This window comes from Arvicanthis niloticus, chromosome 5 (assembly GCF_011762505.2).
Source record: "Arvicanthis niloticus isolate mArvNil1 chromosome 5, mArvNil1.pat.X, whole genome shotgun sequence".
NCBI lineage: Eukaryota > Metazoa > Chordata > Mammalia > Rodentia > Muridae > Arvicanthis > Arvicanthis niloticus.
The window spans coordinates 21,543,269-21,658,105 of record NC_047662.1 but is presented as its reverse complement, the minus strand read 5'-3'; the positions used below and the strand labels follow the sequence as shown (position 1 = coordinate 21,658,105).

General features: G+C 46.6%; 3 protein-coding genes across 9 annotated transcripts; 2 read left to right on the top strand and 1 right to left on the bottom strand.

Annotated features, from left to right (window-relative positions):
- Positions 1-10,558: 10,558 nt before the first annotated feature.
- Positions 10,559-75,044, top strand: Wasf2 (WASP family member 2). 3 transcript variants are annotated; one of them, XM_034502654.2, is made up of 9 exons: positions 10,559-10,746; positions 56,384-56,556; positions 64,816-64,950; positions 65,466-65,619; positions 67,910-68,027; positions 69,048-69,178; positions 71,372-71,527; positions 72,911-73,419; positions 74,421-75,044. In XM_034502654.2, exons 2-9 carry the CDS (start codon positions 56,427-56,429, stop codon positions 74,576-74,578), a joined length of 1,491 nt encoding a protein of 496 aa, XP_034358545.1. In that variant the 5' UTR covers positions 10,559-10,746; positions 56,384-56,426; the 3' UTR covers positions 74,579-75,044. The 3 variants fall into 3 exon arrangements, with proteins under 3 accessions (XP_034358545.1, XP_034358546.1, XP_034358547.1); XM_034502655.2 differs by having other exon boundaries at positions 10,606-10,741; XM_034502656.2 differs by lacking the exon at positions 10,559-10,746 and having other exon boundaries at positions 56,541-56,660; positions 74,421-74,745.
- Positions 75,045-87,189: 12,145 nt separating this feature from the next.
- Positions 87,190-89,767, bottom strand: Gpr3 (G protein-coupled receptor 3). Its single transcript, XM_034503225.2, has 2 exons — positions 89,674-89,767; positions 87,190-88,624 (listed from the first exon to the last, which is right to left on the bottom strand). The coding sequence occupies exon 2, from the start codon at positions 88,617-88,619 to the stop codon at positions 87,627-87,629; it is 993 nt and encodes a 330-aa protein (XP_034359116.1). The 5' UTR covers positions 88,620-88,624; positions 89,674-89,767; the 3' UTR covers positions 87,190-87,626.
- Positions 89,768-94,858: 5,091 nt separating this feature from the next.
- Cd164l2 (CD164 molecule like 2) lies at positions 94,859-107,463 on the top strand. 5 transcript variants are annotated; one of them, XM_076934039.1, is made up of 6 exons: positions 94,859-99,007; positions 99,400-99,561; positions 99,662-99,733; positions 100,156-100,200; positions 101,797-101,941; positions 102,099-102,455. In XM_076934039.1, exons 1-6 carry the CDS (start codon positions 98,920-98,922, stop codon positions 102,298-102,300), a joined length of 714 nt encoding a protein of 237 aa, XP_076790154.1. In that variant the 5' UTR covers positions 94,859-98,919; the 3' UTR covers positions 102,301-102,455. The 5 variants fall into 5 exon arrangements, with proteins under 5 accessions (XP_076790154.1, XP_076790155.1, XP_076790156.1 ...); XM_076934040.1 differs by having other exon boundaries at positions 96,248-99,007; positions 102,205-102,455; XM_076934041.1 differs by lacking the exon at positions 102,099-102,455 and adding an exon at positions 107,337-107,463 and having other exon boundaries at positions 96,249-99,007.
- Positions 107,464-114,837: the final 7,374 nt, after the last annotated feature.

Genomic DNA, 114,837 nt, shown 5'->3' with positions numbered 1-114,837 from the left:
GAAGTAGCAATGGCCGCCAGCAGCTGTGATGGCCAGAACCGCATTCCTTCCCCTGGCAGCAGGGCAAGTCCAGGCTTAAGCAGGGGCCTGGAATTTTCTTCTGGTCTTAAAACAAAACAAAACCAAGGTACTTTAGTCAACATTAAGTTGTGCTGTGACTTCAAACAGATACAGCTCTGAACTGTCCTTCCTGGCCCTAGATTCCCATCCACAACCCCCACCCCCACCCCCAAGTCCCCAGGATAAACCTCCCAGCAGCAGCAGTGGGATTTCTGGGAAAGACAAGGCAGTCTGGAGTTGGAGTCCAGACTCTGTGGTGAGTCTTGGCTCAGCTCCTCCAACTTGCTGTGTGACCTCATGCAGGTCATCAGCCCTCTCTGGGCCCACCAAACTGAAGGAAGGGAGGGTGGGGTGATATAAGTGGGGTGGGGAGCCTAACAACTGGCTCCAGCCAGCTGCAGCAACTTTGATGCTCTCCAAGTTGGAGGGATTTGGGCCTGTTTTTGAGGGGGGCAACTTGAGTTGGGGAGTTGGTGGGGGTTCCTATTGGTGGTGTTGTCTGGAAGCTAGAGACAGACAGCCTTTCATCCTTGCTGGCCCAGGGTCGGAGGGGGAAACAGGAGGGGGGAGGGCAGGTTGGCAGGCTCTATATCCCGAGATCACATTTCAAGCAAGAAGGGGCCTTCCTGTGACCTCAGCTGGCCAGCCTTGTCTCTGCCTTCCTCCTCCATCCACACCAGAGGGAAACAAGCAGCATCCCACCCAAGGTCACTGGCCAGCAAGTGGCTGTCCTTCTGCTTGCCCTTCCCTCCCCTCCTACTGGAGCCAGCCCCCACCCCGCAGCAGCTCCCCCTGCAAAGCCCTGGTCTCCTGGGCCATTAGGAATCTGCCAGGCGAGGCGTGGTCTTCTTCCTCCCTTTTGCTTCTTGGCTTGTTTTCCCAGCTCTCCAAAAGCTGCCTCCTGCAAAAGCCTCTGGGTGCCTGTACAGGAACATTTTTCTTTAAAAAAAAAAAAAAAAAAAAAAAGAGGAGGGGCTGGGGAGAACCTCAAAGAGAGAGAAAGAGAGAGAAAGAGAGAGAGAGAGAGAGAGAGAGAGAGAGAGAGAGAGAGAGGCAGGCAGCTCTGGTTTGGGTAGAAAATCAACCAGCTCCTTAATCCTTGCCTGCAACCTCTGCCTTCCCAGCCTGTTGGCTCTAGGCCCTGGAAAGAAGGCTCTGCTCCAGCAAGAGGCCTAGACCTGTCCTCCACCCGCCTCTGGCCTGCCGGCATCCTCACCACCTCCTTTTTTTTCTGGGGTTGGTGTGTCTATCTGAACCTGCAGGGCTCAGCAGGGCTGAAAACATGAGGGAGCTGCAGAGGGGGCTGGTGGGAGATCTCAGGGCCCTGCCCACTTGGCCGTTTTCTCCAGATCAGAGGTTACAGGATCTGGATTGTTTGCCCCTAGCCCATCCCTCCTCTTCCTGCTGTCACTTGTTTTTCTATGAATCACTAGTCTCTCCACTGCAAGTTCCCCCAGGGCCATCACCCATATGTTCATTTCATTGCTATTGCCTTGTACAGAACTTGGCTGCTGCTGCTGCTGCTTTTCCTCCTCCTCTTCTTCCTCTTCCTCCTCCTCCTCCTCCTTCTTGAGAGCCATTTACTTTCACGTTCTATCGTTCTAAGTTTTTGCTCTACGGAAGCCTCCACAGTGGTGGCAGCCAATGCCCTGCCCTTTGCTCTGCCTGAGGAATCTTTAATTATGTGCACTTCCCATGCCTGTTTCAGTGCCCGACGTGTGTCTTGAATGAATGGATGCAAACCATAAATAGATCCTCCCCAAATATTCAAAGAAATCCTGTGAAGGGCCATTTGGCAGTGGAATACTCCTGTCAAAGGCCTTTCGTGCCAATGAGGGAGGTGGTGCATGCATGTAATCCCAGCATTCAGGAAGCACTGAGGTGGGACTGTCCACCAGAGTTCAAGGTCAGCCTCCACTACGTAGCCAGCCAGGGCTACACTAGTAATACCCCTTTCTCAAATAAATTAAAAAAAAAAAAAAAGAAAGAAAGAAAGAAAAAAGAAAAAAAAAATCAGGCCGGCTAGGCCACGGATCTGGCACAGTGGGTAAGGCTGCTCGATGCCAAGCCTGATGACCGAGTTCAACTCCCACTTGGCGGAAGGCTACAGCCACTCCCATTTATGATAACTACATGTAAAATAAAACCAAAGAGAAACCTTTCACACATGCCCTGTACTCTCATCAACACAAACCTCCATCTCTGCCTCTCCAGTCATCAGCTCCCATGGAGGGTTTTCCCCCAGTAAAATATTTTTCCCTCTTACCCCTTAGACCTTTGTGGATGAAAGTCCCTCTGCCTGCATGCTCTTTAACTTGCTTCTGGCTCTCCCATTACCCAAGGAGTGCATAGAGAGTACTGGCAGAGCAGAGCAAAGCAAGGCTACCTCTCTCTCTCTGCTTGACTGTGTGTGTGCATGTACTGGGGGGGGGGGGGGGGAAACTCAGGTAGGCTAAGCAAACTCCACCCCCCCCCACACACACATCCTTTTTACTTTAAGATAAAGTTTCATTGCATTGTCTAGGTTAGGGCAAACTCACTCTGTAGCTTGAATTTGCAATCCTCCTGCCTCCCTGCCTCATCCCTGACACCGAGGCCTCAGCTGGCCTCGAAGCTGCTAGGATTTTAGGCATTCTCCACCATGTTGCCTATTTAGTGCGTGTGCGTGCACGCACATGTGTGTGTGTGTGTGTGTGTGTGCATGTCTGGAGATCAGGAAATAATTTGCAGGAATCACTTCTCTCCTTCCACCGTGCTGAGCGTGCTGAGCGTAGGGATCACACTCAGGCCCTCGGATTTGCCAGTCGACACTTTTAACCATTGAGTTGTCTCATCTTGCTGCTAATACAGGTTTCAGGTAACCCAGAATAGTCTCAAACTTGCTATGTAATTGAGGAGAATGACCTTGAACTCTTGATCTTCCTGCCTTCCCTCTCCCACCCCCACCCCCCAAGTGTAGGAATTATAGGCACAAGCTACTGAGCCCACTCCACTCGGCTTCATGTCAGTTCTTCTGGATGGCTTCTTTCTCATTAAGCAGCTCTCTCAGACAGAGACTGGTTAGATTGATCCTGGGTCACCGGTGACCTGCATAAGCCTCTACAGGAACAGACAGCAATCTATGCTTATTAAATGAAGAGACTGGTAAAGGAGGTCAAGTTCAGGATTTGGGCTTTTTTTTTGGGGGGGGGGATGGGTGCTGGGGAGTGAACTCAGGTCTTGCTGGGGCTAAGTGCTTTGTCTATGCAATGGCGCTGGGCTATACACCTCGGCTGCATGCAGGATTTTGAAGGCAGAAGGAGAAAATGTAACATGTTTTCACCAAGGGAACAGAGTCAGGACAGACACAAACCCTCCTCCTCTTCCTCAAGGCATTGAGAGTTGCCAGGCACATATCAGCATCATGTCAACTGCTGTCACTATCATCTCTGCCTTGAGCCTTTCCGTCATAGTCATGATAGACTTTTTAAAAAATCTGCCATCTTCCTTAGTTCTTACCAGAGCCCAAAGAGCCAGGAATTGGTTGTTGTACCTTTTTCTAAAGAAACGAGGACAAACAGTTTGCTAGGGTTGCTAGCTGGGTAAGTGGCAGGAACGGGGTTTGAACCCAGGTCTCTCTAACCCTGCCGCCTACCCGTGTTCCCTGCCTGGAGCACCTGCCTGCAGGAGGAGGAAGAGAAGAGGGTGGCACATGGGCATAGTGGGAAGGCAGGGAGGCTCCACTGAGCTGGGGCCTCCGAGCGAAGCAGAGCAGCAGGCAGTTTCTAGAGCTTTCATTTCTGTCTGTCTCTTCCAAGCAGGTGAAAAACCCCACGGAGGGCCCTTCTCTCATTCCCGCTTCCCACCTCCTCCTCCCAGCTGCCTCTTCCCCCACGCTGGGGGGCGGGGAGGTCAGGTATGCCGCTGGGGATGCAGGGGGGAGCGGAGTGAGGAGGTGGGGGTGCATCATTCCAGATCCTTTCCTTCTAGCACCCCCCTTCCCCATCAAAGGCGCTCAGGGAGGCGAGAGCCTTCCAGGTGGAGGGAATGGCGCAAAGGCTGCGGATTAAGGCTGCGGAGGAGGCGGGGAAAGCCTGGAGCCAGGCTGGAACCGAGGGCTGGGGCCCCCTGGGATTGCTCAGTGAAGAAGAACTTGCTTGCAGAGAGAGGGAGAGAGGGAGAGAAAGGGAGAGAGAGGGAGAGAGAGAGACAGAGAGAGAGAGACACACACACACACACAAAGAGAGAGTCGGAGACAGAGACACAGTGAGAAACATATAGAGACAGACGGAGAGGAGGGAGGGAGAGAGAGAAAGAGACAGAGAGGAGGGAGAGAGAGAGAAAGACAGAGAGGAGGGAAGGAGGGAGGGAGGGAGAGACACAGACACACAGACACACACATACAAAGAGAGGAGAGTCAGAGACACAGAGAAAGACAGACAGAGGGATAGAGACAGGGAGGGAGAGGGAGAGAGAAAGATACAGAGAAAGAGAGAGAGAGAGAGAGAGAGAGAGAGAGAGAGAGAGAGAGAGAGAGAGAGAGACTGTGTACCCAGCAAGAGCCTAGGATGCCAGAGGAAGGGGAGTGGCAGGGACTTTCTGGCTCTGAGCATGGTGCTCTCCACCCACTTCCCTACAGATAGGGTTGGGATGCAGGAAGCTGGGAGATGATTCTTTTTGATCCCTGCTTTGTAGCTGGCAGTGCAAGTTCTGCCTCAGACACACTGGCTCGAAGCTCTTCAGGAATTCTCACATTGCATTCTCTCTCCCTCTACAAGCTCCATATTAATGTGCTCCATTTTACAGACAAGAAAACCGAGGCTTTGCCCAGGTATATACCTTGACCAAAATCAGAGAGCATGTTTGGGTTGTCTGGCTGGTTAGTTTTTGTGTTTTTGTTCTTTTCGAGACAGAGTCTAACAAAGTAGCCACTGGCCTCAATGGCTCCATCCTCTTACCTCAGCTTCTAGGGGCTGGGATTATAGGTGTCCTGCACCCAGCTCCAGACTCTGGAAGAAGCACATCTAAGAACTGATCTCTGATCTGTTTCTACAGGTGGCAATTTTGCCTGTCAGATGGATGGGCTGTTCTCCCAAAGGGTTCCTGTCCCCATAGCAACGGTGACAGGAACTCCTGGGTGGACTGCACTTTAGAGTTTGTTCCTGCCTTATTGCTTGAATGCCTTGGAGCTTTATCATCCCTATTTCAGAGATAAGGAGACTGAGGCTCCAAGACTGGGTTTGACCTTGCTGACATTACAGAGCACCTAAACAGCAAAGCTGGCGTTCAAATGGTGCACAGTGACTAGAGTTCTTTTCTACTTCCCTGTGGAGGAAGAGGGTCTGTTTCTTGTTCTTCTCAGGAGAGGGCAGTTCCATTTTGTTGTGTTTTTTGAGACAGGGTCTTACTAGGTATCTAAAGGTGTGCCACCGGTCCCAGCCAGTTGGAGGACATTTTTAGAGCTCAGGGAGAGGCACTGGGAGTGGCCTTTGCCACCTGGGGAGCTGCTCCAGGCATCAGGTCTCTTTGATTCCTTGGAAAGAAGAGGGAGGGCTTGGCCACACTGGGTTCAATCCTAGCTAGTGCTTCCCTACTGGATGTCCTGGAGCCTGGAACTTAGCTCTTCCATTCTTCCTTGGCCTCATGGGTAACATGTGGAAACAGAAACAGACCCATGGACTTGTAAGGACTGAGGTAATGCATACATGTACAGCATGAGCACAAACCTAGCATACAGTCAGTGCCGATTAAACATTGGAGATTCTTAATATTGTTACTAGATGTAATCTCACCTTTTCACAAAACAAGTTGCCTAGCTAGCTACGTCATCTCCACAGGACATACCAAGGTTCTTATTGGACAAGCAAAGCTCCAAATCTTAATTTTTACTGCAGGAGGCATCACTGCTGACTGATACTGGCATATTAACAATTTTTATTTGTGTTTGAGGTATGTAACCCAGACTGTCCTGAACTCTCTATGTAGACCAAGCAGGCCTCGACCTCACAGACATCAGTCTGCTTGCCTCTAACTAAGTTGTGGGCTCAAACGCATGCCACACTAGGCTTAATCTGTTATTTTGAAAGCCCAGGTTGTCCTTGAATTCATTCTGTAGCCTAGGTGATTCTCCTCCCTCAGCTTCCAAGTACAAGGATTACAATCATGAACCACCACACTGGGTTTATTAGCCATAAACATCGCCAGATCTATTATTCCCACCCAATAGCTGCTGATACGTGCCAGTCACTGTGCTAAGTGTTTCAAGTAAACTGTTTCCTTTAAATGTTTTTGAGACAAGACTGCATGTAGTCCAGGGTGATGTCAAATTTACTATGCAGCTGAGGATGACCTTAAATTTCTTTTCTTTCCTTTTTTTAGGGGGGAGGCAATGATGACAGGGTTTCTCTGTGTAGCCCTGGCTGACCTGGAACTTGCTCTGTAGATCAGGCTGGCCTAGAACTCAGGAGATCTGCCTGCCTCTGCTCCTGAGTGCTAGGATTAGAGGTGTGTGCCACCAGGACCACCAGGCCAACCTTAAATTTCTAATCTTTTTACCTCCTGAACACTTGGATCACAGAGGCACCACCACATCTATAGGCTCAGATTTTTCAAAACCTACTTTAATAAGGGTTTTTAAATGCTTTAACCTCTCTTCTAGTCCACTGCCCACCAGAGATAGTAGAAAGGAAAGGGCAAAGGGCAAAGGGCAAAGGGGGATGTGGACCTGTTTAGAAATAATTCTTTGGGGCAGTTCCTATCTTTGTTGTCAGGATATCAGCAATGGTAGCTCAAACCACTCATAAACACCAATTCATGCAGGAATCAGTAACAACAGTCAATCCAGAAGAAACCTCCAGGCTCTGCCAATTGGCCTGAGTTTGAAGAAGTGGCAACTGTGAGACTTTTTTTTTTTTTTTTTTTTTTTTTTTTTTTTTTGTGGGTGGGTTTTTCTCTAAGAAGTTACAACAAACAATGATCAGCGAAGAAGGTAAGGCAGATCAGTGCCACCCTGGATGCGGAGTCAACCAAGCTCCACTGATGCAGTACCTTTTATGTGGCAAACTCTCGTTTCCTCCTTAAATCACCACCTCTACTTATGACCTTCTATCATATCCAATCTTCATTCCTCCAAAGAGTAGATGAGGTACAGCAAGGTTTGGTGACTGGTCAAGGTTATTCAAGCCCAGGGGTGGTGTTAAAAGTCAAGGTTCAAACCCAAGAGAGCCTACCTTGAAGATTCGTTCTTTTAGTGCAGTGCTGAGATCCTAGGAGAACAGCACCACTTTCAAAGCCAGGCCCCCTCCCCCATAATATCCTCATATTCATTTAGCAATAACAGGATCTGGAGGACACATTTACTCTGCCCTGTCTCTGTATCTCTATCCTCATTGGCCTCATTTCTTCTGCACCCCATCTTTTGATATGTTCCACCTTTTCCGACTTCCAACTCATTTATGAGCAGACACTCCTCCCTGCTGTTTATCAATTCACCCAGATATCAGGAGCCCAGAGGTGCTTCCTCTCACCCGATCCATCCCAACATTCACTCTGGTACACACATTGCTTTCTGCTTTCTTGTTCCCTTCTGGGGTGTATTTTCATGAGCCTGGTCATTTATTTAAGTCTAAGTTCCATGAGGGTCTGAGTTTGTTCTGCTCACTATTGCAGCTGTCCATTCCCATGGTGCTTTGCATATTATAAGTGCTTAGCAGTTTTTAAACATTTATTTGTCGTGTGTGTGTGTGTGTGTTTGTGTACATGTGTAATGGCTTGGACACGCCAAGGTCCATGCATGAATGTTGATTCTCTCTTTCCACCAGGTGGGTACTGGGGAGTGAATTTCAGTTATCAGGCTTGGCAGCAAGCACTTTTACCCGTTGAACCATCCCAGTAGTTTCTACTGAATGGATGAATTCTTTAATGAACAAATGGCTACTGGGAACTTTGCCCACCCATTCATTCCACCATTAATTCACTGAGCCCTCACAACTGCCCACAATTTATTTTTTTAAGGTTTAATTATTTTATTTTATGTGCATGTTTGCTTCAACCGTTGCATGCATGTGCACCATGTATATGCAGTGCCCTTGGAGGTCAGAAGAGGGTGTCATAGCCCCTGGAACTGTGGTTACAGGTAGCTGTGACCCACTTTGTGGGTGCCAAAAACTAAACCTGGATTGTCTGTAAACAGCAAGTGCTCTTAACCACTGAGCCGTGTCTTAGCCCCTGGTGTCCATGTTTTAGAGAACAAGTCAGTGAGGCATAGAGAGACTGGGAATGGTGGAGTTCTGTTTCCATCTTAGGTCAGTCTGATCCCAAAGCCACTGCCATTTACACAGCTGCTCTCCTTCAGTTAACAGTCATACCGGGATTTAAACAGTCACTTGTCAGATGGAGTGTCCCAATTCAAGCCCAGAAGTCACCAATCCAGTGGTCGCTGGGGCCCTGTTGGCTCTGCTTACTTGGCCGTATCTGCCTTTCTGAAGTCTTAGGCTTCAGGGAGGGAAAAAGACTTGGAAATAAACACCAAAGCAGTCGTTGATGGCCAGAGCTCAGTTCCAAGAGTGGACAGACCCGTTCAAAGACCTGGAAATGCCCAGTGTGCTGGTACATGCCTTTAATCCCAGCACTGGGGAATCGGAGGCAGGAAGATCCCTGGAAGTTTCAGGCCAGTTTGGCCTACATAATATTCCAGGACAGCTAAGAGCTACATAATAGAGAGACCCTGGTCCAAAAATAAAGGTAAAAATGATCCAGCATCTGGCCATTCCATGGAGGGAGGGCCCTAGTGAAAATCTTTGTTTGGAACCTGGCAGTGGTGTCGCATGCCTTTAATCCCAGCACTTGGGAGGCAGAGGCAGGCTGATTCCTGAGTTCAAGGCCAGCCTGGTCTACAGAGTTCCAGGACAGCCAGGGCTACACAGAGAAACCCTGTCTTGGAAAAAAATAAACAACCCCCCCAAAAAAACCCCAACAACCAACCAACCAAACAATCCCCCTCCCCCCAAAAAAAGAAAAAAGAAAAAAGAAAATCTTCCTTTGGCTTCTGCTTATTCATCTACTGGTCATTTCTTTTTTCTAGCTGGTGGGTAGCCGGGGACTCAAGTTCTCAGTGACCAGAGTGAAAGAAACAGTTACCCAGAACCCTTAGGATCATCCTGGCCTGCTAAGGGGATGGGAGAGAAAAGGCTATTTTCAGGTGACAAGATGTAAGAAATACAGGAATAGATGCTAAATGGTGTAGGGTTGGGTTCTGTGGTCATGTCCAATCAACTGGGTGACTGTGGGGAAATTTTATCACATATTTAGGGTGGAGTGTGTGTGTGTTGTATGTGAGGGTGTACCTGTGCAGGCCAGAGAATCACCTCAGGTGCTGGTCTTCAGGCAACTTCTACCTTGGTTTTTGTAACCGGCTCTCTCATTGGCCTAGGCTGGAGAAGCAGGCTAGGCTGGCTAGGCCTGTGAGCTCTACAGCTCTGCCTGTCTCTGCCTCCCCAGCGCTACTGTTGCAGTCTGCATCATCCGGCCTGTACGCTTTGTTTTGTTTTGAATCTGCGTTCTCAAACTCAGGTCCTCATTCTTTCAAAGCAGACTGAGCCATGTTCTGTCATCTCCCCCTCACACCGTGCACCTTTTCTAAAAGTAAGTTCAGTAGTACACTGCAAAGAGCGCGGCAGACGTGGCCATAACAGAGCCTGCTTACGATCTATTCTTCCATAACTGAGCCTGCCTACGCTCCATTCTTCCGTAAGAGGCCAATACCTGCTATACAGAGATACTCTAGTATGCTAAACTGGACTCGTCACAATGTCACCCAGCTGCAGCATTTTGTATTCAATAAGCCCCCTGGGCGTGTATTCTCATACTTCTCAACTTTATGGACCTGGACAGGGCCTACTGCACCTATTTTGTAGAACAAAGTGAGAACTAGGTAGGGAGGAGTCGTCTGAAGTTGCAGAGTAAAGTGACAGGTGTTTAGCTCACCTGACAGTGGCCCCTCTCAGAACTAGCTTCCAATCTCAGGATGCAAGTTTCACCCAAATACCTATCCTTTGGGGTGAGCTGAAGTCTATGACTCACTTTCCCCCACCCGACTTTCCGTCCCGCTTGGGACAAGGCGTGAAGGGACAGAACTATCTGCAACTTGAGGGGTGTACACAGAAAGCTCATAGGCTCGGCCTGTTCCTTACACAAAAAAATACTGGCTCTCTGGACTCTAATAAAAATAATTCTTCTTTCAACACATGTTAAACGAGGTCTTTCATTTTCTTAGCGGAGATTTTTATACTGGAACTTGGGCGTCGATTTACCTTTATTCCCATCTCCACTTCACTTGGTTTGCCCTCGCCTCTGTTTACTCCGATTGCGGAAGTAGTTCGGGTGGAGTACCCGGGACACTACTTTGAATACGTCTTTTGCGTACTTATTTAATTGGCATTGGATTCAGACCAATGGAATAGCTGGGAGCCCAGGGCGGGTGGGGAAGGGAGCCAATCAGAATGGTTGGCGGGGTGTGGCTGCGTCCCGGGGCGGGGAAATCGCGTAATGGCGGACTCAGGCCGGTGGAGTGCGGCTGGGGGCGTAGCGCGCTGAAGGGGCGTCCTCCTGTATAGCTGCCCGCGAAGCGGTGGGCTGGAGCGTACTCTGTGGGGACACGGACCGGCTGCCCAGCCCTTCATGTCGCTGGGGGCGACTGCGCGAGGTCAGGTGAGCAACAAGTCCCCCTGGGCGCGCCCGGCTGTGAGTCTCGAGCGCCGGCCCGGCCGTCCATGCAGGGTCCGGGGGCACCCGATGTCCGCTCTGACTGCCGCTGTTACGGCTCGCGTGTTGTCAGCGCTGTGGCGACACCTCAGGGGTGGTAGTGACCCAGAGTGCCCTTGGGAGACTAGAGAGGGTCGGCGAAAGTGTGACGACCCGTGGCCCTGCCACCTACTCACTGTGTGTTCTTGAGCAAGTCACTTCCGTCTTTGGGCCTCAGTTTACCATTTGTCAAAAGACTTCACCGAAGGATGGGAATTGGGTCTCAGCAGCTCCCCGAGCTCTTGGACAAGTTCTTCTCCAGGCTGAGCCTCAGTTTTCATATTTGGACCATAAAGTAATTGAGGTGCTCTTTGAGGACCCCGGCTGCTAGGCTGGGGGGCCGGGTTGTAGGACTGTGTGTATAAACGTGTGAGCGCGCCCACATGTGCACAAAATGAGCCCTAGAGAAAGGAACCTTGGTTTACCTGCCACTTGTACCAAAGCATGGGTGCTACCCAGATCGTGAGGGAGTCGGGCCATGTCCTGAGGTCCTTTTGAGATGAGGAAATTTTATACAGCCGTTCATAGATTCAGAGATGAGGAGGACATTCTTGGAGCCTTTGGGATTACTATTGATATTTAAGCCCAGAAGCGAAGAGGAAGAAAGCCAAAGAAAATGTCAATGGCTGCCCTACTATGTGCCAAACCGTAGGTCTATGCACTTTAGTTTTTCCAGCTGTCCTTGAAAATTTACAGGTGAGGAAGCCAAGTATGTTTCAGAGAAGTAACTTGCTCAGGGTGACACAGTAATGTGTGGCTCTTACCAAAGTGAGGGTATTTCCTCTGGGAAGCACCGGGGCAGGGATAAGTTAGTGTTCTCTTAAAAAGTTTGCTTTGTCATAACTGGAGGGGGAGGGGTCTAGCCCAGAGATTTGATTTCACTTTTGGTGTAGAGATGGGCTAGCTCAGGATTATTAATTGTAAGTCCATCTCCTTTTCTTGCTCTGTGACTTAGAAAGGGCCATCTCTATGTGTTAAAAGTCACTTCGAAGTGTGCCAGAAGAGCAGAGGATTCAGTTCCAGGCCCAGGCAGGTGTCCTGCAGAAAGAAGTTCACCAACTTTGAGGTGTATATAGACTTGAGTTTTGGCTCAGGGTGGCGTCATCAGAGTGCCTTTCTCTCCTCTGTAAGAAGGCTGTGTTTTATTTCGAGGGAGAATTTACCCATCTGTTGTATAATTTCTTTGGGTTCCTTGGGGTGAAAGTTTCAATGGCCTGCCTGTGTTCAAGCTAGCCTGCCTTTCTTTGTACTTTCCTTATCTTGTGGATGAGTGAAGACAGTGGACTTTGAGTAGGAGTAGCTGGGTATCTTAGCCCTTAAGTTTTCCAAACCTCAAGAGCTTTGGGTTAATCAAAATAGCAGGTCTAGCTGTGGGTATTGTTCTCTTATGTCAATGTTAGGGAGGAAAATCCGAGGAGGAAGTTGCTGAGAGAGGGCGTTTCTTAGCTGTGGAGCCAATATGTATTTTCTTTGTTTGAAATTCTAAAACCAGAAAAACAGCAGCTAGAGGAGGAAGGAAGGAAAGGACTTCTAAAGCTTGCTTCCTGTCAGGGAGCTGTAAGGACTGTCCTGGGCCATGTGGGAGGCACTGCTTGTCCAGAAAAAGGCAGTTGAGTTGGCTGGACTTTGAGAACAGTTTTCTAGATTTGAGAATCTAGAATGAAGAAACTTTAGGTCTTAAGTCCTCCAGGTTGAACGTTTAAGGGACACTTTATTGCGTCATCACTGTTGGCTTGTTGTCCCCTCATACTTCCCAGGCCTTGTCTGAGTTTTAATTGTGATTTACTCTGGGTTTTAACATAATCTCACTTTGCTACTAGAGATGCAGAGCCACCATCACTTGAAAAACATGTTTGCCCATTTATTTATATCTGTGTCATTATTTTCTTTCTAATGTTGCTATTTATTTATTTATTTATTTATTTATTTCTGTTGAGTCTGGGTCTTCCTATGTAACTCTGGCTTACCTTGGTCCCAGTATCTCCCTGGGCCAGACTCCCCAATATTGGGATTACAGGCATGAAGCATTAGCATACCCACTTGGTTTTTGACATTTATGTTTTTTTTTCTTTATTAATGGTTGTGAATCATATGACCCATATAGTAACTTGGGTCCTCAGCCAGAGCAACTAGTGCTCTAAACTGCTGAGCCGTCTCTTCAGCCCCTTACAACTTTTTTTTTTTTTACATTTTATTTTATTTTTAATTGTCTGCACATGTGTGTCTCTTTGTGTGAATGTGTATGACTCTAGTTCCAGCGTGCACACTGCACAGGCACACTACACACATATGTGCAAGCAAGACACCCATATAGTAAATATTGTATAGCAAAGTTGATTTCAGTGTCTGAAAATAGTGTTATGTAGAAAACCTTTTTCTGTGATGTAAAACTTTTACTTTAATTAAAATATAGTCAGTTAGCATTTTCTCTTGGGTACCAAAGTATGTCTTTTAGTTCTCTCTCTGCACTTGTTTTGATAAAGTAAAATGCCCCTCCTCCACCTTTTTCTTTTTGTGTTGCTGTTCATGCAACTCCATTGTTTCTGCTAAGCAGACACACTTTACCGCTCAATTACATCACCATCCCTCTCTGCCCCCCCCCCTACAAATAATAATTTGTAAGTTCTTTGTTCTTTGTTTTCTGTAGCTGGTGAGAGAAGTAGTACCTTTTTGTGTACATTCAAAGATTTGTGTTTGCAGAATTTTAGAGCTGATTTCCCTTCAGAGTGGTGCTTAGTGGGATAATCACTAGTAGATGGAATTTGGGTCAAATTTTTTCTTTTTTCTTTCTGTTTTCCTTGGTGTTTTGAGACAAGGTCTCTTGTAGTACAAGCTTACCTCGAACTAGCTATGTAGCTGAGGATGAGTTTGAACTCTTTGTTTGTTTTTAAAAGATTTACTTTTTGTGTTCTGGTGTTTTGCCTGCATGTGTATATATGGGCATCCTGTACGCGCCTGGTGCTCTGGAACCCCTGGAACTGGAGCTGCAGACAGTTGTGAGCTCTCATGTGGGTGCTGGGAACTGAACCTAGGTCCTCTAGGAACATCTAGTGCTCCTAACTGCTGAGCTATTTCTTCAGCCCCTGACCTTGAACTCTTGATCCTTGTACTCCTACCTCAAGTTCTGGGTTTAGAGGCTTGTGTAAAAGTAATTCTTGGCAGGTTTTCTATGCCCCTCTTTTTCCCAAATAACCACAGCGTGTTTCTGTATCATTCTACCCCTTTTTAGCCCCCAAATAAAGACACAGAGACCTGGTATTTTTATTAACAAGCTACAAGCTTAAGCTGGGCCTGTTCTGAGCTATTCTAACTCTCTAAGGCTGTCCATTTCCCTTAAAGCAATGTGGTCCTTTACCACAAATCTGAGTCTTGCCCTGGCTTGTTCTGGTCTCTGCATGTCCTCATGGAGACTCCCCTAGTGACCTGCTCATGGTGACTCCGCATGGTCTCTCCACACCTTCCTTTCCCTGTGGTCCTTCTCTGGGATTCCCCTGACTGGGGTTAGAAGTCTCTCTTTATTCTCTCCTTCCAGCAAATTGGCTGATCAGCTCTTTATTAAACCACTCAGGAGGTGATGGAGAAGATGTTTACAAAATACTGAGACAGGTGATGCTTCATAAAAGTAACATTACCAAAGTCTGGATAGTACTCAGTTTTCTGGGATACAGAGATCAACTTTTGAATAATACAAAGACACCCTTTATATAGTGTACAAAACCGTCTCCCAACAGGCTTGTGCCATTATGCCCAGTTTTTGTGGTGCTAGGGACCAGGACCTCAGTGCATGCGAGGTGAGCACTCTACCAATTAAGCTACATCTTCAGACATACTGTATGTACTCTTAGCTCTTCTGAGCTACCTCTACTATAGAATGAGGTTCATTGTTTGTCAATGAAGGATTTCTTCTTTTCTCTGTAAGAAACCCCAGGGCAACATAGATTTTAAGAATTTGTTCCACAGACTGTGGGACCACTGTGTTTGAAGCCTTCATTCAGTCCATCCCCTATTTGAATGGTTCCATAGTGTCTGTTAACAGCACTTTGACAGGAATGTAGAGAGGGTGTGGAAAGGTGGATTGGAAGCTGGAGGTGGAGTAGTTGTGGGATTGGACTAGGGAATAGGAATGATTCTTATCTAGACGACCCACTTTCTTCCATTTCCTAAGTGCTGAGACTATTGAAAATAATTGTAAAATAGTGACCTAGCATGTTACATTCTAAGATATGCTTGAGATTCTGAGTAAATAATCCCAGCACTTGGGAGGCAGAGGCAGGCGGATCTCTGAGTTTGAGGCTAGCCTGGTCTACAGAATGAGTACCAGGACAGCCAGGGCTACACAAAGATAGCATGTCTCCAACAAACAACAACAAAAACCCAGGTACTGTGTCTTATATTTCTTTTGTGTTTGTAATTCCCTAAGACCAGAGCTTCAAACTGGTCATATCAGGGTTTTCCATGAAAAATATGCTTATTAAGTGGCACAGGAGCTCTGATGTCGATACATAACCAGGTTAAGGATTGTTTATCTCTAGCTCAGTGGTTGAGGGCATTGATTGCTCTTCCAGTGAACCCAGGTTCAAACCCCAGCACTCCATGGCAGTTCACAGCTGTCTGTAATTCTGACACCTTCACATAGACATGCATGCAGGCATATAAAATAAGGTAAATAAATTATCTCTCATCTATCATGTGTGTGTGTGTGGTACAAGAGTGCCACAGAAGGTGTGTGGACGCATCAGAGGACGACTTTGGGGGTCAGTTCTCTCCTTTTATCTGGTATCCAGGGGTTGAACTCCAGGTTGTCAGGTTGTGAAGTTTTTACCTGATGGGACTATTGATATATTACATTGTAACTGCCCAATAATATTTTTTTGGTGAGTTTCGTGCTGGCAGTAACATGAATTGAGTGTGTTAAAAGAGGATTCAGGCCTGGCCTGGGAGGCAGAGGCAGATGGATCTCAGTGAGTTCAGGGACGGCTTGGTCTACAAAGTGAGTTCCAGGATAGCCAGTGTCACAGAGAAACCCTGTCTCCAAAAACAAACAAACAAATTAATAACCACTTGCCTGTTGACTAGATTTTGAGTGCTGGGATTACAGATGTGGACCACCATGCCTGGCCAGCTGAAGGTTATTTTTTTTAGCCTTACTAAGGTTGAGTGGGGTGACAAGTGATAATTTGGGAATAGATAGAAATGCATAATTTTGGGAGATTTGGGTAAAGGAGACAGACTTCTGGGCACCAATGATGCCAAAAGAAGATATGGAAAGGTATAGGTTGAGGGGCTGGAGACATGGCTCAGTGGTTAAGAGCATGAGTTACTCTTCTTGCAGAGGAACTTAGTTTAACTCCCAACACCCACACGTCAGGTGGCTTACAGCCAGCTCCAGGGACTGAGGTCCCTGGTCTCTGTGGGTGCCTGTATTTATATGTATATACCCACATGCAAATAGACATTATACATAGTTAAAAATAATTAAAAAAAAATAAAAAAATAGGAGAAATTTGTAGTTTAAATGGGTCTCCAGCATGACCTGTGAAAGAATTGATGACCCATTGTGTTTGGCTGACTAAAGAGCTGAATGGTTCCCTAGGGAAGAAGGCTGTGACACTGGATGCTTTGCTTATCCTTAAAGCTGAGCTCAGAAGCCATTATCTGCTTTAGAAAACGCTCATTGACTACCTCCCCCCTTTGTTAAACCATTAATCAGACTCAAAACTTAGTCAACAAAACCTCCTGAACAGGGAAGAGCATACCACTTGTTATCCAATATTAAATAGTCAGTTCTGAAAAACATATCCAAACAAGTAACATTGGAACACTCACTGACACACATATACACGCAAAAATAGATGAGAAAGGCCATGAATGCAAAAGGGAACACAGCAGGAGTGGGTACATTGAAAGGTTTGGAGGGAGGAAAGGAAGGGGACATGATGTGATTATATTATTATTTCAAAAAATTATTTTACCCACCCCAAGTCAGACAAGTTAGAAAATTGCTTTTCCTGACTGAGCTGCTACTGCCACCTCCTCCTCTTCTTCTCTTTCTCTTCCTTCTACTTCTCTTCCTCTTCCCCCTCCTCTTCTTTCTCTTCCTCTTCTTCCTCTTCTTCCTCTTCCTCTTCCTCTTCTTCTTTCTGAGATAGGGTTTTTCTGTAGCCCCAGGTATCCTGGAACTCAGAGAGATTCTATTGCTTGTGTCTCCCAGGTACTGTGATCAAAGGCATCACACTTGGCTCACTATGTACTTCTTCTTTTTTTCTTTTCTTTTTTTTTGAGACAGGGTTTTTCTGTGTAGCCCTGGCTGTCCTGGAACTCACTCTGTAGACCAGGCTGGCCTCGAACTCAGAAATCCGCCTGCCTTTGCCTCCCAAGTGCTGGGATTAAAGGCGTGCGCCACCACTGCCCGGCCTTACTGTGTACTTCTTAAGAACAGGAGTTAATGTTATATTCTCTCTCTCTCTTTCTCTCACTCTCACGCACACATGCAAGCGCGCGCACACACACACACACACACACACACACACACACACACAGAGAGAGAGAGAGAGAGAGAGAGAGAGAGAGAGAGAGAGAGAATGAATCCAGAGCCTCATATGTGCAAGGCAAGTGCTACTTCACTGAGCCATATCCCCAACCTTTTAACTTTTTATTTTTCTCAATACAGGGTCTTACTATGTAACTCTGACTGTCCTGGAACTCACTATGTAGACCAGGCTGGCCTCAAATGTACAGAGATTCACCTGCCTCTGCCTCACAAGTGCTGGGATTATAAGCATGTGCCACCACCACCCAGTTTTGTTGTTCATTTTTGTATTGTCAATGTATAACATAAGGTATAAGCTTAATAAGTGCTAATAATGCTGTTTTATTCTCTGTGTGTGTGTGTGGGGGGGGAGGGGTGGTGTTTTGTTTTTGAAATAGGATCTCACTCTTCAGCCCAGGCCAGTCTTGAATTCTTGGTCCCCCTGCCTCAGCCTCTTTTCTTTGTTTTGTTTTGTTTTTTTGTTTTTTGCTTTTTTGAGACAGGGTTTCTCTATGTAGCCCTGGCTGTCCTGGAACTCACTTGGTAGACCAGGCTGGCCTCGAACTCAGAAATCCGCCTGCCTTTGCCTTCCAAGTGCTGGGATTAAAGGCATGCGCCACCACCGCCCAGCTCTGCCTCAGCCTCTTGACATCCTGTACCACTCTATCTGGCTTCTCTAACTGCATTTGTGTGGGTTTCCTCTCAGTTCCATTTCATGGTCAGATTAGAAATTTAAACAGCTTTAAACAGCTTCCTGTTTGCTACCCACTCCCAGTAGTGTTGTGATATCTCTTCCCCTCACCCCAAATGTAACACCCAGAAATATCTCTAGACATTGTTACACAGACACTGGAGAGCCAGAATGCCCCAGCTGAAAACCACTGAGTTAGCAGGGTGGCTTGATGGCCTGTAGAAGGAAGTGCATGCAGACATCCTGAGATGGATGCTTGGCTTTTGTTCCTTCTTTCTAGTTATAGGGCTCCTGTCTTTGAATGAAAAGAGAAATTGAGGGAAATCAGGAAATGACAACTTTAAAATAGCCACATTATTTTTCTTCTGTTCAGATTTTATTTTATTAAGTTAAAATATATTGGAGCAGTACAGAGAGCTGAATTATTTATGCAGATCTATGTAAATTCAATTTCTTATCACTGATTAAGATTAGATGGGGTAAAGAGCTAGCAGACCATTGCTTCCATCAATGAACGACTCAGAAAAGCTTCAGTCCTAAAGATCAACTAGAATTGCCTTTTAAAAAACCTGCTAGGCACTTGCCTAGCACATAGTCTTCTTAACTGAAGTGTGAGTTTTCTGGCTAAGGTCTATCTTTTATTGTCCTTGCTTAGATACTTTATAACTCTAAAACACAGGTTTAAGGTCTTCCTGAGTAAATCCTGTTGCTACCTACCACACCTGAAGACCTGAGTTCAGTCTCTGAATAAAAATGGTTCATTTCTGTTACTATAATGAAATACTCTGACAAGGTGACTTAGGGGAGAAAGGGCTTACCATTTTGCTTACAATTCTAGCTCATAGTCCATTGAGGCAGGACTTTGAAGCAGTTAGTCACATCACAGTCAAGAGCAGAGAGAGAATGCAAGCATGCATTCTCTGTTGCTTAGTTCACTTCTCTTTCTTCGAGGTCCAGGACCCAAAGCCAGGGAATGTTGCCACCCACAGTGGGCTGAGTCTTTCCACATCAATGAATGTAATCAGAATAATCTTACAGACATGCCTACAGGTCATCCTAATCTAGACAGTCTTCCTGACATTTTCTTCTGAAGTGATTCTACATTGTGTTAAGCTGACAGTAAAAACTAACCACAGGACTCTCATATGAGAGAGAACTAACTCACAAATACATATCATTTAAATTAAAAAAAAAAATTATTGCTGGGCGATGATGGCACATGCTTTTAATCCCAGCACTTGGGAGGCAGAGGCAGGAGAACCTCTGAGTTTGAGGCCAGTCAGGCTACACAGAGAGTTCCAGGACAGCCAAGGCTACACAGAATAACCCTGTCTAGAAAAATCAAAAACAACAGCAAAAAGGTTTATTTATTTTATTTTTTATTTTGACTACAGTATATATATGCTGGTGCCCATGGATGTCAGAGAGGGTATCAGATCAACTGGACGTGGAGTTGGTATCAGATCAACTGGATGTGGAGCTACCACATGGTAGCTCACAGATAATTGTGAGCTACCATGTGGGTACTGGGTCCTCTGTGAGAGCAACAGATGCTCTAGTCTGCTGAGCCATTACTCCAGTTCTCAAAATAAATAAATAAATAAATAAATAAATAAATAAATAAATAATCTATATTATAGTGATATATATATATATATATATATATATATATATATATATATATATATATATATATATAATTTATTTTTGAGCCAGGGTTTCTCTGGTCTCTGTAGACCAGAATAGCCTCAAACTCACAGAGACCCTCCTGCCTCTGTCTCCTGAGTGCTGGGATTAAAGTGTATGTACACCACCACTGCCCAACATTGAGCCAGTCTCCCCCTGACCCCCACAAGCCAGTTTTTAAGAATAATTTTTTAAAGAAAAAAAAAATCTGGGCATGATGGTGCATCCCTTCAATGTCAGCACTTGGGGAACAAAAGCAGGCAAAGCTCTGTGAGTTTCAAGCCAGCCAGGGTTACATAGGGAAGACCTCGCCTCTAAGTAAATAAACACATAAACATTAAAAAAAAAATAAGTGTCTTTTACATTTTTATTTTGGTGGTGTGGGCGTGTGTGTGCTATAGTGCATGTATGGAGGCCAGAGGACAACTTGCAGGATTCCATTCTTCTACTGATGCAGGCTCTGGGGCTAGAACTCAGGTTTGTTGGGATTGGTGGAGGCACATTTACCGGCTCATGCCCATTAGCCTGCACTTGGGAGATAATACACTGAAAAGCTGCACACTGCTGGAAGCTGAAGTCATATGCTTGCCAATACCAAGAGCTTACATATGTTTACTTTGCATGACTTGCAGCCGACATTGTCATCTATAAAGTTTGTGTTCAGGAAATATGCAATTCCAGGAGAGATGGCTTGGAAAGTAAGAGTGCTTACTGTTCTTCCAGAGGACCCCAGTTCAATTCCCATCACCCACATATGGGGCTCATACTGCCTGTAACTCTAGCTCCAGAGAATCTGGTACCTTCTGGTGTCTTTGGGTATTTGTACACACTTATAAACAGATTCATACATGTGAACAATAATTAAAAATCTTAAGAAGAAAAACCATAAAATTGAGTCACAACAACAAAAAAATCACACCCCCCCCCACCCCAAATCTGATGTCTTAAGTATGACTGGTGTTGGGCTGCTTCCTTCCGCAGCTCTCCTGGGCTGTAGGTTGGGCTCATCTCTCTACAGCAGACTAACGTTAGCATCGCTTGTATCTTAGTCACCATTAAGGTAAAGTTGAATGAATGTTTTTTCCTGTTTCATTTGAAGTTATGAATGGTACTCTAGAGAATTCAAATGTATAGTCATGAATAGTATCTCAGAATAGTTACCATTTATGCAAATGAAACACACTTCTTAACTTAGAAACCAAACAGAATTGAATTAGAAAAGAGAAGAATAGAAACAAGGACTGTACAGAGGGAATGCTGTTCAGATACAGACAAGACTCAGAACAGATCTGCTTCGCATCAGGGTTGCTAGGTACCTAGAGAGAAACAGTTTGAGATTGATGGGAAAGGCTATTAAGCTTTGCTTATGATATTTACTTTCGAACTCTGGTGTTCCTTCTCTGGTAAAATTTAGGAAATCCTGAAGTGTACTCTCTTAGTTGTAAGATTAATTCCAGTTGAATAAAATTAAGTTTCTTATGTTTAGGATATAGATGCCATGTTTTCTGAGAGTTATGGTCCATTTTAGTTTCAATTTGAGTGTGTGCTCACCTACTTATTACACACATATATCTCATATAACTCACCCTAATTTAACTCTGTAGCTGACACAGTCGAACAAGGGCAGTTCTTTTGGTCTCAAGTATTTAGAATTACCCCTCTTCCCAAGATGCCATTGTTCTAGCAAGTATCAGAAACATTTTCCTCCTCCTCCTCCTCCTCCTCCTCCTCCTCCTCCTCCTCTTCCTCCTCCTCTTCTTCCTCCTCCTCCTCCTCTTCTTCCTCCTCCTCTTTTTCTTTCTTCTCTCTGTTTTCTCCTCTTTCTTGTTGCTTGGACTGACCTAGAGTCTCATTCATGCTGGGCAAGAGCTTCACTACTGAACTGCACCCTCAGCCTCCGTTTCCCTTTTTGTTTTGAGATAGGGTCTTGCTTACTAAGAGTCCGAGTCCTCAGACTCACGATAGAGCTCACAGGACCTTGCACTTGCTTCGGCTTTCCAGAGAATTGGGATTAAGGCCTGTACCATTAGGCCTGGCTTCAAAACAGATCTTGAGAAATTGTTTAACTGTGTAGAAGATCTTGGGTGGTACTTGTTGGTATTCCCCTCCATTTACATTAGGAATTGTAGATTCCTAAAATCAGAATTGGATTTTGATAAGTAGAAGACTAACTTTGTCCCTCTTTAGCTTGGAAGCTGCCTCAGGTTCATGGTGATAATTCTCAGTGCTCTGAGTTCCCAATGTATTCTGGTATGCTCAGTCCCAGCATTTGAGATAAACTGTTAGTAGCTACTTTTTATATTATTATTATTATGGTTTTTCGAGACAGGGTTTCTCTGTGTAGCCCTGGCTGTCCTGGAACTCACTCTGTAGACCAGGCTGGCCTCGAACTCAGAAATCCACCTGTCTCTGCTCCCAATATTTTATGAATAAATTATGTCAGTTCAGAAATAAACTTTTTTCTCTTCTCTTCTTTTCTTTTCTTTTCTTTCTTTCTTTCTTTCTTTCTTTCTTTCTTTCTTTCTTTTTTTGGTTTTTCGAGACAGAGTTTCTCTTTATAGCTCTGGCTGTCCTGGAATTCACTCTGTAGACCAGGCTGGCCTCAAACTCAGAAATCCACCTCCCAAGTGCTGGAATTAAAGGCGTGTACCACCACTGCCTGCGGGAGAAATAAACTTTAAAAATTATTTATTTTTAAATTTATGTACATTGATGTTTTGCTTGTGTGCATGTCTAGTTTTAGACAGTTGTGAGCTGTCATGTGGTTGCTGGGAATTGAATCAAAGTCCTCTGGAAGAGCAGCGAACTCTTTTTTTTTTTTTTTAAATATTTATTTATTTTATGTATATATGAATACACTGACACTGTCTTCAGACACACCAGAAGAGGGCATTGGATCCAGTTATATATGGTTGTGAGCTACTGTGTGGTTGCTGGGAATTGAACTCATGAGTCAGTGCTCTTAACTGCTGAACCGAGCAGCCAGCTCTTAAACACTGAGCCATCTTTCCAGTACCAGAAGTAAACTTTTTTTGTTTGGTTGGGTTTTTTGTTTTTTGTTTTTGTTTTTTCGACACAGGGTTTCTTTGTGTAGCTCTGGCTGTCCTGGAACTCACTCTGTAGACCAGGCTGGCCTTGAACTCAGATATCTGCCTGCCTCTGCCTCCCAAGTGCTGGGATTAAAGCCACCACTGCCCGGCTAGAAATAAACTTTTTAAAAGCCACTCTGCTCATGAATAGCAAACTTTAGACTGATATGCACCCTCCCCTTTCCTTTCTTTTTGGAGATTGGTTCTCATGTAACCCAAGCAGCTTAGAACACACTGTGTAGCTGGGAATGGCCTACGTTTTTGATCCTTCCCCTTCTGTCTTCTGTTACAGGAGTGAGCTCAGTTTGTATAGTTTGTATGGCTCTGTTTTGTTTGAGACGGGGTCAGGCTAAGTTGCCTTGTGCTATCCTGAAACTCAGTGTGTAGCTCAGGATAGTTTTGAATTCTCATTTTTCTATCTGGGTAGCTGAGATTATTAGCATGTTCTACCATGCCTGGCTCCCAGCTGATGTATGTATTTATCTGTTATCATCATCATTTGATTCTTGTTTTTGTTCTGTTTTGTTTTTGTGACACTCTCACTTTGTAGACCAAGCTGGCCTTAAACTCAAGAGATTTGACTGGCTCTGCTACGATTAAAAGTGTGTTCCATCATGCTGGCTCTTTATTTTTAGATTTTGAGATAGAGTTTTATGTAGCCCATCCTGACCTTATACTCACAGTATAGCAAAAGATGTTCCTGAAATTTCTGATCTTCCAGCCTCCACCTGCCAAGAGCTGGAATTGTAGGTGTATGTCACCCTGAGACCACCCACCTCATTTTACATATCTACTTCTCAGTGTTTGCAAGATGGTAGGAGGTAGCACTGCTATATGGTTAAGAATTTAAATTCTGAAGCCAGGTGTGGTAGTGCACATCTTTAATCCGAACACACAAACAGGTGGGTTTCTGAGTTTGAGGCCAGATTGGGCTACAGAGTGAGGCTCTATCTCAAAAAACAAAGTGCAAAACAACAACAGCATAAAGAATATAGATATTGAGCCAGGTCTGGTAGGTCATGTTTATAGTTCTAACACTTGAGACACATAGGTAGGAAGATTGCTGCCAGTTCAAGGCCTGCCTGGGCTGTAGAATGAGATCTCTCCCAGAGTCCCCCCAAATCCACTGGGATTTGTATGTCATTTCTTGAAGCTTCTTTTAGCCGGTTTGCTCATCTGTAAAATGTAGAGTATATTTCAGAGAAGTATTTGGAGGATTAAATGATGCCACTTCTCCATCCAGTGCTCAGTAACTTAACAGTTGTCACCATACATTAAGGAATGGCATATTTGGTCAGGCACTTCATTTGTCTAGCCCAGAATTACACTTTTTTTTTTTTTTTTTCCTGAGACAGGGTTTCTCTGTGTAGCCCTGCCTGTCCTGGTGTCCTGGAACTCACTTGGTAGACCAGGCTGGCCTCAAACTCAGAAATCCACCTGCCTCTGCCTCCCAAGTGCTGGGATTAAAGGCGTGTGCCACCACTGCCTGGCCTAACTACACTTTTTATATCATTTATTTAAAAAAAAAAAAAAAAAGCCGGGCGGTGGTGGCGCACGCCTTTAATCCCAGCACTTGGAAGGCAGAGGCAGGTGGATTTCTGAGTTCCAGGCCAGCCTGGTCTACAAAGTGAGTTCCAGGACAGCCAGAGCTATATACAGAGAAACCCTGTCTTGAAAAACAAAACCAGACAAACAAACAAAAAGTATAGTTAGGATTAGCAATTTCGACACTCTCAGTTTTGCACCATCCAAAGCCCTGTAGTCAGGATCTCATTGACTGTACCTTCCTTCTACCAGGCCTGCAGGTTGTTAATCATGACTGCTTCAGTGACAATTCAGTTTCTTTATAGCCTACTTGGTCTGGTGCTTGTCAGCTTTGACATTCATGAACAGTGTGTTATTCTCTTCTGTCTGCTTCCCTCAGACTTTGTGGTCAGAGTAGATTTAATGGTGACTGGTCAATTTTTCTCCTGAGTGTGCTCTTCTGAGGATATTTGGAGCCGCATTGTCTTGGCCTGCCAGAAGTGGGTGTCCAGCTTTAATGAGGGTATGGCATTCAGTATCTTTTCAGTAATTTCTTCTTTGTATTTACTGTCTTTGCTTTGGCTTTGACTTTGGGGTGAGGGTGGGGATGGCAGAAACATCTTTATTTTTCCTTGGTACCATTTTGGTGCAAAGGGAAGATTTCTACTCTAGGGCAGTGGTTCTCAACCTTCCTAATGCTGCAACCTGTAAAAAAGGATTATAAATTCTAGCTAGCCCATATAAAAGGCACAGAATCCAGGTATTTTATTTACAAGCTGTAAGCCTAAATTGGGCAGATTTTGGAGCTATTCTAACTTGTGTCCCAGCCATACGTTCCTTGTTACTGGCTGGCCACATGCTCATGGTCTGTCTCCACTCATGGCAGCTTCCTCTTCTCTTCTTGTCTTTCCTTCTCTCCGGCCAGGTAGCTGAGAGCCTGCTCACCTCTACCTATCGCCCAATCACCCTGACTGAGCCTTTTTTTGCCCCATTAACTTGGGGAGCAAGATTCATACAACAAAAGCTGGTGTACATGAGAATTTTCTCGGGTGTGGGTGTGGGTGTGGGAACCATGAAATTATTTTGTTGCTACTTCATAACTGTAATTTTGCTACTGTTAAGAGTTGTAATGTAAATCTCTGTGTTTTCTAGTGGTCTTAGGTGACCCCTGCGAAAGGATCTTTCAACACACAGGTTGAGAACTGCTGCTCTCGGGCTTTGTGGGGGAGGAAAGAAAATGCCAATTTCAAAAATTAAGGCTTTGTTGCTTACAATCCATGATTTCTCATAGGAATTTGTTTGGAAATGTTACCTGTGAATTTATACTGCCTTTTGATTTATTTTTCTTATATTCTGCATTCCCCACTTCAGCAGTGAGTTTAATTGTTGTAAATTCAGGATTGGGACATAAAGTTTTACTTTTTATTGGGTCTAGTAAAAGCAATGGCTACTAAATACAAACACATTATATTAGAATTTTTCTCTTCTCATAGCAGTCCTTCAGATGATCATAATAAGAGCCAAGCCGGGCAGTGGTGGCGCATGCCTGTAATCCCAGCACTTGGGAGGCAGAGGCAGGCGGATTTCTGAGTTCGAGGCCAGCCTGGTCTACAGAGTGAGTTCCAGGACAGCCAGGACTACACAGAGAAACCCTGTCTCGAAACCCCCCCCCCCCAAAAAAAAAATAGCCAAAAGCCAGGCCCTTTGTCTACATATCGAGTTCAAGGCTAAGGCAGACTGTGTGGACAACATCCTGTTTCAGACACAAATACAAGGGGGGGGGGGGGGGAGACAAAGGAAAGAAGAGAAGGAAACAAAAAAAAAAAGTTTAAAAATGTGATTGTCCTATGGTTGTACTCTTAAGTCTACTGTAACAGAATTTGAAAATTTTATGTGACCAGACATGGTGGTTCATGCTTCTTGTATCCTGCTAATTCCAACATTCAGAAGCCTAAAGCAGAGCATGGTGAATTCAAGGCCAACCCTGGGGTGCATGGTAAGACCATACCTCAAAAGCTTGTTTGGATTTAAACAGCAATGATAACGAAGTAAAAACATTGTTTCTTGACTTCTGTTTTATAACTTTTAAGATTTGATGCAGAAATGTCTTCCATTTGATCACTTTGCTTCATATTAAAGACGCTTGTAGATGTGTCTGTCTGTATTTTTCACAATCCTGCCTTTCTACAGAAGCGTCTCTGTCCTTTGTTCTTTTCCGTTATCTTTCAAGACTGTTCCTATTTTACCTTTTCTATGTGGCGACCACAACTGCACATTCTATTCTAGGTACAGACACACTGGTTTGTACAAGGGAGAATAATGTGTCCTGTGTTTCCTGGGCTCCTATAATAATATCCAGCATTTTTTCTGGCTTTTTGTAGCTGTATTCAGGGTAGAAACGAGGGACTTGAAAACCCTTTCCTGTGTTGGACAGCTAGCTTTAGAACTCATCTTCTGATAATTATAGTTTAAACTGTTTTTCCATTACTACAGTACCTTATTTTTATCTACATGGAGGCCATTTCCCACAATTCTGGACACATCCAACCTTGGACCTTCATATTTCTCTCTAGTACTATAGATTCCAAATTATAGATGCAGTAGTTTATATTTAGATTTATTTATTAAGTTTATGTATGTGAGTATACTGTTGCTCTCTTCAGACACATTGGACACATTCCAGATGGTTGTGAGCCACCATGTGGTTGCTGGGAATTGAACCCGGGACCTCTGGAAGAGCAGTCAGTGCTCTTGACTGCTGAGCTATCTCTCCAGCCCTAGATCTTTTATTTTATTATTTATTAAAGATTTATTATGTATACAGTGTTCTGCCTGCACATATGCCTACAGGCCAGAAGAGGACACCAGATCTCACTAAAGATGGTTATAAGTCACTATGTGGTTGCCGGGAATTGAACTCAGGACCTCTGGAAGAACAGACAGTGCCCTTAACCTTTAAGCCATCTCTCCAGTCCTGATCTTTTATTTTTAATTATGTATATGTGTGGGGATATGCCTGGGGAGGCCAGAGGCATTGGATTCCCCCAAGTTGGAGTTACAGATGGTTGTGAGCTGCCTGAGCTGGGTGTTGGGAATTGAACTTGATGCCTCTGCAAGAACAGTCTATAGTCTTACCCACCATTTCCCCATTCTTCTAGCTTTTGAGACAAGATCTCATATAGCTCAGTCTTAACCCTCATTTCCCTCCTCCACTTACTAAATGCCACCATGCCAGACTTACTGTGCAAACCAGGCTAGTGTTGAACTCATAGAGATCCATATGCCTCTGTCTCCTGAAGGCTAAGATTAAAGGCATGTGCTACCATGTTGGCTCTTCCAAGACTAAGGACTGAACACAGGGCCTAGCGCTTGGCATTTGTTTGTTTGTGTTTCAAAACAGGGTTTCACTTTGGCTGCTCTGGAACTTGATCTGTAGACCAGGCTGGCTACAAATTCAGAGATCTACCTGCCTCTGCCTCCCAAGTACTGGGATTAAGGGTGTGTGCCACCACCCCCAGCAGTCTTTTTTTTTTAAAGATTTATTTTTATTATGTGCATGTGTGTGAATCTGAACATCTCTAAGTGTGTATGTGTGTAAGTGCTGAGGAGGCCAGAGGTGGGTGTTGGATACAATGTAACTGGAGTTAGGACAGGTTGTGAGCTGCCTTCTGTGAGAGCAGGGGACAGACTCTGGTCTTCTAAAAGGGTAATATATATTTTTTACCTCTGAACATTTCTCAAGCCTCTAATTTTTTGCTTTTAAATTGCTCTGTTGGCTTGGAACTTGCCACAGAGACCAGGCAGGCCTCAAACTTGTAGCGATTCTCCTATGTCTGCCTCCTAAAAGCTAGAATTATAGACAGATATTGGCATTCCTAGCTTAGATGCATGTGTGCATGTTTGCCTGTGTGTATTGGGCAGGGGGTGTTAAGTAGGGTCTCATTTAGTCCAGCTTGGTCCTGAACTTGCTGTGTGGTTGATCCTCCTACCTCTACCTCCCACACACTGCGACTGTAAATTTTCATCAAAGGGCCCGACTCTAGGTAATGGTATATATTGTTTGGTATGTGCATGTGTGTAAACCTTCAGACGTGTGGAGTCCAGAGGGTTGATGTCAGTATGTATTCTTCTGTCGCTCTCCGTCTCAACTTTTGAGGTAGGGCTGGGGTTATAAATACGCTCTGCCACAGCCAGCGTTTTATGTGGGTGCTGAGGTCTTCTGAACGCAGATCCTCATTCCTGGACAGTAAACTTTTTATTCACTAAGCATCTCTCCCGCCTTTTAATTTTTTAAAAATGTGACTTGTGATAGGTCAGTCTCAAATGGTCCTTGGGGACCATTTGTTTACACATCTTTAGAGAAGGCAGTGTATCAAAACATTTCTAATAATTTATTTTTATTTATGTACGTTGGTATTTTGCCTGCCTGCATGTCTGTGTGAGGATGTCAGGTCCCCTGGAACTGGAGTTATAGACCCAGGTCCACTGGAAGAGCCATCTATGCTCTTAATTGCTGAGCCATTTCTCCAGCCCTATGTCAAAACATTTTCTGTTTTCTAATAAAAAAAATCTATTTGCTGTTTTCAGTAGATAAGAGTTTGATTCTTAGCACTGCAACAACAAAAATAAAAGTCCCCCCAAATGAAAACAAATACAAAACCACCTTACTTGGCTGAGGCATGGCTCAGTAGTAGTAAAATGCTTGCCTGGCATGCTTGACATCCTGAATTACATCTGCCAGAGCCATAAAACAAACAGTCTCACTTCTGCTTTTCGGTCTCAGTGTACAGTGTCTCAGTGTACACTGACTGATTAATTGATTGATACTGTGATAGGCTGGAGTGGAGGTCAGGATAACTCACGGGAATCATTTCTTTTTGCTGGGTGGATTCCAGGTCTTAGACCTATGACAAACTCTTGAGGTTGACTGCTTGCTCTTTTTGAAATAATTGTGGAAGTCTTTGCTAGTATTTCTTGCTTTCTATATGATACAGTGTTCCAAATTTATCCTGTACATTTCCTACAGTTTCCCTAAAAAACTCTGGATTCTTTTAGTCAGATATTCTTTATGGAGCGATTATACTAGCTTCTGTGTTTTGACAGTTAAGGCAGCTGAAGCTGAAGGCCAGTGAAGTTCAGTAGGTTAATCAAGATCACAAAGATCAGATGCCATGTTATGCCTTGTGAGCATGGACATTTGCTTCTCAGCTCTGTGCCACATCCATTTCCCCTCCATTCTGGTACCTACTTTCTAGAACATGATGTAACTACATTTCAGCTTCTACCCTAGCCATTGGAGCAAAACAGATCAGCATTTGAGGTACCATCAAACCTTATTGATTTGAGCTAATTGGGAGAAAACTTAAGAGTGTTGTATGTTCCTTTTACACACACACACACACACACACACACACACACACACACACACATACACACATACATACACATACATACAGCTGTTATTAACAGTATGTCTGGGGCTGGAGAGATGGCTCTGCTCTTCCAGAGGTCCTGAGTTCAGTTCCCAGCAACCACATGGTGACTCACAACCATCTGTAATGAGATCTGATGCCCTCTTCTGGCGTGTCTGAAGACAGCGACAGTGGACTCACATACATGAAATAGATCTTAAAAAAAAAAAAAAAAAGTATGTCTGGTAAGTGAACTAGGCTAATATAATAGTGTTACGGGTTATTTTGTTAGTTAACAGGTCTTATATTTGGCTCAATGAATAACTGTGAATGGTATACACTTTAATCTATATAAAGTAGACTCTTAAAATACTTAAAAACAGTTCATTAAACATTTTTTTCCTACAGTTACTTAGACTTTTCATTATTAGAGTGCAGAGGTAAACTTTAGCTCAGATTAGAATTTGTACTGTTTCAAATATGTGTAGTCTATACTAACTATTGCCTGTAAAATTCAGAGGAATTTAGGAAGATCAGTCAGGAAGTAGAGGAAAAGCATCTGAACATCAGGAATTGCACCTAAAAGTACTTTAGCTGAGGAGCCAGGGATTTTGAGAAAGTTCCTTCTCTGAGCTGTGCAGAAGCATCACCCTAGGCTTCACTTAGACAGTCATGTATGGGGAGGCACAAGGACACCCAGGGGTGAAACCTGACTGTGTGGCCCAGAGTAAAAACACTTGACCTCTCTGGACCTTTATTTAAAAATTGTATTTTATATGTATGGGTATTCTGCATGTATGTGTGTCTCTGTAGCAGTTGTACCTAGTGTCTGTGTAATTGTTGTGCCTTGTATACATGAAGGCCACAAGTGTGTTGGATCTCCTGGAATTGGAGTTACAGATTGTGTGAGCTACCATGTGTATGTTGAGAATTGAACTCAGGTCCTCTGGAATAGCGGCGGTGGGTTTTTTTTTTTTTTTTTAAGATTTATTTATTTTATGTTTATGAGTACACTGCTCTTAGCCATTGAACTATGTGTGGTCTTTATTAATTCATAGTGAGGTAGCTAAAATGAGAACAGTAATACCTGTTGTTTTTCAAACCTCACACTTGGGGGCTGGAGAGATGGCTCAGCGGTTAAGAGTATTGACTGCTCTTCCAGAGGTCCTGAGTTCAGTCCCCAGCAACCACATGGTGGCTCACAACCATCTGTAATGGGATCTGATGCCCTCTTCTGGTATGTCTGAAGACAGTGTCAGTGTACTCACATACATAAAATAAATAAATAAATATTAAAAAAAAAAAAAAAGAACAACAAGAGAGAAGTAAGCTGGAGAGATGGCTCAGTACCTAAGAGCACTGGTTGCTCTTCCAGGTGACCTGATTTTGTTTCCCAGCCCACATGGTGGCTCACAACCTTCTATAAAATGTCTTCTGACCTCCTCAGGCACCAGAATTGTACACGGTACACATATACACATACACATACATGTAAAACACACATATTCTTAAAATAAAATCTAAAACAAGAGAGTACGTACTGGAAGCATTGATGAAAACCAAGGTGAATACCCTACACTTGATCATAGCCAAAAGGCCGAGAAGGTGAATACCCTAAAAGGATACTTGTTGGCAAATTCACGTTTAATATGTGACAAGGCATGATGTTTGTTTGGTTGGTTTTGGTTTTTCGAGACAGGGTTTCCCTGTGTAGCCCTGGCTGTCCTGGAACTCACTCTGTAGACCAGGCTGGCCTCGAACTCAGAAATTCACCTGCCTCTGCCTCCCAAGTGCTGGGATTAAAGGCGCGCGCCACCAACGCCTGGCCGGCATGATGATTTTTATTGTAATTGAATTTTATTTGCCAAAGGTACTTGCTAATACAGTACAGATGCTTTTGTTTTTCCTCTTGCCAATAGAAATCAGGTCTTTACCTGATATATTTCATATTTTCTTTTCTCGATTTTGTTAATTTGTTTGCCGGGTACCAGACCACTTGGGAAATACTGTTTGTCAAACTCTATTTCCTCCAAGTCTGAAAAATACCAGCAGGACTTTTTGTAATACTTGCCCTGTTTTTTTTTTTTTTTTTTTTTTTAAATATTGGCATTTAAAATCATAAATCCCAAAACATCTTTATTAACATGATTTCTACAAGGAGTGGGGCTGGGAAAGTCATCTATCTGTATTACTAGATTGGCAAATAATTAATAATGTTGTCATCTTCTTGTAGATATTTGGAAATAACCTTACTGTATGGTCGTGGGGTTGTGTTAGTGTTTGTTGGAAAGGGTTATGGCAGTCTGGGATCCAGGGTATGTGTCCTGACCCATTGCTCTGTCAGCCGTGAAGTGCCCGCTGCTGCTGTGACCACAGTTACTGCAATAGCGCTCTGCTGAAGGGAATCCTAGTAGATGCTGACTCTCGCTAAGAGAGGAATAGTATTTTTTGATCAATCGCTAAACAAGCTTTTAAATTACTCTAGTACAAAGGACACTGAATTAAAAATAATATTATTTAAGGCATATGAGTGTTCTCCTTCATGTATGCATGTGTATCTGGTACCTGAGCAGGCCAGAAGAGAATATCCAATTACCTGCAACTCCAACCTGGAGTTACAGATGGTCGTGAGCTGCCATGTGGGTGCTGGGAAACTGCCGAGCCATCTCTCCAGACCCAGGTTTTGTTTTTGTTTTTTAAAGACAGTGACCTGGCTGACCTGAAACTCACAAAAATCTGCCTGGTCTTGCATCCTAAATTGGGATTAGAGGCATGTGTCCCCCGATGGGCTGGTTTCAGTGTTTTGCGACAGGGTCTGGTATAGCACAGGCTGGCCTCTAACCATCCATAGTTGAGACTGTCCTTGAGCTTCTGCTCTTCCTGCCTACTTTACACACAGCACATGCCATATCTGCCTAGTAACTGCGACTTGTTTCTGTTTCAATTCTTTAATATCCCAACCCGTTACAGATAAACATTTCCAGTTTACCCTCCTGTTGGCTTTTAATGCAGCTTTGATCATATGGTATCACCTGTCTTTTTGAAGAGACCAGCCTTCTGGTTAGTTACTGAGGGGCAGCTGTTCCACAGTGTCACTTTCCATAACTTTCCAGCCTTTCAGGGCTGCTTGCTTGATCTCAGCATTTGGGAAAAATTAAAAAGGCATTTATTGGAAAAATATTGGGAATACCAAGACTCATTAGTTACTAGGAAAGTACAGATTAAAACTGTGATGTTGGTTCATCATACTGGCAAAAAAATAAAAACAAAAAAATATTACCAAAACAACTGGGTATTACTACTATTACTGTTCCTCCTCCTCCTCTTCTTCTTCTTCCTCCTCTTCTTCCTCCTCTTCCTTCTCCTCTTCTTCCTCTTCCTTCTCCTTTTGTTTTCCCCCTTCCCTTCTCCCGTTCGCTCCAGCCCCGCTCGCTCCAGCCAGCCGAAAGGAAGGTTATTTGTTTATTTATTTATTTGTAAGTTGAGTGTTGCTTTCTTTAGACACCCCATAAGAGGGCATCAGATCTCATTACAGGTGGTTGTGAGCCACCATGTGGTTGCTGGGAATTGAACTCAAAACCCCTGGAAGAGTAGTTAGTGCTCTTAACAACTGAGATATCTCGACAGCCCTATTCTTCTGTTTTTGTTTTTTTCAGTGTTTCTTTGTGTAACCTTGACGGCACTCGAGCTTGCTCTGAGACCAGGGTGACCTCATAGAGATCCACCTGCCTCTGCCTCCCAAATGCTGGGATTAAAGGTGTGCACCACCACTGTCCGGCTTTTTTTTTAAACATTCTACAGTGTGTGTCTGGAGGTCAGAGGATAACTCACGGGAGTAGGTTTTCTTCCTCTACCATGTGAGTCCTGGAGGTTGAATGAGGCTCATTAAGTAGGGATCTTAGCAGCGGTGGACTTTACTTGCTCAGCCATATTGCCAGCCCTATCTTACAGAATTCTTAAATTATACATATGTATCAGGACATAGGTACAAAAGTGTCTATAGCAACAATAATATTGGCAGTAAACTAACAAAAATAATAAAAATTGGGGGAAAAGCTGTATATTATTTTGAGATCGGATAAGTAAATCATGGTATGTTCAAATAATAGGTACTGTATATTAGTAGAAACAAATAAATTACAGTTTCAGAGCATTATCTCAAGAAAAATTATAGAATGAAGATTTACTATAGAATGTGTTTATTTAGGACTAGGGTTGTGACTCAGCACGCAAGAAGCTCTGGATCTCAGCCGGGCAGTGGTGGCGCTCGTCTTTAATCCCAGCACTTGGGAGGCAGAGGCAGGTGGATTTCTGAGTTCGAGGGCAGCCTGGTCTACAGAGTGAGTTCCAGGACAGCCAGAACTACACAGAAAAACCCTGTCTCGAAAAACCAAAAAAAAAAAAAAAAAAAAAAAAAGCTCTGGATCTGATCCCTGCTACTACACAGATTGTCTTGGTACACACCATGATCCAGCTCTCACAGGAGAGGCAAGAAGAGCTGAAGTTCAAGGTTATTGTTGACTTCATAGAGAAGCCAGTCTGAGCTCCAAGAGTCCTTGTCTCAAAGGAGAGGAGAGGGGAGGGGAGGGGAGGGGAGGGGAGGGGAGGGGAGGGGAGGGGAGGGGAGGGGAGAACTGGGGGAGGGGAGGGGAGGGGAGAACCGGAGAAGGGGAGAAGGGGAGAAGGGGAGAAGGGGAGGGGAGGGAAGAAGGGAAGGGAAAGGGAAAAGGGGGAAAGGAAAGAGGAAAGGAAAGGAAAAGAGGAATATATACATTAAGATTAGAGATACTTGAAGTTCAAGGATGTAAAATGATTAATGTTTAGAGAATGATAAAGCCATAAAGGAAAACAAAGAAATAGTGCAGTTACACTTCAGGGCAATTGTTGTCCTAGGGCAAAGGGGGAAAGATAGAGTTGGAAGAGGTATGCAGGGCTAGAAACACTGATTACTGTGTATACCATGTGTATGGATTTAATACATTTTTAAGATTTATTTTTAAGTGTCTGTGCAAGAATATGCACAAGAATACAGCTGCCTGTGTGTAAGTATAGTGTGCCCTTTTAACCAGTAAGCCACCTCTCCAGCCCCTCTGTTTGAAAAAAGTGTGTGTGTGCACACACACAAAGACGACCAACAAGTATTGCACAGCTAGCTCTATAAGGAAGTCAAGCTCCACCTCTGTCACTGTCCTGTGGAGTCCTGTTTATACCATTTGTCTTCCACAGGTCTTGTCTCAGCACGTACATTTGTCTCTGCGAACATCATTTGTCAATCAGCCTGAGTCTGAGAAAGTAACAAGAAACTACAACAAAAGTTTTTTTGGTGTTTTGTGTTTCTCTCTATGGAGTCCTGACAAATATAGCTTAACTACACAATATAAGGTGGACCAGTACATGTGTGTTGTTAATAAAAGACCCTTCGTCACATGTCCTCCTCTCACGTGTTTGTTTTAACAGAACATCCTTTCATCTGTATCAGCTTCAGCTAAATGTTCCTTCAGAGTCGGCCTTAGCCTTTCATACGTGTGTCCACTTCAGGAAAACACTCCTTCACGTGTTTGTCCCGGCAAAACACCATCCAACCGGCTTTCCAAAGAACCCTTAAGTTTCCACTTTAATTCAAGCCAGGTAGTACAGGAGGCAGAAGCAAGTAGGTCTCAGAGTTCGAGGACAACCAGGGCTACACAGAGAAACCCTGTGCCTCAAAACAACAATAACAAAAATTTATGTGGTTCAAACAACCAAAAAAAAATGTGACTTGGGAGGCAGAGACAGGTGCATCTTCGTGAGTTTGAGGCCAGCCTAGTCTACATACTGAGACCTTGTCTCAAAAAACTAAACAATGAAATATAAAAATAAAAAAATGAGATTCTTTTGTGTGAGAGGGGGGAGAGGGAGAGAGAGATTGAGTAACTTTAGGAGTCTAGTTTCTCCATTGTGGATTCTGAGGAGTGAACTCACTGAGTGCAACAAGTGTTTTTGCCTGCTAAGCCATCCCTCTGGCCTTCCTTTTTTTTTTTTTTTTTTTTTAAAAATGTATGTGTGCCTATATACACACGTATGCAGGTACCATGAAGGCCAGTAAAGATACCAAAGCCCCAGAGATGTAGTTACATACAGTGTGAATAGCTTGACATGGATGTTGGGAACCGAACACAGATTTATAGAAGAGCAGGAAGTGCTCCTACAGAGACCAGGCTGGCTTTGGACTCATACAGATCCACCTGCCCCCGTCTCCTGGGCGCTGGGATTAAAGGTGTGTGCCTCTATGCTGTTTAAAAAGTTTATAGCAATAAATGATTATGAATCATTACGAAGAGCTGTAACTATTGACGATAGTCTAATGTTCTTCCTAGTTTTACTTTCAAACAGTTTTCAGAATATATAAATGTACCTAGGACTGGTGGTAGTTGAATTGGTAGGGTAGAGTGCTTGCCTGGTGTACAGAAAAACCTGGGCTTAATTCCCAGCACTGCATCGAAAACAGGGCATAATGGCACTGCTTATAACCCCAGTACTTTGGAGGCAAGAAGATAAGGGATTCAGGTCATCCCCAGATACACTAAGAGTCTGAAACTGGCCTGGTTTAGTGTGAGACTATATCTCAAGAAACAAGCAAGCAAACAAAAAACACACCTAGAAATGACTACTCGGGCAGTGTAATTTAAATGTTAAAGGAAGATGCTTATCAGCGACAGAAGCTGCGGTTCTCTCTGCTGAGCGTGGAGCCAGCCCTCTTCTCTTGCAGTTCTCCCTTCCTGGAGATCCTTTCAATCAATTAGAAGTGCTCCTGCCTCAGTCTTCCTCCCTTCCCGTAGAATGTTCTCTGCACTGTTGCCAAAGAGAGCTCTGTAAATGCAGATCTGATTCCTTACTCTGCAGCCGGCAGCACACTTCCGGCGCTGTGGCCTCCTATGTACGGCCCTCATCTGTTTCTGTCCGGCTTGTTAGGCTCATCCTTCATTACTTCCTGTACTTCAGCCCTGCCGAGCTATTTGCTGTTCCTGGAACATTGCTTCTGCGCTTGCTGCTCTGTCCACCTGAAATGAAAGATACCTTCCCTCTCTTTTACACCCCATAATCTCAGAATTTTAGAGGCTGAGATGGAAGGATCAAGAATTTGAAGTTCATTGTCGGCGTGGTGGTGCACACTTTTAATCCCAGCATTTGAGGCAGGTGGATCTCTGGGTTGGAGACCAGCTGGGTCTGCTTACTGAGTCTGGGGCAGCCAGAGGTACATAATAGTTCCTGTTTCAAAAACACAAACCAAAGAGAATGCACAAATGCAGAAGATAGGATCCCTGCGGTTCCATAGGACCCCGTCGTCCGTTCATGGGCTTAGTGTTGCCGTTCATGGATGGTGTGTTTGTTGTTTGTGTGCCAGCCAGCTTTGTGTCTGTTTATGGAGGAAGGAGTGAGGGAGAAAAAGGATAGTAAGGGAAGGTGGAGTGAGACTGGAAAGACAGGCAGGGGAGAGGGCTGCGAGGGGAGAGAAGAAAGCTTATCTGGAAGGAAGGAAGGGTTCGGTGCTTTATTAATATTTTACACCAAGTGCCTGGAGAGTTTAAAACATTCTAGGTTTCCCTGAAGCTTAGACATGTGCAGACTCTCGTGACTTACCGTCCTCTGGCCTTCCTTGGCCTTAGGGAAGTTTTTCTCTTTCACCTGATGCTAGCACTATCATGTTGTCATGTTAGTAAGAGCTTTGAGGAACATGGACAAAATGGAAGCGTGGAAGTGTCGGGCTGATTGCATCGGTTGCCTTGCGGGTGGGGAGTGTGTGTAAGACAGGGTTTCTCTGTGCAGTCCTGGCTGTACTAGACCTCACTATGTAGAACAAGCTGGCCTTGAACTCAGAGATCCACATAGTTTTTCTTTTTTGAGTGCTGGGATTAAAGTATGTGTATCACTTTTAGAAGCTTACCTGGTTTCTAATTTTTAACTAATTTCCCTCCTGTGTCTCAGATTGGGCCCTTCATCACTTCCTTGGTGTCTCACGACTGTCTGTCTCATAAGCTGGTAAACTGTTGGGATTTTGTTTTATTTTTGAGACAGGGTCTTTCTACATTGCCCTTTACCCTCCTGGAACTCACTATGTAGACCAGGCTGTCTTTGAACTCACAGAGATCTACCTGGCTCTGCCTCAGAAATGCTAGGATTGAAGCTGTGCACCACGATTCCAGGCTGTCCCTATAAGTTTTAATAGAAGTTAGTGTTGGAGTTTTAGCTCGTTCAGTCGAGTGCTTGCCTAGTATTTTGGAAGCTGCTGGGTTTGATCTCCAGCACCACATAAATGGGACAGCAATCCTGGATATAGAGGCAAAAGGATTAAGAGTTCAAAGCCATCTTTGGCACATAGCAAATCCAGTTAGCCCTAGGTTGCAGGAAACCCTTTCCCAACAACATAAAGACCCCATAAAACACTAAAACAGATGCTGGGTGTGGTGATGCAGGCTTTTAATCCCAGCACTTGGGAGGCAGAGGCAGGTGGATCTCTTGGGTTGGAGGCCAGCCTGGTCTATAGAGTGAGTTCTAAGACAGCCAGGGCTATGTAGAGAAAAAAAACAAAACCTAAAACAGACTCTGCTTTGTGTTATGAAGATTGGCTCTCTTCCCTCAGAGAGTTGTAGGAGCAGAAGTCCAGACATTATCCACATCCTTATCTTTGTGGGAGTTAAGGCCCAAGAGCCTCATTCATTGGCTCTTTAATTTCTGCTCATTCTCCTGCATCCTAATATGGTTACAGGTGCTAAGACTTAAGGATGAATAATATTGCCTACCTCAGAGAACCTCTCAGGTTATCAGGACAGCAAGTAAGACAGACAGATTGTAACCCAGTGTGATGGTCTGGTGAGGAAAAGTATAGGGAAACTTGGAGAACCAACGTGGACCTAAGCCTGGTGGGTCAAACCTGTCATCAGAGTTACTTGGAAAGCCGAGGCTGGAAGATTGAAAGTTCAAGGCCTGTATGGGCTGAAGATGGAGTTCATCCTAGCCTAGACTGCTTAGCAAGACCCTGTCTTAAAAGGGAACAAAGGGCTGAGGGTATAGCTCTGGGGCACAGTACTTGCCATGTGCTCACAAGGCCCTAGGTTTAATCTCTAGTTCTAAGATTTAAAAAGGGAGAACCACAAGGACACAGGGAGAGGGCATCAGACTTCTTGGCAAGGCCTAAGGAGATGCTTCACTTGTGCTCGATCTCAGAAGACCCCAGCAGTTGGTAGGAATTGTGTGGAAGGTGGTCAGACGTAAGCACAAGATTGAAGAACATGGTGTCATGGGTAGCCAGTGGCAAGGTCTGTGGTGCTACAGACAAGGGGAATTTGTATGAGGCAGGAACAGGATATGAGGCCTGAGCCATGTAAAGTGTTGTGAGTAATCTCTGCTTTCCCAGATAAAGCCGGTATTATTAATAAGCTCATTCTCCGTGTATTAGATGACAACAGGGCCTCGCTGTATAACCCAGGCTGCCTAGAACTTGCTAAGTAGACCAGGCTAGCCTTCAACTTGTTGTGACCCTCTAGTCTGTGCCTTCCAAGTGCTGGGATAAAAGTCAGGAGTCATCTCAACTAGTCTACTATTGTATCTTGAGTAACTGAGTTTTACCATGTTTTATTTCTTTGATTTGTTCATTTTATGATTCATATATTTGGAGCCCTCTTAATTTTTGGGTAATTTGCTCTGAGGACTGTGTCAAATCCTACATTCAGGCATTGTAGAATGGATGGTGCATACCTTTTAGAGCTGCTTGGAAAGACTTAAATGACCTTCAAAGGCTAATGTCAGGGCCCCATGTCAGTGTCACAGCAACTCATGCATGCGTGGAGAGTGAAAAGAGGAACTTAATTATGGAGGAGGGGAATTGTAACCCTGCTTGAATGGGTAGTTGAAAGTCCTGGGCCCGCCCCTGAGCCTCAGAAAAGGACTTTCTTACATTTTCTGCCAAGAGGTCATAGGGAGAGCCCACATAAATACCATCCTCCCTTAAGGATGTGCAGGCCGGTCTTATTTTACTTGTGCAGGTGCAGAATAGGTTCACCAAATAGTATTCTGATCTCCATTGAGTAGGATCTGGCATCTTATTGTCCTGCACAGAATCAGCCCTTTAAAGTATGGAACATGGCAATTTTAGGTCAGCAGGCATTTAAAGACACCTTTTTAACTTTCAAGAGCTGCCTAATAAGATATATTTTGGACAGAAATACCAGTGTTATCAAGATGAAACTTGAGTCATTGAAATTTTGAATAGGGCTTAGTTTTTAACTGCCGATGCCCCTTTTATCTGTGAAATTCTTTTAATGATGCCATTCTCTGGGGCGCTATGGTCATCATCAGGTTTCAAGGCCTCATTCTACCTGCTGACGTTTGGTAACTTTTAAGAGTCTATTACAGTGTAGAGGTCAGAGGGCAGTTTGCAAGTCACTGTTAAGAGCTGGAGAGATGGCTCATCCATTCACAGCCCTTTCTGCTCCTTTGGAGGACCAAGGTTCCATTCCTTCCACCCACATGGTGGCTCACAACTTAATTACTGTTCCATCAATATGAGGCTCCCTTCTGGACTCTGTAAGCACCAAGCATATACATGGTGTACACACATACGTGAAGGCAATATACTCACAGAAAAAAATTTAAAGAGAGTTAGTTATCTTCCACCATTGTGGGTCAGGCTATCAGGTTTGGTGGCAAGCCATTTTTACGTACTGAGCCATCTTGTCAACCCTCAAGCTTTTAAAAATAGGGTCTTATATAGCTCAAGCTGGCTGCAAGTTCCTGGTCATCCCACCCCAGCTTTCTAAGTGCATGTATTTGACCCAAGATCAAATGTGTTCGTTTCTTTTTTGTGTGTGATCTTCTTCCCTCTCTGTTCTAATTGATGTTCATTCAAAAATATCGGGGCCCATTTTCAAAACAGTTCCTAGACTTAGCTATACAGTTTATTTACTGCTCCTTAACAGGAGAGTATAAAAGCCAAAGAGCCTGATGGCTGCTCAGAGAAAATGTGGTGATGGCAAAGTTGAGGGGCCAGAGCCTAGAGAAAAAGAGAGCACCCGGGGTGTCCCAGGAGGCTGGTTGAGAGGACAGAGTAGAATTTGGGAAGCAGGAAACGTAGAGCACTGGACCATTACATTATGGTAACGGAGTTTGTATTGGATTGTCTTTCCAGGTGACATTTCTGTGGATTGGAATGCTACAGAATTTATCTTATGGCTTTTTGTTGCACTTAAGCATTGGAGTTTTACATAGACCTTTAATGTAATTTATGGCAGATAGGCAATACAAGTTAAGTTTGGCTAGGTAAGATATAATTAAGCCTTCTGAAGGAATAAACTATTCCTACCAAAAATGTTTGTGGTTAAAACTATAACAAAACCCAGTAAAGTACAGCTTTATACACAAATGCATATATTTTAAAAGAGAGACATTTTAACATTTTTTAAAGTCAAAGGTTAATTTAAAATATTAATGCTGAAAAGGTTAATTTAAGGTATTAAATGCACTAGGCGAGAATACACGTACATACTGTATTTTTTACAGTTAAAGTAACTGGATTGTATTTAATGAGCTGTTTATACTTAGTCATTTAAAAAGGCATCTTTTCAGTAGCCTTGTAAGAGATCAGGGCAAACAAAGTGCTGACATTACTTTCTTGACTTGGGTAAAAACAACTATGTTTTTAGAAAAAAGTTGCAAGAATATTATTTTAAAATATACTTGTGTAGTTTAGGAATTACCCATAGGAATATGTTTTGATTTGTTGTTTAAAAAAAAAAAAGAGGGATTAGATGCTTTTAAAAGAAGTCCCTGGTGGAATGATGTGACACATTGAGCAGTGAACAGAGACTGAAGCTTAAAGGGATTCTCTGGGACCCTGCAGATAAAAGTGCCAGCCAGCAACGACAGACAGCCCGAGTGCCCAGCTATCCAGAAACTGGAGGGGCTTTTGTTTTTTTTGTTTTTTTGTTTTGAAAGCAGTAGCATCTCAAGGTGTCATCTGAGGCTGGCACTTTAAATGAGCCGGTGTTTATGATGTTTAAAGTGAGAGATGTGTAGCTGGCTAAAACTGGGTGCAGAGAGAGCGGGGGGGGGGGGGGGGGGGGGGGGAGGGGGAGAGCGAGCGAGCGCAGTGTGTTATTCTCATTAACACCACTTCCGTTCTAGGATAAATATGTCAGGAAGCTTTCCTGTGCTAGCATGAAGTCTGATTTTTAAGGGAGAGGAGCCTAGTCTGGAGTTCGGGGCGCTTTTCCTGAGATGGAAAATTGGAGGATATTTGTTCATTGTATGGATTTGTGAGGAGTTAGCAGTGTGTTAGGGGAAAACATGAACTTTGTACATAGATGGACCTGCATGTCTTTTAAATGTTTGTTTGTTTTTCAAGACATGGTTTCTCTGTGTAGCCCTGGCTGTCCTGGAACTCCCTCTGTGGACCAGGCTGGTCTTGAACTCAGAGATCCACCTCCCTCTGCCTCCTGAGTGCACCATCACTGGGCTTCTTTGTATTCTATTAGTTTTTAGCCCAGGCTGGCTGAAAGCTCCAAATCCTCCTGCCTGCAGCTCTCTATACTAGGATTATAGGCATAAACAGGGGGCTGACTCTGGACCTGAGATTAAAAGCTGTCTGGGTTGGGTATGATGGTATACACTGTAAATCCCTACATTAAGAGCTGTCTATCTGAGATGGTGTAGTGACTAGTCCCCCAGTCCTTGCAATGGGGGTAGAGGGTAGAGGTGGGCAAATCTGTGAATTCTAGGCCAGCCAGGACTACATGGTAAGACCCTGTCCAAAACCAAAACATCAAAACCTTACCTTTCCTGGGAAGCATGAATGGCAGAGGGGAGCAGGGCACAGTACTGCTTATGTATGATATGTCTCGGCTTGTATACTAACCAAAGTATTCATCAGAGAAAGGCTTACCAGGGTGTGATGGCTCACATTTTTGATCTTAGAAAGTAGAGTCAGGCAGATCTATGAGTTTGAGGCTAGAGTACTAATTTTTAAAATTATATAACATTCAAGAAAATACCATCTATAACTAGAAGAAGTAGAATAAAAATCGACTAGTAGAAATAGACTCAGAGCCAGGGTGGTGGCGCACGCCTTTAATTTCAGCACTCAGGAGGCAGAGGCAGGCAGATCTCTGTGAGTTTGAGATCAGCCTACTCTACAGAATGGGTTCTAGGAGAGCCGGGGTTATACAGTTAACCCCATCTCCAAAACAAAGCAAAAAAGAAGCACTTAAAAAAGACTTAAAAATGCATATGTATATGTTTATATGTGTGTGTGTACCATATGTGTGTCTGAGCCCGTGGAGGCCAGAAGAGGGTGTAGAATCTCTGGATATAGAATTTTCAGGTGGGGGGCTGGAGAGGTGGTTCAGTGATTAAGAGCACTGCCTGTTCTTCCAGAGGTCCTGAGTTCAATTCCCAGCAACCACATGGTGGCTTGTAACCATCTGTAAAGGGATCTGATGCCCTCTTCTGGTGTGCCTGAAGACAGCTATGTACTCACATACATTAAATAAGTAATATTTAAAAAAAAAAAAAAAAAGAATTTTCAGGTGGTTGTGAGTATTTTTACATGGGTTCTGAGTTGAACCTAGACTCTCTGGACAGCAGCTATCTTTCTAGCCCCATACTTTATTCATTCTCAGATGTGTCCTGTTGGGCACATTTGATTGCTTGTCACCCATGATGCATTTTGCCATTAGTAGTCTCAGATTTGTTGAAGTATACAGTACAAGTCCACTGAAGGTGACCTTTCTATATTTTCCATAATTTATTCTAGAATGAAATTTGATGCTGTTGTGTAATATATTACCTCTACTTGTTTGTGATTTTTATGACGGTTTTGCTATGTAACTCAGACTGGCCTTGAACTTAGGACCTTCTTCTCTCAGTCTCCTCTGTGCTGGAACATCAGGAGCACACTACTGTGCCCTCCCAGCTCCCTCTATTCTTATTCCCTTAAGTTTTTACATGTATTTGCTTATTATTATCTATGTGTTTGGGTACATGTGTGGAAGTCAGGATAGCTTGCAGAACTTAGGTATTTCCTTCATGGTGATTTCAGGCATCAAATTCAAGTCGTTAGACTTGGTGGCAAAAGTCATTACCTGATGAGTCATATTGTTGGTCTTTCTTAGTTAATTATGTGTCTGTGTATGTGTGTGTATGAATACAGGTACCCTCACAGGAAATATTGTTGGGTCCATTGGAGCTGAGTTAAGAACAATTGTGAGCTACTGAGTGTGAGAGCTGGGAATCATACCTGAGTCCTTTGCAAGAGCAGTAAGTGCTCTTACCCACTGAGCCCTCTCCTCAGCCACAGAAGTTCACCATTCTTCCACTACCACTGTACTCCTCCTACTGCTGCTGACATTTCAGTGATCTAGTCTGTGTTATACACTTTGCCTTTTTTTTTTTTTTTTTTTAATGTATGTGTGTACACTATAGCTGTCTTCAGACACACCAGAACAGGGCATTGGATCTCATTACAGATGGTTGTGAGCCACCATGTGGTTGCTGGGAATTGAACTCAGGACCTCTGGAAGAGCAGTCAGTGCTCTTAATCGCTGAGCCATCTCTCCAGCCCACACTCTTCCTTTTTATGGGGTCTCTGTATAGTTCTAACTGGCCTGGAATTCTCTTTGTAGACCAGGCTGGCCAAAAACTCTGATGTCTGTCTGCATCTGCTTCCTGAGTGTGAGGATCAAAGGCATGTGCCCTACCTGGCTATTTCAAGTGTGTGTGTGTGTGTGTGTGTGTGTGTGTGTGTGTGTGTGTGTGCGTGCGCGCACATCTATTCGTATGGAGAGGTACACCTGTATGTTTGTGAATGTAGAGCCCAAAGGACAACCTTAAAAATGCTTAAAAATGCTGCCCTTCTCTTTGAGATATGATCTCTGTTTGCTTAGAGCTCCCCCATTAGGCTAGATTGGCTGGCCAGTTAGCCCCAGGGACCCTCCTGTCTCTGCACTCCTATCACTGGGATGCAGGCTGTGCTGTCTGTCACACTGGCTTCCACATGAGTGCTGGAGTCTGAGCTGTCTCCCCAGCCCGGCATCATAACGTTGTATATCTATGTTTTATTTTCTTCATGATAATCTTAACAGAATAGGAATTAATTTATCAGGCTAGGAAACAGACTGAGAGGTTAGACCAACTTGCCAGAATATCAAAGGTAAAATGTAGTGGTGGTAGATGGATTTCACATCTCTCTTAAAGTTTGTGTTCTTGTGGCTTGCCCCAGTACTTATGAGGTTTGGTTATTTCCAAGTAAACTGAAGGCAGAAAGGTATTTATTTTTTTCATCTGCTCGAGATACTTTCCTTCTAAGCCCCATGTTTTGAGTGATGAGTAGACCTTGTGAGGGGAAGTAGATGTACAGCTGCCCTTTGCTGACTCTTAGTCAGTTGCTGGTGGCTTGGCTGTTTGTGGCAGATGAGTATGTGACAATTTTTCGGGAATGAATTCTTGTTGCAGGCTGGCAGAAGAGAATCACTGATGTGGGCTTGCATGGCAGTTTGCTCCATGATTCTGCTCCCTGTTGCTCAGCTGTAGCTGTGATTGCTAGGTCTCTCCCCTCTCTCCTGGTGTGCAGTCACTCTCCAGACTGCTGCATCTGCTTGCTCCATGACCACACGGTGTGTTTGTGTATTGTCCTGAGCTGTCAGCAAAACATTGTGCTGACTTTCCTTTTTTGCTGTGCTGCAGCCTTCTCTTCTGTGGCCTTTCTCAGTTGTGTGAAGTCAGTTACCTTTTTGGCTGTTCATTTCCAGAGAGGGAACAGTTACTGCATTGAGAAGCTTGAAACACGAAGTGAGACATCTCAGAGATGAAACTGAGTGGTTAGACAGCCAGTCAGATGAGTGCGATTCAGCGGCTGATGGGCAGGTCAGCTCTGAGCTCCTCTCCTCTTTATTACACACCCACGCATCCGGTCCACAGCGGGCACTTCAGTGCCTTGTGTAGGAGTTTGACCCCCATCCATACTCACTTCTATTGCATGAGCCAAGGAAGAACCATACTATGTGTCCCCAAAGTAGGGATGTAAGATGGGATAAGCCTTGTATGAAAGCCAGATGTGGACTGGGGATGTGAGGGATTTGGGGGAATGCCTGTTTGGTAAGCACGAGGACGTAGTGGGTGTCAGTCTCCAGCACCACATAAACAGACATGGTGGTACATGCTTGGAATCCTGGAATCTGGGAGGTGGAGACTGGAATATTAGAAGTTCAAGGTTATCTGCAGTTCTGTCTCCCCAATGCTGAGATTAGGAGGGCTCTTTGCCCCACCCAGCTTGTTTTGTAGTTGTTGGAGAACTCAGATCCTCATGCTTGAACTTTAGAACTAAGCTCTCTCTCCAGCGCTTAGTTATGGCATTTTCATACATGCGTGTAACGTGTTCTGATCATATTCATTTCCCCTTACCCTTTCTTATTCCTTTCCCACGTAAATTGATTGCCTATTTCTAGTCAGTCCTCCTACTACTTTTACTGTCTTAAATTTTTATTTTACCCTGGCATGATGGTGCATGCCTTTAATTCCAGTACTCAGGAGGCAGGGGCAGGAGAATCTGTGAGTTCCAGGCCAGCCGAGACTATGTAGAGAGAGACCTTATCTCCAAAAAATTCTTTAAACATTTGGGGGGGGGGGCTTGTGTGTGTCATGGCGCACATGTGGGAGTGTATGAGGTTTCAGCCTCCATCACAGATAGTAGCTGTGAGTATGAGTCCAAGAGTGCACAGACAGGTCATTCCTGGAAATCAGCATTCCATACCACTCCCTGCTTCCGATGGCTCATGCATTCTTTCTTAAACAGTGTTCTCTGATTCTTGATAGGGGTCTCATGTAATTTAATGTTTAATTGATGATGACAGCTGAAAGAAATCTGGTCTCTACAACTGTTAGGAAAAAGTTGATGAGGGAAATTATTCATTATATATTTAGTTAATTAAGGATAATTTAGGGCCTGGCATGGTGGCATATAACTTTAATCCCATCACTCAGTACAGAGGCAAATGGATCTCTGTAGTTCAGGCCAGCCTGATCTACATCATGGGTTTCAGGCCAGCCAAGGCTACATAGAGAAACCCTGTATCAAAAACCAAAACAGACAAAAAGTTGCTAATTTAGGTGATGAGTAGCTTTCAGCATTTCAAACCATACCATTTTGTCAATATGAATATTACTAGAAATTAACATTAGATTAGAAAAGTAAAGTAAACTTTCTGTTTGTAACTGAAAATCATGAGTGACAATATTCTCTATCTTGATGTACAAGTGGCTTCGAATTGGGCTAAAATAGATATAAGAAATAATCTAAGCCAGGCAGTGGTGGTGCACACCTTCAATCCCAGCACTTGGGAGGCAGGCAGAGGCAGGCGTATTTCTGAGTTCGAGGCCAGCCTGGTCTACAGAGTGAGTTCCAACAGCCAGGGCTACACAGAGAACCCCTGTCTTGAAAAAACAAAAAACAAAAAAACAAAAAAACAAAAAAAGAAAAGAAAAGAAATACTCTATGATTAAATCTTTTTGCAATTAAAAAATAAAAAAATGGAAGGAATGAGAGAATGAATGTTTTCCCGGAGCTGAGGTAAAGTCTCGGCTCTGTAGAACCTCCCTTGAGCTTTTTTTTCTTTTTTTAAGAGTAGGCTGCAGTTAAACTAACCAAACAGACTAAAGTTGTATTCCCAATTTCCAGTCATCATTAGATTAAGAACTAGGACCCAGGTTTCCAGCTCATAATTTAAATGCATTATCTTCTGGGAAACCAGGTGCATCCTGCTCTCCTGAAAATAGAGCCGAATTTTGATCACTTATAGGGAAATTTTTTAGAAAAAAGTTAATTTTGAAGGAGATAATCCCCCAGTCGTAATTTTAAGAGTTTGAAGAGTGCTAAGGTAAGGTTGAAAGTGGGCTCGCCCCCAGGAGTAATAGGAAGTCAGGGAATTAGTAGGTATGAGTGGATGGCTCCTGGATTACAGTGCTCTCAAGCAGTGTGCAACTGCAACTTAGAAATCCCGTTTCCTAGGCATCTGAGAGACAATTAAAACAGGAAGTTTCTGTACGCTGACTGCACTTAAGCCAGAGTGCATTCCTTCATCAAGTTGGAAATGTCTCTTAGTCTTAGATCATAAGCCCTCTTGCTTGGTTTTCATAGATATATTTTTTTCTGTCCTGCCATCTCTGTTGGACATTGTTTCAGTCACCCAGCCTGATCTGTCAGTAATGCCTTGTGTTTGGAAAGAGTGGTTATATTTGTCAGCTCAGCCCCACCCTGTGTTTCAGCAGGAAGTGGGTGTGTGCCTTAGCCTTTGAGGAAGTTTTCTTCCTTGTCCTTACTTCACAGTATGAAGGACTGTTGTATTCAACAATTGTGTTTTTTGAGAGAAAGGGAGGAGTAGGGAGAGGGGGGTCAGTGTGTGTGTGTGTGTGTGTGTGTGTGTGTGTGTGTGCATGTGTGTGCCTGTATTAGTGTGAGGGCACACTCGCACACATGGTCTCACAGTTGAACACAGGTGTGAATCACCTCATGTGGGTGCTGGGTATCAAACTGGGTCCTTTGGAAGAGCAGCAAATGCTCTTAACCACAAAGCTACCTCCTCCAGCCTGGCAGTGTTGGCGCACGCCTTTAATCCCAGCACTTGGGAGGCAGAGGCAGGTGGATTTCTGAGTTCGAGGCCAGCCTGGTCTACAGAGTGAGTTCCAGGACAGCCAGCGCTACACAGAGAAACCCTGTCTCAAAAAACCAAAAAAAAAAAAAAAAAAAAAAAAGCCACCTCCTTTCCTGCCCACTGTTGAACTTGAAATATTTTATTGTGCCAGTTTAGACTATGCTGTTAAGACTGTTGTCTATCAGCTTAAAGTCAGGTGGTTGACTTCAGTGAACACTGGTTTTGGAGGGTTTGGGTGTTGAGATGAGGTCTTAGGTCCAGGGATGACCTTGAGTCCCTATCTCTCCCTTCTGCATTTCAGGCCTGTGCCGGTACTCAGCTATTGAAACATATTAAATCTGATGAAATGCATAGTTTTGAGCAAGGAAATTTGCCTTTTGCAAGAGGAAACTACAAAGTGAACTGGTTTGCCCCTTTCAAAGTACTGACAACTGGGCAGTGAGAAAAGCTGAAGTGAAAGCAGAAGTTGTAGTTGTCGGGACCCAGCATCCCCACATGTTCCTGTCCCTTCTTCTGCTGATCATTTTAAAGAGGAACTGCCTTGAAAAGCATTTTCCTAGTGATGGTTATGATTGTGGCTCCTGCACACTTGCCTTTCGAATGTGCCCATAGGAATCTACAGGTGTCATCAGTGCAGCATTGTTTGTGTATTATAAACAGCTCAAAATGACTTATTGCCAGTATGGGCAGGCATATATCTTTTCCAAGTACTGCAGAATATGGAATACAGACTATTGCTACTGCTTCTTCTCACATGCAACATTGTTTCACTCCTAACCTCACTAACTCACTAATCACACCATAACTACATAGTGATGTTGGCAACAGGATTGTAAAAGTTGAGAAAGCAAAAGTTGGGCTTTTCCCTGAGCTAACATGATATGCAAATAATCCATGGTAAACTCTAGTGTGCATACTTGAAGAATTTCATCACTTGAGGGAGATCTGAAAGACCCTGCCATCCAGCTTCACTTTCAAAATATAAATCCCATCATGGCACCAACATCCAGACTGGTTGGTATACTGCCAGTCTAGGGCTAGAGAGGGATAGGTGAAATTATTATAATTATTTTGTCTGTGTTTGGATTTATTCCCTTAGGCTGAAACCTGCGAGGGGTGAACATGGGTTGCTTCTGAGTCTGGCTCGGCATCTGGAACTGGCCCAGAGATGCCGCTTTCCTTTGGACATCTTCATAATTCTCTCAGATCGGTCTGGGACCCTCCTAGAGTATAAATAACTTAACCCCAGTATTTTCTCTGGAATATTCTTTGGGCCAGTTGTATATCTATCACATGGGTCTTGAGAACTGACAAAATCTCAATTTGTTTTACCTTGTGTTTAGAACACAAGTGGATGTTACCCAAGTGAGGAGGCTGGAACAACTTAGAAGCAAATCCAGATATTTTAGAAGTCACTGTGTTGCCCAGGCTAGCCTTGAGCTCTCTGTGATCCTTGCTGCCTCAACCTCCCGTGTACTGGCCTTGGAAGCTTCTCAAAGATCACTTAGCATAGTCTCTTTATTTTGCAGTTGAGGAGACTGAAACCTAGTGAGAATTACAACTTTTTTTTTTTGATAGTGATGATGATGGTGGTGGTGGCGGTGCTGGTGCTGTAGGCCCAACCTAGGGCCTTAGATATATGGTAGGCAAGTGCTTTAACACTTTGCAACTGAGCTGTATCCCTAGCCCACATCTTTGAGAGATTCTTTGGACCCTCTAGCAGGGGAGAGCAGCCAGAATAGTCCTGGTGCTTATCTGCGGTGTAGGAGGGAGCATACAGCTTTGGGAGGGACAGGCACGAAGCTGGAGAGAAGGACACCTGTCTAGCCAGCCTCATCAGCCAGATCACCCTGGTGTCAGTGAGAAGACAGACAGACATCTCAGCCTGCCTGCCCTCACATCCTGCATCCCCTATTGAGAATGTGCTGTGGAGGTTAATCCAATTCGACCTCTCAGCTCTCTTCCTCCTTCTGTGAGGCTGGGGATAAACCCAAGACCTTAGACATACTTTTTTTTTTTTTTTAATTTAAAAAATGTAGGTGTATGAGGGTTTTGACTGGATGTATGTCAGCACACCTACATGTATATGTATATCTGTGCCTGGTGCCCTTGGAGGACAGAAGAGAGCATCAGATCCCCTGGATCTGGAGTTACAGATTGTTTTGAGCATTCCATGTGGGTGCTGGGAATTCAACTCAAGTCCTTTGGAAGAACAGCCAGTTCTTAACTGGTGACCCATCTCTCCAGCCCTAAATTTAATTTTTAATTATGTCTGAGTATGTAGGTGGGTATGTGCATCTGCAGATACAGATGCCTACAAATCTAGAAAAAGGTGTTGGATCTCCTAGATCTGGAGTTGTAGGTGGTTATGAGCTACCTTATGAATGCCAGGAACAGAATTTAGATTCCCATACAAGAACACTACATGCTCTTAACCTCCGGCCATCTTTCTAGCCCAGTTTTATACACATGTGATCCCACCCCCCTCCCAGTACCTTCTTGTGTTTTAGGACTTTCTCCCTCAACATGCCTGACAGCTGCTCATGCACAGACTGGGAAGACTCATAATTTTATCTAAAGAGAACCTGTTCTGCTGTAGAGCTGTGCTTAGTTATAAAGAACTAGATACATTGAAACTTACTTCTCTTGAACTCTTGTTTTTGATAGTTCTAACTCATTTTCTATGTAACACTCTCAAGATAAGACCACCTCAAATCCAAAGATTAGCAACCATTGTTATATTATGTAATTTTCCTAATAAAAAGTAATATATGAGCTGGAGAGAGGGCTCGGTGGGTAAGCGCTTTTGTTATGCTTGTATAAGAACCAAGGTTCCGATCTCTAGTACCCTTGTAAAAAGCCAGGGCGTGGCCATGCATGCATGTAACCCCAGCATTGTTGGGTGGAGACGGGGGTCCTGGGACGCTCACTGACCAGCCAGCCAGGCTAGCCACACCAGCAAGCTTCAGGTTCAGGAAGAGACTGTCTCAAGAGAATAAGGTGAGTATAATAGAGGAAGAGCCCTGTGCCCTCCTTTAGCTTGTGTGTACACGCACACACTCCCTCTTACATCTCACAAACACCTCCCCCCAATTAAAAAATTAACACATGACTGGAAAAGACATTTACTGATTCTATTTTAAAAACAAGGCATTCCACTCCTTTTCTGTATTTAGAACTTAAAAAAAATTTTTTTTGAATGATTTGGGGTGGGGGATGGGGGGCTGGAGAGATGGCTCAGCACTTTAAGAGCACTGACTGCTCTTGCAGAGGTCCTGAGTTCAATTCCCAGCAACCACATGGTGGCTCACAACCATCTCTAGTGGGATCTGAAGCCCTCTTCTAGTGTGTGAAGACAGTGACAGTGTACTCATGTACATAAAATAAATAAATCTTAAAAAAATTTTTTTGAATGATTTTGGGGATCAAACCCAGGGCCTGGTACACATAGCCAAGTACTTCTCCTCCAAGCTCTACCCTCAGCTTTCATAACTTCTATTTCTGGACTTTTGGTTCTCCTTACTTTGTTTATGTTTCCCTTCAGCACCAGCGTTTAGGGCTTAATGGCACCTTTAACTAAAGGAGCATCCACCCATGTGATCACTCTGTGGCTGTAGCATACAGAACAGGTGGGGCGGATGGGCTAGACTCATCCTGCAGCCCTCTGGGTTCTCAGGCAGTGCTAGCTGGTATATGGTGAGTCTCAGTCTACTCTCCCCTGAACCTCCAGCCTTCTGCCTGGGGTAACCTTTGTCCTTACACGAATAATCTGTCTAAAATGTTAAGTTAGACCCTTTGCTTCAGTGGTTCCTCAACACCCAGTGTTCTCCGAGTTTCCCATAAAGCAGTACTTCTGCCGTTGGAGGAGCCGTCTTAACTAGAGCCCACAAGAGAATGAAAGCCTAATGTCATCGGGCACCTGTTGTGTGTAAGGGACTAACTTCTCCAGGGCATCCACAGTGGCGCTCCTTATGTACAGTCGGGAAGAAAATTGAGGAAACAGTCGCTCTAATCATTCTCTTTGTTCTGTGGTTCAGATGAGCACAGTTGTGAGAGACTGGAGGAGAGAGGGCTGCATTTCAGGTCGTCTGAGTGGATAGCTAGGGGCAACTTCAGGGGAAAACCCATCAAATTCATTGAAGTCTAGGGTTTCATCTTTAAATTTTTTATGTGAATGTTGCATTCAACTATGTAATATGTCCATGGTTTAAAGTGTTTTTAAATATTTATCAATGAATAGAATTCATTGAACAGGAAGATTTGCCTACGACCCATGGAACTGCAAATAACTATCCCATCCTTTAAAGCTCTATAGAGGGCATTTAGGATATATTTTTTTAATGTCTATAGGAAAATTGTTGAAGATAACAATTATGAGGTATCAGAGTCGAGAGACCAACTCATGTATCAAGCCATGTATTTTCTACAGTTAGAAATGACAGGAGAGTCGAGAGGCTGAAGTCTGTTTGCCATTTCTAAGTTTATCATCATTCAAATGTAGAATTTTTTTCTTTTGTCAAATTACAGGTGTGTTTCAGGTTCTGCATAATTTCGTACTTCTCCCACAGAAGACAACTAGTCCTTGGTTATCTAAAAGAAAAGTGAGCACTGGGTACAGGCACACTTCCATAGAGCAGGGTAGCTTGTCACCTTGGTGTCTTTGAAAAAAAAAAAATCTCCTTTCTATCCGCCATATTTATTTTACTTTTATCTTTATTTTATGTATGTGGGTGTTTTGCCTGAATATGTGTGTGTGTGTGTGTGTGTGTGTGTGTGTGTGTGTGTGTGTGTTTGTGTGTGTGCACTGTGTGAGTACAATGCCCTCAGAGGCCAGAAGAAGGTATCAGATCCCCTGGAACTAGAGTTACAGATGGTTGTGAACCAGTAGGTGGGTGCTGGGACTTGAACCCATGTCTGGAAGCGCAACATATGCCCTCAACTTCTGAGCCTTTTCTCCAGCCCCAGAAATGTTTTTTGTTTGTGTTGAAACAGAGTTTCTCTATCTAGCTTTGGCTGTCTTGGAACTTGTTATATAGACCAGGCTGGCCTCCAACACACAGAGACTACGGCCTTGCCTCCCAAGTGCTGAGACTAAAAGCATAGGCCATCACACCTGGTCAAAACAAAACAACAAATTGTTTGTTTGTTTTTCGAGACAGGGTTTCTCTGTGTAGCCCTGGCTGTCCTGGAACCCACTCTGTAGACCAGGCTGGCCTCGAACTCAGAAATCCACCTGCCTCTGCCTCCCAAGTGCTGGGATTAAAGGCGTGTGCCACCACCGCCTAGCCAAAATCTTTTTAAAAGAAGTAGCATATCTGTTTTTTTGATTGTTTTGTCTTGATGGATATTAACATTTTTTTCATTCTCTCTAATTTTTATTTTTAAAGATTTAGTTTACATGTATTATTGTTTTGCCCACACACACACACATATATTGCACACACATGCCACAGCACACATTTGAAGGTGTCAGAGGACAACTTGCTTATATGTTTGCGTGTATACATACATATGTAATTCTGGCATGCCTGGTACACATGGAGGTCAGAAGAAGGCATCAGAAACATGGAGTTATGTCGGGCGGTGGCGGCGCACGCCTTTAATCCCAGCACTTGGGAGGCAGAGGCAGGTGGATTTCTGAGTTCGAGGCCAGCCTGGTCTACAGAGTGAGTTCCAGGACAGCCAGGGCTACACAGAGAAACCCTGTTTCAAAAAAACAAACAAACAAAAAAAGAAACTGGAGTTATGAGCCACACCCCATTCTCTGCAAGAGCAATAAGTACTCTTAGCCACAGAGCTGTTGTCTCCTGCCTCAGAAGCTTGGGATTAAACTGAGGTTATCAGGCTGGCAGCGTGGCTAGCCGTCCCACTGGCCCAACATTCTTCCGTAAACCTCCTGCCTTCTTTCCTTTCCTAGATTCTTTTTACCATATTCTAGATTCACTAATCAGCATGTATTATTAAGTGTGGGTGTGCATCTTAGTACCTTGTACTGTTTGCTTTAAGTAGAAGAGTTAAACTGGAAAGTCTGGAGTTTGTGTTAAAAACCTGTCGGGTCAAAGGAGGATCTTAGCAGAGAAATGGAATGGAAGTCATTTCCGAAGGCAGTGGACAAGTATTTAGGAAACACCTCTGCACCCCAAAGATAGGCGCAGCTGCCTCACAGTGACCGTTAGAGAGGTTCAAAGTTAGAAGCAAACAGCTGGTTCTTAGTTCCTATGCTGTTGCTCTTGGTGACAGGAAATCTTGTTCCCCAGGCTGCTGGCTTCCTGTTTTATTTTTACTTGTAGCAGATCAGAATGTCCATAACAAGGAGCAGCCTGTTCCAAAAGGTTCCACTGCCTCTCTGTGTATTTGTTAGTTTAGGGTTTTTGTTTCATTTTGGTGCAACAATATGTTGGTTTCCTTTTAATCTCTGTAGTGATTAGCTTGTCCATAGCATTTTATATTTATAGGCAACTTGTCTGCTGATAAGCTGGTGTTTTAGGATTTGATGTGAGTATCAAACTTGATGATGATGATGATGATGAGGAGGAGAATCCCTTCTCTTCTTTGGAAATTTATAGTTGAGTTTCTGTAGTTACTTCTGTACTTTTTCATTTGATGTAAAATAGCTGTTAAGACATTTTAGATTTCTTTATGGTTTTCTAAGATACAAAAACAAGACCTATCCACTATCACTTGACTGTTCTAGTCATACTCACCTTGTTGAGAATAAAATCTCCCACTGTTTGGTGGTGGTGGCACACACCTTTAATCCCAGCACTTGGGAGGCAGAGGCAGGCGGATCTCTGAGTTGAAGGCCAGCCTGGTCTACAGAGTGGGTTCCAGGACAGTCAGGACTACACAGAGAACCCTGGTCTGGGAGGAGAAGGGCTTCTCCTAAACTCGTAATTTAGTGATATGGTAATCTAAATCTAACATGATAGCTCCGTGTGAGCCCGGGTGCTGTGGTGCTGGGGAAGGGCTCAGCCACCAGGATACAGAGCAGCAATAGGAGGGTCTGCATCTGTTCAGACGCATCCCACTGCTGCCCCTGGTCCAGAAGAGGAGCACTGGGGAGAAGAGAGGGCCAGGGAATCTTAAAGCACAGTTGGCTTAGCATTTCGTTTGACATATTGAACATGTAATTTTTTCCTTGATTTTCCTTCACTCTGTCAATTTACAGACTAAACTTTGGTAGTGTTAATAGATCCTGGCAGCTCGTATTTAATTGTACATTAACAGTCACCCATCTAGGAAGACCTAGAGAGAGAAGTTATAGCCAGAGACTTACCAGTGGCATCACTGTTGGCAGCTGACTTCACTGTGGAGATTACCAGACAAAGGCAAATCTGCTCATATAGTCTGACCTTAACTCTCTGTTTAGCTGAGAAAGGTCATAAACTTCTCATACTCCTGCCTCCTCTGTCCTCCAAATGCTGGGATTACAGGTGTGTATCACCATGTCCAGTTTATGACATGTTAGGGGCGGGGCGTCAGACCTACATCTTGTGTATGCTAGGCAAGTGCCATACCAGCTGGGTAGCATCCCCTGCCACAGAGGTCAGTTTTTGTTTTTGAACTTTGTAGCTGGCGGCCTAGAATCTAATTTCTATTGATGTGGCTACTATGTGGATACCGGTGGCTGCTATTTTCTGATCATGCCTCTCGCCTGGAGGTTTCTTATTGGTTAGAGCAGTAATTGCTACTTTAAGGTTCCATGCTGTCTTCATGATGTCACCAGTTCAGAATTTGTAAACTCATAGCAAGACTTCTTAGTGAACCTTGAAAAGAAGATGAGCTGCTTGAACTAGAAGCTAGGAAGGGGAGTACAGGGCTTTTAAAAACTGTTTCAGATTAGATCAATACCAAAAAAGAAAAGGAAGAGACTCACATTGCCCCTGTGTGCCTGGGATCTGTGGTTGAGTATTGTTTTCCTGTTATTTCTCTTTTAGGTTGTTTTTCATCATTGAGAACCTTGCCTGAAGCAGGTCCACTATGCCGTTAGTAACCAGGAACATCGAGCCAAGGCACCTGTGCCGTCAGACGTTGCCTAGCGATACAAGTGAGCTGGAATGCAGGACCAACATCACCCTGGCAAATGTCATCCGACAGCTGGGCAGCCTGAGTGAGTGCCTCAGAGCCTGTGCTGTGCCCTCAGGGGTCGTCGGTGCTCTTTATTTAGTTCCTTCTCCTCCATGTTCCTGTCTCTCCCCCACCTGCCTTCCCTAGGTAATGCAAAACTACATCCCCTGTTCCCCCACTCCGCTCCACTCTGAGAATGGCTTCTTTTTTGGTTCCTCTTCCCTCTACCGTCTCTTCATCTACCACCACCCTCCAGCATCTACCTTCCCCTCCACCTGCTTCAAAAGGAATCTGCAGGAAGGATGGCAGGAAGGGCTGCAGCAAAAACTGCAGACGCAGTGACAGAGCAGAATTCTCTGTGTGTGAAGTGGGAGGTTCACAGAGCAGTGTCTTGGGTCGAGGAATGCTCCTGTAATTAGATGATCTGTTCCATGTAGCCTGACTTTCTTGAAGCCTCACAAGTGCCAATAGTCTAGCTACCCAACACCCCACTGCGATCTTCCCAAAGGGAAGTAAAGTAAGCATGTACAGAGATTGTGGCTGACGTGTCTACCCTGATACACATTTAATTGTGCTGCAAGGCCCCAGGTCCAAGATAGGGTACAAATAACCTCTGCAGTCTCTGGAGTATTAGGAGATTTGCAAGCTGTGTGAGCACACAGTGTGAGCACACAGTATGAACACACAGTGACACAAATGGTAGCTGGAGCCATTCTTATATATATGTAAAATTTCTTTAATTGGCTAAATTAATGAGACTGCCTTGGGAGGGTTATTTGCATATGGTTTGGATTCCATTCTGAATCAAGCTGAGGTATGGGAGAGGCAGATGTTGGGACCAGCCCTGCATTTGTCTAGTGCCACCCCAGCTCCCATAAGCACCTCTGTGGAAATGCCCCTGCATTTTGTGTAAATTATTTCCAACACTCACCTCCCCACACACCTTGTCACATCACTGCCTTTAGAGGAGGCAGAGGAATATCAAAAGCTTGTATTCCCCTAAGTAGTGATGGGTCCTACCTTTGAAATAGGAGCCAAGGAGGCAGAGCTCTGTGACCAGATGATGTATGGAATCTGAGACTCCTAAGCCTTCACCTAGCATGGGACCTGTCTCGGTTGATCCAGGGCTTAGTGAACCTGGTTGGGGCATCACAGAGAATAAACCCATTGGCAGTGTCTGTCGCACACAAAGACACTGCAGCAAAGCTGTAGCTGACAGTGAAGCACGAAGAAGCTGCAAAGACACTCTGCCTCTGTCACCCCAGAAGGCCACGTGGATAGAAGTCAGTCATAAACTGGTTCCCTCTCCACAGGACAAAGCTGCTGCTGCTGCTGCTGCTGCTCACTCAGCAGGAGTCCTGCCCCCTCTGAGGTGTTTTACAGCATTAATGGAGGCTATTGTGTACTTTCTCTGGTTTCGATCAAACCACTTCTATCTTGAAGCTGATCTGAGAGCCAGGGTCAGATTTTACCTAAGGACCGAGTCCTCACATTAGGGTGCTAACTCACCCTTTTATTATCCCAGTACATCGGAGTGGATGGATCTTACATATGGGTGTTATGACAACACAGAAATGAGAGGAGAGGAGATGGTCTCTCACTTCCAGGAGCTCAGAACCTACCAAAGGAGATAGGAAGAGATAATGTTTGAGGGACAGTGGAAAGAGGGTGAGAGGGGAACTCATATTTGTTGATTGCCCGTTTTATGCCAGTTTTTTTTTTTTTTTTTTGTTGTTGTTGTTTTGGTTTGGTTTGGGGTTTTTTTTGGTTTTTTGAGACAGGGTTTCTCTGTGTAGCCCTTGGCTGTCCTAAAACTCACTCTGTAGACCAGGCTGGCCTCGAACTTAGAAATCCGCCTGCCTCTACCTCCCAAGTGCTGGGATTAAAGGTGTGCACCACCACTGCCAGGCTTATGCCAGTTTTCAATGAGGTGTTGATATAATTTCATTTAATTTTTTCAGTTACTTCTAGCTGTCTAGGAAGTTGTGTTCCCATTTTTCAGATGAACAAATGAAAAAGCTCAGAGACATAAAATAACTTTCTTAAAGAGACATGGGCAGTAAGACTCAAGAAGTTCAGTTATTTCTTATTTTTGTATGTAATTATCTTATTCTAAGGCTCAACCCCAGAGCTTGTGCATGCTAAGTACATGCCCAGCCTCAGACATGAATATTTAAACTTAGCTAAGAGTTTATTTGCTCTGTCACCAATTCTATCCGTGCCAGTGGTGTCCTAGTTCGGGTCTTTGTTGACTTACCTAAAATATTTTTAATTACATTGAGGTAATAAATGAACTTATTTTTTAAAACAGGATCTCATTATATAGCTCAGACTGACCTCAAATTTGTGACCCACCTGTCTCAGCTCCCATGCTAACACCATGAGTCTCAGAGGAACTATTGTCCATGCCTCCCTCTGGCCTCCTTTCTTTCAGTGTCTGCTTAGATCTGTCCTGTACACCAACAGTGGTGTGCTTAAAACAGATGGCTCACCTTTTCTGTGTATAATTCTGAGATTTGAAACTTTTTGAGACAGGTGTCATTTTGTAACTCAGGCTGGCCAAGAGCCTTCCAGATGCTACAGTGTCATTCCTGGTTGTCACTGAGAATTTGTTTGCTCATTGATACAAAGTTTCCTGTACTTTGGGTTGCCTTTCATCCAGTTGTATAGCCAAGGATAACCTATACAGTTATAAAGATGTCATTAACTTGTAAACGTTTTCCTGTTTCTCCTTCTTCTCCTCCTCTTCCTCATCTTCCTCCCTCACTACCACTGAGCTATAACCATGCATCTTTTATTTTTACCTTTTTAATTTGAAGGTAGGGTCCTGCTAAGTTGCCCTGGTTTACCTTGATCTCAGTCTCCCAAATAGCTAGGATTGCAGATGTGTGTGACTGGCCTAGCTTAATAAATGTTTGAAAAGTACATTAAAAAAAAAAAAAAAAAGCTATTGTCTTTCTTTCTACTCTTACCTTCTGTAATCCATTTTTCCCATTTTACAATACTCAAATAAAAATTCTCTTAAATAGAGAAGAGAGGGCCAGTGTGATGACCCAGTGAGTAAAGGTGGCTGTTACCAAGCCGAGCAGTCTGAGTTCAGTCCCTGGAGCCCACATGGTAGGGAGAACCAGCTCTCAAAGGTTATCTTGTGACCTCCATAGGCAGGAACTCTGCCTTTGCCTGCTAGTGCTGGGATAAAGGCATGTGCCACTACGTGTGTCTTCTAGGCCTTGTTCTTTACTGCTTCTACTCCGTCATCATCAGTGTGGGGTGTCGTGTTCCCCACCCCACCCCACCCCCGCTTGCTGGATGCCTACCCTGGCTCCTGTGTACCGGTTCCTACAGCTAACAGTTCCAGCTCTGGGATAATTACCCCTGAACATGCTTAGTACATACCTATATTACTGCAAACCCCCATAACACAAATTTTCTGTGTTCTTCTTACTAAATTATATTTAATTAATAGAGTGCCTTTTGTTTATTCCTTGACAATTTCATTATTTATGTAAGCAGTATATCTTGATCCTCTCAACCATGCCCCAGATTCTTTCTTCCACTTTCCCCAGGCGCCCCTAGCACATCCCACAGATCAAGCTGGTCTCAGACTCACAGAGATTTCCCTGCCCCTACCTCCCAAGGGCTGGGATTAAAGGTGTTCTCCACCATGCCCATCACCACCATGCCCAGCCTCACTCAGCATGCACTTTTGACCAGTATTGTGCCCATCCAGGAGAGTGGAACCCAATCTGAATCTGTAGGAAATGGTGTTGATAGGTTTCTGGCATTGGGTAAAGGGTGGCACTACCTTTGTAAAGCCCTGGAACTCTCACTCAGATTTCAACAAGAACAGATGCATCTTTTAAAAAAAATGGGTTTCACTAGTTTCTGCTTCCACATAATATGTCACTTGAGGAATTTTGCTAAGAGTCATTTTGGGGAACCTCTTGAAGACTGTTCTGAAATCTTTTGGCAAAATGTGATATCTGTTAATGACTATCCTCATAGATACTGTGTCTGTCTTGGTAATATGGGGTGAGCAAAATTCACCTTTAGACCAGGCCCTTTCCTCTCCTCTCTTCTCCTTTTGATTACTTAAATTTATTTTTAATTTAATTTTATATGTATATATGTTTTGCCTGCGTGTTTGTCTATGCACCATGTGTATGCTGTGCTCATGAACGCCAGCAAAAGATGTCAGATCCTCTGGAACTGGAATTACAAGTGGTTGTTATATGCCATGTGGGTGTTGGGGATTGAACCTGGGTCTCTTAGAAGAGCAGCCAGGGCTCTAACCACTGAGCATCTCTGCAGCCATTATTTGTTAATTTGCATCAAGACAGCCTCATGTAGCCCTGGCTGGCATCAAACTTACACAAGGGTGATCTTGAATTTCTGATCCTCTCACCTTCATCTCCCAATTGTAGGAATACCAGCGATCGCTACTACAGTGCAATGCTGGAGATGAAGCCCAGGGCTCTGTGCATGCAACACAAGCAGTGTACCAGCAGAATAAATCTTGGGCTCTGGCTTTGTCTTTTTGAAGTATCATACTTCTGTTTCTAGAAATTGCAGTAGTTTTCTTACATTTGAAGAATAGAAAGTATCAAAGCTGATTGGAATTAGAGTTAAAAGTTCTAAAGACATGGTGTGACCATGGCAGACAGTTCAGGTCTAAGCCTTCCACTGGCCTTCACCGCTGCTGATGCTGTTGCAGGTGAGAAGCTGTCCCTCAGAGTAAACTGAGCATCATCATCTGAACCTGGTTTGAGGTTCCTCTAAGCTTGGGATTTAGGGTATTTAATCGTCATTTGGTTTGTGACAGATCTTGCTATCATTCCTGGGCGTCACTCATGGGCCCAAGTGATCCTACCACATCAGCCTTGCAGCCTCTTGGGGCTTGGGGAAGCCTCCACGCTGGCTTAGATAGTTGAACTCTGAAAAACTTGTCTCCATGGCTGAGCAACATAAGACCGAAGTTTACTGTGACAACTTAGATTGCTAGCTTATTTAATCTGTCTAATAATGTGATGAGGTAATAATGTGATGAGGATATACTCACACTCCCCAGTTTACAGGTGAGACTAAATGTGAGAGATTGTGACTGCCTACATCCTAGTCCCATGCCCCCAGAAATAAGACTCAGGCTCAAAATATATTTACAAATACCTTGGCCATATAGCCAGGCTCTTCTCTGACTAGATATAACTTAAGGTAACCTGCTGCTCTTTCCATTATTCTCTTCTGTATTTTGCTGTGTGGCTGGTTACCTGAGCTCAGGTACCAGGCGTACATCTCCTCGGATCTTCCGGCCTCAGCTTTATCCCAGAATCCTTTTTCCTCCTGGGTATCTCATCTCCATTTTCTCCCTAAGCCATAGGCCATAGGCTTTTTAATTGACAGGTGATGCATCCATACAATATACAACATGTTCTCTCTACAACACAGGGTGGGAGAGATGGCTTGGCTGTTAAGAGTACTTGTTGCAGACTGGAGAGATGGCTCAGCCGTTAAGAGCACTGGCTTCTCTTCCAGAGGTCCTGAGTTTAATTCCCAGCACCTATATGATGTCTTACAACTATCTCTAATGAGATCCGATGCCTTCTTCTGGTGTGTCTGAAGACAGCTACAGTGTACTCATATATAAAAATGAATAAATAACTCTTAAAGAAAAAAAAAAAGAGTACTTGTTGCACTCAGATCTGTGGTACATGTATCCCAAAAACCCCAAAGCAGAGGCAGGTGGGTCTTTCTGAGTTTGAGGCCAGACAAAGCTATATAGAGATACCCTGTTTCAAAAAACAATATAGCAAACAGTAGGACACTTATCTTTTATTCTTTTATTGGGGGGAAGATTTGTTTTTTTCAAGACAAGGTTTCTCTGTGTAGCCCTGGCTTCCTGGAACTTACTCTGTAGACCAAGCTGTCCTCCAACTCAGATCCACCTACTTCTGCCTCCCAAGCGCTTGAACTAAAGGTGTGCGCCACCACTACCCAGCCACCACTTGTAGTTCTTAGACCAGAGTTTGATTTCCTACACCCGCATGGTGGCTTACAACTTCCTGTAACTCCAGTTCCAAAAGATCTGGCACCCTCATCTGTCCTCTGTGGGCAGCCACATGCACATGTGCACACTAACCAACAGAAACATGCATACACATACATAGGACATGTGTACACTAACAAACACGCATACACATAGATAGGAATAAATATTAAGAAGGACTTTGGCACAATAGAAACAGCTGAGGCATAGGCTGGGCACAATGTGTGCAAGTCATCTCAGTGCTGAGGAAGAAAAGGATGAGATCATGGTGAGTTTGAGGCCAGCCTGGTCTACAGCGCACAGCCTGGCCTACACAGAGAAACCCTGTCAAAAAAAAAAAAAAGGAAAGGGAAGGGAAGCTGAACACGGGCCTTTAATCCAAGCACTTGGAAGGCAGAGGCAGGCATATCTCAGGGTTCAAAGACACCTTGTACGGTGGCTCTGGAGAGCAGCCTGGGAGTTAAGAGGAACAACCAGGTGTCTATGATGAATAACACTGGACAAGAAATTACTTCTTCAGTAGAATGTCAAACCAAGATGAAGGAATCTCTAACTTATCCACATCTGATGCAGGGCTGCAGAACTTCTCATGGTGTTTCTAACTCAGAGGTTTCAAAGATCTTGTCTGCACAGAAAGTTCTGGGCCAGCCAGGGCTCCATAGTGAGACCCTGTCTCAAAAAAAGAAAAAGAGTTATCACTTTTGAATATTGAAGTCTTTTGTGGGATTTTACCTGAAGCCCCACTGCCACGCACCCTTCCACGACAGCGTCTCTGGGAGACAGAAAGACGGGTTCACTGGTGGTTTTTCTTTTTGCCAGAGCAGTTGAATGCTTGCTTTTGTTTGAGACAGGGTCTCACTATGTACCCCAGGCTGTCCCTGAACAAACAGCAACCCTCCTTGGCCCCCAAGTGCTAAGATTTCAGGTGTGAGCCACCACAATTGGGTGTTTTTAAGGCTGGTCCATTTTCCATGCGTAGTGCTGCATATTTCTTTGCTTTTGTTTTGAAACACAATTTTTCATTACTTGGTGGGGCTAGAACACTGCGTGTTATCCACGTATCAAACAGGACCCTCTACCTGCAGAGCAGAGACAGCACGCTGTCCTCTGGGTCCTTTGAGTTCCGGAATCCCGCCTCACTGTTGCTGCATGTGACCATGCAGTATGCAGAAGGAGGAACTCATTGACTTACTAAATGCACCAGTAGCTCACAGTGCACTTGTCCTCTGGGTTTCCCTGGACAAGTTAACTGCAGTTTACCGTGAGGGTGTGGTTTGCCCTTCCAGTCTAGGTTAGCCTAATCTCCCCTCAAATATGTACTAAGCTTAGAAGCTAAAGAAAAAAAATGAGACCTTACTTTAAATAGGTCTCAAAATATCCTCAGGTTGGGCAGTCACTTATGTCTGCCTTTACTTTGTGAGTAAACAGCCGAGGTGGTGATTTACCCATTCATACCTCTTCCCCTTGCTAGCAAGAAAGTACCTTGTGGCTTGGAATAACAGTGTGGAGGTATTCCAAATTGTTGTTTCTTTGGCTGCAAATTCTCCCTGCATTCAGAGCTGAAGGTACAGAACTCTTTTCTTGTTCTAAAAAGTGAGACTGTGGAAAAAGGCCAGTGGTGTGTTGTTTTTCAGGGAGGGCTTGAGTATCTCAGCTTTTCGCTTGTTCCCTGGGGTGTAGATTTGAAGGATTGTAACCTGGAGCAAAGACTTTGAAAGCTTTGGGTTAGAGAATCTAAGGTAACCTTTTCACCCTTAGAAGAAGTTTGGGATCTCTGAGTGGGGTGGGGAAGGGAAGTTCAGTCCCCTTAGAGATACCCACATCTTGGTTTTCAGTGGGCTTTTGAAATTCTACAGAGGAAGTAATTTAGTGTATTGCGCATGGCCACCTGGTTGTTCCTCTTAACTCCCAGTCTACTCTCCAGAGCCATTTTACAAGGTGCTTTACAGAATAGGAGGGGCTGAGAGCCAAGGACAAATGTTTGCATATACTGTCTGCTCTTCCGGGACTAACTTGTTGACATTGTACCTTTTGATTTTGTTCAACCTGCTTTGAATTTCATGTTTGTTCAGAATTTGCCAAAAGGGTTCTATTAGTTAGGGTCTGTCTATATACGCACAGAGTGACCAGACTATGGAGACTATCTCTTTCTCCAAGGACAAGCATGTGTACGTGTTTGGTGGACGATACACTCTTTAGTTATTGGGTTGTTCCTCTCACTCCTGTGCACTAGTGACGTGCTCTGTTTGCTCTTTCTAGGTAAGTATGCAGAGGACATTTTTGGAGAGATTTGTACTCAGGCAAGTGCCTTTGCCTCCCGAGTAAACTCCCTTGCTGAGCGGGTTGACCGAGTACAAGTTAAAGTCACTCAGCTGGATCCCAAGGAAGAGGAAGGTAAGGAGGCTGAGCCAGAGCTGCAGGCTCTGCTGAGCAGCTTCTGAGAATCCTGCCCCTGGTTTGTTAAAAAGCAAGAGGAGACATCAGAGAGACTAATACACATCTACTTGGGAGCGACATAAGCCCAGATGGTGTAAAGAAACCTTTTTACCTTTAGCACACACCACATTCCCTTTCCTCCATTCCCCAATTCCCTTGTTCTCAAGTTTCCTTTCCCTCAGTGGTATTTTGCTACCATAAAAGTACTTGGAAGATTCGTTTCACCTAAGAAGCCTACAAGATCTGGCCACATAGTAAAGCTTTGTGTTGCTTCATCTGTTCAGTCATGAAATGGCTGGGCTGCTGACAGCCTCATGGGGCTTCCCCAGAGGGGGAAGGAAAAAAAAAAAAAAACCTGGCTGCAGACGGCTGCAGCCAAGAAAGGCAGCAGCTGAGTTGTCTCCGACGGTGTGACTCAGTGTTTGCTCAAATAGCCTGTCGTCCATTTTCTAACGTCTTCCGTGTTCTCTCAGTGTCACTACAAGGAATCAACACTCGAAAGGCCTTCAGAAGCTCTACCATCCAAGACCAGAAGCTTTTTGACAGAAATTCTCTCCCAGTGCCCGTCTTAGAGACCTATAACAGCTGTGACGCTCCTCCCCCTCTTAACAATCTAAGTCCTTACAGGTAACCGTGGTGTGTGTATGTGTGTGTGTGTGTGTGTGTGTGGTGGGGTGGGGTGTCTGATTAAAAACTACATTGTCTAAAATCTCTAAAGACAATGCTTATATCAGAGAATAGCGTTGAACTTCCTGCCTGTCCCAGCAAACACAGAACTCAGTCTTGTTTGGACTCGGAAACTCATGCTGCGTCTCCTACATATTTAAGTTTGCTGTACCGTTGATGCTGCAGAGTTTAATTTGGTAAAGGCAGGTCCATCTGGATTCCATCCAAGGAATTTAGTTATTACAGAAGCAAGAGAACTTGTTAGCAAGCAGTCCTGCACATTGATTCCCAAGGGCCACATTCTAACCAGGTTTCCACTTTCTCAGAAAACTCTAAATTACCAGATGTTTGGGCAAGTTAGTGGGACCAGCTTCATACTGGCTGCTCTGGGCTCAGAGGCTGCCTTCCAAAGTGTGGAGAGCATTAGTATCCTTCCACATGAGTGCCAGTCACTTCATTTTGAACACCCTTTGAATGGTTTCTTCTGCAAGGACCTACCCTACTGTAGGTAGACATGGAAAAGGATGAAGGTAGGCTTAAAGACAACCTAGAGTCCTCCCTCTGGTAATTTGGTGATACTAGTAACAAAGGGCTAGTATTTATACTAGTATTTATACTAGCCCTTTGTTACTAGTATAGACTAGTACAGAGCTCATAGTATGAAAGCGGTATGATTGAGTGTTTGTGAGGTGGGATAGGGCCAACAGATGATGTTGAGATACTTCATCTTTCTGAAAACTATTTTCTTTATTAGACACACACTGCCAGAATTAGTATCTCCTCGATGTTATCTGGAGTTTGCCTAACAGAAACAAGCAGTGGTGTCTCTTAACTCAGAGCAAGATATAGTTAATACAAAATTGTTACTGTCGGGGCCTGGAGAGATAGTTCAGTGCTTAAGTACACTTGCTGCTCTTTCGGGTTCAGTCCCTAGCACTTGCAGCAGACAACTCACAACTGTCAGTAACTCTAGCCTCAGGTGCTCTTCTACCCCCTTCTGGCCTTTATAGGCACCCACATACATATGTGCACAGAGACATACACATACACATAGATTAAATGAAAACAAAATAAATCTAAAGCATTTTTTAAAAGGAACTATTAATGGTTGAGCTAGAAGTACCCTCGTGTTTTGAATTGTCTTTCAGAAGTTTTGGCTGGTTGATTGATTTGTTTGTTTGTTTGTTTGTTTGTTTGTTTATTGTAGATTGGGTCTGTCTGTGTAGTCCTGGGTGACCTAGAACTTGTATACACACCAGGCTGTCTTCAGACCAGCCTTTTGATGTTTTGTGTATAGTTCTCTTTGTGACACATTCTCTCTACATAGTGTAGGCTGGCCTTGAACATCTGGTGCTTCTCCCTCTGCTTCTCCTTCTGGGTCCTGGCTCTTTTATTTCAGAAGATAATAAATATCCCTGTACCCTGAAGCACACAATTCTGAACAGTGGAAGCTTTGCCATAGCAAAGTCAAAGATTCTAGTCAGGATCATGGGGTATGGCAAACAGTTCTTACTTAGAAGCTCACTCTACTCTGTACTACCACACCCACTAAGACCTTGTGGTCTTTTTGTTTTTTGAGACAGGGTTTCTCTGTGTAGTCCTGGCTGTCCAGAACTTTCTTATTCTTTGTAGACCAGGCTGGCCTTGAACTTAGAGATCCGCCTGCCCCTGCCTCCTGATAGATTTTGTGGTTTTAAAACAGCTGGCCATTTGTGCTCAGTGGGTGTCCTTGCAGTAATTATGGACGCTGAACTACTCCACAAGGGAACAAGAAGTAGCAGTGTGCTTAGTTCCTTATCTGTGTGTAGAAGAGCAATTGTACACAAACACACGAGTATACAGGTTTCAGGTTGGTAGAAAAGACCTCAGTGCTTTCTAAGGAGTCCTGGGTAATGAGTGGGGAAGGGAACCAACAGCAGAAGTCTCCTTAGAGATACACAGTATCCAGATATCTTTGTCCTGACTGTGTAAATGATTAGAAATAATCAGAATTCCTGCTGATCTACCCTGTTCTTGCCCTGACCATGTAGATTCCTGCCTGGGAACTGAAGGTATGGAAGGTTTGTAAGGACTAGAAGGGCACTGCTAGTGCCGTTGAGAATCAGGTGTGGGAACGGAAGCATGCAGTCAATTTGAATGTCGTCCTGACTCCTTACTGTAAAAACTGCTAACTGGTTGGTGTTTGGAATATTGGTTTTGGTTGGGAGCTCATCTCTCTACTGACAGCTACTTGTCTTCATTTCTATCCCAGGGATGATGGAAAGGAGGCACTCAAATTCTACACCAACCCTTCATACTTCTTTGATCTTTGGAAGGAGAAGATGCTGCAGGACACCAAGGATATCATGAAAGAGAAGAGAAAGCATAGGGTGAGGGGAAAGGGGCCTCTGTTCTACACATCAGTAGGCACAATTGTAGAGGGGGGATAAAAAGGAAGCCGGTCTTATGTGAAGTAATTTCAAGTGACTGCTTGCTCAGATGCCAGGTAAAAATCTTTAAAAAAAAAAAAAAAGAAAGAAAGAAGAATGTGTCCACCCCAAATACCACCAAGATACAAGTATAAATCACACCAAAAATAAGTGTGCTCCCTGGCACTGTGTAACAACTGAATATATTTGAGCTGAGCTTTAGAAATGGACTTTTCTATTCACCAGTTATTTTTCTTACAATCTGCACCTGACCCTGCTGGACACTCAGCTAGCCTGGTCCTATCTCGCAGCTCCTTTCTCAGAGACAAGCACCAGCTTCTGCAATCTTTTAATTTATAACAGGTTAATTCCTTCACTACTGGATGGGCGGGGCCAGGACTGCCTAGTTTGTGGTGTTGCTTCTCTCTCCTTAGGCTCTTGGTGCTGTGTGACCTGCCAGCTTTGACCTAGCAATCCCATTGACATGGCTGTCAGCAGGCCCAAGGGAGTGCAGAGGCTAGTGCAGCTGCAGGGGTTGGGGGGGGGGGGAATCCTTTATTGGGTTTTGTTTTGTTTTGTTTTTGACTGTTTCCTTCTATCTGCCCCAGATCTCTGGAACTGTCAGTCTTCATCCCTTGACTGACTTTTGTGGCTTGGCAAACAAAACAAAACAAAAAACTGTTTACTAACTTTCTAACAATTAGAGTCGCTTAAAGATGTGAAACAATTACCGGGAGAGGTAGCTGTGGTTTCCTACTAGAGGTGCTTGTGTGAGCCTGAACAAACGTTCCGCCTGGAAGGTGGTTTGGATTGGACAGCCTCTAGGTCACTGCAGACCTGGTACTTCTGTAAACTCTGCTGTCATCATGCGTTGTCTAGGCAGACCATCTCATGAGTGTGTGTCCATGCAGATGGGGAGAGTTTTAATGAATCACTTCGGAAAATGTTTTACAGAGGCTTTTCTGTTCCTTTTCATTATAGAAAGAAAAGAAAGATAATCCAAATAGAGGGAATGTGAACCCACGTAAAATCAAGACACGAAAGGAAGAGTGGGAGAAGATGAAAATGGGACAAGAATTTGTAGAGTCCAAGGAGAAGCTGGGACCTTCTGGGTAGGTGATGCTGATAGCATTCTCTGGACTGGTTGGGAACCTCGGGACCAAAGGCTCTGGCATTATACCTTTCCCACCCTCGGAAATCTGGCAGTAGAGTTTAGGATAATATACCATTAATTGATTACTTTTAAAATCTGGTGATTAAAATTTCTAAATAAGTCAAGAGACTCAGCAATTTAAATGAGGTGGCTGGACTTGTGAAAGGGACAGCCATGGTTTCTAATGCTGATACTCTGCCAGAAACCAGCATACCTAAAGGCCTCGGAGGAAAGATTGGAAAAGAAAGAAAAGTGGACTTGGAAGCCCTTTGCCTCCAGAGCACACATGAAGGTTACACTCAAGAGCTCAGCTGGGCACAGGAGGGGCAGAGCAGGCAGGCCATGCAGTTAGCAAAACAAATTCTCAGCCTGTCTTGGGAGAGAGGATAGCCAAAGAACTGAATGCAGACCTCAAAGACAGTATGGAGAGGTTGCTGGGCCACAGTGGAGGCAAATATGTCTCACTGAAGACGTGGGAGATGGCATCCTGACCCATTTCCTAATACCAATTCAGGCTGGAGGTTTAAAGAGGCAGAATGGTTTTAAAGCTTGGTTTGATGCTTATCCTGATGTCTGACCCCTGTGACCTTCAAAGCCAAGTCACCATGACTGCCTGGTGTGAGTCACCCTGGCTTTTCCTCTAAATGCATTGCACCTGGCTGTCAGATGTGCACAGCCCATACTGGGGACTGAGTAGTGATAAAAGAACAGATGAGCTCTTGCTTTTAGCGTAACTACCATGGAAATCTTGACACATGTGACACTTGTTCCTCCTGGATTCAGGGGTTTGTTCATAAGCATGAGGAAGACAGTGGAAATGAACCTTTCTACAGAGAAACCAGTGCTAAAGGACCTTCAGTGATCTTACTGCCCAGTAAGGGGCCATTTTGTTCCACAGTCCCATCCTATTCTGACTGGCACGTGGCATAGGATTAGTGACTCTTAAGGCCATAAATGCTGTCAAAAGTTTTATGTCTGATTTTGAGGCTTAGGTAGTAAAGATGAGGAGCTAGCCTCCCTCCACCCCCATCCCCCACTTTCCTGAAGGTTTGGAACTGGCTGTGTGGCTAGGCTATATGGGCATGCTTGTAGGTGAAGCTGTCCGAGATAGGTGTCCAGGCTTGAGGACTTTTCATATTGGAGTATCATCTGATTTATTTATGTCCCCACAATTCTGTTCCTGGGACCTGTCCGATGAGCTCTGCCCAGCAGTGGCTGGAAGGAGAGGAAGAAGAGGCAGGCCAGGCCAGCTTTGCTAGCTGGTGCCCAGTGTACTTAAGCTGGCGTGGAGGCTTCCTGCTTGATGTGTTCATGTGTGTATGAAGTTCTGGTGTTCACCCAGGGTGCCTAATGTGCTGAGGAATGGGTTTCCATGCAGCCAGCTCTAAAACACTGCTTTCCCCACCCCCGCCCTCTTTCTTTCGTTTTTTTCAAGACAGGGTTTCACTGTGTAGCCCTGGCTGTCCTGGAACTCACTCTGTAGACCATCCCCCATTTTTGCCTCCTGAGTTCTGGGATTAAAGGTGTTTGCCACCACCACTGCTGCCAGGCTTCTAGCATCCTGCTTTAAGCAGCAGCTTATGTGATAAAGGACATGGCAGAGAAACCGGATAGACTGCCTCATGGCAGCCTGTACTCGTCCTTGGCTTGCATCTGCAATCCAATCCACTTTTGCCTTTAACACTCCAGGGCCTTGTCTACCTCAAAATCAGGCTGCCAGTCATGTGTTTGTAACTAACCTGTGGGGTTTGGCTTCATTCTTTGCCTTAAGGTTTTGGGAGTCACGTTTATCTGTCCCTAATATTTAGGAGAGCGTTTAACTAGACAAGATCTCACTCTATGACCCTAGCTGCCATGGAACTTAGGATGGCCTCAGAGTCCTAAAGATCACCTGTCTTTGCATCCCCAGTGCTGAGACTAAAGTCACATACTACCACTCCTAGCCTAAAGGATAATTCTGCTGTAACAGGAAACACATGGGGAATCTCCTTATATAATTCCACCCTAATAATCCTTGTGTCAAATGCACTTACATGGTATCTTTTAATAAGAAAAGAGAGAGCACTCAAGCTCTGAATGGTTAAACACAGTTTGTTGCTTTGGCTGGAACTAGATTCTTTAAAAGACAACTTTGACATTGGTGTGTTCTCAGGTATTCCTCCGCCTTGGTGTACCAGAATGGCAGCATCGGCTCTGTTGAAAATGTGGATTCAGTCAGCTACCCACCACCTCCACAGTCAGACTCTGCCTCCTCACCTTCCCCTTCCTTCTCTGAAGACAACTTGCCTCCCCCGCCAGCAGAATTCAGGTAAATGGTAGAACCTCTTCCATCCATCCTAGGTAGTAAAACACTCAAGAACAAAGTAAGATTTAAAATCTAGGTCAGGACCACTAAAGTGACTTCAGGCAAGAGTGTGCAGATAGGAATACCATTTATGCAGTATTGGCAGAATTGTTGTTACCCTGTATTAGGTGCACATCAGCTTTCATAAAGAGGCGGGGGTGGGGGGTTACAGGGGATAGGGAGACCTTGTAGTCAGCTGCTTCAGCTCACTACTCCATTCAGTTTACCCTAAAGCATGAGTTAAGTGTGGTGGCCAACAACACAAGTAATCCCAGCAGTCGCGGGCAGGAGGATAAGAAATTTAAGGCCAACCTGGACTACATAGTAAGTGCTAGGCCATCAGGACTACATGTGGCAGGGGGTGAGGGGGGGGGAGTGGGGGAGAACACACCAAGGGAAAGGAAAAGTACAGACTGTGTGGTTTCCAGTCTGTCCTTCTGAGTGTGCGAGGGATTAAAGGCTTGAGCCAGCACTTCTAAGTAGTAAGGTGCTTTGCTAAGCAGTAGCTCTCAGTGCAGGGCAGGTGCAATGGTATGCAAGAAAATCTCTCATCTTCACCTGTAACTGGAGACCTTGAAGCTGGAGCCTCATAGATCTGATCCCTGAAGTGAGCCTTCACCCTCTTTCAAACCTGGGTCAAGAGTTAGCCAGGAGTTGGGAGTAGTGGTGTACACCTTCAGTCTCAGCATTCAGGAGGCAGAGGCAGGCCAATTTCCATGAGTTGAGACCAGACAGAACTACATAGTGAGACCCTGTCTCAAGCAAACAAACAAAGCTGGGCGTGTTAATTCAAGCCCATAATTTTAGCACTTGGGAGGCTAAGGCAGGAGATTGTCATGTGTTCTAGGCTAACCTGGACTACATAATAATAAGGTCCTATCTCCAACTCCAAATGGACATCTGCCCCCACCAAGTTCAGTAGCATTCACAGAGTAAGAGGCAGAGCCCCGTGGATGACGAGGACTTGAATTTTTATTCTAGCTCTTTCTTGTATGTATTTAGGTCTAGCTAGAGGTTTAAACTGACAGCCACCCATAGGACGCTCTCCAGGAGGGTTCAGGAAGGAGCCATCTCCTGAAAAGATTAAAGGGGACCTGAACTACTGTCTATTCTGCCAGTCTTCCTGACGGTGCAGTCTCCTCAGTCTCCAGTTGTACCACTCTTCTGCTGAAGGCCCCTTCCCCACAGTGGTGCTCATTCCCTTGGTGATCTGTCTGGACCATTTCCATCTGTCTGAGGCAGAACACAATGGGAGTCAAAGAAGGGCCTGAGCTTTAGATGAGCCAGCCTCAGGGCGGGGTCGGCACCGGGACTGTGATGATGATTCTTGTCTCTTTGGCCTTGCAGCTACCCTGCAGACATCCAAAGAGGATCTGTCCTGGCTGGACCCAAAAGAACCAGCATGGTCAGCCCAAGCCATCCACCCCCAGCGCCTCCTCTGAGCTCTCCACCGGGTCCCAAACCTGGCTTTGCTCCTCCCCCTGCCCCTCCCCCTCCCCCTCCAATGAGTGTGCCACCTCCACTACCATCTATAGGATTCGGATCTCCTGGGACCCCTCCACCACCATCACCTCCATCTTTCCCTCCTCACCCAGATTTTGCTGCTCCTCCACCACCTCCCCCACCACCAGCAGCTGACTACCCAATGCCACCACCTCCCTTGTCCCAACCATCTGGAGGTGCTCCGCCCCCTCCTCCTCCCCCTCCCCCTCCAGGGCCCCCACCTCTCCCCTTCAGTGGTGCTGATGGCCAGCCTGCTGCACCACCACCACCTCTTTCTGATGCCACCAAACCCAAGTCCTCATTGCCTGCTGTGAGTGATGCGCGTAGTGACCTGCTTTCTGCCATCCGCCAAGGTAATCAGCGGTGGTGCGGCAGGGTCTTGACTCTTTCAGGGCAACAGCTTTCCCACACAGCTGAGAGGTTAGACCTCCGGCTCAGGGTGGGACATTCCTAATTGAGAGTTCTTTCTATATTTGTTGATCATGAATTATTTTTTAAGCTGGGACCCTAGAATTCCTTGAAGTAAGTACGTTATATGTGTTCACGTACATATTTTTATTTGGGAAAAGATTCCCAGATGAAAATGAGTCAGTGTCCCATCGGCCAACTTTTCAGCCAGACAGTTGCAGCTGTCTTCTTCTCCACTGTCTATGTCCGCCCGCTCCGCTCTCTCAGCCCTCCCCCACCTGCATCCTGTTTCTTCCCAGCTTTCCTTTCTTTATTCTCCTTCTCTTCTCTTCCAACCATCAACTTCCCTCCTTCCTTCACCAACCTTCCAACTCTCCCTCTCCCTCTCCCTCTCCCTCTCCCTCTCCCTCTCCCTCTCCCTCTCCCTCTCCCTCTCCCTCTCCCTCTCCCTCTCCCTCTCCCTCTCCCTCTCCCTCTCCCTCTCCCTCTCCCTCTCCCCCTCCCCCTCCCCCTCCCCCTCCCCCTCCCCCTCCCCCTCCCCCTCCCCCTCCCCCTCCCCCTCCCCCTCCCCCTCCCCCTCCCCCTCTTCTGTTACTCATTGGGGTCAGATTTGGTTCCCAAGGGTTAGGTGTGGTTTGTTCTGTTGGTAATCCTCTAGCCCCACTGTAGCTAGGCCTGCACAGTCTGAGCACTTGCCTGACAGGGTGTACTGGTACTCTGCCTTCAGAAGCCTCAGTGTCCACAGCCAGGAAGAACATCGGGCTTCCTTTCAGAGATGCCTACAACCCAGAGATGCTGACTCTGTAGGACCCGCCTTTCCTTTTTTTCTGGCTTCTGTAGTAGTCCATCTTTCTCTGTCCTTTACAATCCTGTCCTGATCAAACTCAGTCCCAGAGGATTGTGGGACTAAGAGTGTGCTTCTTAACCCTGCCCCCTCTCCCTCCAGGCTTTCAGCTTCGAAGGGTTGAAGAGCAGCGGGAGCAAGAGAAGCGTGATGTGGTGGGCAATGATGTGGCCACCATCCTGTCCCGTCGGATTGCTGTCGAGTACAGTGACTCGGAAGATGACTCCTCTGAATTTGATGAAGACGACTGGTCGGATTAACTTTCTACCTGTTGCCCACATTCCTCCTTCTGTTCCTCCCACCTGCCTTCTTCAATACAAACTGTAACAGTCTCATGGGGGGAGGGGGAAGAAAGGAAGGACAAAAAACTGTAAGGGGCCAAAGCCTTCTCTGGAACAACCAAAGATCTATCAGAGCTTCCTGCAAATCACCATGTCCTCCCTGTTCCTGCCTGTGGGCTCCTGAGCGTCCACAGCTGAGCTGGTCCATCTTCCCCTCAAGTGACTGTTATATATTGACAGGAAGGAAAAACCCTACAGCAGATTTCTTTGCTTGGGTTTCAACTGGAGATAGTGCCTTCCCTGATAACCATTTTAACCCATGGCCTTCCTCAAAACCCTTGAATTTAGCTACTTCAAATAATATTGTCCAACTCCTGATCTTAAAGCAGTGGGTACAGCCTGTGTCGACCCAGCTGGTCCCTTTTCTGTGCCCTGAAACTATAAATTAGCAGGCCAAGTGCCCTGGCAAGTAGACTGTCACACCCCCTGCCCCACACTCAGCCTTCTGCAGCAGGTAGGGTTGCTTCTGTTGAGCCTTTGTTCCAGAAGGCATCAGGCCTCTAAAGACTGTCTCACTCCTCTGCCCAGAAGTGATGCCCTTCGGAAGGCTGAAGCTGTGGCCTTCCTCCCATGCTCCCTCTTGGTGAGTATGGTGTTTGGGTGTCCTCTACATGCCCCTCCTCACCCCAGGTGCCTTAAAACTGCACAGCCCAGTTTTAACCTCTGATACTCATGACCAAACTAGCCCTGACACACAGGGACCTGGGCCTCTGCTGACTGTCAGGAGCAAAACTTGAAGGTGTGGCACTGCAGAACTAGAAGAGAATGGAACACCTTGGGTCCTGCCAGCTCAGGATGCTGAGGCCAAGATGAGAAGTGACTCTCTCAAGGTCACACAGATAGTGATACAACAAGAGCCCAAGCTTCCTGTTTCCAAGTCACTTGTGTTTCCTGGGACCAAATAATGAGCACCTGCTAGAGTCTGGGCAGAGCAGCCTGGCTCCATTCTGCTCCAGAGCTCCTGATGCAGGGGTTGCGTTTGGAGGGCTCACAGCCTGTGGCAGCCTCTCTTGTAACCATTTATTTCCCCTGTCTGTCTCCAGCCAGTCATGTGGCATGGGAGCTGTGCTGGGGGAGCAGAGCAGAGGAGCTGTGGGGCAGCCAGCCTTGGCAGGTGCCTTTGCAATTCACTACCGCTCCCTCCCCCTTTTGTTTCTTCAATTTGAGAATAGGTTGTGCCAGCTGTAGAAACTTCAGTCCCTCCGGCTGGCAGCCGCAGCAGGTACCTGCCTGGGGGGGCCTAGCAGCCATGGAGAAGGCTGAGAGGCAGAAGGACACGGGCTCTTCCTGCCTCCTCCTCCTCCTCCTGTGCATGGAGATGCTGACCCCTTTCCCTCCCTTCCCAGAACTAATACACAGGTGCTATTAGTCAGGAAAACTGAGCAGCTCTGGCCAACAGCAAGGTTTCTTCTCTTCTGCCCCAACTATTGTGTGGCCTCTAGTGCTGAAATCGGCTTCTCTGGCTTCAGAGCCTGAAACAAAGAGAAACAGGATCTGTCTCTACCCAGCACAGCAAATGGTTGTAGTAATTGCCAAAGCCCTCATAAAGCCCTCCGGCTTGAGGAGAGTGCAGTCATGGCTCTGTCGCCCCCACTTGCTGAGCCCTCCCCTCCGCCTCCTTTCTGGAACTCAGAGGGAGGGACTAAGCACGCAGGTGCCAGCAGGCCCTCCTGCTGTGGCTACTCCAGAGTGCTATGTGTCTCCATGTGTCCATGCCCCCCCCCATCCCCCCAAATCCAGTGTCTGGCACAGGGTTTGGCACTCAACTTCATGCTGTGCGTGTTTCCCACCCTGTGCCTTAGAAGCTGAAGGTGCTTTCATTAGAACCTTAAAATGACTGTTGATGGTGTCCTGGCTGCAGCCCAGCGGGGGCTGGAGAGGCAGAGGAGGGCAGTGGTCCTTCCAAATAGAAGTCCTGGGGCCTGGCCAGGCCAGGGTTTGGGCCTAATGGTTTTTACTAAATTACTCCCCTCCTGCTCTCCGAGAAAAGGGAGCCAGAGCCGCTCACTGTGGTTCTGTTCCCGACCTTGAAGGGGCGGTATTGGCCTGGCTTCTGGAATGGACAGAGTCCACCAGGAAAGACTGGGGGCGGGAGGAGATGGGGAGGGGCCCTGTCTGCGGAGGTAGGATTGGATCATTAGCTCAGTGACCTCCTAGGGTTTCGATGTGCTGTGCTCTCATCCTACAGCTGGCTTGGTAATGATCTGCAAGTCCCGGAGAGCAACAGCACAGCTCTGCCTGACGCTCTCATTAAAATCCATGCAGCCCAGCTCTGTGCTTTGTAGCCCGGCCTTGCAGAGCCTCCTCAGTGTGGGGGCCTGGTTACCCAGGCAGCTGAGAGGTCCTCTAGGCTCTACTTAGGCATGTGGACCCCCCCCCAAAAAAAAAGGGTTTTTTAAACATGCTTCTTTAAACCCAGAGCCCTTTAAAATAATAAAGGACCCAGTGCAGGTGGGTGTGTCTGTGGACTCCTCTAAGTGTAGAATGCAAAGTTCAGTGACTTGAAACTGGGCTGGGGCTGGTAAGAGCATAGAGCAGTGGCCCATGAGGACTCTTAAGTGCTGAAGCCAAGGAGCCACCTCCTTTCCCAGCCTGCCTAGCCCAGGGGGCCTGCCCCCATTCCTGCAGCCCAGGGGCCCAGCTTGCAGTTGGTAGTGTCAAAAGTGACTTGTAGCTTTGCCTTGGCTGTAAGATGATTTCATTCCAAAGGAGGGGGTGGGGGATCCCTTGGAGGCTCAGAGCAGCTGGCCCAAGCTCCGGCTCGCCTCCTGTGGAAGCTCGAGCGCCCTCAGAAACGACCCTGGCCAATGTCACCGCGGAGCTGAGGCGGTGCTGTCGGGGCTGACGTGGAGTCTCTTCCCGCGGCGCCGACCCGCTGACTCTCTAGCGCCAGCTTGGACAGATTGAGGTCTCTGTGGCTTTGGTGACCCTGCTTAAGCATTCCCACCGTGTCCCTGCTCTGCACTAGGGCTGCCTCCCGCTGCAGCCCCTTACTTGACCTCAGGGCCTGGGGAGGGAAGCACTGCCAGGCCCAGGCACTCCAACTCAGGAGATGTGTCAGCCTTTGCAGGAGGGGGGATTAAGCTTTGAGCTTGGCTGGTGCCTGTCCGACCTGGGACCAGGTGTTACACAGAGATGTGCTTCTCCTGTGCTTCCTGCCTCGTTCACTTTAGTAGGGCCTCAGTGAAGACTGAGAACAATTCTGTTCCTGTATTAACTTTATTCAGTTATTGACTTGAGAAACTAACCGATCTTTACTTTCTGCCCAGATGATGCACACATAGGAGAGAAAGCTATCATGTTCCCAAAGTGCCTTGTTTTCTCTGATATAAGTATATTTATAAGGACCTATTCCAATAAGATCTTGATGTTACCCATATCAAGATTTCTGTGAGCTAATACATAATGGGAATACTGTCTAAAAATAGACCCTTTTCTCCCAAAGGTTGAGGGGGGATCTGAGCAGTGGGAAGAAGCCACTCCCATGGTGCCCATTCTGCCCGTCATACAGGTAAAAAGAACATCCACAAATTTTTTTTTTTTTTTTTTTTTTTTTTTTTTTTTTTTTTTGAGATAGGGTTTCAGGTAGACTGTTGCCGGCCTTGACCTTACTATGTGGCTGAAGATGGCCTTGAACTCCTGACCCCCTGCCTCAGCCATGCCTGGCTAGGACATCCAATATTTTTGTTTCAAGTCTGGTTTCATTTGCTTCACTGCCAGGCTTATTGTGTGTACCATACTTGTACTCCAGTAACCTGAAGGTCTCGTGTAACTCTTGTGTATGCGCATGAATACTTTAAATGCCAACCTTTTCAATAATTTCATAAAGTCTTTGTAGTCACCCAGTCACTTTCGGTGTCTCTGTGTGTTTCATGGCAGAAGGGATCATAAGCGACTCTGAGGGCCACAGGTGGGTGAGGGAGCTCTGTAAGGGGTCCAGCATGGGTGGGCTTCAAAGGCAGGAGGCCTCTGGCTATTTTGTAGGCACAGGTCTCCTTCTGTGAGGACAGCCCTAGAGCTGGCTGCCCACAACTCCTTGTACCAGGCAGAAGAGGCGCACACTGAATGCTGATGCTGCCTCCCAACATCTGGCTGGCATCTTGTCTGCCTCTCAGACCCAAGCAACTTACCTTAAATAGAACCGTTTACAATGGAATCCGATAAAAAGGTTTTAGGCTGCTCCAAGCCCCATCCCTTGCCTGCCTGAGGAAGACTTGAGGGGGCTGGGTTTGCATTCTGACCCCCCAAAATGACCTACCCAGAAAGCAACGGTTGTTTGAAGCACAGCTGCTGTGGGTTACTGTCCCTGGGGGTAATTTATGAGCAGACACCTAGATCCGGGCCCAGCAGACACAGTGGGGTGGCCCCGGGGAGACGACAGGGAGCGGGTCCGGAGCACCGTGGGTCACCAAGCCTGCTGTTCACAGAGTCACCCACGGGCATCCCGGGAGAGGGGGCAGAAGTTTTGAATTGTCAGCAAGTGCTGCGCCAGCCGCTCTGAGCTCATCGCTGGAGGTGGGGTGCCTGCCGGGGAGGGGGCACAGAACCCCTCGCTCCCCTCCCGCGCGGCCTGTGTTTAGTCAGCACTTGGCCGCCAGAGCTGGTGACTGACAGGCAGCCAGACGCCCGCCCTGGCAGAAGACAAAATGGTGTCGGAGCCGCCCTTGGAGCAACGGGAGGGAAGGAGTGTGGTTCTGGGAAACGAGGCCTGTGCCTGGATGCTGGCTCCACTGCTGCCACTCAGAAGCCCTGACCCTGTGCAAGTTGCTTCGCCTCCTGGAACTAGGGAAAATGGACGTTTACCGAGCGCCCACTACCTGCTAAAGGCAGCAGATGCTAAGTGTGCGAGTCCCCCGTTTGACAAGAGAGGTGCATTGAGTTGCCTAACCCTGCCTGCTGTGCCATTTACACTGCTTACCAGTCTATCCCCCAGCAAGTTGAGGGGTGCCAGTGTTTAGGGTTTCAGCTCTTATCTGCCTCACCTACCCCGCCAGTGCCCAGTCTTACAGGTGCAATAACAGGTGAGGGTTATTTTTGTTCTTTGAAGTCAAGCAAGCTTGACTGAGGCCCCAGTCGTCTTTGACCTTTGGAGCGGAAGGACCCTGTGGCCTTGACTACTCGGGAACAACGCTGGTTCCCTATGTATGGGCTCCGCACAGGTACACCCTGCCCTATTCACACATGCACAGGCTCACTTACACACATTTGTCCATAAGTAGCATGCAGTTCAGGCCCAGAAAACAGGCGCACACATTGTGTACAGAGCTCTGCTCTTATGCAAAACAAGGACACAAGTCAGCACACAGCCACAGGAGCAGGCTTAATTGCAAGCACACCTAACAGTCCTCCTGAGCCATGGTGCTGGCTGGCTGCCTCGGCCAGTTGCTCACTGCCCCCTCCTGGCCACCTTTCCACCAGGGCAACCTGGCACCATTTCCTGAAGTTCTGCTCAGGGTGATTGGCAACCAGTTCTCACCTAGATCATGGAGTCAGGAGCAATTTCTGGGCCTCCTTCTCCCAGGCCCAGGGTGTGGGGCACCAGAGGAGGCTCTCAGGCTTAAGGACACAGATAGAACAGCCCGAACATCCTAAGCAATCAAGTAGAATTGCCCTCCTGTGGGACAGCAGGGCAGACAACCTCCCACTCCAGCAAGCAGCCACCCCCACCCTGTTCTAGGGAATTGCGTTCTCTCTCTCTCTCTCTCTCTCTCTCTCTCTCTCTCTGTCTCTCACTCTCTCTCTCTCTCACACACACACACACACACACACACACACACACACGAAGTGGCAGGAGCTCCTCCAGCTTGAAGCCCCCTGCTTTCTGTCTGGACTTGCACAGCAAGGCATTGAGCCTGACACTGGGTGCAGCCATTCCACTGCGGTGTTCCAGTGTCTTTGCTGCAGCTGATAACGCTCCCAGATGTGCACCTGAGTAGAGCACATCTGTAAAGGGTTCGGTGGCTTCCTTGGAACAGATTTGAAAGGATTGCCCACCTAAAGCCTTTGATCCCTATTGTATGGATGTGGAAAGGCACAGAAGGGCATAGCAGCTTGCCCTACATCACACAGCAAACTGGCATCGAATATGTTGACATAGAAACCTCATTGATGCTCAAGACAACACAGCGCCTTATGAGCTTGGGCTCAGAGATAAGGAGATTGGAGCTGATGGGTAAAGTCGGGAGCTCATTTTCCTCAGAAAACGCTGACAGTATCCCTTTGGCTATCAGAAGATGTGGGGCAAGCCCAGAGAAGGTTCTAGGCTTGGGCATTCAGCAGGGAGGCCGGGAAAGTGCATCTTGGAGTCTGTGTGGCTTCCTTTGTTTCTCCTGCACAGGGTAAATCTCTGGCTTGCTTTTCTGCAGAGACATGAACAAGCTAAAGGAGCCTCTCTCCCTAGCCCATGGCTGCTGGCTTGCTTGCTTATCTAAATATGCACACATGAGTGAGGTGTGCACACAGGCCTGGACCTCCAGTGTGTGCACTCACCTGAGTTAGTTTATGTATGCATGTGAGCATCCACGCAGGTTTATTATTCATGACTGTGATTAGTTGGTTTACGTGGCTATTTATTTATTTATTTTGAGACAAGGTCTCTGTAGTCCAGGCTGGCCCCAAACTATTGGTGATCCTTTTGCCTCAGTCTCCTAAGTGTTAAAATTCTAGGTATCAGCCACTGTGCCACAATGCCTGGCCTTAGCTTTTTTTGTTTTTATTTAAAAAAAAAAAAAAAAAGACAGTGTTTCTTTGTGTAGTCCTGGAACTCACTTTGTAGATCAGGCTAGCCTCGAATTCAGAGATCTGCCTGCCTTTGCTTCCTGAGTGCTAGAATTAAAGGAATGTGCCACCATAGTCTGGGCTTTTTTTTTTTTTTTTTTTTTTTTTTTTTTTTTATGGGGATTGAACCCCAGGCCTTGCTGAGCCTCGGGCCCTGTGTGTTTATATATGCACTTACATACATAAACAGTGTCTGTGGGCTGGGTGACTCAGCAATTGAGAGCATTTGTTGCTCTTGCAGAGGGCAGGAGCTTGATTCCTAGCACCCAGGTTGGGCACCTATGACAATCACATAATTCAGCTGCAGAGAATCTGAGGGCACCTGCACTCAGTCAGGGAAAGTGCTTGCCTAGAAAACATCAATCTGAGTTCCATCCCTAATACCATAATAAAACCAGGTTTGGTGTTACATGATTTCCTGCACTTGGGAGATGGAAAACAGGATCCACAGCTTAACGTCATCCTTGGCTGTGTCGTGACTTCAAGGCCAGCTTGGACTACCTGGGACTCTATCTAAAGTAAAATAAATCTTTAATAAATGATTTCTACATGTCTGACCAGTGACTTAATGAACAGGTAAGGTTTTGCTTGAGTGTGTGCTTAGTAGGTACACTGAATACCCTTGGGAATATACAAGGGCTCGCCTGCCTTGGTGTGGAGAGCTGGGTGGAACCTGTCTACATATGCCCACCCATGGTATGTACATTTGTGTGTGTGTGTGTGTGTGTGTGTGTATGATTGTGTACAAGAATGGCTTTATGTGTTTGTCCCTGTAAAAGAGGAATGCCCTTGTGAGAAAGTATGATAGCAGTACTTCCCTGACGATGTTATATGTGCTGAACTGATGGGCTATAGGCAGATCCCTGTCTCATGTCCCCCTCCCCACAACATGTACACAATTCCCTGGACCCATCCTGCTCAGCCAATTTACAGCCTTGCTCTCAGCTCCCAAGAAGGCCTGCAGCAAAGTCAAGGGGCTGGTGGCCAATTAGTGAGGGGGTTAATCAGGGATCTAGGGACCCCCAGGGGGTGGGAAGCTGAAGGCAGCCATGGGGTTGACAGGAGTAGGAGCTGCCTGTCATAAGGCTGGGGGAGGGGACAAAGAAGAAGTGGAGGCCTGTCGGTGCTGCAGAACCAGAGGTGTGCCCATGGATTCCTGATTGTTGACCACTAACAGCAGGAAGCGTGTGTGTGTGTGTGTGTGTGTGTGGTGTGTGTGTGTGTGTGTGTGTATGTATGTATGTATGTACTGTGTGGGAAGTAACATGTAGATGCATCTAAGTCCTTGAATGTGGTCTTGTATGCAATTGTGTATTAAAATTATTATGAATACCACCTATTTACATTTATGTAGGTTCATATATGTATATTTATAAGTGTGCAGTGGTATGAAAATGGGTTTGCTTATACAAACATATCCAGTCCTGTGTGTTTGTATGTATGGTCAAGGGTAAGTCTGTATACACGTGTGCAAGAATGTATATATTTAGGTGAGTGGTCCAGCATGCACCCTTGTAACATAAAGCTCGTATGTATAATGCTTTATCTAGTGTGCGGATCAAATGTGCCTGAACAAGTGTGCAAATGCACCCAGGGATACATATATGCATGCTTGCATGTGTCTCTGAATAGTCAGGTGCCTGGTTCCCACATGTGTGCCTGTGTGTGTGTGTGTGTGTGTGTGTGTGTGTGTGTATGCAAAGATCTTGGCATGGAATGAGCTGGGGGATGGCGGGCTCCAGGCTGCAGGAGGGAATCTGACAGACAAGGCTTGCTGCAGCCCCCAGCCCCGGGAGCCTGTTTCCAGCCTGCGGAAGCTGTGAGCCCGTGAACTCATCTTATATTAATAGCTGCTGTCTCCTCACTTATTGCAAAGGAGAGGCGGTCATGGCCCCTGCGGGGCACAGCACTCAGGGCTGCCCCACCTCCCACAAGAACCATGGCTCAGCCCAACTAGAAGAGAGCCCCTGGCTTTTCCTTCAGTTCAGAGAGCCCACTGCCCAGCACCCTCTCCTGGCCTTTAAGATGGTAAACTCAAGCATGAGGATAAGAAAGCTGGCAGAGACAGAGCGGCTGGGAGGCTTAATAACCCTCTCCAGACACACACACACACACACACACACACACACACACACACACACACACACCAGGCTGAGCAGCCCAGGGGCCTAGCTCCAGAGGAGACTAAAGGAGACAGGAGGCTCTGTGTAAAGGGGCGACTCAGCCCTGCTCTCAAGGGCTCTTAGAGGCCCTCTGCCTAAGAGAAAGCTCAGCCTTCTGAGTTCCTGGTCTGAGGACAGTCATGACCTTGTTGTCTTCAGGAGCCTCTAGTTCTGAGGAGGAGACAAAGAACTGTACTCTGATGATCCTTCGGCTTGAGACAGGATACAGCACTGCCTTCAGAAGGCCTGGTCTGACTTTACCTTTCCACATACTGTGGCTCCGGGGGAAGAGGAGGTAGGTTTGTTGTATAAATTGTCCCTTCTTAAGCTCAACAGGACCCAATAAGGAAGAATTGCTGGGCGGTAGGAAGAACTGACCTGTCTTTGCAAAGGGGGGAAAAATCCAAAGAAAGAAAGACCCTGTTAGTCCACTACACACACACACACACACACACACACACACACACACACACACACACACACAGGCTCTCCTGAATGCCACAGATCGCTACACTGTCCCAAGCAGAGCAAGAACCTCAGCTGAGCCCCAACACAGACTCCTAGACACAGGATGGTGGTCGGTAGGTTCCTGTGAGCCCCAGAGCAAGAATGAGGATGCACGGGGTCCAGCTGTACCCAGTTAGGACAGAAAACTATCTGGGGAGAGGGTCTCCACAGGGGAGAGGGTCTCCACAGGGTACAAGGACTCGGCATACAGATGCTTCTGTACAGTGCCTCTTCCGAGGATGAGCCTTAATCTGGGGAAACCAGCTTCACCCTAGCATGGGCACAGGCCTTCCTACCCCACATTCCTGGCCAACTTTTTTTTTTTGACCTGTTCCCAAAACTTACTCCCTAAACCAGTAAAGAAAGAGACTTGGAGGCAGATGTGGCCTGGGTTCAAACCCCAGCTCAATTGACCATAAATGTGACCTTTTCGAGAGGCCTTTCTCTCCTTTTTAAATTGTTGGAGAGTTTCCCATAGCACAGGTTGGCCTGAACTCCACAGGTAACCTCAGATGACCTGGTAATCATCTCACCTCCACCTCCCAGGTCGTACAATTACAAGTATGTGTCTCTATACCATTTAGTTTGATGGCAGAATCAAGCATGGGGTAAGAAATCTGGTAGGGGCAGAGCAGCTAGGAGCCTTACTACCCCTCCCCAGACACACACCGGCATGAGCACACACTGGGGATCGAACCTCAGGCTTCTTTGTGCATGCTGGGCAAGTACTCTGCCAACTGAACTATAACCCCAGCCTCCAGGAAGGCTTTTCTTTGTTTTACTTTCATCTTAAAATTTGCTCATATATTCTCTTTCCCTATTTTATTTTTATTCAAGGTTTCAGTCACTAACACTGCAGGGTTATTATTTTTTTTAATAACTGTTAGTTTATATTTTAAAATATTTTATTTTAAATTATTTGTATGTATATATCTATCGGTGTATGGTTGTGTGCCCGTGTGAGCACAGATGTCGGTGAGGTTAGAAGAGGGCGTTGAATCCCATGGAGCTGGAGTTTCAGGCAGTTGGGGACTGCCCAATGTGAGTCCTGAGAAGCGAACTCAGTTCCTTTGTAAGCGCAGTATGTGTTCTTAACTGTGTACGCCATCTGTCTCTTCAGCCCTCACTGCGATGACTGAAAACCTTTCCTAGTTCCTTCACTAGACATTAAGCTATCTGCAAGAACAGCAGTGAGTCGTGATGATGGCTACTGTCAGAGTTTCTGTAGCCCGGGGAAACCTCGAACTTGCAATCCTCCTGCCTCAGTAACTGGAATTCCATAGCCCTTTGGGATTTACAGGTATGTGTCACAATGCTCAACTTAGTCTCAAAGCCTTTTCTATCCTCTCTTGTGTTTTTTGTTTGTCTGATTTTTGAGACAGGGTCGGTCTCATTTGCCCAGGATAGCCTTGAACTTACAATGTAGTTGAGGCCAGCCTTGAACCCCTGGCCTTCTGCTTTAACATCTCAGTGCTGGGAATAGACGCACCATTACATCCAGCATCCATCTTCTTCAAACATGGAGCACGTGAATGGGTGCTTTGTCTGCATGTGTATCTGTGTCCAGTAGAGAGTGTTGGATCCTATGGAACTAGAGTTATAAGCAGTTGTGAGGCACCACGCGGGTGGTGGGAATTGAACCCATGTCCTCTGGAGAAGTGGCCAGTGCTCATAACCCAGTTTCTCCACCCTCACTAGGGTGTCGCTAGGGTTTAAATCCAGAGCCCTTAGGCTGGAATTGAACTCAACATGTAGCTGAGGCTGGTCTGGTACTCGTGATCCTCTGGCTTCTGCCTCTCCAACCCAGAGACTGCAGACATGTACCACCCCAGCCCAGAGCTTCCCCTGACACTGCCTCTGCTTTCGGTGAGCACAGGCTTCCTCCTTTCCTAAGCCCCTGGCGCTCAAATCTCCATTTGTAGATGCTGTTTCGTGGAGAAGAAGCTTTATGTGCTATACAGTATGACCGCCTCCCAAATGTGGGCCACTGCTCCCAAGGACATAAGGCAAGGTCTAGAAGGTTCTGAGCCCCAGGGTGGGAAAAAAAAAAAAAAAAAAAAAAGGAAAAGTCATTGTCTAGGAGACTGAAAACAGATTTTGGAACCAGATGTTCCAGGTTTGAATATTATCTTGTATTTCTAACTGTATGACCTCCGCAGTTTTTTCATACATTGAAGGTGGAGACAATATAGCCTGTGCCAGCCACGCTAGCTAGGCATATGCAGTGCCCTTAGCACAATGTAGCCCAGAGGAAACACTGTTGGAAGGAAGCTTTTACTGTGAAGGGAACTTGCATGGTACAAACATGTTCTGCATGCCTGAGCCCCGACCTGGTTACTGTGGACAGGCTGTGGATACCCTCAAACTAAAAGGAGTATCCTGGTTCTTGTCCCTGGTTAGGGAAATTCTTGCAAGTTGATGTCCAGGGTTTGGTCCAAGGGATACTGACTTCCCAGATTCCTTCCAGGGTCCCGCTATCCTGTCCCAACTCCACACTGCACAAACACAAGTATTTATCAAAAAAAATTTTTATTGAGTAGGGTTGGGGACTGAACAGGAATGCACTGGGAGCCATACCCCGATTGGCAGAGGGGTGGGGGTACTGGCTCTTGCCCCGCCTCCTCTTGGGCACCTCAGGGTAATGGCTGTGGCGCTGAAAGCCAGGCTGGAGTGGGAGATGGGGGTGCGATTTACAATCCCGACTGCCTCGCCGGGTTGCAATTCCCCCAAATGGCCACCAGAGGGAAGCCGGGCCTCAGCGCAGAGGAATTCTCGGTTGCTCAGGTGATGGCTTCTTAAAAAAATAAAAAACCAGAGGCTGGTGTGTTCCCCTGCAAACCCGAGAGTGCGGGCCTGGGGAGGAGGCTCTGGTTTCTATGATTTCTCTGATAAAAAATAAGCAAAAATAACAAAATACGTGGTTTCTCTTGTTCCATCCCCCCCTCCAGGAACTGAGGTCAGAAATGGGGTCATGGAGGCTGGGGATACCCTGGTATGAACTAGATTTCTAGGTATGGGTCTCTCTTTTTTTTTTTTCCCTTACCACCCATAAGTAAATTTATAAATAAATAAATAAATAAATAAATAAATAAATAAATAAATATACCTTCTTTGTCCACATATATAGAGATAAATCTTTCTCTCATCTAGGCAACTAAGTGATTAACCTCTGACTCTGGAGCTTCGAAATTCAAAAGCGACATGATCAAGGTGAAGTTTCTGGGGATGAAGATCAAGGACTTGGAATGGTAAAATTCCCAGCATTCTGGAATTGCAAACCACTTGGGCTGTGAGACATTTCTGAGTGGGACCCTGATCATCTGGAACATTCTAGAACTGTGCAGTCAGCTGGCCTGGGCCCCTGCAGGAATCTTAAACAAGGTCCTACAACACCCAATGTCCTAGAACTCCAGAACCAGCTGGGTCTTAAGGGTGTGGAGCCGCAGGGGCAGGACTAAGCCCTGGTGGACCTAACATTCTGGAGTTCTATAGTAGTCAAAGACAGAGTCACCAGGATGACACTAGACATCACTAGGGGACCGGGATCGGAATGGAATCTTGGAAGAGGAACAGCAGCAGCAGACGGCCCACAGCACCTTCTGCACGTCTTGGTTGCGGAAGGCGTAGATGACCGGGTTGATCATGGAGTTGTAGGTGGCGGGGAGGAGGGTAAGGTAAGTGTAGAGAGGAGGGGAGTCGGCGTCTCCCAGGAGGCAGTAGACAGTGAAGGGCAACCAACAGGCAGCAAAGGCGCCAAGCACCACGGCCAATGTGGCGATGCCCTTGCGGGTGGCCACGTAGTGAGAGGCAGGCAGCAGGTGTCGTTGGAGGGCAATCTGCTGGGCATGGCGGCAGACGATGCGGCAGATCTGGGCATAGAGCTGTAACATGATGCCAAACACCATGAAGAAGGCGATGGCCAGAACCACCAGATGGTTCTTAGAGAGTGGATAGACCACACCACACGTGGTCAGGCCATCCCGGCAGTTCCAGGCCAGCACGGGAACCAGCCCCAGGCCCAGGGCACCCACCCACACCAGGGCCAGCATCACATAGGTCCGAGTTACTGTTGTCTCTGAATAGTAGGTGAGGGCATTGTACAGGGAAAGGTAGCGATCAATGGTAATGGCCAGCAGGCTACCGATGCTGGCAGTGAAGGCCGTTGCTAGCACGCCGACCAGCACCAGGCTCATCTCTGGCGAGCCAATGCAGAAGTTAGCCGCAAAGTGCAGGACCAGGCCCAGGCCTGACAGCAGGTCTGCTACGGCCAAGCTACCCACCAGCAGGAACATGGGAGCACGGAAGGCAGGAGTGCCTACAATGATGGCCACCACCAGCGCGTTCTCGCAGGACACCAGGGTGCCTGAGATGCACAGCACCACATCCCAGGCCCTGGGAGAGGGCAGCAGTGTAGCCGGGCCTGTGGGTTCCTCTCCTGGGTCCACGCCGCTCACATTCACACTGCCTGAGCCAGCTGAGAACCAGGCCATGGAGCTTCCTGCACCCCACAGCATGGTACCTGTAGAAGAAAGGCCCCATGAGATACTGGCAGGCCTGTATCCTGACAGGAGGCCCTTGGAGAAAAGAAGCCTCTCAGGATAACAGGTAGAGTACCAATGTCTGCCCCCCCAATTCAGGTCCTGTAACTTTTGTCCTCTGATGCCTCCAGGCCTCTAAGCCGGGGTCCCCTTTTTCTTGTGGTCCCTTTCCTGTGTCCCTTCACCCTCCTCTCCCGTTCCTCTTACTCCTAAAGACCTCTTTGCCACATGTGGTGAAGGAAGTAAATCAAAGCTTACCATAAGTGAATGGAGAAGCACAGGATTCAAGGTGTGCCCTCAAAAGGCTCATGCATAGGGGAGGGAACCATGCCAAGAAGAGCAGTCAGCTCCCTCCCGTCAGAGATGATGACTTGGTTCCTCAATCTCCCAGACCCCTCACGATTCGCGGCACTGCCAGCCTCAAGCTCCGCCCCCAGGCAAAGCCCGTGCAGCTCCTTGCCTGCCCCCACTCGACATTCCCAGGGTAACACCTGGGAACTCATTTTCCCTACACTCTCTACCAGACTTCTGACTCCGGACAGACCTCCCCCCTCCCCACCCCTTTTCTTCCTCCTAACCATTGGGTCTCTGTAGCAGACACCCCCTGGTGGAAGTCTGATTCCTGAGTCAGACCCCTCCTTCTGCCCCGACACCTGGATCTTGGGCCTGACTCCGCCTCCTGCCTTGGATAGCTGAAGCCCTAAATAAGACACCTCCCTCCCGCTACTCGGACGCCTAGGTGCCCGCCCCAGACGCCTCCTGCTCTCTCAACCTCAGATGACCGCCCGTCCCTCCAGGGCCTCAGGTCCCGCAGGAATGCTCACCCTTTGCCGGGTCACCCCATCATACCGTAACTCGAGCACCCGAACACTTGGGGAGCTGCCTGCTTCTACAGAATCTGCTCATTCAGAGTCCCAGGTACGACCCCCAACCCTGAGCAGCGGCAAGCAGTCTTCTGCCGGCCCGGCGCCCCTGCACGCTGTGTCCTCCTCCCAGACTCCGGGTACCCGCGGCAGGGCCGGCTACTCACCGGTGGCTCGGGACCCGGTGCGGCCGGGCCGCGGGGAGCCTCCACTCAGGTTCTGGCAGAGCAAGGTGTGCGCCGACCCCAAGAAGCCCCCGCGGCCGCGGGAGACGCGGCGTGAGTCACCCCGCCCCGCCCCGCCCCCGGCCACCGGTTTGGTGACGTCAGAAGCCCAGCCGGCCAATGGGCGCTGTGCGCTGGAGCGCAGCGCGTGCTGCGCGGCATAGTAATGAGGCCTCGCGCCGCCCGCTCCCCCATTCATAAAAAGTGACCGTGGCCGCGGCCCCGCCCCCTCCTGAGCCAGTTCTCTCTGTCCTTGACGCGGCGCCCTCTGCGGGTCGGGGGTTTTGGGGACGCTAGTGGGAGAGCCTTCAAATTTTGAGACTCGGGGGAGCCACAGAGGATGTGAGAAGAGGTCAAAGGATTGGGAGAGTCTGCGGGGGAGGGGGGGATGATGAGTACCTTCGGTGGCAGAAACGAGCTGACACAAGACAGGTGATGGAGCGAAATGGGCGTCCCCGGTGAGGATGACAGGCTCTGCCTCTGATAGGGCCCTGAGGTGATGGTGACAGGAGCACGAGGGAGCAGGGAGGTGGGTGGCTGTGACGATATGAGCGCAGTGACAAGATCTTGGAGGATGGTGGCTGTGGGGCGTTGACGGTAGAGGGGGTGTAGGTCTCCTCAGGGAAGCCACAGCATTGTCAGGATGACTGCAGCATGATGGAGCTCGGGTACCCTAGGGTGGCAGAAGTGGTGACAAGGCTTTGGAGATGAGTATTGAGGTGAAGGAACTTCAGGTCACTGTGACCCTGTCAAGTGCTGAAGGACTGAGGTGACAAAGCTAAATGAGGGCTGTGGGGGTCCTGAAGTAAAGATCAAATGACTTGTGAGTGGGCCCCAGAGTGAGGGAACAGGGTAAGAAGTCTGACTAGACGGCGACCCAGCAGGTAAGTTGCTGCCAGGACAGGTCCCGTGATGTTGGGGTTGGAATAAGGAGCTGGGTGACGTCACTCATGTGGGCCCAATAGCGTCCTCGCTGTACGGGAGGGTGCTCCTGGCAAGATTTCAAAACCTCAATTATTTATTCAAGGATCTGAAAAGCCAGCTCCGGGGTTGGGGGGGTCACTTCCCCGAAGCAGCAGGAGATAGGGAGCCGGGAAGAACTTGGAAGCAGAAGGACTAGGCAGCTCTGGGCTCAGAGCAGCCTCTCTGAGCACCCAGTTTAGGTACCCCCAGGGGTGGGGCAGGAAGAAAACTTCCTCCCTCCTTCCCAGCCCTGACTGCTCTATCCCTAGGGAAACGCCCCATCAGCTCTAACCCTAGCGACCAGTACTGTCCTCTCTCCCTTTGATCATCTCTGTAATGTTCAAGACTTTAGGAGGGTGATGGGAGTCAGGGCTCAGGTGTCAGTCTGAGGCTGAGGAAAGGAGCAAGGCCAAGAGGCAGGGAACGCATCATATCCTCACAGACATGACAGAACCTGGGCTGGAGAGAATGGCATATTTTGGGTCGGATATGGTAGAGGAGGTGAGGAGGAGACTAGCTTCTAACTCTAACCCCTCCATTTCCTAACCGTGTGACTTTGAGGCCCTGTCAGGCCCTCTGAGCCTGTTTTTTCTGTCTAAACTGCTGGGGACTGTTGGGGGAGTTGGCCAGTTATCAGCATGGTCTGTATATTGGCTGTCAATGTATCTGGCCAATAGAGGACACCAGGAAGCACAGGAGGGCACACAGAAGATGAAGACTGGCCACAGGAAGCTCTGCCTTTGAGGGACCAGGCTAGATGAGGCTCTCCTGCTGCGGGCTTCGTGTGTGGGCTTCTCCTTTGCTCCCTTCAGAGTCTCCTTTTAGCCATTCCTTCCCTAAATGGGCTTCCTGACCTGTTGCAGATGACCAACTAACCTCCCCCTGTCCTTCCCTCCTCTGTTTGTTAGGTTCTAGGGTGTGCAGAACTCCTGCAACAAAGTACTCTCCCCAATTCCCTTTTTCTGTTTGCTTGGAATCTGAGCAGGTCCCACTATAGGGACATAATGGGACAATAATGACTAGGTTTGGTTTGTGCTAGGGACAGTGCCTGATATATAATTGGTATTCAATTACTATTATCTGTTGGTATGAAATGTAACAGGAACAGTCAAAGAGAGGGAAACAAAGCAGGCAGAGGCTCACGCCTTTAATCTCAGCACTCTGGAGGTAGAAACTCGAAGATCTTGTGAATCTGAGGCCAGCCTGGTCTACAGAGTGAGGTCCAGGACAGCCAGGGCTATGCAGAGAGACCCTGTCTCAAAACAAAAACACTCAAGTGTGAGACTGGAGTGATAGCTCAAAAGTTAAAAGTACATGTCGCTCTTCCAGAGGACCCCAGCTTGGTTCCCAGAACCCATGTGGTACCTCACTCATATTAAAAACAACAAAACAAAGCAAACAAAGCATTTGACGGGCTACACAGAGAACCCTGTCTTGAAAAAACAAACAAAAAACTGAAAATACTCATATGTAGATAAAATAATGAATATCTAAACAAATTAAAAATAAACAAACCCAGAGAGAGAAAGAGACACAGAAAGAATGGTAGTCTTGATAGTGACGTGTCCAGGAGAGAGGGCAAGGGCATCATGGAACATTAGCACCCAAGATTTGGATGGCCCTTTCCATTGTGAGCCAAGTCCCCAACAGACTCCTGGAGTCACAGAAGGGAGCAAGAACAAGGTGCTGGGGCAGTGGGGTCAAAGTGTAGATGAGAAATGCCTGTGCTTCTTCTTCTTCTTCTTCTTTTTTTTTTTTTTTTTTTTTTTTTTTTTTTTTTTTTTTTTTTTTTTTTGAGACAGGGTTTCTCTGTGTAGCCCTGGCTGTCCTGGAACTCACTCTGTAGACCAGGCTGGCCTCGAACTCAGAAATCCGCCTGCCTCTGCCTCCCAAGTGCTGGGATTAAAGGCGTGTGCCACAATGCCCGGCCAATGCCTGTGCTTTTGATCGGCGTGTATTGTCGGGGTTCTCTAGGGTACAGAACTTATGGAATATCTCTATATTAAGGGACTTTGTTGTGATGACTTACAGTCTGCAGTCCAACTTGCCAACAATGATGTGAAGAAAGTCCTAGGATCTAGTAGTTGCTCAGTTCCAAAAAGCTGGTTGTTTCAGCTGGTCATCTGTAGAGGTAGATTGCAACAGATGTGCTGGTAAGTAATTCCAAGTAGGTGAAGAAAAGGCAATCTTCCTTCTTCCAATGTCCTTATGTAGGTCTCCAGCAGAAGGTGTGGCCCAGATGAAAGGTGTGTACTATCACGCCTAGATCTGGGACTTGTTTTGTCCCAGGCTGACCTTGAACTCAGAGATACATCTCCTTGCCTTAGTCTCCTGGGACTAGAGGTGTACACTACCTTCCCTGGGCCCAAACTTTTCATGGCCACTATGCCTCAAGATCTCCATGCCAAGATGCAGGTCAAAAACTTGTGTCTTCCAACCTCAAGTTCTGAATCACAGGTGAGCCCTCCAATTCTGCATTGTGTAGTTCATTCCAGATACAGTCAAGTTGACAGGCTGTTTTGGAGTTCACTGATCTGTTGGTAAGAACTAGCTAGCAGGGATCCGTCACATTCCTGTAATCTCAGCATTTGGGAGGTATAAAGTATCAGGAGTTTGGAGTCATCCAGCCTTATGAGACAATGTACCAAAATAAAAAACAGTCTTATCACTGTGGATCAAGTCTTCAAAGATGGTCGTGTTTGTCAGTGCAACACTGGTCTTTGACTTCTCCATTCTGTCCTCCCTACCTACAGCTTGTGTGTGTGTGTTTAAGACAGAGTAGCCCTGTGTAGCCCTGGCTGTCCTGGAACTCCCTCTGTAGACCAGGCTGTCCTTGAACTCAGAGATCCATCTGCTCCTGCCTCCTGAGTGCTGAGATTAAAGGTGTATACCCATACCACTCTGCAGCTATTTAAAAAAAAAAAAAAAAAAAGGATTCCTATGGGCTGGAAAGATGGCTCAGTGGTTAAGAACATTGACTGTTCTTCCAAAGGTCCTGAGTTCAATTCCCAGCAACCACATGGTAGCTCACAACCATCTGTAATGGGATCTGATGCCCTCTTCTGGTGTGTCTGAAGACAGCTACAGTGTACTCATACAAGTAAATCTTTTTTTTTTTTTTAAAGAATTTTTATTTTTACTTGTATTTATGTATGCATTTCTATGTTGAGTGTATACCATGAACATACCCACACAGGCCAGAAGATGGTATCAAATCCCTTAGAGCTAGAGTTACATATGTGGTTTCAAGCTTCCCAGAATGGGTGCTCGATCCTGTGGCAGAGCAGTAAGTGCTCATAACTGCTGAGCGAGCGCTTTCTCCAGCGCTCACTCCCCACCCCTGACCCCAGCTATTTTCTCCAGATCTCCAGTTTACACAGGCCATATCCTGCATTCTGTTTTTTTGGATTGATTTTTCTTTGTAGGATAATTGTAAACTCCACCCAAGCAAGCTGTGTCTCTCCACAGTGCCCCCAACATCCCGCCACCAAAATAGGTTCTGAATCTAAATAGAAGGATGACATCCTGAGTGGTCTTGGACATTTGGGTTAGTTTCCCTCAAATTTCTGTCTTAGTGACAGTTATCATCCTACAGTGAGGGCATTAAATGACCAGTTGTTTCTACTGAAGTAAGCAGATGGTCATGAACTTCCTTGTTTGCACATCACCATGTTCTTTATGGTGAAGGTTGCTTCTCGCTGCCAGGGAGGGAGTGTATGAGAGGATTTCTAACTTGAGAACCCTTGGAGACTCAGACTGAGGAAGGCAATAGATTTTCACATGTGTGCTCTCTCGGGCACCAAGAATATGTGTGTGAGAGAGACAGAGAAACAGAGATAGAGAAACAAAGACGGAGGGACAGAGAGACAAAGAGGAAACATTCTGTAACCAGCCTGGCCTTAGACTTGTGGGACTCCTCCTTGGCTAAGATTACAGGTATGAGCCACTATGTCTGGCTGGGGTCACCTCTTTTTCTCTGCTCTCTCTTCCCTGAGAGGACCTGTCCAGGGGACGTGCAGATCTTTCTCAGGCCCTCTTGTCCCTATCTGTCTCCCTAAGTCTCCCCCCACCCCACCTACCCACCCACCCCCAACACGTGCCAATCTTTCCCACCAACAATCCTACAAAGTTAAGGGGCAGAGCCCACATTTCATAGAAGCCAAGGGACTTTCCCAAAAGCACTGCGAGTGGTAGAACTGGATGGTGAGGCTGTAATCAAGCCCAGGGTGCTTACCAATTTAGCATAGATAGTATTCTCTCCCCAAATGGGGGCTTCTCACGGACAAACTTGCAGTTCCTCTTATGGCCACCAGATGGCTATGCGCTTTCCTCCCAGGTGAAACTTTTTTTTTTTTTTTTTTTTTTTTTTTTGAGACAGGGTCTCAAGCAGCCAAGGCTGACCTTCAACTTGAATTTCTGATCTTCCTTCTCCACCTCCAGTGTTCTGGTGTTACAGGCTTTCTCCACCACACGTGGTTTTATGTGGTGAAGGGACCAGACCCAGGCTTCCTGCATGCTAAACGGAGCGCTCTACCACATGAATTTACACACACACACTGTAGACCAGGAAACAAATGGGCAATTAATTATGCATTGGGTGCTCACTTGGAAGGAGAGCAGGCACTGGCATGTAGAATAACTAGGAAAGGTCTTGTCGACAGAGAGGTTAAGAACTGAGTCACTTGAGGGACAAGGCACAGCAAGTGGACAGTCCCCCCAGGAGGGGAAGCATCTGAGGACCAGAGAGGAGGCTGACAAACAGAAGAGACAAGGGAGTGCAGGGGCTGAGCCCAGAAGGCATCAGGAGAGACTCAGTGGGTGATGGAGGGCCGTGAGCTGGAAGGCGCTGGTGCAGCTGAGGATGTCACAGGGCCTGGGGCAGTTTTGTATCCAAGGATCATTCTCAGTGGTAGCCTAAAGGATTCCTTAGCTAGACTGATGGAGCCACAGGTAGAGCTGGGATAAGGCAAGAAAGATGACTTGCTATCTTGGAAGTGAGATATGAGAAAATCTGAGACTTGCAAGATAAGGCCAGAGTCAGGAATCCACAGGTTTGGAATGGGGGGCGGGCAGGTCAGTAGACAAGCTGCCCACTGGAGGAGGTGCAGACATTTGTTTGAGGGCCAGCTCAGGGAGAGGTTGTAGGGCTAGGGCCCAGGAGACACGTGAGAGTGAGTCTGAGGATTTTGGTTTGGTTTGGTTTTGGGTTTTGGGGGGGGGTGTTTTGTTTTGTTTTGATTTGATTTTTTGAGACAGGATTTCTCTGTGTGGCCCTGGCTGTCCTGGGACTCCCTCTATAGATCAGGCTGGCTTCTAACTCAAGAATTCTACCTGCCTCTGCCTTCTGAGTGCTGGGATTAAAGGAGTGTTCCACCACTGCCATTCTGAGTCTGAGGATTTTAACTGGGGGCAAGCGCTGGCATGAAACAGAACACTGAGCTCCAACCTGGGTGACTGGCAGTGAGGAGCGCAGAAACTGGGGGGGTTCCTGTGTGGAGGACAGGAAATAGAGGCCTAATAGTACTTAGGTGGAGGTGCACAGGAAACAGCCCCCCACCCCCACCCAGTCCCACCCGAGGTGTAACTTCCCCTGAGCAGCTGCCAACTGAAGATGACAGCTCATGCCATGGGGCAGTTGTGGACATTAGCTGAGTAGCTCTGATTAGAATATATTTTACATCTTGATGGTAGGAGGGGGTTACTGGGGACTGGGGAGATGATTCAGTGGTTAGGAGTAGTGGTTACTCTTCCTGAGGAGGCAGAATTGATCCCCAACATCCACACAGAGGCTCGCACCCCTTTATAAATCTTTGTGTTGCTCTTTTGAGACAGCATTTCTCTATGTACCTGTCTTGGAACTCTCTTATGTAGACCAGGCTGGCCTCAGACTTACAGAGACCTGTGTTCTTCCCACATGCTTGGATCGAAGGCATGTGTCACCATGCCCAGCTAACCTTTTATAATTCAAGTTTCAGGGGATCCAATACCCTCTTCTGGCCTCTGAGGGCACCAGGTGCGTACATCGTGCACAGACTTAATAAATGCAGACTTAGCGCATGTATTCCTAAAACAAAGTAAAATTTTAATTTTTAATTAAAGAGGGGGGTAATGATTGTTAAAGCTGTTTTTCAGTTGCAGGTGTGGTGGCTGTAGTGCCAAGGCTGGAGGTGGGGAGTAGAGATTTGTTGATTACTGTTGTTGCTTTGAGGCTCAAACTCACGTGAGGCCATGCAATGCTAATCGAGTGCTTTACCATTGAGCCATATCTCCAGTCCCATTTTGGAAGGGTTGGGGACAGGGTCTCATTGACATAGCCCAAGTTGTCTTAGAGTCTACAGCCCTCCTGGCTCAGCCTCCCAAGTACTGGGTGCCAGATATCTGCTCCTTTGGTGGCCTTTTAAATTTTATTATTATTTTTAATGTATATGGGTGGATATTTTACCTGAATATATATCTATGCACCACTTTCATGCCTGGTGTCTTTGGAGGCCAGAGGGCCACGCCGGATCCCCTGGAACTAGAGTTACAGGTATTTGTGGTCCACCATGTGGACCTAGAATCAAACCTCGATTTGGAAGAGCAGCCGGTGCTCTTCATTAGTAAACCAGCTCCCCAGCCAACCCCACCCCTTTGTTGTTTTGAGGCACAGTCTCTCTGTCATCCTGGCTATCCTGGAACTTTCTGTGTAGATCAGGCTGTCCCCAAATTCACAGAGAACCACTACGCCAGGTTAACAGCTTCTCCCCACCTTTTCAGTTTTAAGGCAGGCGTTCTTTAGCCTAGGTTGGCTCTAACTCCCCCTCTGTAGCAAAGGGCAATCCTGAACTTCTGATTCTTCTGTCTCAAACACCCAAGCACTGGGGCTGCACGTACAGACTATCAGTCTGGTTTATGCGGAACTAGGGATCAAGCTGAGGCCTTTAGGCACGCACACTAACTAAGCAGTCTATCAAATGAACCACATCCCTGGCCATACTTGCTGGATTTTAAGTGGGACCTGAGAGCAGAAGGATAGCCAAGATGATCAGGAGAGGAGAGACTGAGGCTCAGGACTGATTAAGAGGGTCACAACTGATTAGGAAGTTGGCGGAGGAAATGGAGCCCCTCCAAAGGAACTGAAAATGCTGCAGAGAAACTGTTCCAGGACAGGAGAGTGGCCACAAGGAGGATCCCTAAAGGCTCAGTGACCCAGTTACAGCACCACTTATGACCCAGAGACAAGCTGAGCTGGAGGCAGGACAGGGCATGGTGCTCCCATAGCTGGGAATAGCCAGCCAAAGGCGAGGGGTAGCTGAATCTTGGCCCAGTCTTCAACAGACCAGAGTGTGTATATTATGTGGTGTAGCCTGAATCGAGTCCAAAATCTACCACTGTGGGTTCAGACTGCTCACTCGCCTTGTAGGAGCTGCATCTGTGAGACAGGGTTAAAAACAGCCTCTCGGGGCTGGAGAGATGGCTCAGCGGTTAAGAGCACTGACTGCTCTCCCAGAGGTCCTGAGTTCAATTCCCAGCAACCACATGGTGGCTCACAGCCGTCTGTAATGGAGATCTGATGCCCTATTCTGGTGTGTCTGAAGACAACAACAGTGTGCTCACGTGAAATAAATAAAGAAATCTTTAAAAAAACAAAAACAACAAAACAGTCTCCAGGGCTTACAGTGCTTCTCAACCTCCCTAATGCTGGGACCCTTTAATACAGTTCATCTTGTGGTGACCCCCAACCATAAAATGATTTTGTAATTTTACTACCGTCGTGAATCATAATATAAATAATTTTTTGAGATAGAGGTTTGCCTAAGGTCGAGAACTACTAGAGTTTAGGTGGTGGTATACACCTTTAATCCCAGCATTGGTGAGTTCCAGGACAGCCAGAGCTACACAGTGATCCCCGAAAACCTCACCAAAACATAGTTGCTCTGTTGACAAGGCCTGTTCCCACAGAGACTGCCTTGAAGTTTTCCCTTATTGACCAGGTGGCACTAGTTTTAAACCCACCCCTTTCGTTCAGGCCTTAAATCGCAGAACACAGCCACGCCTCGCCTCTTGGCCTCTCTATTCTGGCTCTACCACCTACTAGTCACGCCCATGATACAGCCACGCCCACCCTGACCACGCCCCCGTTGCCCAGGTCTGGCTCTGGCTAGCTGGAGCTGGGCGAGTGGAGTCAAGAAAGGACGGGCGCCACACCAGCTGTCCGCAGACCCCCAGTCCCGGCCCCCCGCGCCCATGGCCGCACCCGGACCCCGCGCCTTGCGTGCTGCTCTCTGCGGCGGTTGTTGTTGCCTTCTCCTGTGTGCCCAGCTGGTTCTAGCTGGTAATGCGGAGCAGGATCTGACCAAGGGGTCCAGGCGGGTGGAAGGTGTAGTTTACTTTAGCTTTTTGTTCCAGTGCATCTGGGCTGGTGGGAGGGAAGGTTTTTGACCTCTGCAAGACTCCAGGGGTGTGTTGAGACCACAGTGCGTATTTATAGGTTCCAGGTGTGGGGGACTAGGAGACGTAGGTGAGTGTACAGGAGGTCACGCCTGGGAACTTCAGAAGTATGTATGGAAAAAGGCTAGAGTTGGGGGAGCAGCTCGGTTAGTGTAACCAGGGCTTGGGGAAGCTCGGGACCTGTGCAGAGGTGCGAGTTAACCTTAGTGGGAGAGGTACTGCAGCTTGGCACCTGGCTTTCTGCTGCTTTCTTCCCACTTGCACCCCCACTCTCAGGTAAAGGAGCTCGTGGCTTTGGGCGGGGAGCCCTGCTCCGCCTGAACGTCTGGCCTACTGCCCAAGGGGGCTGCAAACACCTGGGACACTGTGAGCGCTGTGTGGACAGAGCCCACAACTTCTCTGTTTGTGTCTGGCAGCAATGTGGGCCAGAGGAGCCAGGTATGTAGTTGAGCCCTCTCTGCGAACATCCTCTTGTCTATAGGCACCCCCCTCCCCCAGCTTTCTCCCCAAACCTCTTTTCTGTTCTTTCTCCCACCAGGACACTGTGTAGCCCAAGCTGAGGTGGTCAAGGAGGGTTGCTCTATCTATAACCGCTCAGAGTCATGCCCAGGTAAGCTAAGCCTACACAAAGAGAGGAGAGTGAGGTGTCCCCAGCCACAGTCTCTCAGGCAGTGGACTGCATCCATGAACTGCTGGCTTCTGGTTCAGGAACAGTTGTATCATGCCCTGGCTGTTATCTTAGCCCATAATTTGGTCCAGTGTGCCCAGGAGCTTGCGGGAGCTAGCACCTCCTCTGAAGTAAAGCACAGTGAGGTCTTTGGAATGGAGAGGTCTTCCTGAAGCAAGTGGCATTAGAGGCGAGCCTTGTAGAGAGAGACGGAGCACAGCTGGGGGGGGGGGCATCTGGGGTGCCCAGGCTTGAATGGGGCAGGGGTGTGATCTGAACAGGAAATGGGTCCAGCTACTGGCCCAGGCTTAGGGTTCCCGATAGCAAGGTGAGGTGTCTTATTGTGGATTCCCTGTCTTCCTCAGCTTCCCACCATCATTCCACTGAGGAACCGAAGCCAAGTACCACAGGTAGGGTCTCCCGCCCTTCCTGGTAATAGGGGCAGGACAGCTGCAGAAGAGAGAGGCAGCTTGAGGCACAGGCACTGGCACCCATGCCCCATGACCTTAGTCCTCTGAGTTTTCTCCCAGTGCGTTTTCACACCTGGAAGATGGGTTGGACAGATACGTGCTTCCCAGTGTCATGAGGACTTCTGAGTCTGTGGAAGGCCCAGTTCAGCATCGAAAGCAGTCAGGAAAGGGCAGCTTCCCTCCCCACCATTCTGGGAACTCAGGGTGACCCCCTCCAGATCCATGCTTGGAGCTGAGGGGGTGTGGCTTCAGTTGCTAAGAGATGCCCTCACTAATTACCTGCTGCAAGCTGAGGTCTCCAAAGTGGGTTCCCAGAAGACGTGGGAAGAAACCCCATCTGCCTCTAGGTCCCCGCACTCCCACCCCGAGGCCTGGAGGTCACTAAACTTAGCCAGGATGGCTGAAGAGGCTCTTGGTTAATTAAAGCCGGAAACTGATCTTAAGGAATAAATTATTGATGGCTCAGCTCCCTCGGCCTGAGCCCCAGATCTGCTGTGCCCAGCTCACGTCTTCCCTTTCTGTCCTCTTCCCCCAGCATCCTCTGTAGCTCTCAGCCCCTGCCAGCACAGCCATTCTTCCCATTTCCTGTTCTCAGATTCTGCACCATCCATGTCCTCTGGAAAAGGGACCCTGTCCCCAGTCCGGCCCCTTGTCCATTGTCCCAGAATGATCTTCCCTCCCCCAGTATTTTCCTGCCCTGGGCACCTGGCCCAGGGCCTGAAATCAAATCCCTGGTCAGAATTGATGGGTAATGTGGTACAGCTGGTAACCACCGACGCCTAGACTACTGACTGCAGCACTGTGACCCTGCCCTACAAAGGGGGAAGGGCAGAGGGGAAGGGCAGGGCGACAGCCAGGTCTGGCCCATCATCTAGTCTTCACTTGCTGGCTCAGTAGGGTGCTGGCCTTTCCTCTGGTCCTTCCTTTCCTGGTGAAGATTCCAAGCTTAGAAGTCCAAAGGACTGCGTTGTTTCATCTGTGCTTCAAGCCTGATGCCCTTAGCTGGAAGTGGATCTGGTGCCTGAGGTCTAGATTCATCCTTTCTCTACTGAGCTAGTGAGGGACAGGGAGGGTGCAGGAGCACTTGCTCACTGTTGGTCCCGTGTAACTAGGAGGCCCAGAAAGGGGGTGTGTGTGACATAAAGTTGTGGAGTGACTCAGGAACAAGGCCCACCTTCTCCAGTCTCAACTATCCCTTTATCCCTCCCACCAGCTTGCAGGCTTGAAGGGCCCAAAATAGTGCTCTCTGTTTCTGTCTGTCTGTCTCTCTCTGTCTCTGTCTCTCTTTCTCTCTCTCTCTTTCTCTGTGTGTGTGTGTGTGTGTTACTGTGGTGTTTGAACCCAAGGCCTCACTAGACAAGCTAAGCAAGGGCTTCACCACTTACCTGCATTCCCCAGTCCCCAGCTGGACTTTGGAGCATGGTAGCCTAGGCCCCATCTTGAGGGCTTAAAGCCTCAAGGTATCGTCAGTTGACGGATGAGTCTGGGATCGCGGTGGCCTGTTGTAACCTCCACTTTCTTGACCTCATTCGACAGGGAGTCCTCCCATCCCTGAAGACCACAGCCCAGGTTTTGATGGAGCTAGCTTCATTGGGGGCATTGTGCTGGTACTGAGCCTCCAAGCAACAGCTTTCTTTGTGCTGCGCTTCCTCAAGACCAAGGACAGCACTTACCAGACACTGTGAGTACATGGCCAGCTGCAGGGTCAGGGTCGGCTGCATTCCCTACACCTCCTGCCTGGCAACTGTCTTCCATGGGGTGATCCAAAGGACAGTGACTTCCCCCCACCCCCAACATCGGCCCGAATGGGAACCATGCCTCCTCTTTCTCTATCTGAGGTTATCCCTGCCAGATGTTGGGTGGGACCAGGACTCAACCCTGAGAGTCCAGTGTCTGAGAGTCCAGCTGAGCCTTTGTGTCTTTGTCTCCTCATGCTGCCAGCAGGGAAGAGAACCAGTAGGTGACAGCCCCAGGCCAGTCCTCAGCCTGCTGCGGCCCTGGCAGCAGCTAGGGCCATGTGCTCAGTGTGGTTTTCTCTGAGGAAGGGGCTGGGCGAGGCTTCTGTGTGCCTGCTGTGTGTGTCGTGGGACCAGTTGTGCAGCCTGCATTAAAGTGTTTGTTCTTCCAGTTGCTCCTGCTCTCGGGAAAGTGGGGTGGGGGAATCCCTGCCTCTGAGTGTTCTCTCTGTCTGGCCTCCACAGAATCTGACCCCAGTGGTCCTGGCTTCACCTTGAAGGGACAGAGGACTCAGAGGCTACCCTCTTGGTTGTCTTACGAGCACTGGGGGTGGGACAAATTTTGGCCACCAGTTTCCGGTCCCTGTAGGTAAGGCACAGGGCACCAAGCAGGCTTAGCACTGATGGCTGACATTTCCTGTCTTGGGCCTGGCACCTGCAGCTGAGAGCATCCTCCAACCGCCTCATGTCTCATCCAGCCATCTGGGCCCCCTAAACTGCTGCTGCCTCTTCCCACCAAGCCACTCTGGGGTCTACCCTCAAATAAAAGACCCGTTTCTGCCCCATGATTCCTGACCTATGTCTTGGGCTGTATGTGAATTCGATGGGGTGAGGGAGGAATTTCTGTCTAGTATAGTTGTAACCCCCTTTTAAGATAGTTTCAAGCTGTGAAACGGGAACAAGACAGCCCACTGTGTGAAGGGGCTTGCTCTGCAGCCCTGACAACCTGAGTCCAATCCCCAGAACCCACACAGGAGAAGGAGAGAACTGACTCCTGCAAGTTGTCCCCCGATCTTCACACATGGATGTGCCAAAGCCTCAAACAAGTACTAAAAATATTTAAAATTTAAAAATATATTTTTAGGGGGGTTGGGGATTTAGCTTGGTGGTAGAGCGCTTGCCTAGCAAACTCAAGGCCCTGGGTTCGATCCTTAGCTCTGAAAGAAAGAAAAAAATATTTTAGGGGTTGGGAAGACGGCTCCGAAAAGGACCCTAATTCAATATCTAACATTCATTGAACAGTTTACAACCATGTATAACTCCAGCTCCAGGTGATCACATACTTCACTGGGCAGTGGTGGCACACACCTTTAATCCCAGCACTTGGAAGACAGAGGCAGGCGGATTTCTGAGTTCGAGGCCAGCCTGGTCTACAGAGTGACTCTCAGGACAGCCAGGACTACACAGAGAAATCCTGTCTCGAAAAACTAAAAAAATAAAATAAATAAATAGTTTTTTAAAGATATCTTTAAGCTAGGCCTTGGGAGCCAGGTATGTGTGTGTGTTTGTGTGTAGTGGATCTAGCACTCAGGATCAAGAGGAGTTCAAGGTCAGCCACAGCTACATAGCAAGTTCTAGGATATCCTTGACTATGTAAGGCTCTGCCTCAAAAAAAAAAAAAAAAAAAAAAAAAAAAAAAATATATATATATATATATATATATATATATATATATATATATCAATGCCAGGCATTGGTAGGTAGAAATAGAAGGGCTAGGAGTTCAAGGTCATCATCAGTTATGGTGAGGCAGCAAGCACCTGAGTGCCAGGCTAGCCCAAATCACATGAGACCTCATCTTAAAATATCAGAAGCATCACAACAAAAAAAGGAATTTCATCTGGGATATCTTTTTCTCAGGTTAATTTTATTTTTATATGTGTTCGTGTGTGTGTGTGTGTGGGGGGGTATGTGTGTGTAGCATGTGTGGTGTATGTATGGGTAGCATATGAGTGTTTGGCATGGGGTAGTGTACCAGTGTGTGGTATATATGAGTGTGCAGGAACCATAGAAGGATGTTGGGTGTCCCTTTACTGTTTTCCCTCTAACTGCTGTGAGGCAGGTCTCTCACTGAACTGGAAGCTTGACATTTGGCTAGCTGGTTGGCCAGATACCTCCTGGAATGCGCCTCTGTCTGCATGTCCCTGCCCTAGTGCTGGGGTAGCCCAGCCATTCCTTGCTTTTTACATGGGTGCTGGAGGTTCAAACTCAGGGTCTCATGTTTACACAGCAATGGTTCTTACCCACTGAGTCACCTCCCCAGCCCTCGGTGGTGTCTCCGACCCTCTTTCTTTGAAGAAGAGTACAGATACACTCAGCTGCTGGAGAGGCTGGGCTGGTGTTGGAGTCTAAGATTCCTGACTCTAGCGTGAGCAGAACATCAGGATTCTCTCCTGGAAGCTTCTGCTACCCCTAAAATTAAGTGTCTGCCCCAAGGCTGAGGGGTGGGCGGGGCTGGGGGCTGGGCTCTTGAGATTGTCTGGCAGGCAGAAGACCTCTCCTGGGACTGTACTTGCTGCCAGGTCTGTATTTGGGTCTTATTTAGAACATTCCATCCCAGCAGTGCTAGGAGGTCCAGACTCAGCCAGTGCCAACTCAAGCAAGGAATTGCACAGCTCTGGGCCTTGGTTTCCTTATCTGTAAAATGGGAATGGCACCTTGGTTAGAGGTGAAAAGGCTCAGAGCAGGTGGAGGTGACCCATTCCGCTCCAGAGCAGCTGACACGCTTCTAGGAATGCAGCAGTCTCTGCCTTCGCATCACATGCTCCCAAGGGGTCCTCCGGCTGCTACTTAGCCTTGGGGTTTCTCTGCCCACATATGGAATCACCAGCCACACGTCGGGCTGCTCTTGTGTCTGCTCTGGCACCATCGTCCCCTTTGCCGGATCTCAGGTTTCCAGGTATCCCGCTGTCTTCTTTTTTCCAAGCCTTTGCATCTTGCTTCCTTCTGCCATACCGTAGCCCTGAGCTCCTCTGCCCAATCGCCTTCCCACCTCTGCCTCGATGATCAGTCTGTCTTTTCCTTTAAAAGCAGCAAATGTCTCTGATTGGAAATAAAGGACTAGACATTTACAGTAAGAATGAGAGAAGCTGCAGAGATGACTCTGTGGTTAAGAATGTTTACTGCAGGGGCTTGGGGATTTAGCTCAGTGGTAGAGCACTTGCCTAGCAATCACAAGGCCCTGGTTTCAGTCCTCAACTCTGGGAAAAAAAGAAAAAAAAAAAAAAAAAAAAAGAATGTTTACTGCTCTTGTAGAGGACCTGTTTGGTTCCCAGCACCCACACTGCAGCTCAGAACTCTCTGTAACTCTAAGATCTGACATTTGCAGATAGATATACATTCAGGCAAAAACATCAATGCACATAAAATAAAGGTAAATAAATTAAAAGTTTAAAATATTGAAATTACAGGAAAAATCTGTTTTGTTTGTTTGTTTAAAGATTTATTTATTTTATGTATATGAGCATACCATTGCTGTCTACAGACACACCAGAAGAGAGCATCAGATCCCATTACAGATGGTTGTGAGCCACCATGTGGTTGTTGGGAATTGAACTCAGAACCTCTGGAAGAACAGTCAGTGCTCTTAACCACTGAGCCATCTTTCCAGCCCCTGTTTTGTTTGTTTTCAGACAGGCTCTCTCTGTGTAGTCCTGGCTGGCTTGGAGCTCACTATGTAGACCAGGATGACCTCAAATTTACACAGACCTTCCTCTGCCTCATGAGTGCTGGAACTAAAGGCTTGTGCCACCATGGCAAATCCAAAATAAAATCTCAAAGGAAAAAAAAAGTTGGAGTCAGGCTCCTTCCTTCATCTTTCCAAGCTTCGAGCATGAGACATATGAATGTCCTGGCTGGTGCTCTCAAGGTCGTCCACAAGGCTGAAGGTCCTTCTGAGGCCACACTCCAAAATCGCCCATCTGGTTTCTAACTGTGGTAATGAAGCATGACCACGTTGGCAAATTGAAAATCATTGATGACCACAGAGCTGGGAACACTGCTGTCAATCATTCAGGCAGATGAGGCAGCATGGAGGGATGAGCCCCAGACCCGATGTGCGGCTTGTAGGTGTAGAGAAGATGAAGAACAACCTGCGTCCGTCCGTCCGTCTGTCCGTCCATCCATGTGGTTTCATTGTACTGACAACTTCAGCTGCCACCGTGGACTATGGCGAAGCAAAATGGAAACACGCAGTGAGAAGAACCCCAAATAGCAGTGCTAGGTGGGGCTGGGTGTGGTTGCCTGAGTCTGTGATACAGGCAGAAGATCAGGAGTTCAAGTCCAGCCTTGGCTACATGAGACTTTGTCTCATAAATAGGTAATTAGGGGTTGGGGATTTAGCTCAGTGGTAGAGCGTTTGCCTAGCAAGCGCAAAGCCCTGGGTTCGGTCCTCAGCTCTGGAAAAAAAAAAAAAAAAGACAAAATAAATAGGTAATTAATAGTAGTAATAATAATAATAATAATAATAATAATAATAATAATAATAAAACAGCAGCAGCAGCAACAGTAGCAGTAGTAAATAAATAGGAACCAGTAAGATAGTTCAGCAACCAAAAGCCTGATTTCAATCACTAGGACTCATATGGTTGCCCTCGGAACTCCACCCATAAGATGCGGCACACACACACACACACACACACACACACACACACAAATACAGAAATAAACAGGGGGCTGGAGAGATGGCCCAGTGGTTAAGAGCACTGGCTGCTCTTCCAGAGGACTGAGTTCAATTCCCAGGAACCACATGGCAGCTCACAACTCACTATAACTCCAGTTCCAGGGGATCTGGCGCCCTTGCACAGACAGGCAGGCAGGACACCAATGGACATAAAACTAAATAAATCTTTTTTTTTTTTTTTTTTTTTTAAGAAAAGAAATAGAAAAATAAAGTCAGATGAGGTGTATACGTGTAATCAGTTCTGAAGAGGTTGGGGAAGGAAATTGCTGAGACTTTAGGGCCAGCTCGAGTTGCAAAGTGACACTCTGTCTCAAAAATAGACAAACAGCCAGCCAGTGGTGGTGCATGCCTTTAATCCCAGCACTCAGGAGGCAGAGGTAGAGGCAGGCAGATCTCTGTGAGCTTAAGGCCAGCCTGATCTACAGATCAAGGCTATATGGAGAAACCCTGTCTCAAAACAAAATAATAAAATAATGTGGTTTGAATGAAAATGGTCCCCAGAGAAGCATACATTTGAATGCTTGATCTGTCATTGGAATTGTTGGGAAAGGATTAGGAGGTGTGGCCTTGTTGGAGGAGGTGTGTCACTGGAGGTGGGCTTTGAGGTTTCAAAAGCCCAAGCCATTCCCAGTTAGCCCTTGCTTTCTGTTTCTTACCAGAGATCGGAAGTGAGCACTCAGCTCCTGCCCCAGCACCATTCTTGTGCGCCTGCTGCCATGGTCCCCGCCGTGATGATCATGAACTCTGGAACCAAATTAAATGCTTTCTTTTATAAGTTTCTCTGGTCATAGTGTCTATCACAGCAAATGAAAAGTAAGACTCCTTTTCTTGGCACCTCCCTGGATATAGCTGCAGTTACCAGTGTATTCCAGACCTTTCTCTGAGGATTTATAACCTACGTACACATGTTTAGTCTTTTTATAGTACAGAGTGGGTCCGTGCTGTTCTGTAGTCACTGCTTTCTCACAGATCAGACGCATCCTGTGACGTGTCCAGATGGCCATAATTTGTTTGCCTGGATCCCATTAATGGCTGCTAGGATCATTTCCATATTGACTCATACGTAGCTGTGTTCAGGCCTGTGTGTGGAGCTTGGCACCGCTGTAGGAAGGCTCGGGTGAGACGGATCCCTAGAGGTGAAACTGTAGAATCTCAGGGCATCCGTCTGCTTCCCCTGACACCTCATTGCCCCCAGGCCGTCTCCACTCCACCCTCACTGGGCCTGACATAGGACAGGCCCTCCAGAGGGTTTGCTGAATGAGACCGCTCATTCTTCGTCCTTCTCCCCATCCCTTGATGCTCTCCTCTTAGGCTCAGGCCTTACCTCTCACAGCTGGACTAGGCCTACTGCCTCGGGGCACCCTGACCACCCACTGGATTTGCTTATGCTAACAGCTGTTTCCAAAGCTCCAGGGGACTCAAAATGGAACAAACACCCACTTCCTGAGGGTGCTCCTTTCTCTGGATTCGGTGGGGGGTTTTGCACAGGGTTTGGCAAGTTCTATGGCCCTGGCCCAGTGGTACAGCAAAATCATGGCTTAATCTCTGAGGCACATGTTTTTGTTTCTGAGATAGGGCTTTACTATATAGCCATGGATGGCCCTGGCCTAGAACTCACTTGGTAAACTGGGCTGGCCTCAGAGATTCACAGAGGTCTGCCTGCCTCTGCCTCACCAGTGCTGGAATTAAAGATTTATATCACCATGCCTGACGGGAGTCTCTCTCTCTCTCTCTCTCTCTCTCTCTCTCTCTCTCTCTCTCTCTCTCTTGTTCATGTGTATGTACACATGTGTGTGCATTTGAAAATGCTGGGATTTAAACCAAGAACTCTTAAATGCCAAGCATATGCTCTATAATCAAACCGCCTTCTGGCCTGGAGGGATAGCTCAGTGGTTAAGAGCACCGACTACTCCTCCAGAGGTCCTGAGTTCAATTCCCAGCAACTCCATGATGGCTTACAACCATCTATAACAGAATCTGATGTCCTCTTCTGTCATGCAGGCATACATGCAAATAGAGTGTTCAGAGTGTTCATATACATAATCTTTAAAGAAAAAAACCTACCCATTTAGCCAGTAGCCTGGTCCGTCTACACTGGCAGCCCCACTCTAGTGGCCCCCACAAGATGTACCTAGCTGCTCCTATTTGAAGGACCGCCTGCCTGAGGGCCCAGGGTCACCCCAGCTGCCCAGGTGGGGTCTTACAAGCTCACTACATTAACCACTTCTCATTCTCTCTCCATCCCAAGAAGAAGGGAGGAAGTTTTATAATCTGGATGTTTATGCAAATTTATGTAAATAGGATATCACACCATATGTAAATAGGATGTAAATACCACAGAACCTCACCTTCTCAGGAGGTCCTTAATTATCTAGAATCTGGGAGGTACAAGGAGTTCTGGAGGAGTCTGGAGGAGATATGTTCATCCTCTGCCCATTGGCCCTGTGTCTCTGTGGAACCCAGGAAGCTGGAAACCAGCAAAGTGGTCCCCCTGCCCAGTTATTCAGGGGCTCCAAGAAGTCTTAGAGAGAAGAGATCTGTAGGTTCTCAAGGTAAGGGATGCTAGGGATCTGGCAAAGAGGGCCCGTGAGGTAACCTGTAGAGGCTGAGTGTGGTTGTTTGAATAAGAATGGCACTCATAGGTTCATATATTTAAATGCTTAGTTATTAAGGAGTGGCACTATTTAAGAAGGATCAGGAGGTGTGGCCTTACTAGAGGAGATGTGTCACATGACAGGCTCAGTCTCTCTCTTTTTGCCTTTGTATGTGTCCTTCTGCCTTCGGATCACGGTGTAGCTTTAAACTACTCCAGCAGCATGCCTGCTTTCATGTTATCATGTTCCCCACTATGGTGATAATGGACTAAGCCTCTGAAACTCTAAGCAATCCCCTAGTTAGACGATTTCTTTATAAGAGTTGCCAGGCCATGGTGGTTCACGACCAGCACTCAGGAGACAGAGGCAGGTGGATCTCTGTGGGATCAAGGCCAGCCTGGTCTACAGACAGAGAAACCCTGTTTCAAACAAACAAAAAGCCATGGCCATTGTGTCCCCTCCCAGCAATAGAACACTGACTAAGATGCTGGGTGCAGGTGCTGGGTAACTATAACGGAGACATGGGAGCCACCTCTGCACCAGGCTCCAAATGGGAGAGTGCCCAGTATCTTGGGATGTGCCAGGTAGATTGCACTGTTCGTGTATAACTGCAGAGGACTATGAGGCTCAGAAAGGCACAATTGCTTGTCCCCAATTACAGAGCCAGAAAAGGATGCTAGTAAGGTATAACACCAAATTCTTCTCCTCCTCTTCCTGTCTCCTCTTCCTCCTCTTCCTCCTCTTCTTCCTCTTCTTCCTCCTCCTCCACCTTCTTCTTTTGTCTTAAGCATAAGGCAAGACACAGGACATCTGCCTCTGAAATTCCAGGGCTATGGGCCCCCTAGGCAAGATGATGGATCCTAGGGGAGAGCCTGGGGCCTCAGCCTACTACCCTCTGACTTTGCTTTTTACACAGACTAGGTCTGGGCCCGCTCAGCTACTTAGGTCTGTGAGTGACCTTTGAGGGGCCAGTTTTGGAAAGAGTGGTAAGAATTTGGAGAAGGGCTGGCTCTGCCCCACAGCTGGCTCCTGGAACCTCCCTTAGGGTACTCAGACCTCAGAGTCAACACCTGGTTCTTTTTCTCTCGGCAGGACATCAGCATGCCTGCTCTGGTGCCAAGAGGCTGAGGAGGCAGGCCTCCATGGGAGCAAGGAACTTGGAATCAGGCCAAACTGGGGTGTTGGGAAGGTTCCAGGTATGGAAGCCTCTCTGCGTGGCTCTTCATACCTCTTCAGTAGCTCCCAGGATCTGAGAGGACTGCTAGGTCCCATACTTGTTCCAGAATCTGGGTGGAGGCATTTGGGAAATAAACTTGGGGCCTTTCGCAATCTTTCTCCCCTTTCCCTGGTCTCAAGAACTCTTCTAGTCTTCTGCAACATGGACACTCCAGGGTGTAAGAAAAAGAGGCAACATGCAAAGCCCAGTGATCACTTCTCTCTGTCTCCCTAGGGGGAGCCAAAGTCCACTGAAGCAAGGCATACCTTACTAGACTCCACTGACAGGTGCTTGCTCAGCTCCTCCTACGGGGCCAGAAGTCTGAGAAGGCTTCATGGAGGGGGTGTTATTTGGAAGAATTTAAAGGCTCTGCAAAAATTCTTCAGGCACGTGATCTGCAGAGCACGCTAGAGGTGGAAACAAAGGCAAACTGGAGGACGTGGGAGAGAGGAAGGGTTAAGGAGTCAAGAGAATAAGCTGGGGGTGTCAGGAGAGGGTGTTCAGCACCAGCCAAACATGCGCCCAGGACCTTTGCAAAGGTAGTTCATAGAGGACATTGCATTACTGAAATGGAGGGGCCATGGAAGAACATTAGGCAGAAAAGAGGCCGGGTCAGGTTTAGTTTTAGAAAGATAAGTCAGAGGCTGGAGAGATGGTTCAGTGGATAAGAGCACCGACTGCTCTTCCAGAGGTCCTGAGTTCAACCCCAGTAACCACATGGTGGCTCACAAAAAAAACATCTGTAATGGGATCCGATGCCCTCTTCTGGTGTGTCTGAAGACAGCTACTCATCTACATAAAATAAATAAATTAATTAAAAATAAAAGAAAGGTAAGTCAGATGTGGAAGTGCATGTCTGTAATCCTAACACTTGGGAGGCTGAGGCAGGGTGTCTGAAATTAGAGGCCCAGAGTGGGCACAGTGGGGCCCTGTCAGCGTTATGCCAGAGAGGTGGCTCTATGGTTAAAAGCAAGCACTGACTGTGCGGACCCACACTGGGTGGCTCATCACTGCCTGTAACTCCAGCTCCAGCAGATCTGACATGGTCTTCTGGAATCCTTGGGCATCTGCAGTCACATGTACACACAAATACACATACATTCTCTCCGTTAGACAGATAACACCTGTACTCACACATGTACACACACACACACACACACACACACTCTACTCTCTCGCTCTCTCTCCTATATACATTTTTTTTTTAATCTAAAAACAAAACAACAACAGGCTGCACCATAGAAGTGACACTGAATGGAGCAGGAATAGACAAGGCAGACATAGGTTAGGAATGGGCAAGGGAGAAGACCATGGGAAGTGACATCCATGGCATTGGACATATGCCGTCTGAAAGATACTGGAAAAGCAGCAAGCACCACCCACACCACCCCCATAAGATTTCTCTGAGTAGCAATAGAACTTGTTCTATAGACCAGGCTGGCCTCCAACTCACAGAGATCCCCTATCTCCTGAGTGCTGGGATTGGAGACTGTGCCACCACCTCTGGGCTGTCCTTAAGAGCGGATCTCCAGGGCTGGAAGATTACTTGGCTTGGGAGAGTAAGAAAAGGCAACAGGAAAAGGCCAGGAATCCAGCTTAGGCCTCTGGGGGCAACATCTATGCTTTAAATATCTCTTATTCTTACCCTGCAAATTAAACAGGTTGTTATGCCTGGCTCTCTCCCAGGCCATGGGAACAGTATTTTCTTAATCATTCCAATCTTCCCTGACAAATGCAGCTCAACTACATAGTGTGAGGCAGACCAGTGTATGCGTGTCATTAGCAAAGAATCCTTCATCACGTGTCCTTCCACGTGCTTGCTTTAGCAGAACATCCTTTCTTCTGTGTCTGCCTCAGTGAAACGTTCCTTCACGAGTCTGCCTCAGCCTTTCACCTGTGTCCACTTCAGGAAAGCACTCCTTCACGTGTTTGCACTAGCAAAATACCATCCAACACGACTTTCCAAAGAACCCTTAAGTTTCCACTTCACCCTGGGGCAGGGGAACGGGGAGGATGGCTATTCTCAACTTTGGCCCAGCATTCATGAAGGAGCTCAGGTGACTTCTCTTCTGTAAGCCTCAGTTTCCTCATCTGAGAAATGGCAGTCTTGAAACACGGTGGGGCCAGAGGGAAAGGCTTAGGCCCTGGGGAGGAACAGCTTCGGAGTGTGGATGGTATTTACAGTGGGTCTCTGGGCAAGTCCTTTCCTGGTCACAGCCTCAGTTTTCCCTTACACGAAATGACCTTGGGGGTGGGGTGGGTGGGGGAGTCAGTGCAGGGGTGGGGTTGTTATCTGCTACTTGGTTGTGCATCTGTTTGTTCTGCTCCAGGAGAGGAACCGGCAGACTTCTTTCAGAGAAGCAGCCAGTGTTAGGAGATAACTGAAAGGAGGAAGTGGTTATGGTGGGGTGCCTCTGAGGACCCCCCTTTCCTGCCCAGGCCCAAGAGGTTCCTCCCAACTCTCCCTGGCACAGTTGCCCAGGCTGCTTGCTGGGACTGAGAGTAGATAAATGGACTGGAGAGAAGCTAGGAACTCTGGAGGGGATAAGACTTGGGTCAAACTGATGGCTTGGAACAAGATAGTCCTGAGTTCAAGTCCCACTTCCACTGTTATTAGCTGAATGACCATAGGCAAACAAACCAACCAAAACTGGCTCCTTGGTGCTGTTTGGGGGGTCACATGGGGTCTGATAACATTCACCTCATCAATGATTGGAGGCTGCCTTTGGGGTAATATCTCTAAGGGGATCAGGCATGTTGTAGGGTGCCAAGGTGACTTCCACTCCCCCCTGAAGAGAACTCTCGGCTTCCACAGTGGGAAGATTTTTACCACCTATAATGCAGACCCTTATTCAAGATGGGACAACTGTGCAGTAAGTGACCCTGGTGCTGGGTGATACAGATCCTGCAACTGAACCAAACTTAACGGGTGCTACGCTGCATCTGAGGCCACTGCCCACATGTATGGCATCACCTGGGCCTCGTGGGTTACTCCTACTGTGGGATTGTACATGATGTTCTGCTTGAGGGTTCCATTGTCAGTATCTTTATCACTTCTTACAGCTCCTGTCCCTTAGCCACCTCACTGCCAACTGCCTCTGCTTCCGGGGCCACTTTGTAACCCTTTCCTAGCTTTCGGATATTTTCTTATTAGGGAGAAAACAGACCAGGGACACGAGCTCTATACAAGGAAGAACTTCTAATCAGGAAGATGAAGGTGTCGGACTTCTCTGGGTTTCTGACCCTGTGAGGATCAAGACAATGCCAGAGGGGCATCTAGCATTGAGATTAGAGATTCAACCAACCATCCACTGACAATCTCCTGGGCCCTCCAGCCCAAAGTGGATGTATCTGTGGACAGCTCTTTGTTTGCTGGTTGGTTGGTTGGTTTTGTGAGACAGGGTTTCACTGTGCAGCCCTGGCTGTCCTGTTAACTCACTCTGTAGATTAGGCTGGCCTTGATCTCACAGAGATTCTCTTGCCACTGTGCCTCCTGAGTGCTGGGATTAGGGGTGTGCCACCACCACTTGCCTCCTATTTGTTTCTTGTAAAGTGTGTTTTCTACCCAAACCTCTGTCATGGGCCACATTCCCTGTCTCTATTGCTTATGTATCCCATTGGTTCAAACCTAGGAAGATATCTTTTTTTTTCTTCCTACCATTTGTTGACCGGTCTATTTGTCCAAAGCCCCAACATATTATTTTATAAACAGTTTTAGTTTTATTTCATGTGTGTGTGTTGCCTGTAATTATATATGTGTACCGTGGATGTGCCTGGTGTCTGTGCAAGTCAAGAGAGTGCCTGGAATCCCCTGGAACTACAGTTACAGATGATGGTGAGTAACCACATGGGTGCTGAGAACCAAACTAGGGTCCTTTGAAAAGCGGCAAATGCTCTCAACAGCTGTACTGTCTCCCAAGCCCCACCCCCACCATAACAAACGATTATGAAACGTGATTCTAACCTCGAATTCCCAAAGCCTCGTTTCCAAGTTCAGGGTCCTCTAAGGTTTATACCAACTCTTTGCCTTCGTTACTGATTTGTACTAGGACGTTAAGGGTTCTTGGTGAATTTAAAACTGGGATACTCTTGAAACCCAAAAAGACGAGGCCTCTGAAGTTCCTTCCAAGGGTAGGTAGGAAGTTTCCAGTAGAAGTGCTTCTCAGCTCTATGGCCAAGTCTTGGGTGGACCGATAAGGTCAGCAAGGCTTTCCAGCAGGCAAGGCTCTGAGGAAAGCAGCTTGTCAATGCTCAGACCCCTACCAGCAGGAACATTAATGTGACACCTACTACTACTCACAACGTTTTGCACCACCCTCTCCCTCCGCCCCGTGTCCATTCATTCACCAG

Excerpts from the sequence above, each read along its gene's own strand:
- Wasf2 (XM_034502654.2), top strand. The coding sequence starts at position 56,427 with ATGCCGTTAGTAACCAGGAACATCGAGCCAAGGCACCTGTGCCGTCAG. Across the intron at positions 65,620-67,909 it reads AACAATCTAAGTCCTTACAG|GGATGATGGAAAGGAGGCAC; the intron begins GTAACCGTGGTG and ends TTTCTATCCCAG. Across the intron at positions 68,028-69,047 it reads AAGAGAAGAGAAAGCATAGG|AAAGAAAAGAAAGATAATCC; the intron begins GTGAGGGGAAAG and ends TTTTCATTATAG.
- Gpr3 (XM_034503225.2), bottom strand. The coding sequence starts at position 88,619 with ATGCTGTGGGGTGCAGGAAGCTCCATGGCCTGGTTCTCAGCTGGCTCA.
- Cd164l2 (XM_076934039.1), top strand. The coding sequence starts at position 98,920 with ATGGCCGCACCCGGACCCCGCGCCTTGCGTGCTGCTCTCTGCGGCGGT. Across the intron at positions 99,734-100,155 it reads CCGCTCAGAGTCATGCCCAG|CTTCCCACCATCATTCCACT; the intron begins GTAAGCTAAGCC and ends TGTCTTCCTCAG. Across the intron at positions 101,942-102,098 it reads GACAGCACTTACCAGACACT|GTTATCCCTGCCAGATGTTG; the intron begins GTGAGTACATGG and ends TCTCTATCTGAG.